Raw genomic sequence first — 144179 nt, 5'->3', positions numbered from 1 at the left:
CAGATGGCGAGGCCATACCCTTTGTCTCCCAGTAGCCAGCTCAGCCTTTCAGGCTGCTGCTGAAACATGGTAAATGTAACGCTCTCGCGCAGGATGAACGCATCATGGTTGCTCCCATGGTATCTTGCATCAACTGATGTGATGTATTGCATGTCATCACACACGAGTTGCACATTAATGGAGTGGAAGCCTTTTCTGTTCCTGTACATCTCGGAATCTTCCAAAGGTGCTCGCAAGGTGATGTGGGTACAATCAATGCAGCCCTGTACCTTTGGAAGCCAGCAATCCTGGAGAAGCCCACAGCCCTGTCATGCATTGCCTGGGCGGTCATAGGGAATTTTATGTCGTCATTCCTCCAGGCATATAATGCAGCAGTTACCTGCCGAATGCAGATATGTGTTGCATGTTGAGAAATGGAGCACACATCCCCAGTTATGGCCTGGAACAATCCAGATGCATAGAATGGAAAGTGCAGCTGTAACCTTCACTTCAACTGACAAAGCAGTCGTCCTGGTGCTTCTAGGCTGCAGGTCTGTTTTTATTAACTCAAAGATCTCGGTTACAACTTCTTTGTGGAAATGTAGCCCTCTGACATGGTCTGCATCACTCGGGTGCAGATATGAACACCTGTCTCGATATAACCGACGTGGGTAAGGCCTCCTGCCCAATATCCTATGTGATCTGAGGTTCCTCATGCGATAACGTCGAATCAGTTGTCTCCTCCGCAGCACCATCATGCAGAAGGCTTGCACGAGGTGTGGCACTGTTAGTACTGCCCCCATGATTAAATTGTACCTTTGCAAGAAGCTCAAAATGGCAGGCAGACAAGCTTCTTTGTTGTCTCTCTCCCCAAGGTCGACGCCTTTGTATGGACCACACCCAAGTCTGAGCATGCGCAATAGGCTTGCTTAGATCGTGAAACTTCCCCACCCCCAGGCTTCATTTGATGCATAGTGGCATAGGGTAAGGGTGCTCATCCCTTCAGTCCGGCAACGCATCAACTTTAAAATTCTCACCCGTTTCAAATCCCTGTGTCCTCGCCTCTCCCTATCTCTGTAACCTCCTCCAGCTCTACAATCCTCCGAGATCTCAGCGCTGCTCCGTTTCTGGCCTCTTGAGCACCCCCATTTCCATCACCACCACCATTGGTGGCCGTGCCTTCAGCTGCCTGTGATCTAAGCTCTGGAATTCCCTCCCTAAATCTCTCCGCCTCTCTCTCCTTTAAGTTGCTCCTTAAAACCTACCTCTTTGACCAAGCTTTTGGTCATCTGTCCTCTGCCTCATTATGTGGCTCGGCATCAATTTTTTCCAACAGCTCTCCTGTGAAGTGCCTTAGGATGTTTTTACTGCATTAAAGATGCTATATAAATACAAGTTGGTGTTATTGTTTATTGATGAATATCAGGCAAACTGGCAAGACAGCTGCTACCTGTCTGCATTAAGGAGATGAGGACCATTGGTAACTTATTGACGCTTGATTAAGTGCGAAATTAATATTATCTGTGATGGTTAGGCTGAGCTTTAGCAATATACTACCTGAATAGGAGGTGGGTGGGGTGGCTTGACCCATCCACCTCCACGGAGGTGTGTGGGGGGCCTGACCCATCCACCTCCATGGCACGAACCTGGTATTGCAGTACTTCCAGGAACGGTGCAGTGGCTCTCGGCCTTTTGGCTAAGAGCATTGGCGCAGAGTGATCCTTGATGTGTGCAAGGTGACCTCTGGCGTTTGTGATTTGACAAAGAATTGGAAAGATTGGCAACGAAAAAAAAAAAAAAAAAAATATACTACCTGATCGGATATATTTACCCCTTACTGGTAAGAGCATACAGAGGAAAGAATCGCTCTGATCACTATGTCTGGTGACTGTATACACTTCCTTTTCAATACATTAACAGTGTCTCTGTACATTGCGACCAGAGTGGGTTTTTTCCTGCATAATTAACAAACACTTGTTATCCACAGTTTAGTGTCTCATTTTCTCTCACTCTCTCTCTCTCTCTCACACACTCACACACACACACACACACCCCGATAGGTGAGATTTCAAAGTGGAAAACTACAGGAGGGCAATCTGCCGATTCTGACATAAAAACATGTAATTTTCAGTATATCTGGGAAAGGGCGGGAAGAGCGATAAATCACCTTTTACACATTTGATACTTTTAAATGCAACCCTTAAATTGGGGCTTTGCTGGACAGTAAAGCTACGTAAACAATTGAAATGGCTGTTTTATTGTCTCATTAACCTTAAACTTTAAGCCTCACTGAACGCTCCTGGGAAACGCACCATTGACAGATGATAAAACAGTGACATTTATCTGGTCTATAAATATAGAGCAATGATACTGTTTTTGTAAAGTATGTACATAGTGTTAATGTATAAATGACAGGGAAGGCAAGCAGATCAAAAAGCATGGGCGGTTATTTATACACAGGCCACGCTGTAACTCTGTGAGGCAGTTACTTTCCAAAGTGCTTGCAGGGCACGGAAATTTCCATTTCTACCCAATAATGTGTTTTGGAGTCGATCATGGTGATTTATTGCTGGTGTTGTGTTTCTGAGCAGTGGAGCTGCTGATTTTCAGTTTTAGCCGTGGACTGTTTGAAAATTGGCATCTGGTTACCTTCAACTTGCCATGAGTTGTGGAAATTTCCATCCTTCATAATAATGGGTTGAATGCTGGCCAGGGGGCACTGTGCTGAGGATTACAACCGGCACCAAGAGTGAGAGTTTTTGTTGTTCTTGTGCTAATGTTTTTACCAAGGAAATACTTTCCCTTGTCTTAATCATAGTAACCTCCATTTCAAACACTTATTAATATCATTGCCAAGGATCAACACTGACTCAGTTGGCACCACTCTTGGCTCTGAGGCAGCAGGGTTGTGGATTCAAACCCCACTCTAGGCTGACAGTTCAGTGAAGTATTGTCTGTCTGAGGTACCCAGCTTTCAGATAAGCCCTGTCTATCTGTGCTGGTGGATGTGAGAGATCCCGTGGCACTTGAAAGAGCAGCAAAGTTCTCCGGGTGCCCGACCTACATTCATTCCTCAACCAAAAATGGTCATGTAAATACACATTCTTTCCTTCCGATTTTAGTCAACACCTCTTCAAATGGAATTTGAGCTGAACGTCAACTGCTCTTGATTACGAGGAATCTTAATTTTTTGGCAGCCCATGAGAATCGAATTAAAAATCAGCAATGGACACCACATGTATTTTAACATTTACATACAGAAATGGTCAGGAAAAGTCCAGGTGGCCTGTCCAAGCCTGTCCCATGCTGTCACTGTTGTGTATGGAGAAAGAGTCAGACTGAACACTGTGAGCTCAAAGTAAAGTGTGACCTTAGTCTTTTATTGCAGGTCTCCAACCTGTGAAGCCTCCTTAAATACCTGTGCTACCAAGGGATTATGGGATCCCTTGGGACTCCAGGGGATGAGCCCTCTGGTGGCTGTAAAGAGTAAATACAAGTCCACATATATAACAATATTTCCCCCCCCCCGCCCCCCCCCCCCCCCGCCCAAAGTCAATAGTGTAACTATTTACAATGTGAGTCGATCTGGGGCCCTTCTTGCTCTGGTTGATCGTCTCCGTGTGAAAGCTGGTGTCGTTGAATCATTTGTTGGGCCCTCGCTGGGCTGCTATGCAGCTGGCCTTGCTGGACTGCCTGGTGTGTTGGGCCCTGCAGGGCTGCTGTGGATGATGGGTTCTGCTTCGTGGTCAACTATGGTGCCGGTTGCCACTGGTGTGTATGTTGGGGGATCAAAAACGGTAGGGTTGCTCAGGATAGTCCGTGAATCTGAGTTTGATTTGGTCCAAGTGTTTCCGGTGACTGAGTCCATTTGAAAGTTTTACCCGAAACACCCTGCTCCCCTCTTTGACCACGACAGTGCTGGGAAGTCACTTGGGACCTTGTCCATAATTTAATACAAATACAGGATCATTGATTTCAATCTCGCATGACACATTTGCGCTATCATGGTATATGCACTTTGTTGAAGCCGCCTGCTCTCTACCTGTTCATGTAGATCAGGGTGAACTCATGAGAGCCTTGTCTTAAGTGTTCTTTTCATGAGCAGTTCAGCAGGTGGAATCCCAGTGAGTGAGTGAGGTCTCATGCGGTAGCTAAGCAGGGCTCAGGATAGGCGAGTCTGCAGTGAGCCTTCAGTTACCCTCTTCAAGCCTTGCTTGATGGTTTGCACTGCTCTCTCTGCCTGACCATTGGACGCTGGCTTAAACAGGGCAGATGTGACATATTGTTTGATCCCGTTACGGGTCATGAATTCTTTGAACTCAGCATTGGTAAAACATGGCCCGTTGTCGCTCACCAGGACATCGGGTAAGCCGTGAGTGGCAAACATGGCCTGCAGGCTTTCAGTGGTGGCAGCGGACGTGCTAGCCGACATTATCTCACATTCAATCCACTTAGAGTACACGTCTACAACCACAAGGAACATTTTACCCAAGAACGGGCTTGTATAGTCGACGTGTACCCTAGACTACGGTTTGGAGGGCCAGGACCATACACTTAGCGGTGCCTCCCTGGGTACATTGCTTAACTGCGAGCATGTATTACATCTGTGAACGCAAGACTCAAAGTCCACACCGATACCGGGCCACCACACATGGGATCTGGCTATCGCTTTCATCATTACAATGCCTGGGCGGGTACTGTGGAGATCATTGATGAAGGTGTCTCTGCCCTTCTTGGGGACCTCTACTCGATTGCCCCACAGAAGGCAGTCTGCCTGTATAGACATTTCATCTGTGCGCCGCTGGAACGGCTTTATCTCTTCCTGCATTTCCACTGGGACACTGGACCAGCTCCCGTGAAGCGCACAGCTTTTGACTAGAGATAATAAGAGGTTGTCCAGGTTTTGATCTGCCGGGCAGTGACAGGTGATTGCTCACTCTCAAATGCTTCCATAAACATGGCTAGATCTGCGGGCTAAGCCATTTCCAGCCCCGTGGTGGGCAATGGCAGCCTACTGAGAGCATCGGCGCAGTTTTCTGTGCCTGGCTTGTGGCGGATGGCATAGTTGTATGTGGACAACGTGAGCGCCCATCTCTGGATGCGGACCAATGCATGATATTTATCCCTTTACTCTCGGAAAGTGGCTTATGGTCAGTTTCCAATTCGAATTTTAGCCCAAACAGGTATTGATGCAATTTCTTTATCCCATAGACACACGCTAACGCTTCTTTTTCAATCATGCTATAGGCTCTCTCAGCCTTAGACGGACTCCTGGATGCATAAGCAACCGGTTGCAGTTTCCCAAAATCATTAGCTATTTGCAATACTCACCCGACGCCATATGATGACGCATCACATGCTAGTACCAGACGCTTACATGGATCATACAAGCAATTTGTTTGAGCATAACAATTTTCTCGCTTTTACAAAGGCATTTTCTTGGCTTTTGCCCCAAACCCATTCGCCCCCTTTTCGTAGTAAGACATGCAGTGGTTCCAGCAGGGTGCTGAGACCCGGTAAGAAGTTACCAAAGTAGTGCAAGAGTCGCAGAAACGACCGCAGCTCCGTCACATTCTGTGCACTCGGTGCGTTCTTGATTGTCTCTGACTTCGCGTTGGTGGGCCTGATGCCATCCGCCGCAATCCTCCTCCCCAGGAACTCCACTTCAGGCGCCAGGAAAACGCACTTCGAGTGTTTTAACCTGAGCCCCACGCGGTTGAGTCGACTAAGAACCTCCTCCAGGTTCTGCAGGTGCTTGACTGTGTTCCGACCTGTGACCGAGATGTCATCCTGGAAGACCACAGTTTGCGGGACTGACTTCAGTAAACTTTCCATGTTTCTCTGGAATATCGCCGCCATTGATCGGATTCCAAACGGGCATCTTTTATAAACAGAAAGACCTTTGTGCGTGTTGATGCAGGTGAGGGCCTTCGATGATTCCTCCAGTTCCTGCATCATGTAGGCTGAAGTCAGATCCAGCTTCGTGAACGTCTTTCCTCCCGCCAGCGTTGCAAAAAGGTTTTTGGTAGTGGGTATTGGTCCTGCAGGGAGAAACGATTGATAGTTACTTTGTAATCACCACAGATTCTGATGGTGCCGTCTTCCTTGAGGACTGGGACAATAGGACTGGCCCACTCGCTGAACTCAATTGGTGAAATGATGCCCTCTCGTTGCAGCCAGTCTAGCTCGATCTCTACCCTTTCTCTCATCATGTACAGTACTGCTCTCACCTTGTGATGGATTGGTTGCGCCCCCCAGAATTAGGTGGATCTGCACTTTTGCTCCTTGGAATTTCCCGATGCATGGTTCGAACAGCGAAGGAAATTTGTTTAAGACCTGGGCACACGAAGTGTCGCCAGCGGGCGATAGCGCTCGGATGTCGTCCCAGTTCCAGCGTATCTTTCCCAGCTAGCTCCTGCCGAGCAGCGTGGCACCATCGCCTGGTACCACCCAGAGTGGTAGCTTGTGCACCGCTCCTTCATAGGAGACCTTTACGGTAGCACTGCCGATTACAGGAATCAGTTTTTTAGTGTAAGTTCTTAGTCTCGTGCGAACTGGAGTTAAGACTGGCCTTGAGACCTTGTTGCACCACAACCTTTCGAAAGTCTTTTTGCCCATGATGGACTGGCTTGTGCCCGTGTCCTGCTCCATTGACACCGGGAGTCCATTTAGTTCAACATTCAGCATTATCGGGGGACACTTCATGGTGAATGTGTGCACCCCATGTACCTCTGCCTCCTCTATCTGAGGCTCTGGTTCGTAGTGATCCGCCGTGGATCTGTCCTCCTCTGCAACATGGTGGTTTGCAGGTTTAACAGGCTTTGCAGCTCGCCTGCACACTTGGAGGTGTCCCATTGTTCCACAGCCCTTGCAAATGTACTCTTTGAATCGGCATGAATGAAAATGATGATCACCCCCCTCAGCGCCAACAAGGTGTTAATGGCCTTGCATTCATCACCCTTGATGGTGGACTCTGAGTCATCTGCGGGTGTGCAGCTGCAGGTATGTGTGACCTGTCCTGTACGTTACGATTCGAAAACATCACTTTGTTCACAGTACTTGTAGCAGCACTTGTGTATTGTCACTGGTGGCAAAGAATGCCTGCCTGGGCTATCGCTATGGCCTTACTCAAGGTTGGGGTCTTTACAGTCAAAAGTTTGCGAAGTATGGTTTCGTGGCCAATGCCAAGCATGTGCTCCAAATGTCTTTCAAATTCGCAATATCCTGCAAGACATCTTAGCTCGGCGACATAACACGCCACTTCCTGGCCTTCAGACCCTTTGTAGGTGTAGAACCGATACCTCGCCATCAGAACGCTTTCCTTCGGGTTCAAATGCTCTCGGACCAGTGTGCACAAATTGCTGTACGATTTCTCTGTGGATTTCGCTGGAGTGAGCAGGTTCTTCATGAGGCCATACATTGGTGCCCCACAGATGGTGAAGAGGATTGCCCTTCGTTTGGCAGTGCTCTCTTCCCCATCTAGCTCGTTAGCCACGAAGTATTAGTTGAATCGCTCCACAAAAGTTTCCCAATCATCTCCCTCTGAAAATTTTGTCCCGGATGCCCACTGTTCTCTGCAGCTTTGGGTTCGCTATCTGTATCTCATCGCCAGTTGTTGTGTATGGAGAAAGAGTCAGACTGAACACTGTGAGATTAAAGTAAAGTGTGACCTTAGTCTTTTATTGCAGGTCTCTTGAGTGCCTCTCCAACCTGCGAAGTCTCCTTAAATACCTGTGCTCCCAAGGGATTATGGGATCTCTTGGGACTCCAGGGGATGAGCCCTCTGGTGGTTGTATAGAGTAAATATACATCCACATATATAAGAGTCACGGTGCACTGAGCATCACGATCCCTGTTCCCCGCCTCCCCCCACCCCCCCCCCCCACCTGCCCCGCATCCCCCAAGAGCAGCCATGTAATCTCCTGGGACCAACTAAAAAGAGGGGAAGAAAACCCAGACCAATGCAAGGCAAAACAAACATCTGAAACTTCTCTCCCACTCTCAAAACGAGTTTCAGGAGATCGCAGTGACCATGAGACTCATCATCCAATCCCTCACCTACCTTTTGTATATTGTGATATCTGCCGCATCTAGGAACTCAACCGATTCCCTTTCAAATGCTTGCAGAGAATCCGTGCTTATTGCCCAAGTTGACAGCTTGTTTCAAAGTTCGATGAAAAGAAAAGCATCTTGATTTCTGATTTCTAATCTTATAACGCTTCTACATCTTGTACTCGCGCCCCGCGGTCCTCCCGAACCTATCTAGTTCAAAAAGCCTATCCATGTGGACTGCATCTAATCTTTTCATTATTTTAAAGACTTCAATCAAATCTCCTCAAAATCTGTGCTTTTCTGGAGCAAAAATCGTCTCCACCCTAAACCTATTGTGGTAGCTGTGGTATCAATCTCGTGACCTTGTTCTGGGCCTTTTTTATCATGCAAGAGGACCAAAAGTGGATACAGTATTCTAGATGAGGCCTTCCCAAGTCTTGTACAAAGGAATAAACGGGTCCTTTTCAGAATGGCAGGCAGTGACTAATGGGTACCACGAGGTTCAGTGTTGGGCCCCCAGTTATTTACAATATACATTAATGATTTGGACGAAGGAATTGAATGTAATATCTCCAAGTTTGCAGATGACACTAAGCTGGGTGGCAGTGTGAGCTGTGAGGAGGATGCTAAGAAGCTGCAGGGTGACTTGGACAGGTTAGGTGAGTGGGCAGATGCAGTATAATGTGGATAAATGTGAGGTTATCCACTTTGATGGCAAAAACACGAGGGCAGACTATTATCTGAATGGTGACAGATTAGGAAAAGGGGAGGTGCAACGAGACCTGGGTGTCATGGTACATCAGTCATTGAAAGTTGGCATGCAGGTACAGCAGGTGGTGAAGAAGGTAAATGGCATGTTGGCCTTCATAGCGAGAGGATTTGAGTATAGGAGCAGGGAGGTCTTACTGCAGTTGCACAGGGCCTTGGTGAGGCCACACCTTGAATATTGTGTAGTGTTTTGGTCTTCTAATCTGAGGAAGGACATTCTTGCTGTTGAGCGAGTGCAGCGAAGGTTCACCATCCTGATTCCCGGGATGGCAGGACTGACATATGAAGAAAGACTGGATCGACTAGGCTTATATTCACTGGAATTTAGAAGAATGAGAGGGGATCTCATAGAAACATATAAAATTCTGACGGGATTGGACAGGTTAAATGCAGCAAGAATGTTCCCGATGTTGGGGAAGTCGAGAACCAGGGGGTCACAGTCTAAGGATAAGGGGTAAGCCATTTAGGACCGAGATGAGGAGAAACTTCTTCACTCAGAAAACTGTGAACCTGTGGAATTCTCTACCGCAGAAAGTTGTTGAGGCCAGTTCATTAGATATATTCAAAAGGGAGTTAGATGTGGCCCTTACGGCTAAAGGGATCAAGGGGTATGGAGAGAAAGCAGGAATGGGGTACTGAAGTTGCATGATCAGCCATGATCATTTTGAATGGTGGTGCAGGCTTGAAAGGCCGAATGGCCTACTCCTGCACCTATTTTCTATGTTTCTATGACAGTATAATTCTTTTTGCTTTGTATTGGATTAGCAATGCATCCTAATACTCTATAGCCTTGCAGCATTGGTTCGGAACCTTTAGGGATTCATGTACTATAACCCCTCGATCTTTTTCACACTCAACAGTCTTTAGCTTGCAAGTTTGTATGGTGCCGCATGCTTGCAGATAGATCTACATTTATCCAGATGAGGAGAAATTTCTTCTCTAAGGGTTGTAAATCTATGGAATTCGCTGCCTTAGAAAGCTGTGGAAGCTAGGACATTGAACAAATTTAAGACAGAAATAGACAGTTTCTTAAACGATAAGGGAATAAGGGGTTATGGAGAACGGGCAGGGAAGTGGACCTGAGTCCACGATTGGATCAGCCATGATTGTATTTGTTATGTATTAATGCTTGAGTCATTACAACTCAAGACTTGTGAAGCAACAATGTCAGGCAAACCATGAGTAGCAAACCTAATACGAAGGCTCTCAATGGTAGCTGTAGATGTGCTGGATGATATAATAACACTCTATCCACTTAGAATATGCATCTACTATGACAAAAAACATCTTTCCTAGGCACAGACCCGCAAAATCAATAAGGATCCTCGACCATGGTTTGGATGGCCACGACCAAAGACTCAGCAGGGATTCCGCTGGTACTTTACTTAGCTGCATGCAAGTATTGCACTGATGCACACATGATTCCAGATCAGAGTCAATTCCAGGCCACCATACATGAGACCTAGCAATAGACTTCATCATGACAATACCAGAATGAGTGCTATGAAGTTCACGTACAAATTTTTCTCGACCTTTCTTTGGCATGATTACATGATTACCCCACAGTAAGCAGTCTGACTGAATGGACAGCTTATCCTTGCGACTGTTGTAAGGTTTGGTCTCCTCATGCATCTCCATACGTATTGCAGACCAATCACCACTGAGTACAAACTGTTTCACAATCGATAAAATAGGGTCATGGCTGGTCCAGATCCTAACTTGTTGAGCAGTGACCGGGGTTCTTTCATTCTCAAAAGCATTCATTACTAACAGTAGATCCGCAGGTTGAGGCGTCTCCATCTCAGTTGTGGGTAAGGGCAGACGACTCAGTGCATCGGCACAGTTCTCAGTACCAGGTCTATGACTGATGGCATAATCATAGGCAGAAAATGTCAGCACCCACCTTTGAATGCGGGATGATGCATTGGTGTTAATACCTTTGTTTTCCGCAAACAATGAAATGAGTGGCTTGTGATCCGTTTCTAGTTCAAAACGAAGACCAAACAGGTACTGGTGCATTTTTTTTACCTGATACACACAGGCCAAAGCTTCTTTCTCTACCATACTGGAAGCTCTTTCCGCTTTAGACAGACTTCTCGAAGCATACGCAACAGGTTGTAGCTTGCCATATTCATTTGCTTGTTGGAGTATGCAGCCAACCCCATATGATGAAGCATCACAGGCCAATACAAGACACGGATCATAATGAACAAGCAACTTGGTTGAACATAGCAGATTCTTGGCTTTCTCAAAGGCTCTATCTTGAGACGCACCCCAGACCAGTTGTCGCCTTTTCTTAGTAACACATGCAGTGGCTGTAGTAAAGTGCTCAATCATGGTAAGAAATTACCAAAGTAGTTGAGTAGCCCAAGAAACGAATGCAGCTCCTTCACATTCTGAGGCCTGAGTGCATTTTTGATGGCCTCGGTTTTCGAATCAGTGGGCCTGATGCCATCAGCAGCAATCTTCCGCCCGACGAATTCGACTTCAGGTACCATGAATACATACTTCGAGCATTTCAGCCTGAGTCCCACTTTTTGTCCAGATGCTATAGGACTTCTTCAATATTGTTCAGATGTTCAGCAGTGTCGCGACCTGTGACCAGAATGTAATCTTGAAACATGACCGTTCTAGGAACGGACTTCAGTAAACTCTCCATATTCCTCTGAAATATGGCTGCAGCCGAACGAATCCCAAAAGGACACCTGTTGTAGACAAACAGTCATTTATGGTTGTTGATGCAGGTGAGTTTCTTCGAAGTGTCGACAAGCACCTGGTGATAAGAGCACCTGAGCTCTTGCTCAGGAACGAACACAGTCCATTCACTTCTTCCTCAGGTTGCATATCCGGGCCATCACTGAACTGGCCCTCATCAACCATGTGGTGAACCGCACCACGCTTGCTCTGTTGTGGACACATCCTGTGAAGGTGCCCCACTTTCAAACATCCATTGCATAAGTATTGTCTAAACCGACACTGATGAGGCCGATGATTGCCCCCACAACGCCAACATGGTGAAATCTGGTTCGAACCAGTTGCCGGGCTCTAAGCAGAAGCAGATTTCGCGTAAGCAGCTCTGCCTGAAAACAACGCCATCTTGTTTACAGTACTTGCCGTGGAACTCCGACTCGTCTATGATATCTGCCTCAAATTATCATCCGTCATCATGCATGCCTGGGCAGTCACGATGGCCTTTTTCAAATCCAGCGTCTCTGCAGCCAACAGCTTCCTGAGGATCGCATCATGGCTGATGCCTATCATGAAGACATCATGCAGCATGTCTTCCAGCATGTTCCCGAACTTACACGGCTCAGCAAGATGTTGCAGATCAGCGACAAATCCCGACACGACCTGGCCCTCAGCACGAACATGCGTGTAGAAATGGTAGCGTGATATGATGATCCCCTCTTGTGGCTTCAGATGGTTACCCACCAACGTACACAATTCCTCATACTCTTTTTCCGCCGGACATACAGGCGAGAGAAGATTCTACATGAGGCCATAAATTTTCGGACCACAAATGGTGAGGAGAACTGCCCTGCGCTTAACTGCGTAGGCCTCTGCCTCCATGCCATTGGCCACAAAATACTGATCCAGGCAGTCGACAAAATCTGTCCAATCCTCACCCTCCATTAATCTCTCCAGGATTCCAACCATGTCCATTGTGCATGCGAAGGTTCTTAAATTACCTCGTCGCCAATTACAATGACTCAAGAGTCTGGTTACTGTAAACTCACTCAGGTGCAACCTGATCCATCTTTATTCCAGCCCAAAAGTGCCTGCGTGACAAAGACACCCAGCTTATATACAGGTGACCAAGCACACATGCCACATGTGTACAGCCCGATGACCGCGGCACCTTCTAGTGTCTGGTGACCCCCCCAGCATTAATACCTAACAGTATTAAATGGTGGAGCAGGCTCGAGGGGCCGTATGGACTACTCCTGCTCCTATTTCTTATGTAGATGGCACCTGGAAGATGCAGGGCCAATCCACCATCACACTTAATCGTTTTTTTCTCATCTTCGATCCTAACACTCACAAAATTGTTGTATCCTCAGTGAACTTGCAGACAGTTTCCCCTAACGCTTTCATCCAAATCATTAATAAAGATTGTGAAGAGCTACGGTCCAAACAGCAATTCCAGTTCCTTATCCAGACCAAGATCTGCCCGTGAATCCCACGATACTCTAGGTGGTCCTCACATCCGCTCCTGAGTCTGTTGGTTACCAAAGTGCTCAATATTTCATGATGTGTGAGTGGGTGTGTCTGTCTGTCTGGAAGTGGGGGAGGCATTACCTGGTGGTATCAGCAATATAATTTTGAAGCGGGTGTTTGGGGTCCTGTAGATGAAAATGCACAACATTTTTCGATAGCGGTGTTATAAAGGGATGTATATATTTTACAGGACTGCACGGAAATTGGTGTACCAATTGCCAGGATAGGCACTTTAGACTGGTGTACCCAGTGCCAGGATAGGCACTTTAGACTAGTGTACCCAGTGCCAGGTTAGACACTTTAGACTAGTGTACCCAGTGCCAGGTTAGACACTTTAGACTGGTGTACCCAGTGCCAGGTTAGACACTTTAGACTAGTGTACCAATTGCCAGGTTAGACACTTTAGACTGGTGTACCCAGTGCCAGGATAGACACTTTAGACTGGTGTACCCAGTGCCAGGTTAGACACTTTAGACTAGTGTACCCAGTGCCAGGATAGACACTTTAGATTAGGTTTAGGAATGCTCGTATTTATCATTTTTAACCAGTTTATTCATGAACTATCTCGGCTCGGATACCCACCTGTGTGAAAGGCGCATGCTCACATGCTCGTGCCCACAGCAGTGAGATGATCGAGAAGAGATCTCACACAGGTATCTGGAGATGAAGGGAGCAGCAGATTCTTCTTTTAATTCTAGGAAATATGCTTTGAAATTTTAATTTTCTTTTCTCCTCCTTTCAATGGCGTTCACATTAAAGCGCTCTATCCCTCGTGCACAGTCTGAATTAAATACTTGCTTTTTACTTTTTGTAGCATATTACTCTTACATTCTGGGCTTTTATCGGCTGTGGTATCCTCCATCAGATCATCAAGGGCCTCCACAAGGTTGAAAATGGAGGAGTCTTACAATGTTTCTCAAAAGACATGTAGATAGGGGGAGGCTGTCAAAACTGACGCTTTCAAAAGTACACAACATTAAAAAACATCAAGTTTCCTTTTATCGGTGTTTGACACATGGCTATTGACCTACAAAGCTTTTCATTTCTGCCAATTCTGAATTTAACAAGCCGGCTAAATTGAAGCTTCTGGCTGGTGGCAGGTCTTAAATTGCTTTCAATCTCCGTGGAGATATATTTTGATTATTTTCTACCAATTTTCTTATCTTCACTCCTGAAGGTATTGATTCTTTGTTTGCATTCCGCTCCCTTTCTCCCTTTCCTTCTCTCTCTTTGGACTGAATTTTAATGGGAAAGCTGGGTTGGGGGCTGGGGGCCGGGCAGTGGGGGCAGTGGTTCTGAGGCAGTCAGGAAATCTGGGAGAATGGGTTTCCTGTAAGCCCTGCAGAATTTAATGGCAGGGCCTGATGTGAATGGGAAGCCTTTGTTTATAATATTTAAATAGACGACTGACTCCTGGCAGCTGGTTGGCTGCCTGCCCTGTCCCGCCTCCTATAAAACCGGACATGGGCGGGTTGGAGGTGGATTCAGGTCGGGATTCACATTTTTAATTCTTCACCAATGCCCCCAACCCATATGTCTTTTTTTTTTTAGCCCTTTCTTAATCTCTTTCTCGTTCTCTCTGTCTCTATGTTCCTCATTTGTCTTTCTTTTCTCTCTTTTCACTTTTGCTATCTTTTTTCTATTCTTTTCACCTCTCTTTCTCTCGTTCTTCTATTTTTCTCTTTCCGTTTCTCTTTTTCTCTGTCTCTCTTTTTGCCTCTCTCTCTTTCTCCTTTTTTTTTCACTTTTTTTGATCTTTCTCTCCTGAATACACTTTCTGCCTCAGTGACAGTGCTACCTGTTGTGTTCCTAACACAGATGAAACTGCTCACAGAGAGGTTAAAGTAACAGTGACCTCAGTCTTTATTAAGACACTCTAGAGTGAGGAACAGGCCTTAGGGGCCGGCTTATATACAGTGCTCCCAAGGGATGCTGGGATCCCTTGGGACTTAAGGGGATGCACTCCCTGGTGGCGGAACATGGGAGTGATGCTTTACAGATACACAACATCACTCTCCCCCAAAGTCAAAGTGAAAACTATTTACAAGGTGAGGCGGTCGGGAGACTTTCTTTCCCTGGTGGACCACCTCGGTACAAATGTTTGTTCTGGTGTGTTGGCTGTGCCCTCGCTGGGCTGGCATGTTGTTGGCCCTGCAGGGCTGCTTGGTTGAGCCTGGCCTTGCTGGGCTGTTGGGCGTAATGGGTTCGATTTCCTGGTCCAGGGTAGTGTCGTTGATCCTTTGGGTGTATGTTATGCGCTCGAAAAAGGTGGTGTCTGGTGTGGATTGTTCAGGGCAGTCTGTGAACCGCAGCCTTGTTTGGTCCAGGTGCTTTCTGCAAATTTGTCCATTGTCCAGTTTGACTACAAACACCCTATTCCCTTCTTTACTTATCACCGTGCCCGCGATCCACTTGGGACCATGTCCATAATTTAGCACATACACAGGTTCATTCAGATCAATTTCCCGTGACACAGTGAGGCAACCATTGTTTACATTTTGTTGCTGCCGCCTGCTCTCTACCTGATCATGCAGGATGGGATGAATCAGCGAGAGTCTGGTTTTAAGTGTCCTTTTCATCAGTAGCTCAGCCGGGGGCACCCCTGCGAGCGAGTGGGGTCTCGTGCGGTAGCTGAGCAGTACTCAGGACAGGCGGATTTGGAGTGAGCCTTCTGTGACTTGTTTAAGTCTCTGTTGATAATTTGTACTGCCCGCTCTGCCTGCCCATTGGAGGCTGGTTTAAACGGGGCCAAGGTGACATGTTTGATCCAATTGCGGGTCATGAATTCTTTAAATTCGGCACTGGTGAAACATGGCCCGTTGTCACTCACCAGTATGTCAGGCAGGCTGTGGGTGGCAAACATGGCACTCAGGCTTTCAATGGTGGTGGTGGCGGTGCTTCCCGACATTATTTCACATTCAATCCATTTTGAAAAAGCATCCATCACCACCAGGAACATTTTATCGAGAAACGGGCCTGCATAGTCGACATGGATCATTGACCATGGTCTGGAGGGCCAGGACCACAAACTTAGTGGCACCTCTCTGGGCGCGTTGCTCAACTGAGCACACGCTGCATTGTCATACACAGGACTCTAAGTCAGAGTCAATACCGGGCCACCACACGTGGGATCTTGCTATCGCTTTTGTTATTACTATACCCGTGTGTGTGCCGTGGAGATCCGAGATGAACGTCTCCCTGCCCTTTTTTGGGTAGCACTATGCGGTTATCCCACAACAGGCAGTCTGCCTGAATGGACAACTCGTCCTTTCGCCGCTGGAATGGCTTGATTAGCTCTTGCATTTCAACGGGGATGCTGACCCAGCTCCCATGCAGTACACAGTTTTTTACTAGGGACAGCAGAGGATCTTGGTTGGTCCAAGTCCTAATCTGGCGTGCCGTGACAGGTGATTTATCAGTTTCAAACGCTTCCATGACCATCAACAAGTTTGCGGGCTGCGCCATTTCCACACCTGTGGTGGGCAATGGTAGCCAACTGAGAGCATCTGCACAGTTCTCGGTGCCTGGCCTGTGGTGGGTGGTATAGTTATACGCTGATAGCGCGAGTGCCCACCTTTGTATGCGGGCTGAGGCATTAGTATTTATCCTCTTGTTTTCAGCAAACGGATATGAGTGGCTTGTGATTGGTTTCCAGCTCAAATTTGAGGTAAAACAGGTACTGATGCATTTTCTTTACCCCGAACACACACGCTAATGCCTCTTTCTCAGTTTCGTGTGGATGGGGCTCATGGCTGGTCTGAATGCCTTGTTGCACCACAGTCTCTCAAACATCTTTTTACTCATGATGGATTGGCTCGCGCCAGTGTCCAGTTCCATGGCTACGGGTAAGCCATTCAATTTTACATTTAGCATTATAGGTGGACATTTCGTCGAAAATGTGTTCACCCCGTGTACTTCAGCATCTGCCTCCTCTCTCTGAGGTTATAAATTGCTTTGATCCACCATGGAGCGATCTTCCTCTGCCACGTGGTGGTTAGCATGTTTTGCAGAGCTAGCAGCTCGTCTGCAAGCTCGTTGGAGGTGCCCCATTGTTCCACAGCTCTTGCAAACATACCCCTTCAAGTGGCATGAATCGGCTGAATGGAAGACTCCACAACGCCAACAAGGTATGAATTGCCTTGCATTCATCCTTTGTTGCAGACTCTAAGTCATCTGGGTCACCTGAGGCCTGCTGGCAGTTGCAGACTCATGATTTCTGCCCTGTACATTTCTGCTCGCAAACACAGTTCCAGTTAATTTATGAACATTGCTAGCACTTGTGTGCAAAGAGATTTGTTTGGTGTTATCAATGGTGGACATAAACGCCTGTGCTATTGCAATGGCCTTACTGAGGGTCGGTGTCTCTACAGTCAAAAGTTTTCGTAGGATGGTCTCGTGGCCAATGCCTAGTACAAAAAAGTCTCTGAGCATTTGCTCCAGGTAGCCATCAAACTCACATTGTCCTGCATGTCGCCTTAGCTCGGCGACGTAGCTCACCACTTCCTGACCTTCAGATCGCTGGCACGTGTAGAACCGGTACCTCGCCATCAGCATGCTCTCCCTCGGGTTAAGTTGCTCCCGAACCAGTATACACAGCTCCTCATATGACTTATCTGTGGGTTTCACCGGAGCCAGAGGCTGTAGGTCGGTGCCCCGCAGACCGCGAGGAGGACCGCTCTCCTTTTTGCAGCACTTCCTTCTCCATCCAGCTCATTGGCTACAAAGTACTGGTCTAGCCATTCGACATCGGCTTCCCAGTCCTCACCCTCCGAGAACTTCTCCAGGATGCCCACAGTTTGCTGCATCTTTGCGTTGGATTCGAATACTCGTCGCCAGTTATTGTGTTCCTAACACAGATGAGACTGCACACAGGGAGGTTAGTAACAGTGACCTCAGTCTTTATTAAGACACTCCAGAGTGAGGAACAGGCCTTCGGAGCCGGCTTATATACAGTGCTCCCAAGGGATGCTGGGATCCCTTGGGACTTCAGGGGATGCACTCCCTGGTGGCGGAACATGGGAGTGCATACTTTACAGATGCACAACACTACCGATTTGGTGCAGCAGCCCAGGAATCGATCCGTCCTCCTGTTTCTAGGGATGCATGAAGGCACTGGAGGGGCAATACTGTTCTCTCCTGTCTGGTTCAGGACAGGGCAGTCTGTTTTTTGACATGAGGTGCCTGGAATTTCCTAAGGTGTACATTGCCAGAAAAAGACTTAATTTTTTTTTCCATTACTTACTTCTATGTCTCACTGTGTAGAAGCATTCATTGTTGAAGGTCTTGATTCATTTCTGTGATCAGCAAAACAAATCTTACAACTTGAAGCAACCCCTTTCTATGCCTCTTTCCTACTTGACAAAAAGGTGGTAATCCCAGAGAGAGCGGAGGGAAGCAAATAGTTTAGAAAATATCGTCTTCCGTTTAATCATGCAAGCTATTCTGCAACTTGTCCTCTTATGTCGGTGTTCTCCTCTATGTATCAGTCGCTGTTGAAAAGATCGCTAACTGCCTCATGAATGTAGTTAATGGTCATTATCAGCTAATTGGAAGTTTCAATTACATGAATAAATGTTGGATCAGTGTTCTATCTATTGAATATACATTGGGTTGGAGATCTGCGATTTGTGTTTGTTTCCAGAGGGACTTTTCCTCTCCGCCAATATTCTGTTGTCCATTTAGTTCCCATCAGTGTGTTTGTCATAGGTATTCCCTGGCTTTATGCAGTTAAAAGAAATCTCTTCGGGTACTTGAATTCTGAAGTAGAATTTTACCCTCGCACTAACATAAATACTGAACATCTCGAGTAAGGAGAAAGGAAATGAATGATAAAGCCGCAACAAAAAGTTACATTTTTCTAGTGCCTTTAACAACATGAAATGACCCACGAGACACATCACAAATTTGAAGTAAAAAGAAAAAAAAAATTATATAGCGCCTTTCATGACCACCGGATTTCCGTGTGGTGGCTGGTGTGCAACGGCCACCCCACGTTAAAAGAATCCACGCACAGGCATCTTCCACCATTCAATGTGTAGTTCAGTACCTAGAATGTCAGATCCCTCATTGAAATACCTGTGAACTCATCCCTTTTTGGTGTGGAAGCAGGTCACCCTCGATACGAGGGACTGCCTAATACTAATATATACATCCCAAAGCGTTTTATAGCCAATGAAGTACTTTTGTTTTTGAAGTGTAGTCACTGTTGTAATATGGCAGCTAATTTGCACACAGCAAGCTCCCACAAAAACAATATGATAATGACCAGATAACCTGTTTTTGTTATGTTGATTGAAAGAAAGACTTGCATTTATATAGCGCCTTTCACAACCACCAGATGTCTCAAAATGCTTGAGGGATAAATATCGGTCAGGGCACTGGGGATAACACCGCTGCTCTTCTTCAAAATAGTGCCATGGGATCTTTTACATCCACCTGAGAGAGCAGAAGGGTCTCTGTTTAATGTCTCATCCGAAAGACGGCATCTTCGACAGTACAGTGCTCCCTCGGTACTGCACTGGAGTGTCAGCCTAGATTTTTGTGCTCAAGTCTCCTGGAGTGGGACTTGAACCCACAACCTTCTGAAGCAGAGGCGAGGGTGCTACCCATTGAGTCACTGGCTGACACTAAGGAAACAGATGGTGAGCCGAGAAGGGAGAGATGAGGAGGGGTGAGCTAAGAGATGGAGTGGGAGGAGGAGGTGGATGGCAGGAGGCGTTTGGGAAGAAAGTTCTCGAATAGGACTTGGGTGCCTGAAGGGCATCATTGATGGTGATGTGGAGGGAGCGAGTGTGTACAAGAAGCTTGGAGTTAAAGGAATGGAGCATTAAGGAGGGGAATACATGGCTGGAGGAGATTGTAGAGATAAGGTGGAATCACACTGGAAGTGTTTGTCGATAAAATATGAACATACTAAATTGATGGGCTGGAAAAAAACAGCTGGTCCATCATGCCTATCCCAAACTCATGATGGCTGGAGCATGATGACTCGACACTTCCTACCTTCCTGCTTGGGCCCCAGCTGTTCACAATATATATAAATGATTTGGATGAGGGAACCAAATGTAATATTTCCAAATTTGTTGATGACACAAAACTAGGTGGGGTTGTGAGGAGGATGCAAAGATGCTACAAGGTGATTTAAATAGGTGAGTGAGCAAACACATAGCAGATGCAGTATAACGTGGATAAATGTGAAATTATCCACCTTGGTAGGAAAAACATAAGGACAAAGTATTATTTAAATGGTGATGGCTTGGGAAGTGTCGATATACAGTGGGACCTGGGTGTCCTTGTACAGCAGTCATTGAAAGCAAACATGCAGGTGCAGCAAGCAGTTAGGAAGGCAAATGGTATGTTGGCCTTCATTGCAAGAGGATTTGAGTACAGCAGCAAGGATGTCTTACTATAGTTATACAGGGCCTTGGTGAGACCGCACCTGGAGTATTGTGTGCAGTTTGGTCTCCTTACCTAAGAAAGGATATACTTGCCATAGAGGGAGTGCAGCGAAGGTTAACTAGACTTGATTCCTGGGATGGGAGGACTGTGGTAAAGGAGTGATTAGGTCGACTAGGCCTGTATTCACTAGAGTTTAGAAGAATGAGAGGGGATCTCATTGAAATGTATAAAATTCTGACTGGGTTGGATAGACTGGATGCGGGGAGGATGTTTCCCCTGGCTGGGAAGTGTAGAACAAGGGGTCACAGTCTCAGGATACGGAGTAGAAAATTGAGGACTAAGATGAGGAGAAATTTTTTCACTCAGAGGGTGGTGAACCTGTGGAATTCTCTACCACAGAAGGCTGTGGAGGCCAAGTCACTGAATATATTTAAGAGGGAGATCGATAGATTTTTAGAAACAAAAAGCATCAAGGGGTATGGGGAAAAAGCGGGAATATGGTGTTGAGATAGAAGATCAGCCATGATCATATTGAATGGCAGTGCAGACTCGAAGGGCCGAATGGCCTACTACTGCTCCTATTTTCTGTGTTTCTGTGTGTTTACCCACAGCTATACAATCTCCTGGGAGAGGCAAAAACACAGAGGCAAAAAACTCAGGACCAATGAGGGAAAAAATAAGGATGAGGACTTTAAATTTAATGCACTGGGAATAGATGGAGAGCCAGATCGGTGAGGATAGGATGACCGATGAGTGGGACTTTACGCAGACAGGGAATGGATGGTCGAATACTTGAAAGAGGAGAGGGTGCTGGAGGAATGGGGAGAGACTCCGAAGGTGGGACTTGGCAACAATTAACAAGCTAGGTGTTACACCACACCTATTCCGTTTTTGCATATTTAAATACAATTCATTTTTTTTCACAATTATTGTGAAATGTTAAATAGCATTGGAGAAAGTTGAAAAAGGGGCAAGTTGTAACTTTGTGGTCTTTGTCTACAGAAAAGGTTGAGAATTGTCTGTGTGCAAGGTTCGTTAGAACCTATCATTTCATTTAAATAAGTGTTCCTTCAACAATGTGATTGTTAGGTGGGAACAGTGCCTGATAAATTAATTGTGTGCTGTAGGGAGGCCTGACTTTACAGTTAGGTCCTCATTGTCAAAGAGCCATTAGGCTGGATAGCTGTCAGTAACTTGGGCTCTGAGCCCTGGAATTCTTTGTCTAAACCTTTCCTCTCTACCTCTCTCCTCCTTTAAGGCATTCCTGAAAACTAACGCTTGGACCAAACTTTTCATTGCCTGTCCTAATATCTCCTTGGGTGGTTGTGTCAAATTTTGTTTGATTACGATCCTGTGAAGTGCTTTGGTTAAAGGTGCTACATACAGCAAAAACAATTGCGACAAGAAAAGTTATTGAAACTTTTTAATAGCTACCCTCTTCTTCTTAGCTGGTCCCTCGTATTGAGGATGACTAGCTTCCACACCAAAAAGGGATGAGTTCACAGGTGTTTCACCTGACATTCCAGGTCCCGAACTACGTTGAAGGGTGCAAGATGTGCGTGGATTTTTTTGACGTATGGTGGCCGTTGCACCCCAGCCACCACACGGGCTTGACAGAGCTAGATCTTGGTCCAGTGGCAAGGATTAACCACGATGACTGGAGACCAGCTCTGATGCATGGACCTAGTGCGCACACATATCAGCCATGATCTTATTAAATGGCGGAGCAGAGTCAAGGGGCCAGGTGGCCTACTGCTGCTCCTATTTCTTATGTTATATCACAGGGTGGGCTGGCCCCTGCTGCCCTTGGGCCCTCGCCTCTCCTGGGCCCCGAACTCACGCCTCTCCTAGGCCCCGATCACGTCACTCTACAATCTCTCGCTGCTCCTTCACCCCTATAGCTACCTCAAGCTCTAGTGTCTCCTTTTCATTGGCTGTTGGTAGAGCCTTAGTTGTTATGGAGCTCCACACCTTCCAGATACTGGTATTCCAATGGGCTTAACTTTGGTGGAGAAGTGGATCGGAGAAAGAATGAAAAATAAGTGAGACTGCACCCTTCGATGCTGCCTGTGGTCACATCCTTATGTTGACTCTTGTGTATCTGGAGCCAGAGGCTATTACCTCAACTTGTTTGAGGAAAGCTGTCAGCGCTAACTGAAGCAGTCACCAAATGTTGCACATTTCTGCATCTAGACTTGTAAACCAAGTCCAATATAGATATTGGGCTGGATTTTCCGCTGCTGTTTGCTTCTGTTTTTGCCCTGAAGGGGCGGCAATGACGGCGGTGAGCACTTCTGGGTGGGCAGTCAGCTTCCAGCTGGGGTTTTCGGGGCCGGTTTTGGCACGGCGCGGAGCATTACCGCCCAAAAGAGGCGAGCCAGTGTGCAACGTTCCTGGTTGTGACACCGGCTCGATTTTTGACCCCCACCCGACTCTTGGCACCCCGCAGCGTGCCCTGGCAGGAACACTTGTGAAAGCAGGCATTCTGAGCTGTAGCGGCTGCAGTGAGGTGAGTAATGCCGACCTCAGGTAAGTGTGATTGTTTTTTCTTTTCTATTTTTGATGAATTATGTTGTGGTGGCATGGGCTATGTATTGGTAGTGTTTTTGGTGGGTTTTTCTTCAGGTTTTTTTTTCTCCCTAGACCTTTCTTTGGACACTCCAAGGCCTGTTCTTTAGCTCAGGATTTTTGCATGCTCAGCCTGCCTAGCGCCCTCGCCTCCCTTAGCGCTCCGCCCCATACTCTGACCAGCTGCCCAATTTTGCTGACTGAGGTGCAAACTATTCCCGGGCACAAACTTTACCGCCCCGAAATGAGCAAAGCAGAAAATCCAGCCTCATGGTTCCTTATATGATTGGCTTCTTCCAGGCAAGTATGGGTATGGGTGACCTTTGCCATGTTTCCCAGCCATGCATCAGTGTATTAACCAGTACATTGTTGGTCAGGGCCAGGGCCTGGGATTTAACCATGATCCTGCAGCAAGAAAGACTCCATCAGTTCTGCAATCTGATAGGACTCCCACAAGTGCAGAGACATCATTGGCACAGCATTTATGCAACATTCACTCATGAATAGAAAGGGCTAGCATTCCATCGATGTACAGCTGGTTTGCACTTGGATGCGTGTTTTCCTGGCAGCTTCCATGATTCCCTCACTCTGCTGTGGTCAAAGGTGCCAGCCTTAGTAGAAGGGCCAAGAAGATTCCAGGGATAGCTTTTGGAGGACCAAGGATATGCCATGCAACCGTGGCTCACAAAGATGATATCAGAACTGAGAAGTTATACCTATCAGGCGGGAGTTCATTTTTCTAGCAAACAGAAGGCTGAGGGGTGACCTGATAGAGTTCTTTAAAATTATGAAAGGGTTTGATAGGGTAGACGTAGAGAAGACATTTCCATTTGTGGGGGACCAAAACTAGAGGCCATAGATATAAGTCACTAATAAATCCAATAAGGAGTTCAGAAGAAGCTTTTTTATCCAGCGAGTGTTTATAATATGGAACTCGCTACCACAAGGAATAGTTGAAGTGAATAGCATAGATACATTTAAGGGGAAGCTAAATAAACACATGAGGAAGAAAGGAATAGAAATCTTCAGCTGCCTGGGCCCTAAGCTCTGGAATTCCCTCTCTCAGCCTCTCCGCCTCTCTACCGCTCCTTTTAAGATGTTTACATTTTGCTGCTGCCGCCTGCTCTACACCTGATCATGCAGGTTGGGGTGAACCAGCGAGAGTTAGGTTTTAAGTGTCCTTTTCATGAGTAGCTCAGCCGGGAGCACCCCTGTGAGTGAGTGGGGTCTCATGCGGTAGCTTAGCAGTACTCGGGACAGGCGGGTTTGGAGTGAGCCCTCTGTGACTCGTTTAAGGCTCTGTTGATTGTTTGTACTGCCCGCTGTGCCTGCCCATTGGAGGCTGGTTTAAACGGGGCCGAGGTGACATGTTTGAGCCCATTGCGGGTCATGAATTCTTTCAATTCGGCACTGGTGAAACATGGCTCGTTGTCAATGACCAATATGTCAGGCAGGCCGTGGGTGGCAAACATGGCCCTCAGGCTTTCAATGGTGGCGGTGGCGGTGCTTCCCGACATTATTTCACATTCAATACATTTTGAAAAAACATCCACTACCACCAGGAACATTTTACCAAGAAACGGGCCCGCATAGTCGACATGGATCCTTGACTATGCTCTGGAGGGCCAGGACCACAAACTTAGTGGTGCCTCTCTGGGCGCGTTGCTCAACTGAGCACACACGCCTAATTGCCGTACACAGGACTCTAAGTCAGAATCGATACCGGGCCACCACACATGGGATCTGGCTATCGCTTTCATCATTACTATACCCATGTGTGTGCTGTGGAGATCCGAGATGAACGTCTCCCTGCCCTTTTTGGGTAGCACTGCGCGGTTACCCCACAACAGGCAGTCTGCCTGAATGGACAGATCGTCCTTTCGCCACTGGAATAGCTTGATTAGCTCTTGCATTTCAACGGGAACGCTGGCCCAGCTCCCATGCAGTACACAGTTTTTTTTCTCGGGACAACAGAGGATCTTGGTTGGTCCAAGTCCTAATCTGGCGGGCCGTGACAGGTGATTTATCATTTTCAAACGCTTCCATGACCATCAACAAGTCTGCGGGCTGCGCCACCATCAACAAGTTTGCAGGCTGTGCCATTTCCACCCCCGTGGTGGGCAATGGTAGCCAACTGAGAACATCCGCACAGTTCTCGGTGCCTGGCCTGTGGTGGATGGTATAGTTATAGGCTGATGGCGTGAGTGCCCACCTTTGTATGCGGGCTGAGGCATTGGTATTTATCCCCTTGTTTTCAGCGAACAGGGATATAAGGGGCTTGTGATCGGTTTCCAGCTCAAATTTGAGGCCAAACAGGTACTGATGCATTTTCTTTACCCCGAACACACATGCTAATGCCTCTTTCTCAATCATGCTGTAGGCCCTCTCAGCCTTAGACAAGCTCCTGGAAGCATAGGCGACAGATTGCAACTTCCCCGAAATGTTAGCTTGTTGTAATACACACCCGACTTCGTACAACGATGCATCACATGCTAGCACAAGTCTTTTACACGAGTTATACAATACAAGCAGCTTGTTGGAGCATAAAATGTTTCTGGCTTTCTCAAAAGCAATTACTTGTTTTTTTTCCCCATACCCAGTTCTCACCTTTACGAAATAACACATGTAGGGGCTCTAAGAGGGTGCTTAACCCCAGTAGGGAGTTACCAAAATAGCTGAGGAGTACCAGGAACGACCGCAGCTCCGTGACGTTCTGTGGCCTGGGCGCGTTCCTGATAGCCTCTGCCTTGGCATCTGTGGGCCGAATGCCATCTGCCGTGATCTTTCTCCCCAAAAACTTCACTTCTGTTGCCATGAAGACGCATTTCGACCTCTTCAGCCGCAGTTCTACGCGATCCAGTCGCTGGAGGACCTCCTCCAGGTTTTGTAGGTGCTCGACAGTGACCCGACCCGTGATCAATATGTCGTCCTGAAAAACCACCGTGCGTGGTACCGGCTTGAGTAGGCTTTCCATGTTTCTCTGGAAGATCGCTGCAGCCGACCGAATTCCAAACGGGCATCTGTTGTAGATGAAGAGTCCCTTGTGCGTGTTGATGCAGGTGAGGCCCTTCAAAAACTCCTCCAGCTCCTGTGTCATGTAGGCCGAAGTCAGGTCGAACTTGGTGAATGTCTTGCCTCCTGCCAGTGTCACAAATAGGTCGTCTGTTTTAGGTAGCAGGTATTGGTCCTGTAGCGAGAAACGATTAATAGTTACTTTATAATCGCCGCAAATCCTGACCGTGCCATCACTTTTGAGTTCTGGAACAATCGGGCTGGCCCACTCGCTGAATTCCACTGGGGAGATGATGACCTCACGTTGCAGCCTGGCCAGCTTGATTTCCACTCTCTCCCTCATCATGTCAGGTACCACTCGCGCCTTGTGGTGAATGGGTCATTTCTCTGAGACCAAGTGGATCCGCACCTTTGCCCCGGAAAAGTTTCCAATGCCTGACTCAAAAAGGGAAGGAAATTTGTTAAGAACCTGGGTATATGAGGCCTCATCGACATGTGATAGCAGTCGGATGTCATCCCAGTTCCAGCGGATTTTGCCCAGCCAGCTCCTTCCAAGCAGTGTGGGGCCATCGCCCGGGACAATCCAGAGTGGCAGTTCGTGCACTGTGCCCACGCAGGTGACCTTGACCATGGCGCTGCTCAGGACAGTGATAAGCTCTTTGGTGTACGTTCTCAGTTTCGTGTGGATGGGGCTAAGGGCTGGTCTGAGTGCCTCGTTGCACCACAGTCTCTCAAGCATCTTTTTACTCATGATGGATTGGCTAGCGCCAGTGTGCAGTTCCATGGCTATGGGTAAGCCATTCAGTTTTACACTTAGCATTATAGGTGGACATTTTGTCGAAAATGTGTGCACCCTGTGTACTTCAGCATCTGCCTCCTCGATCTGAGGCTTGAAATTGCTTTGATCCATCATGAACTGATCTTCCTCTGCCACGTTTTGCAGAGCTTGCAGCTCATCTGCAAGCTCGTGGAGGTGCCCCATTGTTCCACAGCTCTTGCAAACATACCCTTTGAAGCGGCATGAATAGGCTGAATGGAAGCCTCCACAACGCCAACAACATGTGAATTGCCTTGCATTCATCCTTTGTTGCAGACTCTGAGTCATCTGGGTCACCTGAGGCCTGCTGGCAGTTGCAGACTCGTGGTTTCTGCCCTGTACATTTCTGCTCGCAACACAGTTCCAGTTAATTTATGAACATTGCTGGCACTTGTGTGCTGAGAGATTTGTTTGGTGTTATCACTGGTGGACATAAACGCCTGTGCTATTGCAATGGCCTTACTGAGGGTCGGTGTATCTGCAGTCAAAAGTTTTCTTGGATGGTCTCGTACAAAAAATGCCCAGTACAAAAAAGTCTCTGAGCATTTGCTCCAGGTAGCCATCAAACTCACATTGTCCTGCAAGTTGCCTTAGCTTGGCGACATAGCTCGTCACTTCCTGACCTTCAGATCGCTGGCATGTGTAGAACCAATACCTCGCCATCAGCACGCTCTCCCTCAGGTTAAGATGCTCCAGAACCAGTGTACAGAGCTCCTCATACGACTTATCTGTGGGTTTCACCAGAGCCAGAAGATTTTTCATGAGGCTGTAGGTCGGTGCCCCGCAGACCGTGAGGAGGACCACTCTCCTTTTTGCAGCGCTTCCTTCTCCGTCCAGCTCATTGGCTACAAAGTAGGTCTAGCCGTTCAGCATAGGCTTCCCAGTCCTCACCCTCCGAGAACTTCTCCAGGATGCCCACAGTTTGCTGCATCTTTGCGTTGGATTCGTATACTCGTCACCAGTTATTGTGTTCCTAACACAGATGAGACTGCAGACAGGGAGTTTAAAGTAACAGTGACCTCAGTCTTTATTAAGACACTCCAGGGTGAGGAACAGGCCTTAGGGGCCGGCTTATATACAGTGCTCCCAAGGGATGCTGGGATCCTTTGGGACTTCAGGGGATGCATTCCCAGGTGGCAAAACATGGGAGTGCATGCTTTAAAGATGCACAGCACAGACCCCCTATGCAAATGAGGGTATATTTCCAGCAGAGTACTGCTGTTGACAGAACGTGATGTCCTGTGAATACAAGGGAAGGGGGATGAAGGCTGCTGTAAATCATTAAAAACAAAAATGAATCCTGTGGTGTGGACAGAAGATGAAAGATTTTTCTGTGTAAATGTGATCAAATGCTAACCATGTTTCCGTGACTTTTCTTTGTCCACTCCGTTAAAATAGACAACTTGGTGGGAAGGGGTCACAACTCGGGGTGGTACTAAACGATAGAGGACAGTAAGGTGCCAAGTTCAACCCTTGGGCCATGCTTGGGTAGTTGATCTTAGCCAGGACAGCAAAATGGGGTGCTGCAAATAGTCTTGGCACCTCTGGGCTAAAGAAGGGGAAAAATCAGCAGGAGTTCCCAATCTAGATCCCTCCCAGTGACTGCTCCTGGAATGTATATGCTGGTGGGTATTAGGTAAGGAAAGATCAGGCTGGGCCTTGGGACCTCTGGCAATTGAATAGATGTCGCTTTGGTTTAAAGATGTGAAGAATAGCCACTTGGGTGAGGTACATGGTCTGGTCAAGCCCCTCGGGGACCATCACCCTGTATAAGTCGAAAGATTCTGAAGAGGAGGGGGAGAGAAGAAGCAAATGGTAAGAAAAATAGACATCTTTTTCAGTGGAATTTAATACAACCGCATCGAGTAACAGCTTCAATTTGCTATATTGCTATACTGTTAAGATGGCTGACTACAGATTTAGAGCACAAGGTAGCCATTCAGATAATGAGTGTACTATATCCCATATATATGGACGTCAAATGTATTACAATGCAGTTCAATACGCTGTTCGAGTTCAATCTGCTGCAATTAGAATTAACTGCATCAATTTTTCCTCTTCACAGTTTTATACTGAAATAATAAAAGTCACACAGGTCCCAGAAACAAAGTTATCCCATTAAAGACAATGATTCTTCTTCACAAACACATTTTATTCAATGCTTCATTTAATAAATACACTCAGACTGAAGGGAACGGGGATGATAAATATACAAATGGAAATGCACTCAATACAAATGCGTGTCTTTTTCACTTGCACAGTGTTCAACCAACAAATGTACATTGTGTCACAAACACTAAGGTCTTGATTTTAAAACAATTGTTTTCACTTCGAACACTTAAATACACGTGCACTGAAATGTTGTATATTTGATCTTCTAGCGCCTTTGCAGTTGAGAGAGTTAAGGGTAGGAAAAGCTGTTTTGACATGCCTTGGATTGTTTAAAAAAAACAGAACTATTATCCTAAATATCTTTAAATAACTTGACGGCAAAGGTAAGTTGGGCACAGGAGACAGGCACAGGGACAAGTCCATATGGGTAAAGATTTGCTGTCAAAAGAAACTGCATTCCATGTAATGGTTGGAGACCAAGAGCAAGGGAGCACCATAAGGAAAGTTTTTCATTTAGCCCATCTTCACTGCAACAATAACTTACACAGCAGAGTAAAATTCATGCTGTGTAGACAATGGAATATGACAGGACTCTGCGTGTACACTTTGCTTTGTGCGACTTTTCTTAGCTGAACCTCCTTTGTGTTTGGCTGTTGCTCTGTGTCTGGTTTAGCACATCCAAGTAAACCTTTGACCTCAGGAACCTGGGGTAAGAGTCCCTTTCCATCAGGCTGTAGATTCTTTTCTGCGCATCATTGAAGCAGGCGTGGCTTGGCTCCAGCAGGTTCTTCCTGGTGAGCTCCCGGGTTTGAAAATCGATGTTTACCTGAGAAAGACAACCAATTCGAGGTTAGGCTGGTTGCAGTGGACCTGTGCTGACATTGGAAAAAAGCACAAGTTGAGGGAGTTATGTTTCTGCCCCTAGATGGGCTTTGTCCTCACTGTCCATTTTTAGAGGGGTTGGGGGCGAGAACAGAGCCATGCAATTCATTAGCTGTAAAGCGCTTTGGGTCATCTTGAGGTGATGAAAGGTACTGTATAAATGCAAGTCTTTCTGTGTGGGTTTGGCACAGTGAGGTTGCATCTAAGTGCTGTGATGTATTTTTATTAAATTTATGTCACCATCATGATGCACTGGCAAACAACAACAACTTTATTTATATAGCGCCCTAAACATATTGAAACGTCCCAAGGTGCTTCACAGGAGTATTATGAAATAAAGAATTTGACACCGAGCCGCATAATGAGAAATTAGGGCAGGTGACCAAAAGCTTGGTCAAAGAGGTAGGTTTTAAGGAGGGTCTTGAAGGAGGAAAGAGAGGCAGAGAACCAGAGAGGTTTAGGCAGGGAATTCCAGAGCTTCAGGCCGAGGCAACAGAAGGCATGGCCACCAATGGTTGAGCAATTATAGTCAGGGATGCTCAAGAAGGCAGAATTAGAGGAGCGCAGACATCTCGGGGGGGATTCCAGGTAATGAGCATATGGCTTTATAATAACTGGTTCAGAGTGATGCATTTTTGCATTCTGCCTGTTTTATGTGATTGTAATTGGCAACTTGTTTGGTGCACTGAAATTTGGCACAGTTCTTTCGGTCAGGTGCAACCTCGCCTGCAGTTCACGTCACTGCAGTCGAGTGTGTTTTATTTTGAAAGAATCAAATACTTGCCTCTCTTGGAGCTTGAACATCGATAAATTCTGAGTAGATCTTCTTCGCTTTCGAAGTCAGTTTTGCAGATGACTTGGTTTTCTTGTAGTCCTCACAGGCCAGCCAGAACTCAATGTTCTCCTCGCTGTACTCTGAGCAGAGGAACGCTCGGAAGGCAGCCAGACCATCTGGTGAGGGGAAAGGGTGCCAAGTGGTTACCACAGTTTAAACCTTTTTTTCTCTATTTGTTGTTTCTGTTGCTAGGGTCAATATTACCTAAAGGTTCCACATTTTTAAAAAAATCCTCCTATAACAAACTGTAAATATAATTTCTGTGTTCAGGAACATTTTAAAGGGCAATTTTGTGGGGAATTTCCAGCTTGCATCCCTAACACCTGCAGGAGCACTTGAAAATAGTGGTGGCTGCACGAGACCATCGTTATTTTGGCAACGGGCTTTGTGTCCTGTTTTCCGCAGTTGTGACTGGAGGTGCCAAAAGCATTTTCCAAATCTTAATTGAGTCAAATTTTGAGTGACAGGAATTTTGGTCGATTTCGGATTTGCGATCAGCATGCCCCTTCTAAAATTGGTCGTGCTGGCTCATGTGCAAAAAATAAATGGTGCCAATCCTGCATATAAAGTCAGCACATTTGTGACACCATTTTGTTAGTTTTGCCAAAAATTTCTGCTAACATCTCTCATGATTTAGTAAGTGTCCAATCACCCCCTCCTATCCATTGGAAGCTCTCCCTACATTGTAGGCTTTAACTTTGGGCTAATCTATCTTGCAAACACACCAAATCCAAAGCTTCAATGAAACGGAACTTTTACACCTACATTTATATTGTTTAGATTTGAAATACTCTATTAACTCCTCTTTGAAAATGTTTCAATGAAACATGTTGTGTAAAAGAGAATGGCCAAGAAATTCTGGAAATATTTGAATGGTGCAGCCTGAGGCGCACCCGATATTGGGCTTTGGGCCTCATTACCATTGAGCCAGCGACCGAGGGGCAGGGGGAGCAGGAGGATCGGGAATGGTGGGGGGGGGTGGGAGTAGTGGCGGCGATTGGGGGAAACACTGGTTGGCAGCGGCTCACGTTCTTTGAATGTGGGGCCGGGAGGAGTCGCTGCCTCAGGGCCTACCAATCTTGCAGAGGAGGCCTCAAACAGGCATTAGACACCTCCACCCCAGTGTAGGTGTGGACATGCACGCCAATTTTTTGTCCTTTACCAATATGGTGCAGCACACTTCCGTCTCGTAATGAGTGTGCATTTCTTGCCCACCATATTGGAGGCATAGAAGGCCAGTTAGTGCCCAAAAAATGGGTGCTGTGCAAATAATTTCTAGGCCAATAGCTTTGCACGACTATCTTCTACGTGCATTACTCCCTAAACTCAAAAGGCCCCTATCTACGTGCAGAAATTTCCAGCTTTGAGGCTCGATATTACTTGCATCCAAATAATGACCACATAGTAACCATTTCAGATGCATGAGAAGACGATTTCGTGAGAAATGTAACAGAACACATGACAAAGAGGTCTTTTCCCATAGCCTACTCCTGGTAACACAACCTTAGTTTGACCCTGTTTCTGAGCCATACTTTGGGTTCTAGGTCAATGGGACAGGACCCAAAGACTTAACCTCTCCATCTTTCACAATCATGCTACAACTATGGCCCCAAGTTTCCACACGCGGCGAAAAAGGCGCCCCTCGGAGCTGGGCGCCTGTTTTTCGCACTGAAAACGGCGCCTGAAAAAAAACGCGGTATTCTCGAGCTCCTTGCAGCTCGATGTCTGCTTGGCGCGGTGCACAGGGGACGGAGCCTACCACTCGCACCGATTTTGTAAGTAGGAGGGGGCGGGTACAATTTAAATGAGTTTTTTTGGTTCCGGCAACCCTGCGCGTGCGCGTTGGAGCGTTCGCGCACGCGCAGTCTGAAGTAAACATTGGCACTCGGCCATTTTTAAAAATGCTGTAGAAAATTGTGAAAATTTGTTTATTGAACCCTTGCAAAGCCTTGCATTTTAATTTTCTTGATATTTCTGTGTGTGAGGGAGTGCTTTTAGCAGTCAGTCCCCCTCACAGCTCGAAGGCTGCTGCTGCTCCCGACCAGCCACTGACGCCGCTGCAATCCCATGGCCGAATGGCCTCAATCCGTCCGGGTGCTGCATCTTCGCGGGGAATGAAGGCCTGCCTCAAGCACCAAGTCTGCTTGCTGCCTGCCCCTGCCGTCGAGACTGACGCCACACCGCTGCCTGAAGCGCTGCTTGCTGCCTGCCCCGAGACCGACCCACACCGCTGCCTGAAGCGCTGCTTGCTGCCTGCCCCGAGACCGACGCCACACCGCTGCCTGAAGCGCTGCTTGCTGCCTGCCCTGAGACCGACGCCACACCGCTGCCTGAAAGGCCTGCCTGAAGCACTTTCACACAGGTAGGAACATGGTTTATTTAATCTTTTCTTTGCTTATAAATTTTTATTCAGGTTGGATTTATTTGTATAATATTTGTATAAGTATAACTAAGGATTGATTGTAGAATTTAATGACTTCCCTTCCCCCCCTCTCCCTCCCACCTCGTTCCCGATGCCTAATTTGTAACCTGCGCCTGATTTTTTAAAGTGTAGACAAGGTTTTTTCGGGCGTACAAAAATCTTCACTTGCTCCATTCTAAGATAGTTTGGAGTACGTTTTCACCGTGGAAACTTTCAAATCAGGCGTCAGTGGCCGGACACGCCCCCTTTTGAAAAAATATTCTGTTCCAAAGTGAAACTGTTCTACCTGACTAGAACTGCAGAAAACTAAATGTGGAGAATTCCGATTTCTAAGATACTCCGTTCTCCACCAGTTGCTCCTAAAAATCAGGAGCAAATCATGTGGAAACTTGGGGCCTATGTTTCTGTTTACATTATCCAGCTGGCTTTAAGATGTTTGGGAGAGATTTTTTTTGAACTTGTCCACATGTACTACAGTAGCAATTCTTGACCTAAAGATCGCACAGTAAGCTATTCTTCTGCCAGATTTGAGCTTTTATTATTGTCCAGCTTTTTTCTCTGGGATCACTGCACTCTTAAGTAAACATAATAAATTTCCACATATTTGTGGCAGCTCTTGCAATTTTTGACTTTGTTTTGATGGAAATCTATGCAGTCTTCGAAATTGTATTGAACTAGTAACGATTGATGGCTTCATTCAATAAGCACAGGTTTCCCTGTCATGAGAAAAGTACAGGAACACAGAAATGTTTGATATGTTTCTCCATCACCTTATTATGCTGTACTGTTTCAAGATGCACACCATGACTCAATGTAACATCCAGTATACTGAGCCACTGGAGCCAACACCAGAGAGAATTGCTGTCAGTTGTGTGGGAGGGGGGAAAGGTGAGAGAAGGGAATATCTACCCCAGTATTCAGTTTGCTTTCACTCCAGTCCGCACGAGAGCAATTTTCTCCCCCTTTCTTCCATGCCTGAAAGCAGTGATTTGGGCTGAGGTATGTTTTCAGGTTTTGATAGAGTAGTTAGAGAGAAACAGTTTCCATTGGCAGGAGGGTCAGTAACCAAAGGACACACAGATTAAAGATAATTGTCAAAAAAGCCAGGGGAAGAGATGAGGAGACAATTTTTTTTGTAACGAGTTATGATCTGGAATGCACTGCCTGACAGGACGGTGGAAGCAGATTTAATTGTAACTTTCAAAAGGTAATTAGACGAAATACCTGAAAAGGATATGGGGAAGGGCTATAGGAAAAGAGCAGGGGGCGGTCTAATTGGTAGCGCTTTCAGAGAGTTGGCATTAGTACGATGGGCTGAATGGCCTCCTTCTGTGCTATATGATTCAATGGGGCTGAAATTCAGGCCCGCCAGAAAGCTGGCACACCTACCTTTTTTTTAGATGTTTATACCGTCGGGTCTGACGAGGCGGACTCTTGATCCATTTTCACCTCTTTGTCAATTTTTTTCCAGCAGACCGGAAGACGGTCATAATGGGGGTGGAAGTGTGGCAGTAAGTGCTGGTGAGGGGTGGAAGTGGCGGTGGGACGGAATCTCCGGTGCTGTGACTCAGCGGTGGAGCGGTGGTGATGTGAGAGCGCATGTGCGTCACCACGTCTCTCCCTTCATTTAAAGGGGAGAGAAGCTGTGATTTTCTAGGTTTGGCCACTGGGCCACCAGGGAGGGTTTCGGCCGGGCCACCTAAGAGGGAGTGCCGGGCCGAACCCAGGGTCGTAATTGTCCGATGGATCCGGATGGTTGGCCAGAAAAAAAAACATGGCGGCCATGGCAGTGTGCCCTCCCCTTGAAGGGCTGCCGCGCTGCCATGGCTCACACACAAAACAAGGTGCACCGACAGAAAAAGTTGACAGGGGAACCACGCGGCTCGTGGATTTTTTTAGGTAAATTTCGCACGGAGTGGGATGGAGGTGCAGGAGAGTGGCGGTGCGCGCTTTGATGACGTGCTTGGGGTGGTCGGCAGTAGCGGGACAGAAGTGGGGACCGTCCGAAAAATCACCGAAGTGAATTTGGATCGTGGCGGCCAATGGACTGCAACGAGGCGGTCACTCGATTCCGATGCATGGCCGCCGCAAAACGGCAGTAATGGGCCTTATCCGGACCCTTAATTTCGGCCCCTATGTGTATTGGTAGGTTTCTCCTATCTTGCCCAAGGACATTCTTTGTGTGAAATAAAAGCAGAAAATGCTGGAAATACTCAGCCGGTCAGGCAGCATCTGTCGAGATCTCTGTAGATGCTGCCTAACCTGTTGAGTATTTCCAGCATTTTCTGTTTTGAGTTCAGATTTCCAGCACCATAGTATTTTGCTTTCGTCTCTTTGTGTGTGAGTCTTGTTAGTCAACCATGGCAGCATCACAGCCAATCGAGTCTTCATTGACATCCCAATACTTTCCAGTTTGGGTTAATGAATTCGGGTTCAGGACCGGCAATGCTGGCTGGTTTGTTGTTCCCTCATGCTGCCTGGAAACACTAAGACTAATTGCAGTCTCATTGTGCTTCAGCTGAGATTCACCAACTCAACCTTGTTCAGCCTTGGTTCATGTGGTGGGTCTCTCGACCCGAGTCAGAAGGTTGTGGATTTAAGTTCCACTCCAGCGACTTGAGCACAAAACGCAGAATTTGAGATCGCGGGGGAGGGGAATCGGTCTGGACAATGCTGGTGGGGTGGGTGTTGGCTTGGAGACCATGGCGGGGTTGGCCTGGAGAACTCGTGGAGGGAGGGGAGGCGGGGGGTCAGCCTGAAGATCGCAGGTGTTGGGGGGAGGTCGCGGTGTGGTCAGTCGGGAGAATGCGGGGTCGGTGGGGGACACACAGCAGGTTAGCTCGGCTGGGCCGGCAGTAAACACTCCTCCTCCAGGCCCATGAGCAGTGCTGGAGAAGCACTTACCTGAGGGATCCAGCCTTTTTTGCCTCTCTTTAGCTGCTTGGTTTCCCGCGCCCTGGGAAACCTGGCCCGCTACCGTTAAATCCACATGGCTGCTAAAATCTGATTCACCCAGCCTCATTAACATTTTAAAATTCCTGACCCGCCTATGGAGAGCAGGGTCATCACTTGCCCCCAACCCTCCCCGGTTAAAGCGGAAGTAGACATGTTCGGGGTATGTTGGTGTCAGGTTTCAGATTTTAAAGAATTTAAATGCTCTGCCCCTCTCCCGCCCATCCTGGGGGAAGGTTAGCATTCCTCCCAATCACTCAGAACAATCAAGCAGGGCATACTGCATAACACAATTAACAAAGAATTCAAAGTAAAAACGTTGTTTTTTTCGATATTATGTCGACAAGAAACATACAGTTAAATTAGTAAGCATGCTTGGTGTCATGTATTCAACTATCATTGTAGCCCATGTATAAGCTGACCAAAGTTGTACACCTTGAGAACATTGAACACAAGGGGGTGAACTTGTGGGAGACACTCTGAACCTGGACTTTCAGGTATAAAAGGGGAAGCTCCACCCACCTTCATCACTTGAGGTCTTGGTAATAAAGGTAATTGGTCACAGAGTGACCTTCTCTCAAGTATGGGCCTCGTGTGCATTTATACTGTATAGTAAGGACGTATCATTGGCGACGAGAAACTGGGATTTAAACCACGCGAGCATGGCCACTAGCAGCACAGAAGAGAGGTACTGTGTTTTGGTAATGATTGGGACGACTTTATTGAGAGACTACAGCAAAGTTTTGTCACTAAGGAATGGTTGGGACAGGATTCGGCCGACAAACGCAGGGCTCATCTCCTGACGGTTTGTGGATCCAGAACGTACTCTCTGATGAAGGACCTTCTAGCGCCAGAGAAGCCGCGGACAAGACGTTCAAAGAGCTCAGTAAGTTGATCGGGGAACACCTTAAACTGGCAAGCAGCATGCACATGGTGAGACACCGGTTTTACATGCACCGGCAGCGAGACGGGCAAAGCGTTCCAGACTTCGTGGCAGAACACCGGCGACTGGCGAGCCTTTGTAAATTCCCAGATGCATGCAGAGCAGAGATGCTGTGGGAATTTTTTATTGAGGGCATCGGGCACTCTGGGGTTTTCAGGAAACTGATTGAGACCAAAGACTTGACCTTGGAAGCGACGGCTCTGATAGCCCAGACATTTATCTCAAGGGAGGAAGAGACCAGAATGATGTATGACAAAAACCTCGGCTCAAATGCGGCAAACGACCAGGAAGTCAACATTGTTAACGCGGCACACAGTTCTCTCGGCAGACAAGGGCAATCGGACATGCCCCAGCATGTAGTCGAACCCAAAGGGGGAATTCAACAGAGACAATGGCTAGCTGAACGACGATTCATGCCATCGCAATGGACAATGCAGCCAGTAATAGGGCCATCAACACCTGTTAATGGTGCGCTTAAGGACAGTTACAGAGACAGTCAGAGACGATCGACTGGTAATGGACCTTTTGTTTCCAACAACAGGGCCTCCAGCTCATGCTGGAGGTGTGGAGACAAACACACAACCAGAGCTTGCAGGTATCAGCAATATACCTGCAGAAACTGCAATGTCAGCGGTCACTTGGCGTGTATGTGCAGAAAGCCTGCAGCCAGGTTGATGTACGAGGAGGACGGGCCCGATGGAAGGCCCTACGAGGCCAAATGAATACTGGGGGAAATTGCTGGAAGCTGAAGTTCAGCGAGTATCATGTGGAGCACATATACAGTTCATATACCAGGACGCCACCGATAGTGATGAAAGTGCTCCTCAATGGCATCCAGTATTAATGGAACTAGGCATGGGGCCAGCCAGTCCCTGATGAGTATCAAACAGTTTGAAAAGTTGTGGGTGTCCAAGGCCAGGAGGCCAAAATTATTGCTGATTGACGCACAGCTACGGACATATACAAAGGAGATCCTATACTAGGCAGCGCCATGGTAGTCGTAACCCACAAAGATTCGGAGAACAGGTTGCCACTCTGGATTGTCCCGGGGGATAGTCCCGCACTACTGGGGAGGAGTTGGCTTGCTGTCATGAACTGGAAATGGGGCGATGTCAATGTAATTTCTTCTGTGGAGCGAATATCATGCTCACAGGTCCTGGACAAATTTGACTCGTTAGTTCAACCCGGCATTGGCACTTTCATGGGGGCCAAGGTAGTGATTCACATAAGCCCGGACGCCAGGCCAGTACACCACAAGGCCAGAGCGGTGCCGTACATGATGCGGGAAAAGATAGAATGCGAATTGGACCGCCTGCTGAGGGAAGGCATCATCTCGCCAGTCGAATTCAGTAACTGGGCGAGCCCGATTGTGCCGGTGCTCAAGACGGATGGTCGGCCAGGATATGTGGTGATTACAAGGCCACCATCAATCGGGTGTCACTCCAAGACCAGTACCCGCTACCGAGAGCGGAGGACCTCTTTGCGACGCTATCCGGTGGCAAACTTTTTTCAAAATTGGACCTAACCTCAGCTTACATGACCCAGGAGCTGGCGAGTGAGTCGAAGAAGCTGACCACAATCACGACACACAAGGGGTTGTTTGAGTATAACAGATGTCCGTTTGGGATTCGTTCGGCCGCCGTGATCTTTCAGCGAAATATGGAAACCTTCCTCAAGTCGATTCCAAGGACGGTGGTTTTTCAAGACGACATCCTCATCACGGGTCGCGATACTGAAGAATACCTCCACAACCTGGAGGAGGTGCTACGCAGACTGGACCGGGTAGGGCTGCGACTGAAAAAGGCGAAGTTTATCTTCTTAGCTCCAGGGGTAGAATTCCTGGGGAGGAGGGTAGCAGCAGACGGGATCAGACCTACTGCGTCCAAAACAGAAGTGATCCAAAGAGCACCCAGACCCCGTAACACGACGGAGCTGCGTTCGTTCCTGGGGCTCCTGAACTGTTTTGGTGACTTTCTTCCCAAATTGAGCACGCTGTTATAGCCGCTACACGTGCTCCTACGCAAAGGTCGCGATTGGGTCTGGGGGGACAGCCAGGAAAGAGCTTTTGATAGAGCACGCAATTTGTTGTGCTCCAACAAATTTTTAACGTTATATGACCCGTGTAAGAAACTTGTTTTAATGTGCAATGCGTCGTCCTATGGGGTCGGGTATGTGTTGCAGCATGTGAATGCCAATGGTCAGTTACAGCCGGTAAGCTTATGCCTCCAGAAGTCTGTCCCAGGTAGAAAGGGGCTACGGGATGGTAGAAAAGGAGGTGCTAGCATGTGTATATGCGGTTAAAAAAAATGCACCAGTACGTGTTTGGCAGGAAATTTGAGGTTGAGACAGATCACAAACCCCTAACGTCCCTTTTGGCTGACAACAAGGCCATAAATGCGAATGCATCGGCCCGCATACAGAGGTGGGCACTCACATTAGCCACTGAAAACTGTGCCGATGCACTCAGCAGGCTCCCACTAGCTACCACCTGAGGGGGCAACTGAGCATGATGCTGAAATGGTCATGGCTGCTGAAGCTTTCGAAAGCGAAGGCTCACCTGTGACAGCCTGTCAGATTAAAGTCTGGACAAATAAAGACCCGCTACTGTCTTTAGTCAAGAAATGTGTCCTGAATGGGGACTGGGCAGCCACATACGGGGCATGCCCTGAGGAATTTAAACCGTTTCATAGGTGCAAGGATGAACTCTCGATTCAGGCCGATTGCCTACTGTGGTGAAACTGAGTAGTCATGCCCCGGATGGGCAGAGAGGTGTTTATCAGAGAACTTCACAATGAGCACCCTGGCATTGTCATGATGAAGGCAATTGCCAAGTCACACGTTTGGTGGCCAGGGATAGATGCAGACTTGGAACTTTGTGTTCGCAGGTGCAACACGTATGCTCAGCTGGGCAACGCACCCAGGGAAGCCCCCCTTAGACTCTGGTCTTGGCCAGCCAAGCCATGGTCACGCATCCATGTGGACTAACATCCTTTCATGGGAAAAATGTTTTTGGTTGTTGTAGACGCCTACTCCAAATGGATTGAGAGTGCCATTTTAAATTCAAGCACATCCTCTGCCACGGTAGAAAGTCTACGGCCAATGTTCGCCGCCCATGGTCTACCGGATGTTTTAGTCAACGACAATGGCCCGTGCTTCACAAGCACTGAATTCCAGGACTTCATGGCAGGCAATACAATCAACCATGTCAGAACGGCACCGTTCAAGCCGGCCTCAAACGGCCAGGCGGAACGAGCAGTGCAGATAATCAAACAGGAGATGCTCAGAATCCAAGGGGGTTCCCTACAAAGCCGCTTATCACGCCTCCTGTTGGCCAATAGATCCCGATCACACTCGCTCACAGGGGTTCCACCCGCAGAGCTGCTAATGAAAAGGACACTCAAAACCAGGTTATTCCTTATATACTCTCATATGAAAGAAATTGTTGAGAGCAGGCGTCAGTCACAATGTGACTACCATGACAGAAATACGAGGGCGCGATGTATTGATGTCAATGACCCTGTTTTTGTCCTTAATTACGCTGCAGGGCCCAAATGTCTTGCAGGCACTGTGATTGCCAAATAGGGGAATAGGGTTTTGGTAGTTAAACTTACCAATGGACAAATCTGCCGCAAACACGTGGATCAAACTAAAAGGAGGTTCAGCAACCCCATAGAAAAAGCAGAGGAAGAACAGGACATAAGAGTTTACTCCACCACAGGTGACCGAACACCGGAACCAAGTGGAGGAGAGTGCAGTCACTGTGGGCAGTCCAGACAGGCCTGAGGCACTGCAAACAGCAGACACTCAGGCCAGCGCCCAACAACTGGAGCCCCAACTCAGGCGTTCTACAAGGGAGTGTAAACCAGAGAGACTTAACCTGTGATCCCAATAAGACTTTGGGGGGGAGGTGATGTCATGTATTCAACTATCATTGTAACCCATGTATAAGCTGACCTAAGCTGACCTTGAGAACATTGTCCACAAGGGGGTGAACATGTGGGAGACATTCCTAACCTGGACTTTCAGGTATAAAAGGGGAAGCTCCACCCACCTTCATCACTTGAGGTCTTGGTAATAAAGGTAACTGGTCACAGAGTGAGTTTCTCTCATGTATGGGCCTCATGTGCATTTATACTGTATAGTAAGGACGTATCACTTGGAGTGATAATATCTCATGTGAGTTCTTGTCTTTCTTTCATCACGATGTTGTAATCAGTTCCAGCATGATGGTTTGTTAATCATTGCCGCTGTTGTATTTAGTGTTCCAGTTGGTACATGAAAGTATCACTGTACTTACACTTATGAGCCAGAAGGACACTGAATGATTCGGTCCATTGCACAGCTTCCTCTGTAGACAGCCTTTGAAAATCCAGAGAAAAATAACAATTACTAACATGCCAAATCATCCCAGCTTAATTTTTATAATCCCCAGGTTTGAGCGGGAATCTGTTTCTACCCTGACATGTCCTGTCCTGTCCTGCTTGTAGCATCAAACTGTATTCTCTCCTTAACTCCATACATTACATAGCGGGGGATTTTAACAAGGGGGAGTGAATGGGAATGGGTGCGGGTGGGGGGTTAAATGGGCAAAAGATCGAAGCGTTTGGGAAGCCGCCGACCACCGGGACAAGGGGCGGGCAGTCAATCCACGCCCAGGAGGCGGGTGGGCATTTTAAGTATGTTAATGCAGCTGGAGGCCTCGCGTTTCCCAGGCCTTGGGAAACCTGGCAGCTGCAGCAAGGCGGTGACAGCCTCTGGGCCAGGAGGAGCTGGAGTGCTTCCTGCCCTGCCACCTCCACGGAATTGGGGATCAGACCTACCTTGGGATTGGAACTCCCCGTGTCGCGGATTGGATCTACCTGCTCCTGTGGCCTCCTCCGGAGTGTTCCCCACCCATCTGGAAGCCAAGCCTGACAATCAGGCTTACTTCAGGGCTAGGAAGCTGTCAATAGCGAAAAACACACGCTGTCAAGTTAAATCTCCACAGCTTGCGGGGAAACCCAGACATCCCATATGCTAACGGACCACCGTTCCCCTCCCCCGCTTTCAACATGTCGGGAAGTAAAAATTCCCCCTATGGAGTCTACAGCACAGAAACGGGAAACGCCTGTCACTTTAATTCCCTGCTCCACTCCCACTCCAACATCTCCGTCCTCTGCCTCCTACACTGTTCCAATGAAGCTCAACATAAGCTCGAGGAACAGCACCTCATCTTTCGTTTAGACACTGTACAGCTTTCTGGACGCAACATCGAGTTCAACAATTTCACACCATAACCTCTGCCCATATTTTGTTCCCTTTCCTCCTTTTTTTTATAAACCCCTCCCCCTGACCCCCTCCCCCCCCCCCCCCCACCCCCAACGATCTAATATAATCTTTTTCTATCTGTTTCCCATGGCAGCCGGTAATTATCCTGCCATTCACGCTCTATCTAAACTAATCTTTTTCTGACTTTCGCCATTACCATCTCAAGTCAGCCCATCATGCCTTTTGTCTCTCTAATCTCTCCTGTCTTCCACCCTATCACATACCTTCCCTTTTGTTCTTTCCTCCCCTCCCCCTTTCAGTGCTCCTTAAGAATCTGTTCATTTTGAACATTCGCCAGTTCTGACGAAGGGTCATCGACCTGAAACGTGAACTCTGTTTCTCTCCACAGATGCTGCCTGACCCGCTGAGATTTCCAGCATTTTCTGTTTTTATTTTAACCAGGTCTAGGCCGGCATTTATACTCTACAAGAGCCTTGTCCCACCCTACTTCATCTCATCTTATCAACATATCCTGCTATTCCTTTCTCCCTCAAGCACTTATCTAGCTTCACCTTCAACACATTAAATGTTGTGCCCTCTATTAACATACATTGCCTGTTTGGATGAATGTGAGGAAACACACATCAATTACTTAAATCGCTTGTTTCCTTTTCTGCCGTTAATAGTAATCACTAACAATGGTCTCCAATTACTAATAATCATCCATAGCATTATAGGGACCATGGGGCGTATCGTGCAGCTCTGCAAATGTGTTTTGTGATTTATAATTTTTTTGGATTTATTTAAAGAACGTTTCATTCCATCAGAGCATCATCCGCTTTGCCCTCCTCCCCCATTCCTTTCCCACCCACATGCTTCATGCTGGGCCATCTGTACATTTTTACACCCAGCACATCACAAATAACCACCCGTGCTGCACTTAGCCGGTTGACAGTTGGCAGTGCCCTGGTGGTGGCAACTCATTCAATTTTACTTCCTTTTGAAGAGGTGACTAAATAGTGGACTGGGGAGTATCTATGGATGTTATTTATATGGACTTCAGAAGGCATTCGATAAAGTCCCTCATAAGAGACTGTCAGTTAAAGTTGAAGCTCATGGAATTGAAGCCTATTGACCTGATTAGGAAATTGGCTGAGCGGATACAGAGAGTAGGGATAATGGTCAGGTACTCTAATTGGCAGGATGTGACTAATGGAGTCCTGCAGGGATCCGTGTTGGGGCCTCAACTATTCACTGTATTTATTAATGACAATGATGATGGGATAGAGAACCACATATCCAGGTTTGCTGATGACACAAAGATAGGTGGCATTGTACGCAGTGTAGCTGGAAGCATAAAATTACAAAGAGATATTAATAGATTAAGTGAATGGGCAAAACTGTGGCAAATGGATTTCAATATAGGCAAGTGTGAGGTCATCCACTTTGGACCAAAAAAGGATAGATCAGAGCACTTTCTAAATGGTGAAAAGCTAAAAACAGTGGAGGTCCAAAGAGACTTGGGGATTCGTGTTCATAAGTAGTTAAAATGTCATGGACAGGTACAGAAAATAATCAAAAGATCTAATGGAATGCTAGTCTTTATATCTAGAGGACTAGAATACAAGGGGGTAGAAGTTCTGCTGCAGTTATACAAAGCCCTGGTTCGACAACATCTGGAGTACTATGAGCAGTTCTGGGCACCACATCGTAGGAAGGATATATTGGCCTTGGAGGGAGTAGGTTTACTAGAATGATACCTGAACTCCAAGGGTTAAATTACAAGGAGAAATTACAAAACTACGGTTGTATTCCCTGGAATTTAGAAGGTTAAAGGGTGATTAGATCAAAGTTTTCAGGATTTTAAGGGAAACTGATAGGGTAGATGGAGAGAAACTATTTTTGCTGGTTGGGGAATCTAAGGCTAGGTGACATAACCTAAAAATTAAATCCAGGCCCTAGGCCTGATGGCCTACATCCTAGGATTTTGAAAGAGGTGGCTATTGAGATAGTGCATGCATTGGTTGTCATCTTCCAAAATTGCATAGATGCTAGAAAGGTTTCCACGGATTGGAAGGTAGCAAATCTAACCCCGCTATTTAAGAAAGGAGGGAGAGAGAAAATGGGGGGGGTACAGACCACTTAGCCTGACATCAGTTGTAGGGAAAATGCTAGAATCTATTATTAAGGATGTGGCAACAGGGCACTTAGAAAATAATAATAGGATTGGGCAGAGGCAACATGGATTTATGGAAGGGAAATTATGTTTGACAAATCTGTTAGAGTTTTTTGAGTTTGTAACTAGCAGATTAGATAAGGGCGAACCAGTGCATGTAGTGTATTTGGATTTTCAGAAGGCATTCAATAAGGTGCCACACAAGAAGTTATTGAACACAATTAGGGCTCATGGGATTGGGGGTAATATACTTGCATGGATTGAGGATTGGTTAACGGACAGAAAACAGAGAGTTGGAATAAACGGGTCATTTTCGGGTTGGTAGGCTGTAAGTAGTGGGGTACCGCAAGGATCGGTGTTTGGGCCTCAGCTATTTACAAACTATATCAATGATTTGGATGAGGGGACCAAACATAACACATCCATGTTTGCTGATGATACAAAGCTAGGTGGGAATGTAAGTTGTGAGTAGAATACAAAGTGACTTCAAGGGATTATAGACAGGCTAAGTGAGTGGGCAAGAACATGGAAAATGGAATATAATGTGGAGAAATGTGAAGTTATCCACTTTGGTAGGAAAAATAGAAAAACAGAGTATTTTTTAAACAGTGAGAGATTGGGAAATGTTGGGGTTCAGAGGGACCTGGATGTCCTTGTACACGAATCACTGAAAGTTAACATGCAGATACAGCAAGTAATTAAGAAAGCAAATGGTATGTTGGCCTTTATTACATGAGGATTTGAGTGCAGCAGATACAAATAGGTACCACGAGTAATCAGGAAGGCAAATGGAATGTTGGCCTTTATTGCACGGGGGATAAAATATAAAAGCAGAGAAGTCCTGCTACAACTGTACAGGGTATTGCTGAGGCCACACCTAGAGTACTGCGTACAGTTTTGGTCTCCGTATTTAAGGAAGGATATACTTGCATTGGAGGCTGTTCAGAGAAGGTTCACTAGGTTGATTCCGGAGATGAGGGGGTTGACTTATGAAGATAGGTTGAGTAGGTTGGGCCTATACACATTGGAGTTCAGAAGAATGAGAGGTGATCTTATCGAAACATATAAGATAATGAGGGGGCTCAACAAGGTGGCTGCTGAGAGGATATTTCCACTCGGGAAACTAAAAATAAGGGACAAAGTCTCAGAATAAGGGGCCGCCCATTTAAAACTGAGATGAGGAGGAATTTCTTCTCCGAGGATTTTAAATCTGTGGAATTCTCTGCCTCAGAGAGCTGTGGAAGCTGGGTCATTGAATATAATTGAGGTGGAGATAGACTGATTTTTGAGCAATAAGCGAGTAAAAGGTTATGGGGAGCGGGCAGGGAAGTGGAGCTGAGTCCTTTGGCCCTTAGGCCAACCCCTTATTTTGAGACTGTGATTCCTGGGGTGGGGGGGATTGTCCTATAAGGAGAGATTAAGTAGACTTGGTCTATATTCTCTCGAGTTTAGAAGAATGATAGGTTACAGGGCTTGACAGGTAGATACAGGAAGGACGTTTCCCATGGCTAGGGAGTCTAGAACCAGGGGTCACAGTCTCAAAATAAGGGGTCGGCCTAAGGGTCGGCCATTTAGGACTGAGATAAGAAGAAATGTTTTCACTCAAGGGTGGTGATTCTTTAGAATTCTCTACCCAAGAGGGCTGTGGAGGCTCAGTCTTTGAGTATGTTCAAGACAGAGATCGATAGATTTTTAAATATTAAGGGAATCAAGGGATTATGAGGATAGTGCAGGAAAGTGAAGTTGAAGTAGAAGATCAGCCATGAACTTATTGAATGGCGGAACAGGCTCGGGGGGCTGAATGGCCTACTCCTGTTCCTATGTTCTTCCCTTTCCCACAAACCTCCCTGTGTTGGTACAACCAAGGTTATGAATTAAGTGGAGTGAGGAACTGAGCCTGCATCACTCCACTCTGCTGCTAGTGCTCCAATATACTCGACCCACTGAAATTAACAGTTAACATGTTATCCCACCATCTTTCAAATATAATGTTATAACCCGTGTGTGGTCTGCCAGATAGAGATTTGCATTTTCTGTTGCTGAAAGGGCTAATGATTGGGAATTGTTATATATTATCTCTGTCTTTACATCTGCTTCTGCTCACTGAAGGAAAAAATGAGACCCATTTTCCTAATTTTGTACAGTTCTGCCTTTCATCGTAGAAAATAATGATTGAAGGAGCAGATAAAAAACATCTAATCTGGAAAATCAGATTCAGTAATATTTTCCCGAATTTGTTACCTGTATTTTGACTGATTTTATTAACCATTATCCCTTCCCCTCTGAAAATTGTGCCTTTTAAAAGAAATGTATTCTGTACTCAAAAGACTAATAATAGCATAGGAACAGGAGTAGGCCTTTCAGCCCCTTGAGCCTCTGCGGCCATTTAATCTGATCTGTACATTTATCCTCCTTTGATGCATATCCCTTGATACCCTTATCTAACAAAAATCTGTCGATCTCAGTCTTGAAAATTTCAATTGACCCAGAATTTGCAGCCTTGTGAGGAAGAGCATTCTCGATTTCTACCACCTAACTGTTTTAATACCAAAGAAAAATGATCAGCTTTTGATTGAAGTGAAGAAACCAGCTTTACTGTTATAAATTATAAGTGGTTAATGAATGACTATAAATTACTGAGATTGAGTCACTTCTAAAGAGGCACTGTCTAACTGTCTGGCAAACCTTTTCTCGTTCTGTTTACAAACAAGTGATGCAATGATGTAAGCTGTGTTGAAAGATATCCTGGCCTCACTAGCACATGATATTGCATTGAAAATTACACCTGGTTCTCTCTGCTGTTTAGCAAATCGATGTTCCATGAATGCCACACCCCTTTAAACACTTAGAACTGATGATTTTATTCCCCCCACCACTCTCAGAAAACAAAGAAATCACTCACTTCATGCACCTAATTGGCTTCTCCTGTTTACTGGGGAGAAAAGTGCTGAAGTCACTGTAGGAGTCGGATTTCTGCGATAAGCAGCCCAGTCGGGTCTTCATTGCTCCGGCCCTGTGGAAATACACAGCAACAATTCGAGTCTTTGAAAGGTATTCCTGCTTCCTGGTCCTGTACAATGTGATATATTTAGCAAGCAAATGTGCACAGTAAGGATTGCTTCATAACATCAATGATCCCGAATATTATAATGTCATGAATATGCTAGGGATAGATTTTGACTTTGTGCAAAAGCATAAAATGAGTGATCGCCAGTTAACAGCCCACTTACATCTCTCCCCATTTTGTTTATTTCCACTGACTGCAATGGAAATAAAAAAATGGAGAGATGTAAAACAGGCTGTCGATTCGGCCAGCGCCCGTTTTACACTATTGCGCAAAGTCAAGAGCTACCCGCTGAGTTTACGAAGTAACAAGTTAGCCAAAAACAGCATTTAAGTCAGCAAAGTAATGAAGTGATACAAAATGTTCGGCAGAATCGTTCGGCCAGAACTTGCAGTCAGCGCTGATGCAGACGTTCGCCGCTGACCCTGTAGTAAGCTTCCCACAAAGATCTTGCAATCTCTGTGGCGGAGAGTTCGGCTTTTCGATGTTCAGTTGAGATCAGTGCAAGTTCATGGGGAATCCCTAACCCAAGCTGCTGTGACATCAACGAGCCGTCTAAGCAGCCAATCACAATGCAGAATTCTCATAGTCAGCGAATCAAGTGAGTAGCTCCTTTTGTTCTAACTTTTAAAAAATGTTAGAGAGCAAAACAAAGATTGAGGTTCTCACATGGGGAAAAGGAAAACCTGAAATAAAAATGAGGAAACTAAAAAAAAAGTTAACATTTTTTTTTACAAATTATAATTTTTATGAAAATGGGTAAAATTGACATGCCACAAAATTAAAATTAGTTTTTCAGAGCCATACGTTTGTTTAGCAGTCAATACGCTGTTAAAACCTCAGTTATACCTAATCCAAAAGGGTTATAACTTTTAATGGGGTGTTTAACAGCGATATTATCGCAGAAAAGGGGGGAGGCACAGGACAGCCCGTGTCGGAGCAGTGAATGACTGACCGCAACTTCAGGATTTCCACGTTAGGATGAACAAGCGCTATACCCTGAAGTTGCGGTCAGTTTCAAAGGGGTAGTAATAGCAAACGCTGTTCGCTTGCTGTTACTTCCCACTGCAAATTCCGGGCCATTATCTAAAATCAAACTACAAGCTGCTGTAACTTAACCAATGTTTATAAACATCATTCGAATGCAGAGATACAATCGTGATGTGCTGTGCCTGAAAACACCTTTAAGCGGTTTGTACCGTATTTGCTCAGGCTGTCTGATACTCCATGAACGATGAATATTCATGAGCTCATTTAAACCTATTTCATGGCAGGATATGTGAATTTTGTAAAGGTCGCAAGAACTACCTTCACACAGTACACTAAAAATGTGTGGGGGAAGAAACAAGCGCAGGTCAATTTCTGACCACATCTGATTCAACATCTGGCCTTTGGAGGTTGGATATAAGTAAGTTCACTTAGAATTTAAACAGTGCACTGAAGAGATGTGGAAGTGTATATTCCACATTAAGATTTATGTGGGCAGCTGAATACATAGAAAAATGGTCCAAATTGTGGGTGTTCATTGTATCATTTTAATACACCTATTAAATCAAAGTTGCTGTTATGAAATCACATAACTTTAGTTCTATCTTTATATTCATTGTAGAAAAGAACTTGATGATCAGATTAGATGGTGAATGGGAAAATAATGAAAATAATTAAAAAGCTATAAGAAGTATTTTTCTACTTGTCTTCCTGAGTCAAAGTAATGTTGAGAACAGACTTCCGTTTAATTACGTGCTGAGCACTTTCAGAAATTAGATTTAGTGCAATCTGGGAGAGCCCGGGGAAGAACCTTCAACAGCCTACCTAGATGACAGAGGTGGATGAGAAATGTGGGCACTGGAGGATTAATGAACTGTGAGTGTTTAATTATATATTGAAGTGCCAATGGAGCAGCAATGTGGGTGGGAGTTGCATGTTATTAGTGGCTGTGATCTGTTCAGTAAGAGGGAAATGTGAAGGTGGTAAATTCACAAAGGATTCATATCTCCATTTTGGTTACTTTTCAATTGATATTAACTGACCTCACCGTGAACTCTGTGCACTTTCTTAGCCCTGTCCGCCCCTGCCCCCGCCCGCCCCAGGGAATCTCCGTGACGAGAATTTGCATTGAAAATAATAAAAATCTCTGAAGCATGCACCAAGCATGATTATATAATGTAAAAACAAATCTTTGGAGAGGTACTGAAGACAGCTGAACAATGAAACACTATGTTTACACCACAGATTGAATTCAGTTCACATTCCCTTTTCTCTTTTACTTGGCATCCGTTGGCCCAAGTCCCCTTTCATTAATGTACTTCATGTTGTGTGCATCCTGCCACCCTTATGTAACATATCATTTCCTCTCGACAATTAAAACAATTAGCATTATATTTCATGCTAGCTCCACAGTGTTGGAAAATGGATGCTGGCAGTATTTTCTTTATTTTCTTAACCATGTGCCATTTTCCCCCTTTCTGCCTTTCCTGCTTTTCTCCCATTTCCCACATACACTTCCCAATCAGGAAGCTCCTGTGCTTCTGCTGCCCGTGTCCTAACTTGCACCAAGTCCTGCTCACCCATCACCCCTGTGCATGCTGACCTACATTGGCTTCCAATTAAACAATGTCTCGATTTCAAAATTCTCATCCTTATTTTCAAATCTCTCCATGGCCTCACCCCTTCCTATCTCTGCAATCTGCTTCAGCCACATAACCCCCCTGAGATAGCTGCGCTCCTCTAATTCTGCCCTCTTGAGCATCCCTGATTATAATCGCTCAACCATTGATGGCTGTGCCTTCTGTTGCCTAGACCCCAAGCTCTGGAACACCCTGCCTAAACCTCTCTACCTCTTTCCTTCTTCAAGATGCTTCTTAAAACATACTTCTTTGACCAAGCTTTTGGTCACCTGTGCTAATTTTGATTGATGCAGCTCGGTGTCCATTTTCTGACTCATAATCCTGTGAAGAGCCTTGGAACGTTTCACTATGTTAAAGGTGCTATATGAATGCAAGTTGTAGTTGTTGCTAATGCAGCTCTTTGCGGCAGTCTTTTGACTGGTGAATGAAAGTTGTCCTGGTCTCAGCACCTCATGCCATGGTCAATACTGAGACTTTGCTTGTGGGAACCCCAAGGTGAGAGCATATCTCTGACTGCCCTTTGACGCAGTGCAGTGAGACAAAATATTCTCCCCATTTCTCCAGCATGAAGTTTGAAACAATGGCTCTGCGCAGCTGTGTGAAGAGGAAGAGTGGGGGATGAAATGGCCTGTGAAGCAGGAACAAGAAAGGAAGTAAAACCAAAGTACAGAAAGAGAGAGAGACAGAGCGAGAAAGGCAACAGCATCAGAGAATAAGGATAAGAATAAGTGAGAGCGAAAAGACCGAGTGAGAAACTGAGAGTGTATCATATCCAGATATGAAGTGAGACGGCATCACAACCAAACAGCCTGCCTTGAGGGAAGCTGGAGAGCATGATCTGGCAGAGTCTAATGGAGTCAATTTTAACCAAATTATCCAGTCGGAAAGCTGATGGGATCGGGTACAATACTGGTTATACTCCCCGCCTGATTTTACTCTCTGTTGAAATCAATAAAAAGAAAAAGTAAGACTTGGATTTATATAGCACCTTTCATGACCACTGGACGTCTCAAAGCACTTTACAGCCAATGAAGTACTTTTGGAGTGTAGTCATTATTATAATGTAGGAAACACGGCAGCCAATTTGCGCACAGCAAATTCCCACAAACAGCAATGTGAAAATGACCAGATAATAGAAACATAGAAAATAGGTGCAGGAGTAGGCCATTCGGCCCTTCTAGCCTGCACCGCCATTCAATGAGTTCATGGCTGAACATACAACTTCAGTACCCCATTCCTGCTTTCTCACCATACCCCTTGATTCCCCTAGTAGTAAGGACTCCATCTAACTCCTTTTTGAATATATTTAGTGAATTGGCCTCAACAACTTTCTGTGGTAGAGAATTCCACAGGTTCACCACTCTCTGGGTGAAGAAATTCCTCCTCATCTCGGTCCTAAATGGCTTACCCCTTATCCTTAGACTGTGTCCCCTGGTTCTGGACTTCCTCAACATTGGGAACATTCTTCCTGCATCTAACCTGTCTAACCCCGTCAGAATTTTAAACGTTTCTATGAGGTCCCCTCTCATTCTTCTGAACTCCAGTGAATACAAGCCCAGTTGATCCAGTCTTTCTTGATAGGTCAGTCCCGCCATCCCGGGAATCAGTCTGGTGAACCTTCGCTGCACTCCCTCAATAGCAAGAATGTCCTTCCTCAGGTTAGGAGACCAAAATTGTACACAATACTCCAGGTGTGGCCTCACCAAGGCCCTGTACAACTGTAGCAACACCTCCCTGCCCTTGTACTCAAATCCCCTTGCTATGAAGGCCAACATGCCATTTGCTTTCTTAACCGCCTGCTGTACCTGCATGCCGACCTTCAATGACTGATGTACCATGACACCCAGGTCTCGTTGCACCTCCCCTTTTCCTAATCTGTCACCATTCAGATAATAGTCTGTCTCTCTGTTTTTACCACCAAAGTGGATAACCTCACATTTATCCACATTATACTTCATCTGCCATGCATTTGCCCACTCACCTAACCTATCCAAGTCGCTCTGCAGCCTCATAGCATCCTCCTCGCAGCTCACACTGTCACCCAACTTAGTGTCATCCGCAAATTTGGAGATACTACATTTAATCCCCTCGTCTAAATCATTAATATACAGTGTAAACAGCTGGGGCCCCAGCACAGAACCTTGCGGTACCCCACTAGTCACTGCCTGCCATTCTGAAAAGTCCCCATTTACTCCTACTCTTTGCTTCCTGTCTGACAACCAGTTCTCAATCCATGTCAGCACACTACCCCCAATCCCATGTGCTTTAACTTTGCACATTAATCTCTTGTGTGGGACCTTGTCGAAAGCCTTCTGAAAGTCCAAATATACCACATCAACTGGTTCTCCCTTGTCCACTCTACTGGAAACATCCTCAAAAAATTCCAGAAGATTTGTCAAGCATGATTTCCCTTTCACAAATCCATGCTGACTTGGACCTATCATATCACCTCTTTCCAAATGCACTGCTATGACATCCTTAATAATTGATTCCATCATTTTACCCACTACCGATGTCAGGCTGACCGGTCTATAATTCCCTGTTATCTCTCTCCCTCCTTTTTTAAAAAATGGGGTTACATTGACTACCCTCCACTCCATAGGAACTGATCCAGAGTCAATGGAATGTTGGAAAATGACTGTCAATGCATCCACTATTTCCAAGGCCACCTCCTTAAGTACTCTGGGATGCAGTCCATCAGGCCGTGGGGATTTATTGGCCTTCAATCCCATCAATTTCCCCATCACAATTTCCCGACTAATAAGGATTTCCCACAGTTCCTCCTCCTTACTAGACCCCCCGACCCCTTTTATATCCGGAAGGTTGTTTGTATCCTCCTCAGTGAATACCGAACCAAAGTACTTGTTCAATTGGTCCGCCATTTCTTTGTTCCCCGTTATGACTTCCCCTGATTCTGACTGCAGGGGACCTACGTTTGTCTTTACTAACCTTTTTCTCTTTACATATCTATAGAAACTTTTGCAATCCGTCTTAATGTTCCCTGCAAGCTTCTTCTCGTACTCCATTTTCCCTGCCCTAATCAAACCCTTTGTCCTCCTCTGCTGAGTTCTAAATTTCTCCCAGTCCCCGGGTTCGCTGCTATTTCTGGCCAATTTGTATGCCACTTCCTTGGCTTTAATACTATCCCTGATTTCCCTTGATAGCCACGGTTGAGCCACCTTCCCTTTTTTATTTTTACGCCAGACAGGAATGTACAATTGTTAAAAAAACAAGCCTGAAGGCTTTGTGTCTTAATGCAAGGAGTATCCGCAATAAGGTGGATGAATTAACTGTGCAAATAGATGTTAACAAATATGATGTGATTGGGATTACGGAGACGTGGCTCCAGGATGATCAGGGCTGGGAACTCAACATCCAGGGGTATTCAACATTCAGGAAAGATAGAATAAAAGGAAAAGGAGGTGGGGTAGCATTGCTGGTTAAGGAGGAAATTAAGGCAATAGTTCGGAAGGACATTAGCTTGGATGATGTGGAATCTATATGGGTAGAGCTGCAGAATACCAAAGGGCAAAAAATGTTAGTGGGAGTTGTGTACAGACCTCCAAACAGTAGTAGTGATGTTGGGGAGGGCATCAAACATGAATTAGGGGTGCGTGCAATAAAGGTGCAGCAGTTATAATGGGTGACTTTAATATGCACATAGATTGGGTTAACCAAACTGGAAGCAATACGGTGGGGGAGGATTTCCTGGAGTGCATAAGGGATGGTTTTTTTAGACCAATATGTCGAGGAACCAACTAGGGGGGAGGCCATCTTAGACTGGGTGTTGTGTAATGAGAGAGGATTAATTAGCAATCTCATTGTGCGAGACCCCTTGGGGAAGAGTGACCATAATATGGTGGAATTCTGCATTAGGATGGAGAATGAAACAGTTAATTCAGAGACCATGGTCCAGAACTTAAAGAAGGGTAACTTTGAAGGTATGAGGCGTGAATTGGCTAGGATAGATTGGCGAATGATACTGAAGTCGTTGACTGTGGATGGGCAATGGCAGACATTTAATCTTTTTTTGTTATGTCGATTGAGGGTTAAATATTGGCCAGGACACCGGAGATAACTCCTGTACTCTTCTTCGCAATATTGCCATGGGATCTTTTACGTCCACCTGAGAGTGCAGACGGGGCCTCTGTTTAACGTCTCATTCGAAAGGCGGCACCTCTGACAGTGCAGTACTCCCTCAGCACTGCACTGGGAATATCAGCCTAGATTTTTTTGTGCTGAAGTCCCTGGAGTGGGAATTTGAACCCACAACTTTGTAACTCGGAGGTGAGCGTGCTACCCACTGAGCTACAGCGGACACGCTTGAGAGTAATATCGGGCGAGGTGTAAAACTGACATTCTACCCAATCTTGTGGGTTTCCCGCTGGGCGAGTTCTGTTAAAATTACCCCACTGAGAAGCCCGGGACACCGCATGAGTCAGGCAGAGAAAGGGAACCTCAGGAATGAACTCGCTTTCACGTCTCTACCATTTTTCATCAGGGTGATCATGTCTTTCAATAAAAATGATTCTCATCTAAGGGCCATTTTCCAACTGCTACAGCAAACACTTGAATTTATATAGTGCATTTAAAGTAGTAAAATGTCCCACGTCACGTCACAGGAGCGTTATCAGACAAAAAACACCGAGGCACGTAAGGAGACATTAGAACAGGATAAAAGCTTGATCAAAGAGGTAGGATTTAAGGAGTGACTTAAAGGAGGAGAGAGGAATAGAGATGCGGAGAGGCGTAGGGGGGCAATTCCAGAGCTTAGGGCCTAGGCATCCTTTGTGACTGTGACAAAGGTAAACTATCCATCCTCATCCTTCTCAACCTGTCTGCAGCCTTTGACATGGTTAACCACTCCATCCTTCTCCAACGCCTCTCCACCGTCACCAGCTAGGTGGGACTGCACTCGCCGGGTTCCATTCTTATCTATCTAAAACCACCTGCAACGGCTTCTCTTCCCACTCCCGCATCATTACCTCTGGTGTCCCCCAGGGATCTATCCTTGGCCCCCTCCTATTTCTCATCTATGTGCTGTCTCGTGGCGATATCATCCGAAAACATAGAGTCAGTTTCCACAAGTAAGCTGACGACTCCCACCTCTACCTCTCCACCACTTCTCTCGACCCCTCCATGGTCTCTAAATTGTCAAACTGCTTGTCCGACATCCAGTACTGGATGAGCAGAAATTTTCTACAATTAAATATTGGGAAGACCAAAGCCATTATCTTTCGTCCCCGCCTCAAACTGCATTCCCTAGCCACCGATTCCATCCCTATCCCGAGCACCTGTCTAAGGCTGAACCAGACTGTTCGCAATCTAGATGTCATATTTGACCCTGAAATGAGTTTCCGGCCACATATCCGCGGCATAACCAAAACCGCCTATTTCCACCTCTAACATTGAACCGTCTCCGTCCCTGCCTCAGCTCATCCGCTGCTGAAGCCCTCATCCATGCCTTTGTTACCTCTAGACTTGAATATTCCAACACACCCCTGGCTGGCCTCCCACATTCTACCCTATGTAAACTTGAGGTCATCCAAAACTCGGCTGCCCGTGTCCTAACTTGCACCAAGTCCCGCTCACCCGTCACCCCTGTGCTCGCTGACCTACATTAGCTCCCAGTTAAGCAACGCCTCGATTACAAAATTCTCATCCTTGTTTTCAAATCCCTCCGTGCCCTCGCCCCTCCCTATCTCTGTAATCTGTTTCAGCCTCACAACCCTGCCAAGATGTCTGCGCTCCTCAAATTCTGCTCTCGTGAGCATCCCTGATTATAACTGCTCAACCATTGGTGGGCGTGCCTTCAGCTGCCTGGGCTCTAAGCTCTGGAACTCCTTCCCTAAATCTCTCTGGCTCTCTACCTCTCTTTCCTCTTTTAGAAAGCTCCTTACATCTGCCATATGTGGCTCGGTGTCAAATTTATTTATTTTATCTTGTAACACCCTTGTGAAGCGACTTGGGATGTTTTACTATGTTAAAGGTGCTATATAAATACAAGTTGTTGTTGTTGTAAGCAGCTTCATGTTCTTGACGAGGAGCCTTGTCTCCAAGGGCAGCACATGTTGGAAGATCAGGAGCATGCGGCGCACAACATCCTGGCCATTTAAAATAAGCATGCAGCAGGATTCCTAATAGGAGATACTGATTGCCAAGAATCCCAGCCAGTTAACACAAGGTTGGAAAATTACCCTTCTAAGGCCTACTTCTGGACAATCGAATTGTAAGGAGTTGGAAGAGACGCTGGAGCTGGTATAGCTGCATTCTAAGCGAAGTAGGCAAAAGTACCTCAAAATTAAACTGTCTCCTTTGTTACAAACTCTGCTTTCCTTGACGATGGTAAGCGTGAACTGATACGGAGCTTCTGGCCTCAGTGGTCCGAATGATGCCGCGAATGCTGCAGTGAGTTCCAATTCTTACATTTGCTGAATAATCAGGAACTCTGTATGGTAGACTCAACAAATGCTATTGTTGGGGCTTTGAGGGCTAAAAAGAACACCCTCTGAAGTAATCCGACTTTCAACTATTATTTTCTGAAATACTGAAGGTTCAACAAAGCTTCACTAATGAAGCAAGGCACTGCAGAAGGAAAAAAACAGCTTTTATATTGAAAGTTTTCCTTACTCTCGTTGAAAAAAACATTGTTATTTTGCTGACTTGCGACCAGGTTTTGTGAAGAAAAACTTACAATCAAAATCAGCACCCTCCTTTTAACATTGTTTTCCCCAGCAACCTGCAAGAGCTGAACCAGAACGTTCATATAAGAATCTTATAATATAAAGCACAAAATATATCGACTTGTCTACTGCATGTTGGGCAGATTTCAGGCTGGCCAAGACTAAAGACATGATGGAGATACACTGGGCCATTAATATAATCACTCTCATTTCTGTAAAATGTAACCGATTTGTGATCATTATTTTGGGGGAACTTTCAGGTGGTTCCCAGACACCTGAGCCTCATTCAAACAGCCTGGGCTTTCATTAGCATAACAATCGCACCATTAATCGTATGCTCCTGCTCCATTGGAGTATTACAAAGGCTCACTATTTTTGCATAACCCATATGACAGAATCAGAGCACAGAAGGAGACCATTTGATCCATCACGCTGCCTGCTTCAATTGGAGCTGTCTCCTCTAATCCCATTTTCCTGCCTAGTCCCTCTATCCTTTTATATTCTTCTTTTACAAACACTTATCCAATTCCCCTTTAAATGACCTTATAGCCTCTGCCTCAATAGCTACACGTTCTGTGTAAAGACATTCCTATCTAAATTCCCCTTTTGTTCTTTAATGCCTTCCTATTAAAGCATCCCTTACTCTCTGTTTTAATGAAAATAACCACAATTTTTCAAGACTTTCTTCATATTTGTACTTCCTTGTACCAGACGGCATCCTGGTCAATCTGTGCTGTGCCTTCTCTCTATTGCCTCACTACAACCTTCCCATGGTGTGGATCCCACATTTAAACATGATACACTGACTGTAGTCATATCAACATTGTATATAGATTCACCATTACGTCGGATATTTATGCTTCTTAGGGGGGGGGGGACAAAACAATATTCCATTATCTATTTTTATGGCCTCATCCACTGAGATGTTGCTTTTAATGTCTTGTGAACCTGAATCCCCGCGTCCCTCTAATCTTCTACATTACCCAGCCTTCCCACGTTGTAGGTATAATAATTATTTTTTAGGGGCTGGATTTTCGGCATGCTGCCGCTTCTGTTCTCGCCCTGGAGGGACGGCATTGGCGGCGGTGAGCTCTTCCTGGTGGGTGGCCAGCTGCCAGCACCCCCGCCGGGGCCGGTTTCGATGGGGCATGGGATATTACCGCCCGGAAGAGGTGAACCGGTGTGCAACACCCCTGGTTGCGACACTAGCTTGAGTTTTGGCTCCCGCCTGATCTGTAGTGCTCAGTAGAGCGAGGTGCTGGGACTGCCTGTGAAAGCGGGCAGTCTGAGCTGTAGCGGCTGCAGTGAGGTAAGTAATGTCGACCACAGCTAAGTGTAATTGTTTATATTTTATTTTTTTTGCGATTTATGTTGTGGTGGCATGAGTTATTTATTGGGAATGTTTTTGGTGTTTTTTTTTCAGGTTTTTTTTCTCCCCAGGCGCTCCGAGGCCAGCTGTTTAGCTCGGAATTTTCGCATGCTCAGCCAGCCTAGTGCCCTAAAAGAGGTGTACAACGCCTCCCTTTACGCTCCGCCCCACACTCCGGGCCCAGCTGATGAATTTTGCTGACTGAAGCGCAAACTGTTCCTGGGGGCAAACTACCGCCCTGCCACCATTACCGCCCCGAAATGAGCAGAACCAAAAATCCAGCCGACTGTTTTCACCAAAATGTACTACCTTAAATTGACATGGAATTCTGTCTGCCGCTTTCTTTTGCCTAGTCCACCACCTTATCACTAATGTGGCCCCTGAGGTGCACGGCCACGCAGATATTTCCAAGGTCCCGCGCAGGCCGCTCACCGGCTTTTACACTGTACACACTGCGCATACATAGAAATTTAAAGGGACTGCGCATTAAAAGGAACAGGCTGCGCAGAGCAAAGCTCAACTTACAGGAAATATTGCTTTCATTAGCCCTTGTAATTTCCTTGGGTCCTCAGAGTTATTTACTACGCCTTCTCTTTTAGTACCACAAATTTGGACACCCCACCGGATGATATCCGGATCACTGATTTATAGGTTGAACAGAAGCAATCCCAGGACAGACCCCTGTGGGATACTGCTCCCACTTCAAACCACACGTAGAAACTGCCCTCTCTAATTCCTCCCTTCTAACCAGTTTTTAATCCAATTTGCTATCTTCCTTTAATTCCATATTCCTTAATCATCTTCAATAATCTCCGAAGAGGTTGCGTTTGATTTTTTTAGCCAGATTTTTTTCCCCTGGTTTTATCCTGACAGCACAGACTCTTTGTGGGGTACAGTTCCAGCAGTAGTGTCAGCCACCATCTACTACCTTTCCTAAGTGGCCATTCTTCATGTATGAGTCTCAGTATTGAGTGCCAGCATGTGGGCTTCCCAACTCGATTTATCACACATGTGGGCTTCCCAACTCGATTACAATTGGGAGCAGTAACCCGGTGGACATCCACTGCTGCCCCCAGTCCCAGAGTGCTGAGGCAGTTGAAGTATCCTGACTGCCACCCTAGCTGAGATCAGCTCAAACTGGGCATCAGACCTGGGACCCTCCTTTTCTGTATGATTCAGTCACACAATGACTTTGCCAACTACTTGTAAGATAAAAGATTTAGGTTTGTGCACTTTTTCATATTCCTGGATAAAGCACTGAGTGATCACACATTAGTTATTTGTGCTCCCCTGGACTTTAGTCACTAGAACTGCCACTTAATAATAGCTTTGGAAAAGGCAGATTTATGAACAGTCTCCTACTGAATCCCTAACAGCAGGCTAATGCTAGCACAATGGCAAAGAGGAAGTCTAGTCAAATTTAGGATTCTATTTCACCAGTTAAATCTAGGCTCGTTCCTAGCAAGACTCTCTTTCCGGGCTCGGGGGCGGGATTCTATTGAAATGGGGGCAGCAGATCCGGCCGAACAGCACCTGCGACTGGGACTATTATATTGTGAAAGCCCTGTCGGAAGCAAAGCAAAATAGACTTACTGTGTTGCGCTGGTCCTTTTCGCAGAGGCTTTCTCTTTGTGAATTCTGCAGTCGGACAAGCTGTCTGCGTGAAACTGTGACAAGCTGAGCTGTGGAGATAGGAGAAGCAGGCTGTGTGATTTCTCTCGCACCAATTTGTTCACCGATGTACGATTTCTTGTGGAATGTTTTTTTTAAGTGCTTTCTGTGCGACAAGAATGCCTATCGGCAAAAAGGTGGCACTCTGTTGCCTTCAACACAATAATATTTGTCATCCACCATTAACTGTTGCAATGACTGTGTGTATTTTTGCTTTTGATTGGTGGAATCTGTGGGCAGCTTACCTTGCAAGTGCGCATCATCCTCTTATTTTATTATGTGGCTCTATTATTACGGAAAATGTCTAGATGTTGTCAGCCATGTTGACAGCAGCTTAGCTGGGAATAATTTGTTTTGATCAGTGTTCTGGGGATGAATTGAATTGGATTTGAATGATGACTGATTTTTTTTTCCTCCCCAGACTGCGAGAAGTTAGTCGAAGCTCACACATTGGCCAAAACAGGTAGTTTAATTGCCTACGGTATTTGAAGCGAGGGCGCTCTGTGTCCTGTTTCAGAAATAAAATATCGCGTTCTCATTTTTGAGGCCATTGTGCCCTTTGCTGGTATTTATTTCAGATGCTGATAATTACTGTGGAATTTCATCAGCAAAAGAAACAGCAGCAGTGGGAAAATATTCTTAGTGAACAAAAAGCCAACCATCACAGCATTGTTCCCTGAAGGCTAAAGCAGTCAGATAAAAACACCAGCTAAATGTAGCCCATAGTCTAAGCTCACTTTTAGAGAGAGAGCGAGAGAGAGATTCACAAATAACACATACAAGATTTGGTGGGAAATGGTTTGCAGCGAACACTTAGGGGCACCAGTCATAAGCAGTTTGCAATTTGCTACAAATGGCCCCTTAGGGACTTTGCAGGATGGAAGACAATGGGCTGTGTCAGGTTTATTGCTGTCAGGCTGTACAAGAGGCGTGCTGCTCTGCTGAAGAAAGCATCAATGTAAATAAAACTGCTATTTCACATTAGTGTCACACACCAAGTAGTCACATGTTCTCCAATTGAGGCAATTTATTTGAAAAGTATAAGATCCACATGATCAACGTGTAGAAAGAAATGCTGTCCCTATGTGTATTCAGGGACGGCCAGATTGACTGCATGGGACCGGATATCGAGCTTTGGTCATTGATAGCATATCTGCAAACTCTCTTTGTTGAATGCTTGTATTTCTCATGTAAGCAGTGGCAGAACCTTGCCTGGACAGTGCTATTAAGAATTTGAATCAGGGTGTGGACCTCAAAGCAGCTGAATTATAATTCAAGTGGTGGTGTATTCTGGACTCTTGTGCAGCCCCAATATTCATCACTCCATCATTGGCAGCCATGTCTTCACATGGGAATCAAGGGATATGGGATTAGTGCAGGAAAGTGGAGTTGAGATAGAAGATCAGCCATGATCTTATTGAATGGTGGAGCAGGCTCAAGGGACCGAATAGCCTACTCCTACTCCTATTTCTTATATTCTTATGCCTAGGCCCTAAGCTCTGGAATTCCTTCCCTACACCTCTCCACCTCTCCTCCTTTAAGACATTCCTTAAACCCTACCTCTTTAACCAAGTTTTTGGTCACCTCCTAATACTTCCTTATGTCAATGTCAAATTTGCTTGATAACGCTCCTGTGAAGCGCCTTGGAAAGTTTTACAACTTTAAAGGCACTATATAAACACAAGTTGTTGTTGTAGCTGAGTAGAGATTGTTTGGGAACATTCAAAATGAGGTACACTGCAGCCCTTGCTGTTCTCTAAATCTTCATGTTCACAAGTATCTACTCAGTGGACAGTGGCATCCAACTCCCATCATTGGCCTAAAAATGTTAACATGTTGTACACAGAACTACTTTCCAGTTGATGGGGGTCCCATTTCTTTTATCCCAAATAACAGAAAGGTGGGAGAGATGCTCAGCTTCCTTCCTAGCTGTCTCTCTGATATAGGGGCTCCGAGGAGGAGGGTTGTCCATTTAGATATTATACCAAAGCTGGCGTGCCTTGTGCTGATCCAGCATTACAAATTTAACTCTGGCTGGATGGGTTTCCCGGACCTTGGGGAACCTGTCAGCTAAGGGAAGGCGAGGACTGCTGGATCCAGGAGGTAAGTGCCTTTCCAGGAGGCCTCCGATCTCCCCAAACCTAGGCCTTCGATCCTCCCCCACGAAGCCTCCGATCTCCCACCGGAGACCTTTTGATCTTCCCCCAACCCTCCCCTCTCCCCCCCGCCCCCCCAGAAACCTTCGACTTCCCAACTCCGGCCCCTGATCGCCTTCCCGGCCTTCCCCACCCACCGCCTCCAGACCCAATCTATCTCAGTCTTGAAAGCTCCAATTGTTCTCACATCCACAGATTTTTGGGGAATTTCTATCACACATTGTGTGAAAAAGTGCTTCCTGATTTCGCTCCTGAATGGCCTCGTGCTTGTTCTTGATTCCCCTACTGGAGGAAATTGTTTCTCCGTATCTACCCTATCAAACCCTTTTACCATTTTAAACACCTCAGTTGCAAGTGTGCTATATTCCTTATATGTCCATTACATGTCTTTGTCAGAAGAACAGTATCTTTATGGAGCAATAGTACTCCAGATCCATAAAATACCCGCCACGATGGCATTATGTCCCTTGTAAATCTCACGAAATCTTGTTCTGTTTTGTAATTTATTCCTGTTCCTCCTCCAAAGCTTTATTAGGACATGTTGAAGATGGGTTTGAGGCTAGCAACTGCTTGGAAGGTTGCGCTCCACACTTTATCAAAATTATATTTCTTCATAAGTTTTCCTCGATTCTAAAGACACTGCTTAATATCAAAAACTTACAAAGTTACTTCATCTCTGAAGTATTTATTATTCCAAAATGTTCATAAATGTCCAGTGAAAATCCACCTGTTAATCTATTTCAGATTTCAGAACATGTTCTTATTAGTGCAGGAAAATGGAGTTGAGGTAGAAGATCAGCCATGATCTCATTGAACAGCGGAGCAGGCCCGAGGGGCTGAATGGCCAATTCCTGCTACTAATTCTCATGTTCTTATCATAGTTGTCCGATCATAGAACTTCAGAGCACCAAACAATTTCTGTAATTTGCTTTTATGTAAGTGAGACTATTTTACGCCACACATTCATTCATTCTCTCTTTTTTTTAGCTCCCAGAATTGACAGTGCTGTTCAGTTTCTTTTGAGTAATTGATTGATTCCCAATATTGTCTTTCTGACAAGTGTTTCATTAACCTTTTATCTGACCTCCCCAAACATGGTGATGCAGTGATGAAACTTGCATAAAAATGCATTGTTTCTTTGCAAAAGTGCCATTGAATTGCATGCGCATTGTGTATGAATCTTTCACTGGTTATCCTACCAAATATCAAGAGGGCGCACCTTTCAATTTCTTTTATTCTGTTCTTATAAGGCCAGTTAAATGGGAAGTGTATTTACTGAATCGCTCCATAAAACTTCTATATTATAAAAGGAGATATGTGTTCAGTCACTGGGTCCTCCTAAACATCCGTTGTCACTGCTGAAATGCTGGTTTAAGGTACTGTAATAGCAGACACTTCGATGTGACATGATGACATTTTGTTCCAGTAACATTGTGAATGCCGACGACATCATTCATAATGTCAATGGAGTGGTACATCATATCTGCCCACAGACTACCTCTAACTGGGAATTTTCAAGAACAAATCAGAGTAACTCCTCCTTCTTTCTTCCCCCGGTGGCTTAGTGAGTAAATTCATTGCCCGTGGTGGTATTGAGTCATAGGTTACAAAAGCAGGCATTGAAGATGAGATCCAACAGCACCTCCAGTGCGCCAGTGCAGCCTTTGGCCGTCTGAGGAAAAGAGTGTTTGAAGACCAGGCCCTCAAAACTCTCACCAAGCTCATGGTCTACAGGGCTGTAATAATACCCGCCCTCCTGTATGGCTCAGAAACATGGACCATGTACAGTAGACACCTCAAGTCGCTGGAGAAATACCACCAACGATATCTCCGCAAAATCCTACAAATCCCCTGGGAGGACAGACGCACCAACGTTACCGTCCTTGACCAGGCCAACATCCCCAGTATTGAAGCACTGACCACACTTGATCAGCTCCGCTGAGCAGGCCACATAGTTCGAATGCCAGACACGAGACTCCCAAAGCAAGCGCTCTACTCGGAAGTCCTTCACGGCAAACGAGCCAAAAGTGGGCAGCGGAAAAGTTACAAGGACACCCTCAAAGCCTCCCTGATAAAGTGCAACATCCCCACTGACACCTGGAGTCCCTGGCCAAAGACTGCCCTAAGTGGAGGAAGTGCATCCGGGAGGGCGCTGAGCACCTCGAGTCTCATCGCCGAAAGCATGCAGAAATCAAGCAGTGGGAAGAGCGTACGGCAAACCTGTTCCACTCACCCCTTCCCTCAATGACTATCTGCCCCACCTGTGACAGAGACTGTGGTTCTCGTATTGGGCTGTACAGCCACCTAAGAACTCATGTTAAGAATGGAAGCAAGTCGTCCTTGACTCCGAGGGACTGCCTATGATGATGATGACAAAGGTCCCAACTTTAAACCCTGGTCAGTGCTGAGTTGGCAGGTCTCAGTAGGGCACAGCAATTGGCCAAAGTTAGAGTATATAAATATCAACCAGGGTTTCTACTGCTGCTTGTTATTCAGTAACCTCTTCTGGAACATACTATGGGCTAGACTTTCCACTATGGTCGCTATCGCCCAAAAATGGGCGATTTTTCCAGCCTTCGTGCTTTCTTTATTTTTCAAGATTGCTGGAATATAGCCCATTTTTAAAACCGCTAGTTTCATCTTTTTAATTTGGGCGATAGCCTTAGCAATGTGAAATGGGCCTTAGCGACGTATTCAGTCATGCAAGACTGGCGTCCATAGCAATGGCTGTTCTGCGCATGTGCGTTTTTTTTTCAGGCAAAGAGCTTTTCCCACGGGGGTTGACAGAGAGAACAGTAGACCTGGTCCCCATCAATAACATAATAGAACTTTTCTTTTATTCTAGCCCCTGTTGCTTTATAAAATAAAATCTATCAGCCAACTGAGATGGACTCCATTTCCTTCCTCATGGGATGACATACTCTAATTTTGCTTCTACTGTACTTTGGACCAGAGGTGAGAAATATCAATGATTAATATTAACCTTGACATTACAGCAATGTACTTGTATGTAATTTTTCTCATTTTATTTTCCCATCTCTATTCTGCAACATGTGATTAGTGATCAATATTGGTTGGGAAATTACAGGCCCCCCCATCACTATAAATCACTATAAATACCCTTAATTTGTCCTAACAAATACAAAGTGATTAGATGATTGGCAAGAATCAAAAAGGTCCTTAAAATCATTCACAAATTGATTCCCCTGACAGCCTTTTACTACAGACCCTCCCTGTAGTGCCGAGTTATTGCAGCTTTTCTTCAACCTATTTTTGGGCCAGTGATCTGTCTATCTCCACCTTAAATATTTTCAATGGCCCAGCCTCCACAGCTCTCTGGGGCAGAGAATTCCATAGATTTACAAATGTCTGAGAGAAGAAATTCCTCTTCTTCTCAGTTTTAAATGGGCAGCCCCTTATTCTGAGACTATGTCCCCTAGTTTTAGTTTCCCCTATGAGTGGAAATATCCTCTCTGCATCCACCTTGTTGAGCCCCCTCATTATCTTATCTGTTTCGATAAGATCACCTCTCATTCTTCTGAACTCCAATGAGTATAGGCCCAACCTACTCAACCTATCTTCATAAGTCAACCTCCTCATCTCCGGAATCAACCTTAAATACGGAGACCAAAACTGTATGCAGTACTCTAGCTGTGGCCTCACCAATACCCTGTACAGTTATAGCAGGACTTCTCTGCTTTTATACTCCATCCCCTTTGCAATAAAGGCCAACATTCCATTTGCCTTCCTGATTGCTTGCTGTACCTGCATACTAACTTTTTGTGTTTCATGCACAAAGACTCCCAGGTCCCTCTGCACTGCAGCACTTTACAATTTTTCTCCATTTAAATTATAATTTGCTTTTCTATTTTTTCTGCCAAAGTGGATAACCTCACATTTTCCCACATTATACGCCATCTGCCAAATTTTTGCCCACTCACTTAGCCTGTCTATATCCCTTTGCAGATTTCTTGTGTCCTCCTCACAATTTGCTCTCCCCACCCATCTTTGTATCATCAGATTGTTGTTTACATTACACTCGGTCTCTTCATCCAAATCATTAATATAGATTGTAAATATTTGAGGCCCCAGCACCGATCCCTGCGGCACCCCTCTAGTCACTATTTGCCAACTGGTAAATGACCCGTTTATCCCAACGCTCTGTTTTCTGTTAGTTAGCCAATCCTCTATCCATGCTAATATATCACCCCCAACCCCGTGAACTTTTTATCTTGTACAGTAACCTTTTATGTGGCACCTTATTGGATGCCTTCTGGAAATCCAAATACACCACATCCACTGGTTCCCCCTTTTCCACCCTTCTCGTTACATCCTCAAAAAACACCAGCAAATTTGTCAAACATGATTTCCCTTTCATAAAACCATGCTGACTCTGCTTGATTGAATTATGCTTTTCCACATGTCCCGCTACTGCTTCCTTAATAATGGACTCCAGCATTTTCCCAAAGACAGAAGTTAGGCTAACTGGTCTATAGTTTCTTGCTTTCTGGCAGCCTCCTTTTTTAAATAGGGGTGATACATTTGTGGTTTCCAATCCGCTGGGACCTCCCCAGAATCCAGGAAAGTTTGGTAGATTACAACCAATGCATCCACTATCTCTGCACCCACTTCTTTTAGGACCATAGGATCAAGCCATCAGGTCCAGGGGACTTGTCTGCCTTTAGTCCCATTATTTTACCAAATACTACTACTTCAGTGATAGTGATTGTATTAAGTTCCTCACTCCCTATTGCCCCTTGATTATCCACTATTGGAATGTTTTTAGTGTCTTCAACCATGAAGTCCAATACAAAATATTTGTTCAAAGTCTCTACCATTTCCCTATTGCCCATTATTAATTTCCCAGTCTCATCCTCTAAGGGACCAACATTTACTTTAGCTACTCTTTTCCTTTTTATGTACCTGTAGAAACTCTTACTATCTGTTTTTATATTACATGCTAGTTTACTTTCATAATCTATTTTCCCCTCTCGTTATTTTTTTTAAAGTCATTCTTAGCTGGCTTTTAAAAGTTTCCCAATCCTCTGGCCTCCCACTAGTCTTGGCCACTTTTCAATTTCAATTTGATACCATCTCTTAGTTAGCCACAAATGGTTAGACCTTCTCTTACAGTCTTTCCTTCTCATTGGAATATATTTTTGTTGAGAGTTATGAAATATCTCCTTAAATGTTTGCCACTGCTCATCAACCATCCCACACTTTAATCTATTTTCCCAGTCCACTTTCGCCAACTGTGCCTTTGTAGTCTCCTTTGTTTAAGCTTAGGACCCTGGTTTGAGATCCAACTTTCTCACCCTCCAACTGAATTTGAAATTTAACCATGCTATGATCACTCATTCCTAGAGGATCCTTTACTACGAGATCTTTTATTAATCCTTCTCATTACACAGTACCAGATCTAAGATCGCCTACTCCCTGTTTGGTGCAACGTACTGTTCAAGGAAACTATCCCGGATACACTCTATGAACTCTTCCTCAAGGCTACTCTGGCCAATTTGCTTTGTCCAATCAATATGAAGTTTAAAATCTCCCATGATTATTGCCGTTCCTTTTTTAAAAGCATCCATTGGCTGTAAAACGCCTTAAGACATCCTGAGGACGTGAAAGGCGCTATATAAATGCAAGTCTTTTTTTATTTTGGGCGGATACCTGATGGAGGATAGGAGCAGATATGGTGATGTTGCCCACTCACCATCTTAGCTCACACTGGAAGCATGGCCACTTGGGTGAGGTAGCTGAGGACCATGGTAGCAGGTGCCCATGGAACTGCACAGCAGCATAAGGCGAGCTACCTGAACGGAGTGGAGTAAAATTGTAGAGAGGAGGAAAAGCTAACAATAGGATGTCCATGGACACCAGGAAATGTACAGATGTTCTCCTTTTTTACTTTTTTAGTATTACAGGGCAACTCACTATGCCACAGGAAGGTGACTGTATATCTGTGAAACTGTACTGTACTCTTACAATAGTTTCTATTTATTTTGCTGATTTTTTTTTGAAATAGTGTTGTGCATCTTCACTCATTGCAGTAACTGCAGGGACTTGTATAGAATCATAGAAATTTACAGCATGGAAGGAGGCCATTTCGGCCCATCGTGTCTGTGCCGGTCGACCAAGAGCTATCCAGCCTAATCCCACTGTCCAGCTCTTGGTCCATAGCCCTGTAGGGTACAGCACTTCAAGTGCACATCCAAATACTTTTTAAATGTGGTGAGGGTTTCTGCCTCTACCACATTTTCAGGCCGTGAGTTCCAGACCCCCATCACCCTCTGCCTGAAGAGGTTTCCCCTCAAATCCCCTCTAAACCTTCTGCCAATGACTTTAAATCTATGCCCCTGGTTGTTGACCCCTTTGCTAAGGGAAATAGGTCCATCCTATCCACTCTATCTAGGCCCCTCATAATTTTATACACCTCAATAAAGTCTCCCCTCAGCCTCCTTTGTTCCAAAGAAAATAACCCCAGCCCATTTAAGTAGGACTCAACAAAACTGATTTTTTTTTTCTTAAAAACTAACATGTTCTTTCTGGAGCTGTTGCTAAGAAGATATGGAAGGCTGTGCAGTAAAGGATCATTTCAGGACCGTGCATGGCCTGTGTACTTCCACCACTAACACGCACTATTGGCCCGAGCTCCACACCCCAGGGTTCATAGAGCAGAGGTCAATGCAGGAGTGCACTTACTGAAAATGGCTTCCATTGTATGACTTCATGATGGACAATGCTGGGAAGGCACATTTCATCTGGGTGGGCTGCTTTCTTAACTCCGTAGGGGGAAAGAATGCATGATATTTTAAATAAGGTACTCAATCGGAAATGAAACAGCAATTGTACTTGTGCAGACCACTCACTCTTTAATCTGCATGCAATTGGTTGTTTGTTGTTTGAAGCAATTAGATTTTTTTGGAGACCCTGATGATGAATTCCTTGGAATGGTCTTCTGAACATGGCTGTGAAAAATACTAATAATTTCAGTGTGTGCGTGCGTGTGTGTGTTTTTTTATGTTTCCAATCCGCATCCACAAACCGTTGAGCACAGTTATTCATTGTTGGAGAGAAGGAGGCGTGTTGCCAAACTGGTGTCCTAACACAACAGTGTTCCTCTGACAAAGAGTTCAAAGGAAATGCATTCCAAGTAGGGCCTTTAACAGAGTGGCTGTTGTGAACAAGTAAAATGACTAATCCCAGCAAAACAAATGATCTTCTTGTGTGTTGCATAACCCAGCAGCAAGATGTAAAGCCTGATAAAGAAGGTTGATCAAAGACCTTTAAGACCACTGACTTTTTTTAGTTGCACTCTTTGCTTTGACTTATTCTTCTGGACAATTAATGGCCAAATAATGAGAACCTTGTTTCTTATTGTTTGTATATCAATAGAAGGAAATAAAATCACTCCCCACCCTTTGTTCTGTGTTTAGCAGGAGAAAAAGCTGGCTCTCCTCCTGAGGAAATGCCAGGGGCTACAAATTCGGTTCTCGGCGATAATTGTATTTTTTCGACAAAATTATCGTGATTGCAACGCTATCGTTATAAGGCCGTAAATTCAAGGTTTAATTTGTGCAGCGGTAAAAATCAACGTTGTACAAGGATTCGCGGTGAAAACCACGATCTTCGCCAACTTTACTCCGAGGCCGATATGGCTGCGAGTTGGGCCTAGGGATGGCAGAAAAACACCTGAAAATAAATTGGAAAAAAGGAAAAAAAAAAATTCACAAAACATTTACAATACACTTAGCAAATCACTGCAAAAGAATTTAAAAATAAAAACTTTAACTTACATTTTTTGCGGGTCTTCATACTTACCGCTGATCCAAGGGCTGCAACGCAACTTTGTCCTTGGTGGGTTTTTTTCGTTCTAAATATGGGTGCACTCAGACCCAAATTTTTGGCGAAAGCGATATTTTGAGTCTTGCACGACGGCGCTCCTCTCTCCAGCAGTATTTGAAAATTACCGCCGTAAAAACTTCTCAGAATTTTCCGCCAACCGGATTTTCGCCAAAAAAGTGAAATAGCACCAAAAACCCGGTTGCAAAATCGCCGAATTTCTAACCCTAGGACTTCATTTCTACCCAATGTATCGTTCCGCACCGTAATTGATGAACCTGTAATTGGTAGAGTTGTCGAGTTGGGAATGGCTTAATGAACTGGTAATGTGTAATGTGATTGTTCAACCTTCTGCTAATAAACCAACTAATTCTAAATACGCACATTGGGCTTACGTGGGATGCTGCACTGCTACAGGCGCATTAATGCTTTCCAGTCCCGGTTGTTAAAGACTGGTCATTTGTAAGCCTCACCCCACGAGTGAAACAGAGCCAGGAAGTCTCCTCCTGATTTGATGTCGTGTCAGCTGTGGCTCAGTGGGTAGCACACTCGCTTCGGAGTCAGAAGGTTGTGAGTTCAAGTCCCACTTGAGCATATAAATCTAGGCTGACACTCTAGTGGAGTGCTGCACTATCTTTTGGATGAGACGTTAAACCCTGGCCCCGTCTGCTCTCTCAGGTGGTCGTAAAAGATCCCATGGCACTATTTTGAAGAAGAGCAGGAGAGCTCTCCCTGGTGTCCTGGCCAATATTTATCCCTCAATCAACATAAGAAAAACAGATTATCTGGTCATTATCACATTGCTGTTTGTGGGAGCTTACTGTGTGCAAATTGGCTACTGCATTTCCCACATTACAACAGTGACTACACTCCAAAAGTACTTCATTGGCTGTAAAGCGCTTTGTGACATCCGGTGGTCGTGAAAGGTGCTCTCTAAATGCAAGTCTTTCTTTCTTGATATTCTTTTGGAAATATGACTGAGCCACGTAGTATTTGTGAAATTGCACTGGTCTAATTGGTTCCCAAGGTGATGAGTTTTTGGGGATCTGGTCTAATGTTACTCTTCTTCCTCTGTTCTTGGCAGGGAGGGGAGCGCGAGTCAGATTTACTTCTGTGTAATAGCGCTGATATTTTCACTGTAATGAAGGAGCTCTTGCAAGGAGCATGAAGACCGAAGGAAACGTAATTTGTCATTTAATTCTAATCGCTTCAAACCGCAATGAGCTATCCGTGTCGATTTAAAACATTAGCTGACTTTATACCTTTGCAATTGACAATAGATTTGGCAAATTAAAAGTGCCAAGTTAGACCTAATAATGCTGCCAGCACGGTTATAATGTGAGTTTGGTGTGCGGTAATTTTACTGCTGCTCTAACCAGCTTGTTGATTTTTCATAGGTGATAATGTGCAGCTGAATATGAGGACATCTCCAAACATGATTAATTCAATCTTCCCATGAGCGTTGAAGTGCATTGTGCAGATGTGCCACACTAACAAGCCCATTGGGGATTTTAAAATTTGCATAATCTCTCATAGTGGTGCCCAAATGATGCATGGGTGTTATTAATGAGAGAGAGCGCTCCTTGGCTACACATGAATGCACAATGCAGCACAGTTCTTAGCAAGACTGTTCTGAGAGCTTTTATGCGGCATGGTGCTTTTAAGCATCAAACTTATCCCAGTAACGTGCAGTCAGCTCTATAGACCAGTGCCGTGTTTATATTTAAGTTTGTAAATAGCTGCACTGTTTTTGCACTTTCCGTACTAAAATAAGTAGTTAACTGTACTGATCTCAGCAATTAAGCTTGACCTTCTAATGCTGGAAGCCTGAAATGCACAGACAGTCTGTATGTCATTTTTAAGCCCTGATGTTTTTATGATGCTCCTGGCGCGGGTTAGACAGACTTCTTTTGAAAATGTCTTATTGCTGCCTACCCTGGCTCTTCTGCTTCTACAGCGATAATTCGATGGACTAAGTAGGTCAGGTGCCTTGAAGCAGTGCAGCGTGGGATGCCGCAACACCGTGTGGCGTGATACAACTTTCCACAAATAAGTTCCCTAAAAATAAATCATCCATATTCTCCGAGACTGAATTAAGTAGCGAATTGCAGATTAGATCACTCAATCACTGATGAGTGTGCCTTCAATGATATGATTCCAGCCTTTGAAATCGTTAGTCATCCAATAATTTCCTAAGTTCTCTTACAGTCCGCAGAAACTCAGCAGCTTAAACATTCTGTATTGTGAAAGAGATGACAGCCCTGCTTCAGCAAGCTGCAACGTTGCATACCTTTTATTCAATTTACTGGCACCGTTGCGTGAATCTAGACATTTCTTTCCTTCAATACTTAGCAATTTTTCTTTCTTCGTCACTCTGCCTTCCTTTTTTTGTCACTCTTTTTATTGGTGTATGGCAGCAGGCTATTCAACTGTAAGACCATCACAACCAAGCTGTTCCATTCTTCCTCTGACGTGTGCAAGTGGGACTAATTGGACAGCTCTTTCAGAGAGCTGGCACAGGCATGATGGGCTGAATGGCCTTGTAAAAAATTAATTGATGGGATGTGGTTGTCGCTGGCAAGGCCAGCATTTATTGTCCTGGCCTCCTTCTGTGCTGTATGATTCTATATTTACCTGCATGCCTTCCATTTGGGGGAAGGTGGGGTGGGGGAGGAAGAGAAATTTGGCTGGTTTTTTCCCCCCTTTCCCCCCTTTCCCCTTTTCCCCTTTGTTCCCCTCTCCTTTCCCCCCCTTCTCAGTCCAAGACCAATTATGGTATCCTATTGCCACACTGCACGGTAGGTTTACCCGCCATGCTATTGAAGGGTCCAAATCGCAGTCCTTTAATTAAAACTGAAGGTGTGCAATGTTTTACAACACGCAAGCGATAAAAATGACAAGTGATGCGTAGTTCCATTAGCACTGCAGCAAAAATGTACTTATGTTTTTGGTTTGTGTAGCACAAATATAATCTCGATATGACGCAAATTTATGTATTCTGCCCTCCCCCTCCCCATTGTTTAGGGGGCACCATTAACTAGTCAGAGGTAGCAGTATGCACCACCAATTGAATCGTTTTAAGATGGTGCCTCTGCCATTTTGGGTACTGGTGTGCCCCATATTTGTAGAATTTTTCTAAACATTGCATTTGCTTTTAATACTGTGGAGGGAAAAAACCTGAGTATTTAGGCTACAACACACAAGGCTGATTCCTCACAGATGCACACCAGAGATTCAATCAAAGTGTGCCTGCAATTAAAGGTCATGAGGCATTTGGTGCTGTGAGACAATGTTGCAATTCAGACAGCCCTTTCTATGGGCCCAAGTTTCCAGACGATGAAAAACGGGCGCCCCTCTGAGCTGGGCGCCCGTTTTTCGCGCCTAAAACGGCGCCGGAAAAAAAACTCCCGATTCTGGAGCGCCCTGCAGCTCCTTGTCTGTTTGGTGCGGTGCCCAGGGGGGCGGAGCCTACATTCACGCCGATTTTGTAAGTGGGAGGGGGCGGGTACTATTTAAATTAGTTATTTCCTGCCGGCAACGCTGCGCATGCGCGTTGGAGCATTCGCGCACGCGCAGTGTGAAGGAAACATTGGCATTCGGCCATTTTTGCAGTTCTTTGTAGCTGTTTAGTTTTTGAACACTTTTTAATAAAAGCACATTGCCATCAGCACATCAGCACTGAGAAGGCTGCAGGAAGCCTCAGAAAGTTGAGGCAGCCGTTTCCCGACGACCTCCCCCTTTTGCCGTCAGGAAATGGCTCCTCAATTTCTGAGGCTTCCTGCAGCCTTCTGTCTCCTTCCCTCTCTCCCGCCGTCTGGAACGGCTCCCTTCCCCCCCCCCCCGCCGCTGCGTTCGGTCGGTCGGTTGGGTCCCTCTCGCTCGCTCGCCGTCTGGAACGGCTCCCCCCCCCCTGCGTTCGGTCGGTTGGGTCCCTCCCCGCTGTCTGGAACGGCTTCCCCCCCCCACTCCGCTGCGTTCGGTCGGTTGGGTCCCTCCCCGCTGTCTGGAACGGCTTCCCCCCCCCACCCCCCTGCGTTCGGTCGGTTGGGTCCCTCCCCGCTGTCTGGAATGGCTTCCCTGCGTTCGGTCGGTCCCCTCACTCCCTCCCGCCCGCCCGCCGTCTGGAACGGCTTCCTTCCCCCCCCCCCCCTCCCCGCGTTCGGTCGGTCAGTCGGTTCCCTCCCTTCCCCCCCCCCCCCCCCCCCCCCGGCGTTCGGTCGGTCCCCTCCCTCCCGCCCGCCGTCTGGAACGGCTTCCTCATTTTGTGAGGCTTGCTGCAGCATTCTTCCTGGCTTGAAGCACTTTCACACAGGTAGGAAGATGGTTTATTTAATCTTTTCTTTGCTTATAAATTTTTATTCAGGTTGGATTTATTTGTATAATATTTGTGTAAGTATAAATAAGGATTTATTATAGAATTTAATGACTTCCCTTCCCCCCCCCCCTTCCCCCCCCACACCTCGTTCTGGACGCCTAATTTGTAACCTGCGCCTGATTTTTTAATGTGTAGAACAGGTTTTTTCAGTTCTACAAAAATTTTCACTTGCTCCATTCTAAGTTAGTTTGGAGTACGTTTTCACTGTGGAAACTTTCAAATCAGGCGTCAGTGGCCGGACACGCCCCCTTTTGAAGAAAAAATTCTGTTCCAAAGTGGAACTGTTCGACCTGACTCGAACTGCAGAAAAAAAAATGTGGAGAATTGCGATTTCTAAGATAGTCCGTTCTCCACCAGTTGCTCCTAAAAATCAGGCGCAAATCATGTGGAAACTTGGGCCCTATACATCCCAACTTTAAACCAACAAAATTATAACTGTTACTATGAATTTTGAACTTTAAATCAGTCATTGTTTCTGCCTCGGATTGCTGTTCAATGACTCTCATTGGAGAGTGTGCATGTGTGCACATTCACGCTGATACCCTTCGCTGCTAAATGACATGCTGACATTCATTGTCCATGGCCACAGATGAAGAATAGAGACTTGGATGAAATTGTGGAGGGTGGCTAGAACTTGATCTCTAGTCTGTGCTGAGTTAGCTGATCCCAACCATCATCATAGGCAGTCCCTCGAAATCGAGGAAGACTTGCTTCCACTCTAAAAGTGAGTTCTCAGGTTACTGTACAGTCTAATATGGGAATTCCAGTCTCTGTCACAGGTGGGACAGATAATGGTTGAAGGAAAGGGTGGGTGGGGAGTCTGGTTTGCTGCATACTCCTTCCGCTGCCTGCTCTCGGCAACGAGACTCGAGGCGCTCAGCGCCCTCCCGGATGTCCTTCCTCCACTCAGGGCGGTCTTTGGTCAGGGATTCCCAGGTGTTGGTGGGGATGTTGCACTTTATCAAGGAGGCTTTGAGGGTGTCCTTGAAACGTTTCCTCTGCCCACCTGGGCTCGCTTGCCGTGTAGGAGTTCCGAGTAGAGCACTTCCTTTGGGAGTCTTGTGTTGGGCATGTGGACAATGTGGCCTGCCCAGCGGAGCTGGTCGAGTGTGGTCAGTGCTTTGATGCTGGGGATGTTGATATTATGTCTGTCATGTACCTATGAATGACTCCACAAGGCAATGTGTTGTACTCAAACTGTAGTGACCTTGGTCCTTTATTCCTAACTCCAAAGCGAGGCAGCTGCATGGTGGCTCTCCTTTTATACAGCCCCTGCCACCAGGGCAGGAAACCCCGGTCTCCACCAGTAGCACCCTCTAGTGGTGCCAGCATGTACATACACAGAATAAACCTTATTGATAGTACATCAGGTAAACAAGTCTCTATCTTATGCAACTATACAGTGACTACACAGAGAGTATATCTATAGTCTGCATATATAACAGTTGGCCTGGTCGTTGGTGCATCTATCCTCCCAAGGCATTTGCAGGATCTTGTGGAGACATCGCTGGTGGTATTTTTCCTGCGATTTGAGGTGTCGACTGCATATGGTCCACGTCTCTGAGCCATACAGGAGGGTGGGTATCATTACAGCCCTGTAGACCATAAGCATGGTGCCAGATTTGAGGGCCTGATCTTTGAACACTCTCTTCCTCAGGCGACTGCAGGCTGCGCTGGCGCACTGGAGGCGGTGTTGGACCTCATCATCGATGTCTGCCCTTGATAAGATGCTCCCGAGGTATGGAAAGAGGTCCACGTTGTCCAAGGCTGTGCTTTGGATCTTGATGACTGGGGGGCAGTGCTGTGTGGCAGGGTCAGTTTGGTAGAGGACCTTTGTCTTGTGGATGTTTAGTGTAAGGCCCTCATGCTCCCTGCTGCCAAATTCCTCCAACTGGACTCTCACTTCTCACTCCCTACTGGCCGACTCAGCTACTCCAACCGATCCCCGGCGATCTCAACGGCGGTGAGCCTCTGACCAGCTCCAACCACAGGTTTGGGACTTATCTTCACTCCTCGCCCTCACGCATGAGCCTTCCCCCCTTTGGACCTTCACTCACCGGCGATGTTCGGGCCTTCCTCCCTCAGGCGACGTTCAGGCCTTCCTCCCTCTGTAAATGTTCAGGCCTTCACTCCACCGGCGACATTCAGGCCTTCATCCCTCCGGCGACATTTGGGCCTTCCTCTCTCTGTAAATGTTCAGGCCTTCACTCCACCGGCGACATTCAGGCCTTCATCCCTCCGGCGACATTTGGGCCTTCCTCTCTCTGTAAATGTTCAGGCCTTCACTCCACTGGCAACGTTCAGGCCTTCCTCCCTCCAGCGACATTCGGGCCTTCCTCCCTCTGTAAACGTTCAGGCCTTCACTCCACCGGCAACATTCAGGCCTTTCTCCCTCCGGCGACATTCGGGCCTTCCTCCCTCAGGCGACGTTCGGGCCTTCCTCCCTCAGGCGACGTTCGGGCCTTCATTCCTCCGGCGACGTTCTGGCCTCCCCTGGCTGCTGGCCCCACTCAATGGCGGAGTCTCTGCTGAGCACGTGGTGAGCACAATGGCTGTGGCCACTCTGGCCTCTCTTCCTTCCATGAAGTGGACCTCTGACCATTCCAATGCCTGCCCTCAGCCAGGCTCGGTTGCCTCACCACCTCACCGAACGACCTTGCTCAGTGCTGAGCTTACAGCTCGCATCCTGTCGTAGGCAACTAGGCTCATCCAGCAGTGCCTGGTCTCCTGTCGTCTTGGATCCCCTTGCCACTCCCAACCATATTGGTAATGTAATGGCATTTCAGCAAGCCCAAGAGAAGGAGAGGAAAAATCGTCAGCATTCATGCTCCTGATTACTATTCAGTATTCCTGCAAGTTGAGGACAGGAGTGGGCTTGACATTGATGCTCCCTACTGTCAAATAGTTTGCTAACATTAATTCATGAGCTGGCACGTAGAGAATAAATAGACTGACTGTCCGACTGACTGTTTGACTTACTGACTTAGTTACTTACTTAGTTACTTACTTGTATTTATAAAATGCCTTTCATGACCTCAGGATGTCCCAAAGCGCTTTCTAGCCAATGAAATACTTTTGAAGTGTTGTACTGCTGGAAATGTGGTAGCTAATTTTCACACAGCAAGGTCCCAGAAATAGCTTAGTTACATACAAATGCACCTCAGTAGAAGCCAGTGCCTCCAGGAGGAGGGAAGAACGCTCGGGCGTGCTGGGCACAGTACTTGTCTCCATATTATAAAAAGGATATAGAGGCACTGGAGAAGGTGCAGAAAAGATTCATAGAACTGAGGGGATATACTTATCAGGACAGGCTGAACAGGCCGGGGCTCGTTTCTCTAGAAAATAGAAGGCTGAGGGGTGACTAGATGGAGGTTTTTAAGATAATGAAAGGGTTTGATAGGGTAAACATAGAGAAAATGTTTCCCACTTGAGGGGACGTCCAAAACTAGAGGTCATAGATATAAGATGGTCACTACTGAATCCAGTGAAGAGTTCAGGAGAAACTTCTTTACCCAGAGAGTGGTGAGAATGTGGAACGCGCTACCACAAGGAATAGTTGAGGTGAATAGCATAGATGCATGTAAGGGGAAGCTAGATAAGCACATGAGGGAGAAAGGAATAGAAGGATATGCTGATAGGGTTAGATGAAGTAGGGTGGGAGGAGCATACTCACCAGCACAGACCGGTTGGGCCGAATGGCCTGTTCTGTGCTTTACACTCGATGTAATTCGATGGAAGTAAATGTTGAGGAAATTGGAGGAGAAACACAGATAGGACATATACTAGAACACTACTCCATGATGCAGTATGAGCCACTAATACATTGATTTCAAGTAACTATTTTTGTTTTGCTCCTTTCTGTTAAACACTAAGAATATGGAGTTTGATTTCAGAAAGTTACTTTTTTCTCTTTCTGTGGGTTCCTTTAGAATTTATGATGCAAATAAATAAAAATAATGTTGGTCAGTCATTTACATTGTTAGATTCTACTGAGAAAAGTAAAAAAAAAATTGTTATGTATTAGATGGCATAGCAACATCAACACATAATAACAGATAACGTTGACCTGTGGTTGCGGGAGGCTTTGGGGGACTTGTAGAAATAGTATTGGTGCACCAATGTCAACAGGTTACCATAGCCTAAAATACATTCCACAAATCCTGACTCGACAAGCAGTGGTTAATGCTATATATGATAGAAATAATTCCAGGTGATGACACTGTCTGAGAGAGCATTTTACAGGTGCGAGAAGTGGTTTGTGTAACATTGCCAATTATATTCTTCTGGAAATGGTAGAGTTTTTAGCCTGAATGCCAAAGTGCAGCGGCTTCTTAGTTCTTGTGTTCCGATCACATTTATAGTGACTTGGTTTGAGCAGTACGACATCTGTTATTACTCCAGTTGTATTATTCTACAAGACCAACAACCTGACCGCATATCTGTGTGTCGTTTGAGTGTAGCATGGATCCTACTAGACATCTGCAAGATTACTGGTCTGAATGGATTTGGACAGTGAGGAAGCAAAAAGAGAGGTTCTCTCTGCAAAACACGGCCATAATATCAATCACTGTGATTCTTTAGGTTTCATACAATGCAAAGTTGCTAACCGTGTCAAGTGAGATCAAGTTTGAGATCTCATTCATCTGGAAGCATTTCCACACATCGTTGCACTTGTATGCTCCACTGTAGATCAATGAGTCCAAGTACTCAATGTTTGTAACTGAGGAGAGTTAAGAGTATGGATAGAGTCCGACTAACCTTTAGAACCATAGAATCATAGAAAATTACGACACAGAAGGAGGCTATTTGGCCCATTTTGTCTCTGTCAGTTGAAAAAGAGTTACCCAGCCTAATCCCACCTTCCAACACTAGGTCCGTAGCCCTGTAGGTTACGGCTCTTTAAGTGCATATCCAAGTACCTTTTAAATGTGATGATAGTTTCTGCTTCTACCTCCTTTCAGGCGGTGAGTTCCAGACTCCCACCACCCGCTGGGTGAAGAAATGTTTCCTCATCTCCCCTCTAATCCTTCCACCAACTCATTTAAATCTATGCCCCCTGGATATTGACACCTCTGCTAAAAGAAATAGGCCCCACTCTATCTAGGCCTCTCATAATTTTATGCACCTCAATTAAATCTCCGCATCTCTGTTCCAAGGGAAACAATCCCAGTCTATCCAAACTTTCCTCATAGCTAAAATTTTCCAGTCTTGGTAACATCCTCGTAAATCTCCTCTGCACCCTTTCTAGTGCAATCACATTTTTCCTGTAATGTGGTGACCAGAACTGCACGTAGTACTCTAGCTGTGGCCTAACTAGTGTTTTATACAGTTCAAGCATAGCCCACCTGCTCTTGTATTCTATGCCTCGGCTAATAAAGGAAAGCATTCCATATGCCTTTTTAACTACCTTATCGACCTGTCCTGCTATCTTTAAGGACCCGTGGACAAGGTTCCTCTGTTCCTCCTCACCTCTCAGTATCCTCCCATTTATTGAGAGAGATGACCACTGGTCCCTCAGTGTTGATACGGTTTTGACCTTATCCGATTCTGTCCAACCATCGCCATTTTGATTCAATTGCTGCTTATCTTTCAGCTAGGGGACTTCTGACTCTGTAGAGCGAATGTTATCAGCAAAGCAAATGTTACCATTTGATGACATCCACCAGCTTGTTGAAGAAAATTGGAGCCAGGTCCATTTACCTCAGGGACACCTGCATAATATTTCACTACAAAAATGAGTGTCTATTTACTGTGAATCAATGATAACATCTTCTGAGAAAGGAGCACATCAAGATCAGCAGGTCACAGATGTTACAAGAAGCTCAATAAGAATGGAATATATTATCATGCTGATACTGAGGGGTACTGCGCATTGTAATGTACATTGATAGTATCACTCCTTATAGTTTCCACAAGTTTTGACGTGATTGGCAGTAGAGATAATGGCTAGCTATTGGGATCTGACTTTGATCCCTTCTAATTGATGGACAGAATTGGGTTGAAATTGCATTGTGCAATATTAATAATAAATGTGCCAATCTGTTCATATGAAATTCCTCTGCTTGCTACTTGCATTAAGGCATTAACCCGGTTTATTTTGGCCTTTAAGATATCACACAAAGGAATTCCATTCAAATGCATTCATGCATTTGTTCCCAGTATACAATGCTTGGTGACTTTGCACTCAGATGGGGCGATACTTGTTGACAGTTGAAATAGCCAGTGAAGCACTTCAGTCCAAGGTATGTTTATTCTTCTTTATAACTTGGTATAGTCGCAAACTGTTTCACATTTGCTGTGGGTCAGGTTTGGATCAGGCTGGGCTTCCTTACTGGCCAGAGAGGAATCAGTTTGCAGATAAGTGGATAGCAGAAGGAGTTCTGCATCAGCAAAATAAATAACAGCAGAGCTGTGTTGGCTTTATGCAGCCCGGTGAATTGGAGAATTTACTTGCGTAGGCGTCTTGCTGTCATAAGGTCCATCTGTCAGGATAGTGCAATGCTGTTAGCTCATGCATTACATGCTCTAGAAGACCATGTGGCCTTTAGCCTCATGCAAGTACAACTTTTTGTGTGGTGTATCTCCTTAAAGTGGTAGATATGGGGTTCACTCTTGTGTTTCCCCATATACTAAGTTACATACGAACATATGAAAAATGACAGACAGGTAAAGACCATCTGGTCCATTGAGCCTGTCCCACACAATTGCGATACCTTGTGTATCTCAACATATACACTGCACCGCACCCAAAACCACAGGCTAGACTTTCCATTATTATCGATATCGCCCAAAAAATGGCGATATTTCCGGCCTTAGTGGTTGTTTTATTTTTCAGGATCGGCGGGATATCGCCAATTTTAAAAAACGCTAGTTTTGCCTTTTTAATTTGGGCGATAGCCGTAGTGATGTGAAATGGGCGATAGCGATGTATTCAGTCGTGCAAGGCCGGCATCCATAGCAACGGCCGTTCTGCGCAGACGTGTTTTTTTTCCAGTCAATTAACTTTTCCCACGATTCGGGAGGTCAGAGGTCATCAGGGAGAGAGAGAGAAGGAAGGTTGTGTCGAGGCAATGGAGATGGAACCTGAGGAGTCAGGCAAGAGAGTGATGTTGCGAATGTTGCAGGGAGAAGGAGGGCGAAAGCCTTTTCTGATGAAGCCAACAAAGCTCTGGTGCATGAGATGGAGACTCAGTGGGGCCAATTAACCTGGGGTGGGTTTGGGAAACCCCGCCGGATATACCGGCGAATATGGGCGGACATCGCCGAAGTGGTATCTTCGGAAGCCCACGATGTGAGAGAGCCAAACTAGTGCCGCAAGCACTGGAACAGTCTGGTGGCATCTGCTAAAATATTAAATTATTAAATTTATAATTGCAATGATGCACTGACTCATTTAATTAGAATGTAAATCTGCCGGATTGTAATTAAACTGGATAATTTTGGGTAGCATCCCTGTTAAGATTTGGACTGGAGTCGGAACCTGTGCCCCCAGGACTCTAACCCTGGGAGGTTGTATGGGCGAATATGTGCCGAAAGTCTAGCCCATGTGATCTCCTGGGAGAGGCAAAAAACAGATTTAAAAAAAAACCCAGGCCAATTTAGGAAAGAAAATTGGGAAATTCCTCTCCGACCCATCTAGGCGATCGAAACTAGTCCAGGAGATCATTCTGGCCATTAAATTCCCTGCAGTACCTACCTACTGTATGAGGTGATCTCTGCCGTAGCCAGAAACAAATCCAGCTTTTGCTTGAAGGAAGTTCCTGATACCTGCCACACCTTTGTGCGAGGCACCCAGCAGAGCCTGGGGCACATCCCTCAGAAGAGGGAGCGAAAGCCCAGGCAGCCTGTCGCCCGAGACCAATGTTGTGTAAGCTTCGATGATCAAGTTACAGGTCAGCACTGGTGAAGGAATGCAACAGAGACCATATTGACCATCCTGGCCAAAGAATCGCACACGGCCTTTAATGGAAGAGGGGCGAGTTAAAGAGGGGATTAAGTAAAGAAAAACTGACGGTTCCAGAATAAATTCAGTTAAATATGTGTCTCAATTTAAGCTTCAGCATAAAGCATTCGCAGATTAAAGACGTTTGAAAAATTTGACAGAAAAGACTGTAACTGCTGGAGCTTGAAAGAACCACAGACATGCTCTCCGTGAAAGCCTCCTAATATAATCAAAGCTTCCCTTTTTGCCTCGAATGTGCACATTGAGCAGGCACTGGACCAAATGCAATGAATGCAATCAGAGTTGGGTTGAAAAGGTTCTATAAATGCTGCAGGATGAATGCTGTGCAGATGTCTCAGCAATGATACGCTCCATCACTCACAAACTCAGCCATTTGTTTTCCTTTTGAGCAAGCTGGAGCGAAGAATGTGAAAAAGCTTTGGGCTGCGACAGCAGGATTTATTCCAGTCCAGTCGGTCTGCCAAAGCACTGCCTTCAAATGCAATCTATCTTTGCACGGTGGCAACACTTCAGCCGAGAAGCAATTTCATGTTGTTAACTCTCGCTTTTTCGAGGGGGTGGGGGCGGGGGCGGGGGCGGGAGTGTTAATAATAATAGTTTTGTAACCATGATGGAATTTCCTTTTTGTTTTCCCCATGCAGTCCAATTAATAAATGGTGTTGGGTTGGTCTTTATCAAGCTCTCCTCTTGAATGAGTCCATTATTTCTCCAAAGGTCATTCATTTACTTAAAGAAGAAGTGACAAGGAGATCTGCTCGCACATCGCACCTTTGCGGATCTCAATGGAACTTATTTAGAGATTAACACGCATTGTCTGAACTGGCGTAGAATGTGGGGTGGCAGCTGCAGGGTTAAATGCCATAATAGGTGGAAATGAAGCAGTTTGATGGGAAACCATGGTGTGATCGGCTGTGATGCGGACTTGTATTTTACCCATTGCCACACATTTTCACCCTCTGGATGCCAGCCCCATCGGTAGCACTCTCGCCTACGAGACAGAAAGTCATGGATTCAAGCTCCAGTGTGGAGACTTGAGCACGTAATGCAAGCTAACACTCCAGCGCAGTGCTGCGGGAGCGCTGCACTGTCAGAGGTTCCGTCTTTTTAAAGAGATGTTACCGAGGTCCCATCTGCCCTCTCAGCTGGAAATAATAGATCCCATGGCACTATTTTGAAGAAGAGCAGGGGAGTTGTCCCAGTGACATGGCCAATATTTATCACTCAACCAACATCACTTTAATTTAAAAAAAATTATTATCTGGTCATTTACTTCATTGCTGTCTCTGGGTTCTTGCTGTGCACAAATTGGCGACCACGTTTCCTACATTAACACAGTGACTACACCTGAAAAGGGTTTACTGTGATGTGCTTTCGGATGTCCTGAGGTTGTGAAAGGTGCTATACAAATGCAACTCCTTTCCTTTCTAGAAACCAATAGGAATGTGTCCCTTGTAGGCACTGCAAATGTGATTTGGAATAGAAGCTGATTGCATGTAACTTACACATGCCTGATAAAAGTGGGTATAGTTGCTGCCCGGGGTGTGTCCACACTTCAACATTTTAAGCACATCTGATGCAGCCGTGGACAACCCTGCCCCTGAGTGTGACTCTCATTCTGCCATGACATACAGTACGATGTATACCAAGTTAGTTTCTTGCTGACCCGGAGAGCAGCATCAGTAAGGAAAGGTGAGATGATTCGGTCCAGCTATTCAGTGCTCGTTTACAGACAAGTGATGCCTGCCTGCATATTTTGACTTTGTAGCCTCACTGTAAATGTGTGTTGCCCATCATAGAATGGTTTCTTGTTTTTTTCGGAAGGCTAGTAAGAAGGTGACCTACTTCAGCGTGCTTTTGCCATGTGATGCTGGCATAATCCTGATCCCAGTGAGTCTGCATGGTGCTTTGCGATTTTAAAAGATGGAAAACTAGAAGTTAACCAAGCGTCTGAAATTTGGTAGCCCAGCTTGCATTTTAGTAGCCTTTAGTTAGGATTCCCTTATTACGGGACAAGAAACCATATGTGGTTCGAAGGCTCCAAGAAATGAAGGGTACTCAAAAAATTATTATTTTTTAAATATTCAGGTATCAAATCTTTTATTTTCAGTTTTTAAAAACGATCCATTAATATGCCAAAAGTACCCCCTAAAAAGATGAAATAATTTGCTTTTAAAGTTAGTATTTACCCATCCCATTCTGCACACAAAACCAAAAATAAGGAGAATGAACTCAGCATTCCAACATTCATCCATGTTAGATTTAAAAACAAATCGGAATAGCTCTTACCAAGCAAGGTGAAGCAGGAGAACTGACGAGTTGCAAAGGTTTGTTGTTGTAAATTATTTGACATTAATAAAGAACTATCTCCTGCATTAACATAGCATTTGAACTCACACTCTTAGACTGCAAAGCAATTAACAATGCATAAAGCTTACCTTTCTGGCACTTGCAAACAATGTAAATGAAGCTTTAAAATGGCTTTTCTTGCAGTCGGTGGTCGGCAGTGGAGCAGGAATGCTCTGAATAAATCTGTCGGGTATCTCTTGGTACATCAGATTGTGGGAAGCCAGATTGCTCGCTCTGTCTATGCTCAAGTCTCACTGGGGAAACTGTCCGTATGCCAGTCTTGCATCCTAGTAAGCTTCAGCTATTGTTGGCTTCTACAGTCTCTGAGGGCACAGCCTGTACCAAGCTCCTTCTGTGTCCTTGCTCGAGACAGTAATGCATTCAGAGCCCTAGAATACATACAAAATTCATCTGGCATGGGAGGGGGGAGGGAGGAGAAGGAGGAAGGGAGGCTTTTTGCTTGTGCTAAGGTGGTTTGGCTTGCAGCTGAGAGATAAGAGAGGGGTAGAATTGAAAAGATTTACATTAAAAGCCATTTTTTTAAAGCATTTTGATTCTACAGATAAAAGCCCGGTCTCCTGCTGAGAAACGCATTGTGAGGTTCCTTTGTGGGAGTATCCACATTCTTAAAATTTTGGCAAGCAGTTTCAGCTTTCTGAGGAATTGTCTTGGATAGGATAAAAGGATTTTGAACAATTAATCTGACCGTGACAGAAAGCTGCAAATATGTATAGTCAATATAAACAGTAAAACCTATACTAAATTTCAAGTCAAAGATTGAAGGGAACCTTGATTCTTGTTACTGCTATTTATTATTATACAACTAAAATCATTATTTTTTTTTTATAACTGCAAGGTACCTCAGAGACTCATAAATGTTATTAATTTAATACAAAGGTTACACCTAAGCCGCCTTGTGTTCCTAAAATTATACCTCTATAAATATAGTCAAACCTCGTTATTACATTCTCATAAAGATACGCTCTTCTCAGGGGTTCATTCTATCCAGATTTGAATTCCTCTGTTTCCTATACTGGAACTTCAAGTGGGACGAGAGTAGATATTGGGGTTAATTTTGACCACAGTGTAAAACATTGTAGTCAATAAAAATAAAAATAGGGAGAGATGTAAAACGTTCTGCCGATTCGCTTTTGTCTGTCGCAGAGTCAGAATGGCCCCATTCTATTTAAAATGAAGTACAGTAAGTACAAAATTACCCCAATGTGTTTAAATTTAAGTCTCCACCCTTGCCTCAGCTCATCCGCTGCTGAAGCTCTCATCCATACCTTTGTTACCTCTAGACTTGGCTATTCCAACCCACTCCTGGCTGGCCTCCCACATTCTACCTTATGTAAACTAGAGGTGATGCAAAACTCGGCAGCCCATGTCCTAACTCGCACCAAGTCCCGCTCACCCATCACCCCTGTGCTCGCTGACCTACATTGGCTCCCGGTTAAGCAACACCTCGATTTCAATATTCTCATCCTTGTTTTCAAATCCCTCCTTGGCCTCACCCCTCCCTATCTCTGTAATCTCCTCCAGCCCCACAACTCCCCGAAATGTCTGCACTCCTTTAATTCTGCCCTCTTGAGCATCCCTGATTATAATCACTCAACCATTGGTGGCCGTGCCTTCTGTTGCTTAGGCCCTGAGCTCTGGAACACCCTGCCTAAACCTCTCCACCTATCTACCTCTCTTTCCTCCTTCAAGACGTTCCTTAAAACCTACCTCTTTGACCAAGCTTTCAGTTACCTGCCATTTTAATTCTCCACCCCACTCCCACTCTGACCTCTCTATCTTGGCCTCTTACACTGTTCTAATTAAGCTCAACCGAAGTTTGAGCAAAAGCACCTCATCTTTCTAGGCACAATATAATCTTCCAGACTCAACATCAAGTTCAACAATTTCAGATCACAATCACTGCTCTCATGTTTTCGGTCAGCGGGTGCTGGTAATGATTCTGTTGTTGCCATTTACAGCTCTGAAAGCCCAACTTTTTGTTTCTTTTACTGGTCCCATTACAACTCCCTTTTTTTTCGCTGCTCATCTAGACTTATCTTTTGTTTGTTCTCTTGTCCCGTTACCATCTCCTTTTGCTTTGCACCATCATCCCTTTTGTATTTAACCTCTCCTGCCTTCCATCTTATCACAGACCTTCCCTTTTGTTCTTTCCTCCTCTGCCCCCTTTCGCTGCCTCTGCGCTTGCTTAAACCCTGTTACATCTGTAACATTTTCCAGTTCTGACAAAAGGTCATTGACCTGAAACGTTAACTCGGTTTCTCTCTCTCCGCAGATGCTGCCTGATCTGCTGAGTGTTTCCAGTGTTTTCTGTTTATATTTCAGATTTTTAGCATCTGCAGTATTTTTCCTTTAGATACAAAATTATCCCATTATGTTTATGATGCTACAAAATGGAGAATATCTTCACTAACTACAAATGGAACATTTCCTGTCAAACACTTCTAACTGGGAGTAACTCGCCCACCTGCTCATGACATCAAGACCTCCCCACCCTCCCACAAAGACGAGATTTACTGGGATACAACAACCTCATTCTCAGGCACCCAGAAGATACAGATTCAGCAAAAGTGTCTGAGGGGCAAAGGGAGACTTGAACATAATGATAGCCAATGGCCCAGTAGAAAGCTATCTGGGACCAGTAACAAATGGAACGGAGGAGTAGGTTAGGATAAACCACTGTGCTCATAATGGAATCCTGGAGCCCGAGGAGATAGCTGGAGGCTCCAAGGCCAGGAAATAGTCATCTTCCACACTCTGGCCCCAAGTTTCCACATGATTTGCTCCTGATTTTTAGGAGCAACTGGTGTAGAACGGAGTATCTTAGAAATCGGAATTCTCGACATTTAGTTTGCTCCAGTTCTAGTCAGTTAGAACAGTTTCACTTTGGAACAGAATTTTTTTTTCAAAAGGGGGGCGTGTCCGGCCACTTACGCCTGATTTCAAAGTTTCGTGAGTGAAAACTTGCTCCAAACTAACTTAGAATGGAGTAAGTGAAGATTTTTGTACGCTCGAAAAAACCTTGTCTACACTTTAGAAAATCAGGCGCAGGTTACAAATTAGGCGTAGGGAACGAGATGGGGGGGAAGGGAAGTCATTAAATTCTACAATCAATCCTTAGTTATACTTATACAAATATTATACAAATAAATCCAACCTGAATAAAAATTTATAAGCAAAGAAAAGATTAAATAAACCATGTTCCTACCTGTGTGAAAGTGCTTCAGGCAGGCCTTTCATGTTGGAGACAGGCAGGGGTGTGGCGTCAGTGTCTCGACGGCAGCGGCAGCAAGCTTCGAGCTGAGCTGCGGTGCTTGAGGCAGGCCTTCATTCTCTTCGTGGCTGGCCGCGAAGAAGCAGCACCGGACAGACCCAAGGCCATTCGGCCATGAGATATCAGCGGCGTCAGTGGCTGGCCGGCAGCTGAAGAATCAGCGGACCAATGTGAGGCCATTCGACCATGAGATAGCAGCGGCGTCAGTGACTGGCCGGCAGCCGAAGAATCAACGCAGGACACACGCAGCTCATTAAGGTTCTTGAGGCCATTCGGCCATGCTTTAGGGGCGGCGTCAGTGGCTGGCCGGCAGCCAAAGAATCAGCAGCGGATGGACGTGAGGCCATTCGGCCATAGGATATCAGTGGCTGGCCGGCAGCCGAAGATACAGCAGCAGCCTTCGAGCTGTGAGGGGAACTGAGGCCATTTGGACAGGGAGAGGCAGCCACATCGACAGTTTTATATTTAAATTTGCAGAATGGGTGCTGCATTGTCAACACCACGTATTATTGCAAAGTTGAATTGGCACTCTTATTTCTCCAAACACACAGTCCTTAATTTGCATGCACCAATGCAGCACCGGTTCTGCAAGTTTAGCAGTGAAAAGCTGAACTCGCTGATTTCAGCAGGTGATTTATTCAGCAGTGCTGCTAAAAGCACTCCCTCACACACAGAAATATCAAAAAAAATTAAATTACAAGCCTTTGCAGGGGTCCAAGAAACAAATCTTCACTTTTTCTGCAGTATTTTTAAAAATGGCCGAGTGCCAATGTTTGTGTGAGATTGCGCATGCGCGCACGCTCCAACGCACACACGCAGGGTTGCCGGCACCACGAAGGCTAATTTAAATTGTACCCGCCCCCTGCTACTTAGAAAATCGGCGCGAGTGTTAGGCTCCGCCCCCTGCTGCGAAGAGCGCGCCGCGCCAAGCAGACATCGAGCTCCAAGGAGCTTGAGAATATCGGACTTTTTTTTAGGCGCAGTTTTCGGTGCGAAAAACAGGCGCCCAGCTCGGAGGTGCGCCGTTTTTGCCGCGGGACGAAACTTGGGGCCATAGTGTGGTAGGGTGAGGCCTAGCCCTCATTCCTGTCCTACTACCAATAACAACAATACCACAAATACCAGCTACCTCCTCTCACAGAAATAATACTTGTGGGGTAATTTTGACTTTGGGAGATGTGTGTGAAATGGGTGATATCTCATTTATTGCCCATCCTTGTGAAGGTGGTGGTGGGCAATGTTTCCTGTAATTTTTTAAGGGGTGTGCACGGCCCCTTTAAGGGCTGCGCGGCCTATTGATAGTTTTGTGCATGCGTGAACTTTAACATTGAAAAAGTTGGTACCGGGCTGCATGGGATGGTCAGAGAGCTGCGCGGCCACACACGGAATGTTGGTGGTGGACCACCTTCATGAACCACTGCAACCTCAACAGGTTGATACAACGAAGTGGCCGGCTAAGAATCAGCCATGTTGGTGTGGGACTGGAGTCATATGTAGGCCAGACCAGGTAGGGACGGCAGGTTTCCTTCGGTTTTTACGACAATCTGACAGCTTCATGGTCACTTTTACCAATACCAGTACTTCATTCCAGATTTATTTTTTGAACTGAATTCAAATTCAGACTGCTATGGTGAGACTTGAGCTCATGTTCTTTGGATTATTAATCAAGGTTTCAGTAACAGTCCAGTAACATAACCGCCACACTGTCGTATCCCTTTACATTTTATTCTTTGTGTGAAAGAAAGAACAAACTTAGCTTTATATAACACATTTCACATCCTCAGGATGTCACAAAGTGCTTTACAGCCAATAAATTACTTTTTGAAGTGCAGTCATTGCAATGTAAACAAACAAAGCAGCCAATTTGTCCACAGCAAGGTCGCGCAAACAGCAAATGAGGTAAATCACTAGTTAATCTGTTTTTTATTTATTCGTTCCTGGGATGTGGATGTCGCTGGCAAGGCCAGCATTTATTACCCCTCCCTAATTGCCCTTGAAAGGTGGAGGTGAGCCACCTCCATGAACTGCTGCAGTACGTGTGGTGACAGTATTCCCACAGTGCTGTTAGGGAGGGAGATCCAGGATTTTGGCCCAGCGACGATGAAGGAACGGCGATATATTTCCAAGTCAGGATGGTGTGTAACTTGAATGGAAACTTGCAGGTGATGGTGTTCCCATGCTCCTGCTGCCCTTGTCCTTCTCGGTGGTAGAGGTCGTGGGTTAGGGAGACAAAGTCGTGGCGAGTTGCTGCAGTGCATCTTATAGATGGTACACACTGCAGCCACGGTACGCTGGATGAACGTGGTAGATGCCAGTGTTGTAGCTGTACTGGAACAGCTTGGCTAGAGGTTCTGAAGCATAAGTCTTCAGCATGACAACCGGGATATTGTCAAGGCCGGTAATCTTTACTGTATCCAGTGCCTCAGCCCTTTTTTGATATCATGTGGAGTGAATTGAGTTGGCTGAAAACTGGCTTCTTTGATGATGGGAACCTCAGGAGAAGGCCAAGATGGATTTTCCTCCTTCTATTAGTTGTTTAATCATCCACCAACATTCATGACTGTATGTGGCAGGGCTGCAGAACTTGGATCTGATCCATTGGTTGTAGAATTGCTTAGCTCTGTCTATGGCAAGCTGCTTCTGCTGTTTAGCATGCATGTAGTCTTGTGTTGCAGCTTCCCCAAGTTGACACCTCATTTTTATGTACATCTGGTGCTGCTCTTGGCATATTCTTCTGCACTCCTCATTGAACCAGGATTGGTCCCTGGCTTAATGGTAATGATAGAGTGAGGTATATGCCAGGCCATGAGGTTACAGAATGTGGTGGAATACAGTTCTGCTGCTGCAGATGACCCACAGCACCTCATAGATGCCCAGTCTTGAACTGTCAGATCTGTTCTGAATCTATCCCATTTAGCACGGTGCTGATTGCAACGCTCCAGCGTGTACTCAGTGTGAAGACAGGACTTCGTCTCCACAAGGACTATGCGGTGGTCACTGCTACCAGTACTGTCATCAGCGACAGGTAGATTGGTGAGGACGAGGTCAAGTAGGTTTTTCCCTCGTGTTGATTCATCACCTGCCACAAGCCCAGTCTGGCAGCTATGCGCTTCAGGACTCGAGCAATAGTGGTGCTACCGAGCCACTCTTTGTGATGGACATTGAAGTCCCCCACCCAGAATACATTCTGTGTCCTTGCTACCCTCAGTGCTTCTTTCAAGTGGTGTTCAACATGGAGTTTTGATGTTGGGGGGCTGTGTCCATGACACCAGGAGAACTCGTTCTTTTTTAATACTGACATGAGAATTTTCCCTCCACCTGAACAGACAATGCCTCTGTTTAACATGTCGTCATCGAATGACTTTATCTCCCTCAGTACTGTACTATGCTGAAGTCTAAGCCTGGATTATGTGCTTAAATCCTGAAGTGGGACTTCACTCCACAAACTTTTGAACTCAAGGGCAAGAGTGCTACAACACAGTGATAACTGTGTGAAGAATCATTTCTTGACCTCAGGCCGATATTTGCCTTTCTCCAACTTGAACATGTACCCCTATTCTGTTGCCATTGTTTAACTTGAAGTAGTGTTTTGTTAATATATTTTCTATGCTGTTTTCACTTTTCAGATTACATGATTCCCTCTTTGTAGCCTCCTTTGTCCTGTGTTTCTCCAGTCTTTCTTTATTTTCTCTGATGAATGCACTGTCTGTATTGTATACTTTTATGTCCCAAGACTATAGAACATTCAGCAAAATAATAACAAAAGTAATAGAAGATAGTAGTAGCTACAGTGTGCTTGCTCCCATCAGAGGACATCAAATGCTTAGTTAACAATATGCAAGTACCATACGTATCAGTCTCTAGAACTCAGATGGTTCCTCTGTATCCCTATGGCCAAAATTGGACACAGTGCTGTTTGATCAGAACACTGTAAATTTTAGTAAACTATTATCTGACCAGTCAGAAATGGCACATGAACTGCCATTGACACTAGCTTCTCCTTCCCCACCAAGAAATAACAACAACTTGTATTTGTGTAGCCCCTTTAACACAGTAAAATGTCTACGCTCCTGTGAAGCATCGTGATCAAACAAAGTTTGACACCAAGCCACATAAGGAGATATTAGGACAGGGGACACAAAGCTTGGACAAAGAGGTAGCTTTTAAGGAGCATCTTAAAGGAGGAGAAAGAATTTGAGAGGCGGAGAGGTTTATGGAAGGAATTCCAGAGCTTGGGGCCTAGGCAGCTGAAGGCATGGCTGCCAATGGTGGAGCGATGTAAATAGGGGTTGCACAAGAGGTCAGAATTGGACGCTCGCAGAGATCTCGGAGGATTGTAGGGCTTGGAGAGGTTATTGAAGAATAATTTTCATTTATATCGCCCCTTTCACGACCTCAGGATATCCCAAAGTGCTTTACAGCCAATGAAGTACTTTTGAAATGTAGTCACTGTTGTAATGTAGGAACCGTGGCAGCCAATTCGCACACAGCAAACTCCCACAAACAGCAAGGAGATAAATGTTGTATGTGCAAGCACTCTAATAACGACTCCATGAGGTAAGGGTATAGTACTTGAACTGTAGTGACCTTAGTCCTTTATTGCAGCTCCTAGAGTGAGGACACCAAGAGGTGAGCTCCCTTTTATACTTGGTTACCTGCAGTGTACAGGTGATCCTTAGGTCTCCAGCAGCAGCACCCTCTGGTGGTACAGGTATGGTGTATACAGGGTGAAGGTACATTCAGTGGTCTAATGTTACAGTACATACATTAACATGCATACATAACAATAATGACCAGATAATCTGTTTTTGTGATGTTGGTTGAGGGATAAATATTGTCCATTACACTGGGGAGAACTCCCATGCTCTTCTTTGAATGGTGCCGTGGGATCTTTTACAGCCACCTGAGAGGGCAGGTAGGGCCTCGATTTAACGTCTCCTCTGAAAGACGGCAACTCTGATAGTGCAGCATCAGCCTAGATTATGTTATTAATAATTCATAACTTAAATTATTATTCTGTTCCTTCCGACCTTCCATTTTTTTCAGTCATCTTCTGTGCCACCCCTCACATCACATGAAATTGAATACCAACCTCCCACTTTGTTTCCTGCCGTAGATCATCCACCTTAGATAAAAATGTGTTTAAACCCCAGAAAACAATTGTTTCTTTCAGCAGGGATCAGCTTGACTTCATAGGTCATGCCAAAGATTCTGAGATGACCATAATCAGAAACATTTGATTTGACCCCCAAGTTCACAGTTTTGTAAACCGTTGCAGAAAGAAAACATACCCAGATGTGCAAAGTGAAAATGCTTTCCCACAGTCATTGCTTAAAAAAAGGTAGGCCTAAACTTCTTAAAGGATGCATAGGTCATATGGCCAATAAAATAATAAATGTACATGTGTCTAACTGACCCCTCAGGAGGTAAAGAGTTGAGTTATAATGCAACATCATAGAAGAATATTATTGCAAAAAGATTGGCCCGGATTTTGCACTCTTGATGACGGCATACAGTACGCCATCGTAAGCCATCAGAAAGGGCCTCATAAGTTCCGGGATTCTGCGTGTGCTGTGCATGCGCGAAAACCCTAAACTTGCGATCTGTCAAGGTTCGATTGGACAGATCTGCATTGATCCAAAAATCACTTTCGCTGACGCAGAGTTGGGCTTTTTGTCCAATAAATGCCCATGACACCTTTACACCTGGTAAAAGCAGGCATAGAGCCTGCTTTCACCAGCGTAAGAAAGAAAGACTTGGATTTAAATAGCGTCGTTCACGACCATCATCATTATCATCATCATAGGCAGTCCCTCGGAATCGAGGAAGACTTGCTTCCACTCTTAGAATGAGTCCTTAGGTGGCTGAACAGTCCAATACGAGAGCCACAGTCCCTGCCACAGGTGGGACAGATAGTCGTTGAGGGTAAGGGTGGGTGGGACAGATTTGCCGCACTATCTTTCCGCTGCCTGCGCTTGTTTTCTGCATGCTCTCGGCGATGAGACTTGAGGTGCTCAGCGCCCTCCCGGATGCACTTCCTCCACTTAGGGCGGTCTTTCGCCCGGAACTCCCAGGTGTCAGTGCGGGGGTTGCACTTTATCAGGGAGGTTTTGAGAGTGTCCTTGTAACGTTTCCTCTGTCCACCTTTGGCTCGTTTGCCATGAAGGAGTTCCGAGTAAAGCGCTTGCTTTGGGAGTCTCGTGTCTGGCATGTGGACAATGTGGCCTGCCCAGCGGAGCTAATCAAGTGTGGTCAGTGCTTCAATGCTGGGGATGTTGGCCTGGTTGAGGACGCTAATGTTGGTGAGTCTGACGATGACCACTGGACTTCTCAAAGCGCTTTACAGTTTTGGTGTGTAGTCACTGTTGCAATGTAAGGGTGAATATATGTCTTAAATTAAAAATGTTAAAATTAAAAATCATGCACAAACATTTGAAATTAGTTTATGTAAATTTAGGCTCATATTAAAACGTTGAAATTATTTTTCAAAACATTGCATTTTTATTGAATGGACTTTTAATTCAATTTGAAAATGGGAACATTTATTTTTATTCCGAGTGTATAAATTATTTAATTATTTGGGGATTTCTCAAATGCTTATGGGGATTCCGTTCATAAATGGAATCCCCATAAGCATATTAGGAATCCTCCTTTTTGATTGGAGGACCTGGCCCCTGTGATTCCAGGGACGCTTCCAAACATGGCTGTGCCCTGGGATCTGTGGGTCTTTGCGCAGGCGTACGCCTGGAGGCCCAGGACTTGTAGACTCCGAAGCCTGGGAGCCTGAAGATAAGTGCAGATTTTTTAAAAAATCAGGTCGGAGGCATACTCCAGAGCTACGCCTGTGACTGCAAATTAAGGGCCATTATTACAGCTATGCTAGATTCATCAGAGAACATTTAGCTCTGAGTAAACTATTAAATCCTCAGAAAAACCAAACAAATGACATTATGTACTTGGATGCTGCAGACAGCACCAGCTCCTACAGTCAACAGCTCAGTTGGCTAATTAAAACAAAGCTTCTGATATATGAAATTCTCAACATGCTGCCCAAAAATAACTACCAAAGTTTACTGGCATATCAACATTCTATTCCTCTTAATTCAAATGAACAACTTACTGTTAGCCATAAATTTTAACTTTTCTGTGTTATTGCTTAATTCAAATTACTGGCCGATTAAAATTTTTTAATGCAAATAGCAACCTTGAGTTATCAGGAACCGACTGTATATCCCGACACAGTCATTCTTCATCCTCACACTCTTCAGATCCTCCCAAATATCATCGCTGTCAAATCACCTTTCATGGACCAGGATGCTTGCTCAGTTGAACTCTTGAACACATTAGCAGCAGATAGCTGCCGCCGCTACCCCCAATCAGGGGCGGATTACCCATGGGGCAGATGGGGCTGCAGCCCCAGGCCCAGCAAATAAATGTAGGAAAAAAATTATAAGGCCTCCCAAATAGGCTGAATAGAATAGTCAATAAGAGAGAAAAAACAAGACCGAGGAAAATATTATTTATTGGCCTAATATTTATTAACGTGTACATACCTATTTTTGCAGAGGCAAGGGGGCCAAAATTCAGTGCAGCCAGAAAGCTGGTGGTGTTAAGGCCTTTTTCCCCGATTATTGGATCCAAATTCAGCTTTTTGACCACAAAAAAGTGTTCCAGTCTTATTAGCCCTTCAAACCTGAAAGTTTGCAGACTCAATTGGGGCGCTATTCCCACGGGAAATTCACCCTCAGGGTGATATGGCAGCTGCCATTGCAGCACAAGCGCCAGGAACGAGCGTATCGGTGCTGCTTTGGAGAGGATGGCCGTGGCTCTGCAAGAGTCAATGGAGCATCTAAGTCCTGTCATATCTGGTGGTTTTCAGACTGTGGCTGCTCGCATGCAGTCTCAGCTGGATGCCCCCCGAGACCTCAGTGTTGCTTTCGCAGCAAGGTCCACCACAGGCCACAGGGGGACCTTCCGGTGTGGTGCCACAGCACCGACCTGAGCTCCCTGATTGGTGGTGGTGGTATTGTGCCACCCCTGGTGAGTTACTCCGTTTCCTCAGGCCAGGATACGGATGGTGCAATCCCTCCAGCTCGCAGCATTCCTAGCCCCAGACCTGTCACTCCGCAATGCCTCCACGCATGGCCTCGCCCGAGCCAAGACAGTCTGAACCCTCCCAGGAGGGTGTTGACTAGTCTCCAGCTGGCCCTTCCAGGCCCAAAACTGCTCAAGGGCATCCTAGAAGGACATCTGCAGCTTCCACACAGGAAACACAGCAGCCTTCCCAGAACCATGACGCAGCCACAGGGGAGACAGTGAGGCGAAGTTGCAGGTTAGGCACGTGTAAGATCATCATAGGCAATCCCTCGAAGTCAAGGATGACTTTCTCTTTCCCTCTCCCTCTCTCGCTCCCTCTCTCTCTCTCTCTCTCTCTCTCTCTCTCTCTCTCACCTTCTCTCTTTCCCTCTCCCTCTCTTTCCCTCTCCCTCTCTCCTTCTCCCCCCCCACCTTGCTCTCTCTCCCTCTCTCAACCTCTCTCTCTCTCACTCTCCCTCTCCCTCTCTTCCTCCCCCTCTCTCTCTCTCCCCTTGAGTGCGGATTCTGTGCTGAACAGCCTCAGGTTTGGATCTTGCCTTCTTAGCTCTCTCCGTTCCCACGGCTCCGAGATCTCTGCCACTCTGCACCGGCCCTAAAAGCTGGCCGGGGCACCGTCAGCTGAAGGGCCGGCTTCTTCACGCTGATAATGGGTCTGGGGGTGGAGCAGCAGCGATGCGCACTTTTAGCCCCACAACGCCTTGAGAGTCGGCGGTGGCCCACACCGCTGCAAAACCTCCCGGGCCGAATCTATGTCGGGGCGGCCAGTTGAGCCCAGATGCGGCGGACATTCGATTTTGACAAATGGTCGCTGCAAACGGGCAGTACTGATCCTTCCCGGGACCGTGAATTTCAGGGCCAAGATCTTTACTATTTGTAAATATGTATAGCAATCTAGTATTGTAATGTTACCGGAACCAGAATATATACTGAATTGATACAGAATATATGCTTTCATTGTTGAATATACTGGCCTTTGTTTTCATACTCAGAATTAGAATCATATACGTAATGTAATGACCATGAACAAACGTAACTATAGGCCCATTTGGATCAATTTGCCCCAGGCCCATCAGGCCCTTAATCCGGCCCTGCCCCCGATTGCCACCATTAATCCAGCCATAGCTACCTCCCCCCACCGCCCATTGCTACCCCCACCCCAATCTCCCCCTTTCCCAGTCACCCCCTTTCATCACTTACCTGAGGGCTGCTCCTGGATGTTCAATCCCGCTTCACTGATGAGTTGCCTGTTACTGTGCGCAGCTCGCTGCTTGATGGAAATATGGTTCTAGGCCCAATATCTAGGGGTGCCTTGGACCTCACCATCAGGGGCAGGGTTCAATCCCTGCTGTAGCCCGACTCCCCACCCCCCACCACTGCATGCTCAAAAAACAACCTACAAAATTCGCAACTGTCGTCTCCTGTGAAACCTAAGTGAGTAAAATGAGTCCAGATGAGCTGCACTCTTACAGTATTCATCACCACAGCCTCACAATAATAGATGCACTTTTAATAGAAAATCTAATACTGAGCTAGAAACATATAATTTGCTGTTATTTTATCACCCGCTGTAAATGTTGCTATTGACTTGAATGTATTCTGATATGCACATAAAAGCCATAAAGCCTTCAACCCTCACTGTGTCTGGGAATACTGGCGTCCAAGACAACATGCAAGGCATGTTTATCTTCCCAAGCTAAAATAGTCAACTTTACCGCGCTCTGTAATAAACACGCCCATCTTTAGTGTGCAGCAATGTCCCACGGAGAAAAGGATGATTCAACTTTAGGAACGGCAGCAACATTTTTGCACCATGTCCAAAAATATCCGATTTTGACTATCCTTGCTTCATTTACTTCAGGGCCCAGTTCGGTTTAATTGATCAGTTTATTGAGGCATTAGTTGGTGTAGAATCCATTATTGAGATACAGTAATGTCCATTATTTACACATATGGTGTGCATAGAAAGTAAAACAATGAATCGACAAGCCCAATTCAGTCAGTAATTACAGAGAGCCCCATTGTGAGGGAGAGTTAAACCTCTTTAGAATGCATTCCACAATCCTAAAAAAAAGCCTATTTCTAAAAATAATTTCATGTCTGCCAGTTTCAATGCAGTTTGTAATTATTAAAGAAAAGCTTTAGGATAAGGATCTAAAAGGGCTTTTTCTGAAAGTATTGATAGCAATCCTGTAGAGAATTAAACAAAAAAATGATTAATAAATAAATTTTGAAAACTCTCATGTTATCTTAGACTTTCAAGGTTAGCACAGAACTGTGTTATGCTCAGCTCCATGTTTCAAGTGAGGAGGAAGGGAGAGATCAGTCAGGGCTGAGGCCATGTGACTAAACATCTTCCAGAGGCTAACTTCAGAACTGTGGTGAGCGTGATAGTTGCCTCGTTGTGTATTCTTTTTCAAAAGAAGAGTTACAGAAGTACTATTTTCAGATTAAAAAGCTTCAGATAATGCCATCTTGGTGTAAGGAAATCTCTGAAAATCAATTAAATGATTCCTCGTGATTCAGACTCGAGTGTATTGTCCAAATGCAAGTTTATTACTCGGACACAAAGGGGCTGAAATTGCCCACTGCTGGAAACGGGACACTTTCACCTCGCTTCTTGTGTTTTCACCTCTGCGGTGGATGAGGCAGATTCTTGAGCGAAATTCCGCTCTTTGGTTTTTTTTTCAGGCGGACTGGAAGTTGCTCATAATGGGGGCGGAAGTTGGGGCAGTGAGTACACCAGAGGGGCGGAAGCTGGGGGGCTGCAGAGCGGCCGCCGCGATGACGTCATCACGGTGTTGCGTCACCACGGCTCTCCCCTTAAAGGGGAGAGCCTGCATGATTTATAAAGTTCAGGCTACTGGGCCACCAGGGACGGTTTCTGCCGGGCGAGCGGCCTGGAACCCAAGAGAGGGTGCCAGGCTGCCTGTTGGCGGCCAGGCCGCTCGCCAGGGGGCTTAATTGTTGGCCCGACATGGCGGTCGGCCGACAAAAAAAAAAACATGTCGGCAGCGGCAGCAGGTCTTCCCCTTTAATGGGAGCTGCACCGCCGTTGCAGAAGGCCTCAGCCTCGCAGCACTGCTGGGAAAGAGTAGGTTTTGGCACCGCCGGGCGGGAGGAAGATGTTCACACCGGAATTTTGCCATCGGGGATGGGGGGGGGGAATCATCGGCAGTGCGCACTCTGATGACTCACTTAGCACGGATCAGCAAAAGCGGAGTGGTGGGGGGGGAAGTGGGTCACCACCAGGATACTCCAGGAGCGTAGTTTTGATAATGGCGGCCATTACACAAAAAGTCGGCGGACGATTCCCGGTGTTAAGAGGCCTTAAGGAAAGGGGCAATTTTGGCCCCCAATAGTATAATAACTGTTACAATAGATTCATACAACCTGGTTTCCTGCAGACCCAAGATGATCAAGCCTGGCTTCCGCAGTGTTGGACTTCCGACCGTCCCATGAGTTCGCTCCCCACCTGTTCTCTTGTATCTCTTTTGTCCTCTGTCACTAGTCCAAAAACCTTAAAGTCCCCCCCCCTTGGATGTGAGTCATATCACATGAATGTATAGTGAAGTGAGGTCCCTTCACCAAACCTCCAGACTTTGATATAATAGCCATCTTTAACTGTTAATCAGTTTAACCTGACATCTTGCCATAACATTACAAAAGGAACAGGATGACCTAGACAGTCCCAGATAGTTTAATATGATACTTCTGGGGAAACTTCCATTGCTCTGGCCAATACCTGCAACTAGCACCTCACATGGAATGTAGCCAACCTGTCTGCTTTCTGCTACTCCCCATTGACCCGACTCATCTCCAATACCAGCATGTCCTAATGGCCTAGCGATACACAAAGCATGTTCTAACACTTGGGTTGGAGAAAGAAGTTGCCAATATAACAATAGCCTGCTCATAATTTCATACATTTGCTGTAGGAGTGAATCTAACTATGCAAATTTAAAGCATTGGGCGGAAATTTTATCTTCGCGGCCCGCTGGCAGCGGGGGAGCCCTGCATCGCGTTGGGAACCCGAAAGTTGAAGATGCGCGTTTCGCAATGGCTTTTTAATGAAGCCACTGCAATTGAATCTGACTTCCAAGTTTCCCAACCAATTAACAGGAGCGGGCATGATGAGGTTACGCATGGGTCCAATTCAGCTCAGGTATTTAAAGTAGTATTGCACAGATGACAGTTGAAGGTTGGTGGAGGTGCAAGAGAGGTTGGTGAGGAACAGGGTGGATTGTGTTGATAATGAATTGCTTGTTCCTGAAGATATTTATATTGCTCGAGAATGAAAAATGCAGGTTCAGCACCAAAAAGCTGCCCCGAGATTCCGTGATGCCTCCCTGGAACTCCTGCTCCAAGGAGTCAGGGCCTGCAGGGAGGTCCTATTCCCTGCTGACGGGAGCAAGAGGCCAGCTGCCGAGACCAAGATGGTACGGCTGGAGATCTCAGCAGATGTGAGCAGCAGGAGTTTGGTAGGCAGGTCATGGATCCAGTGCAGGAAACGTTTTAATGACCTCATGAGGGCAGGAGAGGTGAGTACAAAGCTACATTCAACCACATTCTGATGTGCGTGTCACCCCAACCCCATCACTCTGCTTGCTCTCACCAACAGCTTGCACACTCTGAATACCATCTTAACTGGGGTGGATAGAAACCTAGGGCTGGATTTTCCCGTCCTTTGCGCTCCGGGTTTCAGCCCGGAGCAACGTGAAAGGTCCCCTGTGATCCTCCGGTTGGGTTTTGCGGTGACGCTGAGCAGCACCGCCGGGAATAGCTGCATTGGGTGTGCATCGCCTCTGGTTGCGACACCTGCAAGAGTTTTGAGTCTTGCCCGATCAGTCCGCCCAGAAGTGTTCCCGCAATGACCGCCTGGGAAATCAGAGCAGTCCAGCCATGCCCCAGCCATGCCGACGGTGGAGAGGAAGGTAATGCACGCGAAAAGTTAGTGCGAGTGTTTTTTGTTTTAGATTTTTGTGTGATTTGTGTTGCGGTGGCGTGGGCAATGTTTTAGGAATGTTTTAATGGTTTTTTTAGGTTCCCCCCCTCCAGGCCTCTCTCGGAGTGCTCACGGCCTGGCTCTTTAGCTCGGGGGTTTCCCAACCTTGCGCCAAGAGAGGTGTATAACGCCTCCCTTAGTGCTGCGCCCCCTGACACAGGGCCCAGATGCCCAAACTTACATAGTAAAGCGCAAACGATTCATGGCCGCTAACTTGCCAGCTCCACTGCCATTATCGCCCCCAAATCAGAAAAGCCGAAAATCCAGCTCTTAGATTTGGCCGTTCATGGCCCCACTGATGTGCAGCAAAGTGCTCTCCAACTCCTTGCAAGCAGGGAAGTGCGGGTGAGCCGTGAGAGGGATGGTGATGAAAGGGGACATGAAAGTGGGGGCTCTGCTCAAAGCGCTCCCACTTCTCCGCTGTTGCAACCCCCCCCCCCCCACTCAGAACCCCACATGCTGTCTCTGATCCCGATAGCCAAGTCTGCCCCTCCACAGGTGCAGGAGGAGCAGACTTTTGCAGGCCCCTCATGGGCTCCAAAACCCAGAGGACGTCGGCCAAAAGCATCTAAATCAGAGTAGGTAAGTGAGCAGCCTGCTGAAGATACAAGGATTGCATGATGTAGAAGTGGTAGGAAGAGGAAGAGGAAAAATTGTAGATGCACAAGGATATTCTAGATGCACAGTCATGTGTTATGCAATGTTTCGCTGTGAAGTTTATGTTATTTGAACGTACGTAAAATTATTTCTTTGCACTACTTTCCCATCTTGCCCATTTTTGCCTGCTGCCTGGCACATGGCCTTGCCACTTGGTAAGACATGACTTAACTGAGAGCAATGGATGTGTGTGATAGGAATTGTTGGTTATTTTAGGACTGCTTTGTGTGTGGGGAGGGTGCGGGAGGAGTTGGTTCAGCATCAGGGTACCATCTGCATGCAATGATGCAACCTAACTAAATCTGGTCATTATGAGGCTACCCCGGGCATCCCGTGCAGCAATGTGTTAGTGCCAAGTCCATATCAAGTTCCTCCTCCTCCTCCTGCTGTTTCTCTCATCCTCCGAAGAGGCTGTTTGCTCTGCGTCTTGCTCCTCCTGCAGCTCGAATCCTCGCTGCTGCACCAAGTGGACAGAGTGCAGCAGACCACGATCATTCTGGAGACCCTGGCTGGTGCATATTGAAGGGCTCCTCCAGTTCGTGCAGGCATCTGAAGTGCATCTTCAGCATCCTGATTGCTTTCTCCATTGCACATCTCGTCATCATTTGGCTTTTTAAGGAGCGCTGCGGCCTCATTGCTTGGCCTCCTCAAAGGTATCATCAGCCACGTCTTCAATGGATAGTCCTTGTCACCAAGCAGCTAGCTGGTAAGTCTGGTCGGAGGTGCGAAGAGGGAGGATGGACTGGCGCAAGATAAATGAATGATGAAACTCCCAGAGAATCTGGTACACATGTGCATGATGATCTTTTTATGGTTGCCGACCTGTTGCACATTAAGGGAGTGGAAACCCTTGTGGTTCACAAACACTCCTGGGTGATGGCAGGGTGGGGAGGGGGGGGGGGCGTGGCTGATGGCCACATGTGTGCAGTTGATGACGCTCTGCTCCTGTGGGAAGCCAGCCAGAGCCGCAAAGCCAAGCGTCCGCTCATTAACACTGGCTTCATTGGTGGCAAAGTGCCCTGGAAAACATGGCATCGGTCGCCTGGGTGATGCATTTGTCACTGCAAGAATCCTCCTCAATCGCCGTCTCCCAGTGGCTGAAGAGCTCCTCCCAGAGTAGCAATGCAGATTCTGCCCGCTAAGGGGCACAAGGAACATGATCTTCACCGCGCATCAAATTCACGATAAATGCAGGGAGCAGCACCAGCCTCTTTACATGGCTTGCTTTGACCTCACAAAGGCCTTTGACACTGTCAACCGGGAAGGATTATGGAGTGTCCTCCTCAAATTCGGCTGCCCTCAAAAATTCGTCACGATCCTCCGCCTGCTTCATGATGACATGCAAGCCATGATCCCGACCAACGGATCCACCACAGACCCAGTACACGTGTGGACCGTTTGCATTTGCGCACACTCGGAGGTCGAACTCTAAACTGTTACGTCTCAAATAAAGCAATGTGACTGAGCACTGTAGACTTGAGTAAGTGACCTTAGTCTCTTTATTCTGACTCCAGAGTACCAGCACAGCATGGAATGCTGGGATCCCTTGGGACTCCCAACAGATGCACCCTCTGGTGGCAGTAGAATGCTGGTTACAAGGTGTTGCATACATAACATCACTCCCCCCCGCCCCCACAAAGTCAATAGTACAGGGTGAGACGATCTGGGGCTTTTCCGTTCCCTAGTCGATCGTCTCGGTACAAACACAGGTGCAGGTGAGTTGGTTGGGCCTTTGCTGGGCTGCTGGGGATGATGGGTTCAGCTTCGTGATGTCAGTCGCCACTTGTGTGTGTATATCGGAGGGTCAAAGTTGGTGGTGTCCTCTTCAGGTTGCTCATGACTGTCTGTGAATCGCAGTTTGGTTTGGTCCAAATGCTTTCTGCAAGTTAGTCCATTTGCGAGTTCGACCTCAAACACGCTACTTCCTTCTTTGGCTATGACAGTGCCAGCAAGCCATTTGGGACCATGTCCATAGTTGATTACATATACAGGGTCATTGACTTCAATATCGCGTGACAAATTTGCGCGATCATGGTACATGCTTTGTTGATGCCGCCTGCCCTCGACATGATCATGGAGATCAGGGTGGACTAGAGAGAGCCTTATTTTGAGTACCCTTTTAATGAGCAGTTCGGCAGGGGGAACCCCGGTGAGAGAGTGGGGTCTTGTGTGATAGCTGAGCAGGACTCGGGACAGGTGGGTCTGCAGGGAGCCTTCCGACACGCATTTCAAGCTTTGCTTGATGGTTTGGACTGCCCATACTGCCTGGCTGTTAGACCCGGGCTTGAACAAGGCAGATGTGACGTGCTTGATCCCATTGTTGGTCATGAATTCCTTGAATTCAGCGCTGGTGAAGCACAGCCCATTGTCACTGACAAGGACATCAAGCAGGCCATGCATGGAAAACATGGCTTGTAGGTTTTCAATGATGGCTGTGGACGTGCTTACAGACATTATTACACACTCAATCCATTTTGAATAAGCATCCACAACAACCAAGAACATTTTGCCTAGAAACGGGCCAACGAAGTCAACGTGGATCCTAGACCACGGTTTGGAGGGCCATGACCACAAACTTAGCGGTGCCTCCCTGGGTGCATTGCTCAGTTGAGAGCAAGTGTTGCATTGGCGCACGCAAGACTCCAAATTTGAGTCGATGCCGGGTCACCACACATGGGATCTGGCTATAGCTTTCATCATTACTATGCCTGGTTGCGTACTGTGTATGTTGCGTATAAACGTTTCCCTGCCTTTCTTAGGCAAAACCACGCAATTACTCCACAAAAGACAGTTCGCATGTATGGACATTTTGTCTTTGCGCCGCTGGAACGGCTTGATCTCATCATGCATCTCTGCTGGGATGCTGGACCAGCTCCCATGGAAGACAGTTTTTTACAAGGGACAGTAAAGGATCCTGGTTGGTCCAGGTCCTGATCTGGTGGGCTGCAACGGGTGACTTTTCATTTTCAAATACATCCATCACCAAGAGCAAGTCTGCAGGCTGTGCCATTTCCACTCCGATGGTGGGCAATGGTAGCCGACTGAGAGCATCAGCACAGTTCTCTGTGCCTGGCCTGTGGCGAATTACATAGTTATATGCAGACAGCATGTGTGCCCATCTTTGGATGCGAGCAGAGGCATTGGTATTAATACCTTTGCTCTCTGAGAATAGCGATATGAGCGGCTTATGGTCAGTTTCTAACTCGAAATTAAGCCCAAACGGATACTGGTGCATTTTTTTCACCCCATAAACGTATGCCAGAGCTTCTTTTTCAATCATGCTGTAGGCCCTTTCGGCCTTGGACAAACTCCTGGACGCATAAGCGACTGGCTGCAATGTTCCCGATTCGTTTACTTGTTGTAACACACACCCGACCCCGTACGAAGACGCATCGCAAGCTAGCACTAAACATGTACATGGGTCATACAGAACAAGCAGTTTGTTGAACATAACAGATTTATGGCTTTCTCAAAAGCAGTCTCTTGTGATTTCCCCCATACCCAGTCATCTCCCTTGCGTAGCAACATGTGTAGAGGTTCTAGCAAGGTGCTTAACCTGGGTAGGAAATTGCCAAAATAATTGAGGAGTCCCAGGAATGACTGCAGCTCCGTCACATTCTGTGGTCTCGGCGCATTCATGATGGCCTCCGTTCTTGGCGTCTTTGGGTCTGATGCCGTCTGCCGCGATTCTTCTCCCCAAGAACTCGACCTCTGGCGCCAGGAAAACACACTTTAAGCGTTTCAACCTGAGTCCCACACGATCGAGCCGAATTAGAACCTCTTCCGGGTTCTGCAAGAGTTCGATGGTGTCCCGACCTGTGATCAATATGTCATCCTGGAAAACCATGGTGCGCGGAACTGACTTTAGCAGATTCTCCATGTTCCTTTGAAAGATAGCCGCGGCCGATCGAATTCCAAACGGGCATCTATTGCAGATGAACAGACCTTTGTGCGTGTTGATGCAGATGAGGCCTTTCAAAGATTCCACCAGCTCCTGCGTCATGTAGGCCAAGGTCAGATCCAACTTGGTGAACGTCTTCCCTCCTGCCAGCATCGCAAATAGGTCGTCTGCCTTGGGTCACGGGTACTGGCCTGCAATGAAAAATGGTTAATCGTTACTTTATAGTCCCCACAAATTCTGACCGTGCCATCGCCCTCGCGAACTGAAACAATCGGACTGGCCCACTCGTTGAACTCAATTGGCGTGATGATGTCCTCTCATTGCAGCCTGTCCAGCTTGATCTCCACTTTCTCTTGCATCATGTATGGCACCACACGTGCTTTGTGGTGGATGGGTCGTGTACCGGGAACCAAGTGGATCTGCATCTTCGCCCCAGAGACATTTCCGATGACTGGCTCAAACAACGACGGGAACTTGCTCAAAACCTGGGCACATGAGGTGTCGTCGATGGACGAAAGCGCTCGGATGTCGTCCCAGTTCCAGCAGATTCTTCCCAGCCAGCTTCTGCCCGAACAGTGTGGGGCCATCTCCTGTACAATCCATAGTGGTAGTTCGTGTACCGCTCCATCATAGGAGACTTTTACTGCTGCACTGCCCATTACAGGGATCAGCTCTTTAGCATAAATTCTCAGCTTGGTATGAATAGGGCTCAGCTTGGGCCTTTGTGCCTTGTTGCACCGCAGCCGCTCAAAGGCATTTTTGCTCATGATAGACTGACTCGCACCCGTGTCCAATTCCATGGGTACTGGAATTCCATTCAGCTCAACTTTTAACATGATCGGTGGACATTTCGTGGTGAAGGTGTGTACCCTATACACTTCTGCCTCCTCGGTTCCAGTCCCTAGTTCAGTTTGATCCACCACGGATCGGTCTTCCTCTGCAACGTGGTGGTTTGCAGCTCGTCTGCACATTCGCTGGAGGTGTCCCATTGTTCCACAGCCTTTGCACGCATAGTGTTTGAAGCAGCATTGATGGGCTCGATGATCACTTCCGCAGCCCCAACAAGGTGTTAATTGCCTCGCATTCACGCTTGATGGCGGACTCTGAGTCATCTGAGGTCGTGCAGCTGCAGGCGTATATGTTCTGCCATATGCATACCAGCCTGAAAACGATGTTACTTTGTGTACAGTACTTACTAATGCATCTTTATGCTGCAAAATTTGTTTGGTGTTATCGCTGGTGGACATAAATGACTGGGCTTATCGTTATGGCTTTGCTCAGGTTCGGTGTTTCAACAGTCAATAGTTTGCAAAGGGTAACCTCATGGCCAATGCCAAGCACAAAAAAGTCTCTCAGCACTTGCTCCAGGAATCCATTGAATTCGCAATGTCCTGCAAGGCACTTAGTTCGGCGACGTAGCTCGCCATTTCCTGGCCTTCAGACCGTTGACATGTATAAAATCGATATCTTGCCATCAGAACGCTCTCCTTCAGATTTAGGTGCTCCCGGACCAGCGTACATGGTTCTTCATGCGACTTGGTTGTTGGTTTCACCGGAGCAAGAAGATTCTTCATGAGGCCATAGGTTGTTGCCCCGCAGTCGGTGAGGAGGATCGCCCTTAATTTGGCAGCGTTTTCATTCCCTTCATGTTAGCCATGAAGTATTGGTCGAGTTGCTCCATGAAGGCTTCCTAATCGTCACCTTCTGAGAATTTCTCCAGTTCTTTGCATTTTCGCGTGATGGTTCATTATCTATTACTTGTCGCCAGTTATTATGTCTCAAATAAAGCAATGTGACTGAGTACTGTAGACTTGAGTAAGTGTGACCTTAGTCTCTTTATTCTGACTCCAGAGTGCTGGCATAGCATGGGAGGCCTGATTATATACAGTGCTCCCAAGGGACGCTGGGAATGCTTGGGACTCCAACAGATGCATCCTCGGGTGTCGGTAGAATGCTGGTTACAAGGTGTTGCATACATAACACAAACCATCGTCAACACCTTCACTGAAGCGTACGAGAGTATGGGCCTTCCACTAAATATCTGTAAGACAAAGGTACTCTACCAACCTTCCCCCACCACACAGTACTCCCCCCCGATTATCTAGATCCATGATGTGGCCTTCGACAACGTGGACCATTTTCCATACCTTGGGAGCCTACTGTCAACAAGGTCAGACGTCAATGACGAAGTCCAACATTGACTTCAGTGTGTCAGTGCAGCCTTCAGTCAGCTGAGGAAGAATGTGTTTGAAGACTAGGACCTCAAACCCAGCACCAAGCTCATGGTCTACAGAGCAGTAGTGGTACCCGCCCTCCTATATGCTTCAGAGACATGGACTATGTACAGCAGGCACCTCAATGCACTGAAGAAGTACCACCAACGCTGCCTCCGCAAGATCCTGCAAATCCATTGTCAGAAAAGGTGCACAAACACCAGTGTTCTCGATTAGGCCAACATCCCCAGCATCGAAGCATTGACCATGCTCGATCAGCTTTGATGGACGGGCCACATCATCCGCATGCCCGATACGAGGCTCCCAAAACAGGCGTTCTACTCAAAGCTCCGGCATAGCAAGCGAGCCCCAGGTGGGCAGAGGAAATGCTTCAAGAACACCCTCAAAGCCTCCTTGAAAAAGTGCAGCATCCCCACTGACACCTGGGAATCCCTGGCCTACGACTGCTCAAAGTGAAAACGCCGAACTCCTTGAGTCTCTTCGTCGGGAGCAAGTGGAAGCCTAGTGCAAACACCGGAAGGAGTGCACGACAACCCAAGCACTCCACCTACCCGTCCCTCCAACCACCGTCTGTCCCACCCGTGACAGCGACTGTAGGTCCCGCTTGGACTAATTAGTCACCTGAGAACTCATATTAGCGTGGAAGCAAGTCATCCTCTATTCCGAGGGACTGCCTAAGAAAAAGAAGGTGCATTTGTAGGCGGCCAACTGCGTGATCCCACAAATGTCTCCTGCAGATCCCTGGAAGGAGCCAGAGGTAAAGAAGTTGAGGGCAGTGGTGACTTTGACAGCCACTGGTAAGGTGTATCTACCAGGTCCTCTGGGCAGCAGGTCTTCTTCCAGCAAGCTACAAATATCTGCCACGACCTGCCACGATAACCTTAGCCTCCTGGGGCACTGGTGTTCCGACATGTCCAGGAAGCTGATCTTCTGCCTGTATACCCTGTGTTGGGGTTATTGCGTCCTGCGAGCTGGACCTCTCTGCTCATCCCCTTTCTCCTGTGTAGTGGTAGGTCGGTGAGGAGCACCTGTTCCTGCTGATGAGGGCAGAGTTGGCTAAAGTAGACTGGAAACACAGACTAAACGGTGGCACAATTGAGGAACAGTGGAGGACTTTTAAGGAGCTCTTTCATAGTGCGCAACAAAAATATATTCCAGTGAAAAAGAAGGGCGGTAAGAGAAGGGATAACCAGCCGTGGATAACCAAGGAAATAAAGGAGAGTATCAAATTAAAGACCAATGTGTATAAGGTGGCCAAGGTTAGTGGGAAACTAGAAGATTGGGAAAATTTTAAACAACTGCAAAGAATGACTAAAAAAGCTATAAAGAAAGGAAAGATAGATTACAAAGATAAACTTGCGCAAAACATAAAAACAGATAGTAAAAGCTTTTATAAAACGGAAAAGAGTGACTAAAGTAAATGTTGGTCCCTTAGAAGATGAGAAGGGGGATTTAATAATGGGAAATGTGGAAATGGCAGAGACCTTAAACAATTATTTTGCTTCGGTCTTCACAGTGGAAGACACAAAAACCATGCCAAAAATTGCTGGTAACGGGAATGTGGGAAGGGAGGACCTTGAGACAATCACTATCACTAGGGGGGTAGTGCTGGACAGGCTAATGGGACTCAAGGTAGACAAGTCCCCTGGTCCTGATGAAATGCATCCAAGGGTATTAAAAGAGATGGCGGAAGTTATAGCAGATGCATTCGTTATAATCTACCAAAATTCTCTGGACTCTGGGGAGGTACCATTGGATTGGAAAGCAGCTAATGTAACGCCTCTGTTTAAAAAAGGGGGCAGACAAAAGGCAGGTAACTATAGGCCGGTTAGTTTAACATCTGTAGTGGGGAAAATGCTTGAAACTATCATTAAGGAAGAAATAGCGGGACATCTAGATAGGAATAGTGCAATCAAGCAGACGCAGCATGGATTCATGAAGGGGAAATCATGTTTAACTAATTTACTGGAATTCTTTGAGGATATAACGAGCATGGTGGATAGAGGTGTACCGATGGATGTGGTGTATTTAGATTTCCAAAAGGCATTCGATAAGGTGCCACACAAAAGGTTACTGCAGAAGATAGAGGTATGCGGAGTCAGAGGAAATGTATTAGCATGGATAGAGAATTGGCTAGTGAACAGAAAGCAGAGAGTCGGGATAAATGGGTCCTTTTCGGGTTGGAAATCGGTGGTTAGTGGTGTGCCACAGGGATCGGTGCTGGGACCACAACTGTTTACAATATACATATGACCTGGAAGAGGGGACAGAGTGTAGTGTAACAAAATTTGCAAATGACACAAAGATTAGTGGGAAAGCGGGTTGTGTAGAGGACACAGAGAGGCTGCAAAGAGATTTGGATAGGTTAAGCTAATGGGCTAAGGTTTGGCAGATGGAATACAATGTCGGAAAGTGTAAGGTCATCCACCTTGGGGGAAAAAAAACAGTAAAAGGGAATATTATTTGAATGGGGAGAAATTACAACATGCTGAGGTGCAGAGGGACCTGGGGGTCCTTGTGCATGAATCTCAAAAAGTTAGTTTGCAGGTGCAGCAGGTAATCAGGAAGGCGAATGGAATGTTGGCCTTCATTGCGAGAGGGATGGAGTACAAAAGCAGGGAGGTCCTGCTGCAACTGTACAGGGTATTGGTGAGGCCGCACCTGGAGTACTGCGTGCAGTTTTGGTCACCTTACTTAAGGAAGGATATACTGGCTTTGGAGGGGGTACAGAGACGATTCACGAGGTTGATTCCGGAAATGAGGCGGTTACGTTATGATGATAGATTGAGTAGACTGGGTCTTTACTCGTTGGAGTTCAGAAGGATGAGGGGTGATCTTATAGAAACATTTAAAATAATGAAAGGGATAGACAAGATAGAGGCAGAGAGGTTGTTTCCACTGGTAGGGGAGACTAGAACTAGGGGGCACAGCCTCAAAATACAGGGGAGCCAATTTAAAACCGAGTTGAGAAGTAATTTCTTCTCCCAGAGAGTTGTGAATCTGTGGAATTCTCTGCCCAAGGAAGCAGTTGAGGCTAGCTCATTGAATGTATTCAAGTCACAGATCGATAGATTTTTAACCAATAAGGGAATTAAGGGTTACGGAGAGCGGGCGGGTAAGTGGAGCTGAGCCCACGGCCAGATCAGCCATGATCTTGTTGAATGGCGGAGCAGGCTCGAGGGGCTAGATGGCCTACTCCTGTTCCTAATTCTTATGTTCTTATTATGTTCTTATGATGTTGCTGGTGTTGCTGCTGGTGCTCATCTTGTTTCTCATCTGAGATCCAAGGTGAAACAGCATAGGCAGCACTCATGCTGATCTGGTATATGACAGATGTAAAGTGAGAGTGACCTTCTATGTAGTGAGAGTGACCTCCAAAGCTGTAGAAATCACCTGCAAGCTCCTGAAAGCAAACTCTCAGATCAAGTGGTGTGAGCAAAAGCCTTTTCCTTAGGCAAGGAGCAGGTGTGAGGTCTGAGTATTTTTTGATTGTCATTTGTTCAACTCTCTCAATGGCCGCTCTGCTCTCTCCTTACTTTCACTGGCGAGGTTTAGCAAGCCCAGGAATCCTGATGGACACCCAGTAAAAGCTCAAACCACAGGTAAAAAAAGGCTCATAATAACCTCTTAACCAGCTCTTAATTGGTTCAAATAGGTAACCCACCTCTCCCGAGGGGGTCACTCGCGCTGATTAACGTGCTTGAGTTAAAGGTTGAAGTGGGCTTCCTGAAGCACTGTCAAGTTCAGCACTTTTAACCCAACTGCTTGCAAACCCACTCACTCTTTAATGTTAAAATTCAGCCCATCATTTCACCATGCCAATCATACGGTCTGTGGCCTGGATATTTTGTAATCATACGGTCTGAGGCCTGGATATTCTGTAATCATACGGTCTGAGGCCTGGATATTCTGTAATCATACGGTCTGAGGCCAGAGTATTCTGTAATCATACGGTCTGTGGCCTGGATATTCTGTAATCATACGGTCTGAGGCCAGAGTATTCTGTAATCATACGGTCTGAGGCCAGAGTATTCTGTAATCATACGGTCTGAGGCCTGGATATTCTGTAATCATACGGTCTGAGGCCAGAGTATTCTGTAATCATACGGTCTGAGGCCTGGATATTCTGTAATCATACGGTCTGAGGCCAGAGTATTCTGTAATCATACGGTCTGAGGCCTGGATATTCTGTAATCATACGGTCTGAGGCCTGGATATTCTGTAATCATACGGTCTGAGGCCAGAGTATTCTGTAATCATACGGTCTGAGGCCTGGATATTCTGTAATCATACGGTCTGAGGCCAGAGTATTCTGTAATCATACGGTCTGAGGCCAGGGTATTCTGTAATCATACGGTCTGAGGCCAGGGTATTCTGTAATCATACGGTCTGAGGCCTGGATATTCTGTAATCATACGGTCTGTGGCCTGGATATTCTGTAATCATACGGTCTGAGGCCAGAGTATTCTGTAATCATACGGTCTGTGGCCTGGATATTCTGTAATCATACGGTCTGAGGCCAGAGTATTCTGTAATCATACGGTCTGAGGCCAGAGTATTCTGTAATCATACGGTCTGAGGCCTGGATATTCTGTAATCATACGGTCTGAGGCCAGAGTATTCTGTAATCATACGGTCTGAGGCCTGGATATTCTGTAATCATACGGTCTGAGGCCAGAGTATTCTGTAATCATACGGTCTGAGGCCTGGATATTCTGTAATCATACGGTCTGAGGCCAGAGTATTCTGTAATCATACGGTCTGAGGCCTGGATATTCTGTAATCATACGGTCTGAGGCCAGAGTATTCTGTAATCATACGGTCTGAGGCCAGGGTATTCTGTAATCATACGGTCTGAGGCCAGGGTATTCTGTAATCATACGGTCTGAGGCCTGGATATTCTGTAATCATACGGTCTGAGGCCAGAGTATTCTGTAATCATACGGTCTGTGGCCTGGATATTCTGTAATCATACGGTCTGAGGCCAGAGTATTCTGTAATCATACGGTCTGAGGCCAGAGTATTCTGTAATCATACGGTCTGAGGCCAGAGTATTCTGTAATCATACGGTCTGAGGCCAGAGTATTCTGTAATCATACGGTCTGAGGCCTGGATATTCTGTAATCATACGGTCTGTGGCCTGGATATTCTGTAATCATACGGTCTGAGGCCAGAGTATTCTGTAATCATACGGTCTGAGGCCAGGGTATTCTGTAATCATACGGTCTGAGGCCAGAGTATTCTGTAATCATACGGTCTGAGGCCAGAGTATTCTGTAATCATACGGTCTGAGGCCAGAGTATTCTGTAATCATTCGGTCTGAGGCCAGAGTATTCTGTAATCATACGGTCTGAGGCCTGGATATTCTGTAATCATACGGTCTGAGGCCTGGATATTCTGTAATCATACGGTCTGAGGCCAGAGTATTCTGTAATCATACGGTCTGAGGCCTGGATATTCTGTAATCCTACGGTCTGAGGCCAGAGTATTCTGTAATCATACGGTCTGAGGCCAGGGTATTCTGTAATCATACGGTCTGAGGCCAGGGTATTCTGTAATCATACGGTCTGAGGCCTGGATATTCTGTAATCATACGGTCTGAGGCCAGAGTATTCTGTAATCATACGGTCTGAGGCCAGAGTATTCTGTAATCATACGGTCTGAGGCCAGGGTATTCTGTAATCATACGGTCTGAGGCCAGAGTATTCTGTAATCATACGGTCTGAGGCCAGAGTATTCTGTAATCATACGGTCTGAGGCCAGAGTATTCTGTAATCATACGGTCTGAGGCCAGAGTATTCTGTAATCATACGGTCTGAGGCCAGGGTATTCTGTAATCATACGGTCTGAGGCCAGGGTATTCTGTAATCATACGGTCTGAGGCCAGAGTATTCTGTATTCGGGCACAGTGCCATTCATCTCTCCTGAACCTTAACAAGTTGCTCAAGTCACAAGGTCCAAGAACCTCTTCTGATCTTAAAAGTAGCTGCACTTGTGAAGTCCTTAACAGAGAGGCAGCACCAGCATCTGTTACGATGTGAGCCATTATACCCCCATCTCTATACTAACATGTTGGTAGGAAACTAGACAAAGTCAGCCCAGTTTCTGGTGGGCTTTCAGCCACAAGACACAACACAATCAGTCAATCTCGCTCAGAGAGGTGGGAAGGATAGCTAGTGTGGGAAATGGTACATCTACACTGGTGTACTAAGGGATATTATTCTAAAGTTGTGGTTGTGACACACAGGGCAGTAATTTGCTGTGGCAGGGCATATAACAGCATCTGCATCAGTTAGACTTGCCTCTGCACATTTAGGTATTTAAATTATTTGTGTGGCAATTTGCTGAAAATATGAGCTTATAAGGTCGCAGTGAGGGAAACTTGGCATCACGGACCTGAGTGAACAGGGCAAGCAACTGGGTATCTCCTTAATTTCACAATCCTTCAATCTGATTGGTTAACAGCACAAGGACTGGGAAAGAAATGTGCATTAGAGTGGGTGAATTCAATGTCAAATCAGGTACAGAAAGAGGAATAAAGAGAGGGAAAGAAAAATTGGATTAAGAGAGAAAGAGAGAATAAAGAGACAGAAAGGAGAAGTTAATTGAAAAAAAAATTGGACATTTTGAAAATCTCCAACATCAATTAAAATCTGAAGGAATGAGACCGCACACATTCTACCATAAATAAACTAGAGGTGATCCAAAACTTGACTGTCCGTGTCTTAACTTGCACCAAGTCCCGCTCACCCATCACCCCTGTGCTCGCTGACCTACATTGGCTTCCAGTTAAGCAACGCCTCGATTTCAAAATTCTCATCCTTATTTTCAAATTCCTCCATGGCCCGTCCCTCCCTATCTCTGTAATCTCCTCCAGCCCCACAACACCACCCCCCCCCCTCCGCCCCAGATATCTGCGTCCTCTAATTCTGCCCTCTTGAGGACTCCTGATTATTAATCGCTAATTCTGCCCTCTTGAGCATCCCTGATTATCGCTCAGTCATTGGTGGCCGTGCCTTCTGTTGCCTAGCCCTTAGCTCTATAACTCCCTGCCTAAACCTCTCCGCCTCTCTACCTCTCTTTCCTCCTTCAAGACACTCCTTAAAACCTACCTCTTTGACCAAGCTTTTGGTCACCTGCGCTAATTTCTACTTATGCAGCTCAGTGTCAAATTTTTATCTCATAATACTTCTGTGAAGCGCCTTGGGACGTTTCACTACGTTAAAGGCGCTATAGAAGTACAAGTTGTTGTTGTTGTTGTTGTTGTAATAGTTAATTTTAAGTTCCAGCAATGTTGATTGGCAGCAATTGACACGTACCATGTCTTTAAAAGGGTGCTTATGCTTGAAGTGACAATACATAATGGTCTGTGGCAGGTTTAATTTGTATCGATTGTGCAAATACAGCAGTTTCAGACCACTCAATGCATTTCAATGGTGATGCAGACTGTGAGATATTGTTTGACAGAAGCTAACGGTGGAGTGGCACAGCTCGCACAGCAACTTTTGGATATACGTGTTTAATCTCACATCGGCCCCTCGCCTGTAGTCGCTGCGCATAAATAATAATGAGAGCCATTAGCCTCACCGTTATTTTGACAGCAAAGAGTAGAGGGAATTTTTGAACCCAGTGTCAGCATCCAGCATTCCCAGGGTAGACCAGATGTTATCTGTGCTACACCTGTTCTGTCTTGGAACTGCTTCATAAGAACACTGGGTTCAAAAGGTGAAAAAGTTTTCCATTTTTAGCACTGACACCCATCCTCTTGAAAAGCACAGAAACATTACCCTATGACAGAAGCTTCAATTTAAAATTGTCACAGAGTGTGCGGCGAGAGGTTAGGGAATATTTCTTTACGCAGGCAGCAGTTAGGAATGGTTCGCTATGGGGAGTAGTCGAGGCAGAAACCGTTGCATTTTTAAGGGAACGATAGATAAATATTTGAAGCAGAGCAAGATGCAGGGAGCGCGCAGGACAGCAAATTAGTTTTGGATCACTCTGGCAAAGAGCTAGCACAGACGCAGTGGGCCGAATAGTCTCTTCTGTGCGTGTCTAGTTAATAGTGCCCCCGGTGGGAGTACAGTATTGTATTGTATAGGGTTAATTATGATATTCCGACATTTACAGTGTGTTTTCTGCTTCATGCCTCGTGGAATGTTGTTGATGCAGAGAGAGAGAGAGAGAGCGAGACCTTGATGCGCACACCATCTTGTTTATGGGACGGTCGGCGCCTCGAGATCTCATGCTTTGTGGAAGAACAGCTGGGGCCTTACAGATTAGGAGTTGGCCATAAGCCACATGCACCCATGTTTGTTCAATAGTATAAAGGAACGGAACTGTCCAGTAGCTCTTTGAACTTCACCTTGGACCGTGATTCGTGAGCGGTGCCGGGACCCCCCAAGGCTCCTGACCAGCTGTTGTTGCGGAGTTCCCGACAGGCCAAAAGGTGTGAGCTTTGTTGCATCTTATAATATTTCACTTTTCTTCGTGAACTGTATTATGTTTCTTTTCTCTCAGTAAATGGTGTTTTATCTTTACTTCATTTGTCTTGTCTCTTATTTAACATTCATCCAGATCCTGAACCTGAGTCTATTATTATTGATCCAAAACATTTTGGCGTAGTCGGCAGGATCTGGTAAAATGTTTAAGAGAAAAGACAAGAAGCAGTCTTCTCCTGCAGGAGAGAAGTATAGAATAGAAGTATAGAATACCAGGGTAGAGCACGAGGGATGAGGGTTTTGGCTCTCTTGCCAATGTGCAAGTAGGGGTGCACTACTCGCATTATTGGGACCAGCCCAAGGGCAGCGGGTGGGGCACGCTTGCCTATTGTTAGGACAGTTAGAGGATGTAGAAGATAGTGTGCGAGAGTCGAGAACGGCTAATGTAGAGGGGGATCGGGATCAACGACAAGGTTTGACCTCTGGGAAAGGTACAGGGTCAGGAAAGACCAAAAAAAAGAATTACACGGAGGGACATGTTTGCGGCTTTACTGAAGGCAGGGGTCCCCAAGGAAAAAATTGATGGAATCCCAACAGGAGCGATGCATTCTATGTGGAAGCAATACTGCGTCCCGGGAACAGGTAAGAGTGAAAGGAGGTAAGGGAGACTAAGTCGGATAGCGATAAGTCTGCGGATGCGGAGAAACCACCCCCCGCTAGCCTATACCCCAACGTAGAAGAGCTATGGAAGGCTAGTAATCCCCTCGACTAGGGGTGTGGCCGGGATCCGGGAGTACTCCTGGTTAGAACCACATCAACCCAAGCTCCCGGGGATTTGAGGCCACACATTCCGATTACGATACATTGGCAGGGGGGGGCGGGGGCGGAACATACAAAGAGATGTTGCTTTACTAGACACAGGGGCAGAAGTTACTATTATCCATGGAAATCCTAGGACACAGGGACCCATAAGATGATTAATGGGTTCGGAGGGGCAGAAACGCCCGCTGTCCGAACAACTATCAGAATGGCGTTGGGAAATGGGTCTCCGCGTTGGGTAACGGTCTTAATATCGGCAGTAAAGGAACATATTATTGGGATGGACCTTTTAAAGGGAACCACACACAACACCTCGTTCGGGCGATTCTCATTCGGGATACGGGCAATCACTGTGATTGCAGGGGAAGCAAAGTGGGAACCAGTGGTAATACCACGGCCATCGCGTATAGTGACTATGAAACAGTACCGAATACCTGGGGACACAAAGAAATAGGGGAAAACATACAAGGGCTCTTGGAGGCTGGTATCATTAGACATGCAGCGTCCCCCTATAGCCTTGTTTGGCCTGTGCAGAAACCCGAAAAAAGTCGGAGGATGACTGTGGACTACCGACAACTGAACAAATTTGCCCTCCCCTGGCAACCGCTGTCCCAGATGTAGTAACTATAACAGAGCGGCTGTCTGAAGAAGATGTGGAGTGGTATGCGGTAATCGACCTGGCCAATGCCTTTTTCTCCATTCCAATAGCGGCAGAATCCCAGGACCAGTTTGCATTCACTTGGGAAGGGAGGCAATACACGTTTAAATGCCTACCTCATGGATTGGTGGCCCAGGACCTGGGCATGTGCACGTTGGCTCCTAATGCCTCACTGGCACACTACATCGATGATGTACTAATAAGGGATCCCACCGAGGCAGTGGTGTCAGAAGCCCTAGCTACTTTAGTCCAACACATTCGAGACAGGGGCTGGGAGATAAATCCGAAGAAAGTGCAGCCCTAGCCAGACTCTCCAGATTCTGGGGATCCAATGGCCTCGGGGTGAGCATATCATACCCGAGCCTGTGAAGAATAAAATTTAAAAAATGGCCACCCCCACGAATAAAACTGAGACACAACGGTTTGTGGGTTACTGGAGGAGACACATACCTCACCTCACGATGTTATTAAAACCGCTGTATGCCGTAACACGTAAAAAGGCCCACTTCAAGTGGGAAAAGGAACAGCAGATGCAGCCAAAGAAGCCGTAGCTCAAGCTTTACCCCTAGCCCCGCGAGTGCCTGGGCAGCCTTTTGAGCTACAGGTATCCGTTACCAATGATACTACAGTATGGAGTTTGTATACCGTTAGGGTTCTGGTCGAGAAAATTGACAGATGCTGCTACTCGTTACACTCCATTTGAGAAACAATTATTAGCATGTTATTGGGCCCTAACAGAAACAAAAGGACAGACAGAGGACGACAAAGTCAGTTTAAGACCAGACCTACCCATATTGTCCTGGGTTCTCTCAGAAACTGAGACACACAAGGTCGGGCGAGCGCAGCAAAGCTCCATAGTGCGCTGGAAATGGTATATCGCAGACAGAGCAAGTAAAGGAAAAGAAGGAATCACCCGACTACATGAGCATGTGGCTGAATACCTACAAACAGCTGAGAGTGAACTTACGCAGTCGTCTGTCAGTTTAACCAAAGAGTCACTGATCTCCTGGGGCGTGTCTTTTGAACAGTTAACACCTGAAGAACGTAGCCATGTCTGGTTCACAGATGGCTCAGCGGTCTGGCGAAACGGCCTACGGCGATGGCAAGCCGCTGCCTTCAATCCAAAAACCCAGACAATTGTGCATGATGAGGGCGTGGGAGGCTCCAGCCAGCTAGCAGAACTAGCAGCTGTAGTCCTTGCGTTAGAAGAGGAACAGCAACAAGTACACATATATACTGACTCATGGGCGGTAGCCAATGGCATGGCGAGCTGGATGCGAAACTGGAATGAACATAACTGGCAAGTAACTGGGAAAGACTTGTGGAGACAGCACCTATGGGAACAAATATGGTCCAAAGCCCAGAAGATGAAAATAACTGTATATCATGTGGACGCTCACATGAAAAACGCTTCAAAGACCTCTGAATATAATAACACCATTGATTATATAGCCCGGGTACGGGCTGTCAAAGAGGCGGAAGAGGAAGAATATGGCATAGGCAAGTGGGCCCACCACAAATTTGGGCATTCAGGGTACGATACAATAGGCACGAAATAGGGGGTTACATTTGACTATGGACGGTGTTAAACAGATCATAAACACCTGTGAAATTTGTCAAAAGGTGAAGCATTTTCCCCTACAATGACAACCCGGTGCCCATATTAAGAGAGGGACTCAACCAGCACAAATATGGCAAGTTGATTATGTAGGACCTTTACCATTGCAAGAACGGTTCCAATATTTGCTCACTGCTGTTGATACCTATTCTGGACTTTTGATAGCTTATCCAGTGACTAAAACGAATCAACAAAGTACGATTAAAGGACTGGAAAATGTAATCACATACTACGGTGAGCCAGCAGAAGTACAGTCCGATAATAGCGAAAGGAGAAGGAAACACTTATTGGGTGCTCCTGACTGGTCAAGATATTCCTCTCTGTGTTGATAAGGGTAAATTGACTAAACGGGGCTGAATTAATATACTTATGCTTCCTCCCACAGGAATTCTGCCCAAAATGGCAACTTACCAACTCGTGCTGGCAAGTCTCTGTGTCTCGTTATCTGTGACTGTGCTACTTCCATCCTCAAACATAGCATGGGATGGCTGTATAGGGTGGGGGTTAGCTAACACTAATTTTACCTGTCCTTCCGGGCAAGCCTGCACTATAGGACACTGGAGCATCACTTATGACGCATGCGGATACTGGGGAGGCCCAGGACAGGTGCTATTGACAGTAAGCACGGGGGCCAACATCAAGTTATCAATCAAGTGGCAAAAAGATATTGGTGGGATATCTTTTACGGATGGTCCCCAAAAACATCTGCCGCTTTGAAGCTGTTAATACATCCTATCGTTGTTTTACTCGTCGCGTTATTACTGATATTACTGCTTCATGTATTCTTTGGTGTAGATTGCGGGCGTTGCTTGCGCTTGCTCAATGTGTAACTGATGCATTACGCCTTCAACTCGATTATATTACTTAGAATGTCTAAATATCAAGAGTGGATTGTATTGTACAGGGTTAATCACATAGGGTTAATTATGATATTCCGACATTTACAGTGTGTTTTCTGCCTCATGCCTCGTGGAATGTTGTTGATGCAGAGAGAGAGAGCGAGACCTTGATGCGCACACCGTCTTGTTTATGGGACAGTCGGCGCCTCGAGATCTCATGCTTTGTGGAAGAACAGCTGGGGCCTTACAGATTAGGAGTTGGCCATAAGCCACATGCACCCATGTTTGTTCAATAGTATAAAGGAACGGAACTGTCCAGTAGCTCTTTGAACTTCACCTTGGACCATGATTCGCGAGCGGTGCCCGGACCCCCAAGGCTCCTGACCAGCCGTCATTGCGGAGTTCCCGACGGGCCGAAGGCTGTGAGCTTTGTTGCACCTTATCATACTTCTCTTTTCTTCGTAAACTGTATTATGTTTCTTTTCTCTCAGTAAACGGTGTTTTATCTTTACTTCATTTGTCTCTTATTTAACATTCATCCGGATCCCGAACCTGGGTCTATTATTATCGATCCAAAACAAGTATGCTGTGGTGGGACAAGGGAAGACAGGTATCAGCAATTATTATTGCTTATTTCAGCATTGCACTGGCCCAAACCCTGGGGTAAATAAATCGCCAACCCAAACGTGGTGTAGAGATGATGATACATGGTCACTTCCATCCCAGTCTCACAACTATCAACAATAACAGCAACTTGTATTTATATAGCACCTTTAATGTAGAGAAACCTCCCAGAAGCTTCACAGGAGTATTAGAAGATAAAAATTTGACACCGAGCCGCATAAGTAGAAATTAGCACAGGTGACCAAAAGCTTGGTCAAAGAGGTAGGTTTTAAGGAGCGTCTTGAAGGAGGAAAGAGAGGTAGAGAGGCTGAGAGGTTTAGGCAGGGAGTTCCAGAGCTTGGGGCCTAGGCAACAGAAAGCACGGCCACCAATGGTTGAGCAATTATCACCTTGGATGTTCAAGAGGGAAGAATTAGAGGAGCGCAGACATCTCGGGGGATTTGTGGGGCTGGAGGAGTTTAGAGAAAGGGAGGGGTGAGGCCATGGAGAGATTTGTAAACAAAGAATTGAACATCAGCTAAATTTGAATCTGGTGTTTGATTCTGACAGTGCAGGGTTTTCAAATGATACTTGCACCATTAGCAACACTTTCAGTCCTTTTTTTTTCTAACAATGATTGTAATGGGACATGGACTTATACTGGTTGGTTGTATGGTTGTTCTACTGCACTGTTCCAGCATTGTGCTGCAAAAATATAATATATTTAAATGTAAGCTCTAAATATTCACTCAGCTTTTAATAGCACTTTGTTTTGAATCTGTTAATTGCTAGCATCAATGCCACTGGTTCTAAGCACTGTAACGAGAGCCCTATGGGGCAATATATTCGTTGTACCTGCGTTACACTGTGGAATACATACATATGTTTTGAAAGAAAGAATTCTTTAATTACTCACGAATTGAATAAGGATGTTCCATGTGGCTGAAACTGGCCCCTTGATGCAACACAGAGCATTGGCAGCCTCACTTAAATTGATTTGTGTGAAGGGGCATGAATGGCAGGATACGGATCATTCCCCAAAACAGCCTTGTTGTTGAAGTGTGATGCTGTGTGGAGGCCAAATACTTTATCTACTGTTGAGGAAATCAGCACCTAGGTATCCTGGGTCACTCTTTAATACCCCTCGAATGGCCGTCTCGATTGTGGGAGCTGTCCCTGGGTGAGTGTTTCTCCATCTTTACAATTACTTAAGGACGGACTGAAAGAGGGTTATGGTAGTGTAGTGGTTATGTTATTGGACCAGTAGTCCAGTGGCCTGGACTAGTAATCCAAAGAATGTGAGTTCAAATCCCACATGGCAGTTTGAGAATTTGAACAATGTGGGAACGGTTTAGGATCACTAAAAGTGGCCATGAAGCTGTTGGATTGTTGTTAAAACTAGTTCACTAATGTCCTTTTGGAGAAGGAAACCTGCTGCCCTTACCCGGTCCAGCCTATACGTGACTCCAGCCTGCACCAACATAGTTGATTCTTGACTCCCCTCTGAAGTGGCTGAGCAGTTAGGGATGGGCAATAAATGCTGGCCTTGCCAGTGACGCCCACATAGACAATTCGACACAACATTGAAAATCCATTGCTACCAATGTGCAGTGGAGCAACTAATAGAGGATCATCGACTCAAAATGTTAACTCTCCTTCCTCTCCACAGATGTTACCTGACCCGCTGAGAGTTCCAGCATTTTCTGTTTTTATTCTGGATTCCAGCATCTGTAGTATTTTGCTTTTGTAATAGAGGATTTGCTCTGCATAGAACCCTGCAAATGAAGACTTTACAAAATGTTAATGGAGGCTGAATCATCAATCAGCAAGGTTTGATGTAGGAGTGGATACACGCAATTATTCCTGCTAACCTCTGCGCTAATGTTCATATTTTCCTCCCTCTGATTTGAGTGGAAAACTATACTGAAACCCTGCTGTTAGACATGCCAAGATCGGTAAATAACTTCTCCTTACATGCTATTTTGCCTGTGACATTGTAATTTCACTGATATATTACACGCATAATAGTGCAACAGCTGTGCGGTTAGTCACACTACAATTTGGGAATTTACAGACTGGACAAGCAGGGATAACCCTCCAAATACATCACTTAGTGGAGAAGATGGGTGATGCTACAGGAAGTGAATTTCTGCAATGAGGGCCTATCCTCAAGGGTACAAGAGAGTGGAGATCAGACCATGTTGTGTGAACATACTTAAAACAGCACAGACGACTCCACCTACGTCATAAAAACAGGAGTGGAATTTCCAAGACATGCAACATTTTATTTGCAGCGGCAGCAAGGCCTAGTCACGCGTCTATGTGCCAAGACCCGATCAATTGACTGAATACAATGATTTTTCTTCCTCCCTAGTATTTGCTAGTATTTTTTTTCTGGTATTTACTGCAGAGCGTTTAGGAGCTTGGATTGACTGCTGCTAAACACAACAGGAAGACTGGAATCATATGACTGCGGAGAGAACGGCGCAGTGGGCGGAAACTCAGCGTTCCCATAGGAAGATGGAAACATAGAAAATAGGCGCAGGAGTAGGCTATTCGGCCCTTCGAGCCTGCGCCACCATTCAATATGATCATGGCTGATCATGCAACTTTAGTACTCCATTCCTGCTTTCTCTCCATACCAATTGATCCCTTTAGCCGGAAGGGCCACATCTAACTCCCTTTTGAATATATCGAACAAACTGGCCTCAACAACTTTCTGTGGTAGAGAATTCCACAGATTCACAACTCTCTGAGTGAAGAAGTTTCTCCTCATCTCGGTCCTAAATGACTTACCCCTTATCCTTAGACTGTGACCCCTGGTTCTGGACTTCCCCAACATCAGGAACATTCTTCCTGCATCTGACCTGTCCAATCCCGTCAGAATTTTATATGTTTCTATGAGATCCCTTCTCATTCTTCTAAATTCCAGTGAATATAAACCTAGTCAATCCAGTCTTTCTTCATATGTTAGTCCTGCCATCCCGGGAATCGGTCTGGTGAACCTTCGCTGCACTGCCTCAATAGCAAGAATGTCCTTCCTCAGATTAGTAGACCAAAAGTCTACACAATATTCAAGGTGTGGTCTCACCAAGGCCCTATACAACTGCAGTAAGACCTTTCTGCTCCTGTACTCAAATCCTCTCGCTATGAAGGCCAATATGCCATTTGCCTTCTTCACTGCCTGCTGTACCTGCATGCCAACTTTCAATGACTGATGTACCATGACACCCAGGTCTCGTTGCAGCACCCCTTTTCCTATCTGTCACCATTCAGATAATATTCTGTCTCCCTGATTTTGCCACCAAAGTGGATAACCTCACATTTATCTATATTATACTGCATCTGCCATGCATTTTCCCACTCACCTAACCTGTCCAAGTCACCCTGCAGCCTCTTAGCATCTTCCTCACAGCTGACACTGCCACCCAGCTTAGTGTCATCTGAAAACTTGGAGATATTACATTCAATTCCTTCGTCTAAATCATTAATGTATATTGTAAATAACTGAGGTCCCAGCACTGAACCTTGCGGTACCCTAGTCACTGCCTGCCATTTTGAAAAGGACCCGTTTATTCCTATTCTTTGCTTCCTGTCTGCCAACTAGTTCTCTCTCCACGTCAATACATTACCCCCAATACCATGTGCTTTAATTTTACACACTAATGTCTTGTGTGGGACCTTGTCAAAAGCATTTTGAAAGTCCAAATACACCACATCTACTGGTTCTCCCTTGTCCACTCTATTAGTTACATCCTCAAAAAATTCTAGAAAATTTGTCAAGCATGATTTCCCTTTCATAAATCCATGCTGACTTGGACCGATCCTGTCACTGCTTTCCAAATGCACTGCTATTACATCTTTAATAATTGATTCCAACATTTTCCCCACTACCGATGTCAGGCTAACTGGTCTATAATTACCTGTTTTCTCTCTCCCTACTTTTTTAAAAAGTGGGATTACATTAGCTACCCTCCAACTGATCCAGAGTCTATAGAATGTTGGAAAATGACCACCAATGCATCCACTATTTCTAGGGCCACTTCCTTATGTACTCTGGGATGCAGCCTATCAGGCTCTGTGGATTTATTGGCTTTAAATCCCATCAATTTCCCAAACACAATATCCTCACTAATAAGGATTTCCTTCAGTTCCTCCTTCTCGCTAGACCCTCGGTCCCCTAGTACTTCCGGAAGGTTATTTTTGTCTTCCTTAGTGAAGACGGAACCAAAGTATTTGTTCAATTGGTCTACCATTTCTTTGTTCCCCATTATAAATTCACCTGATTCTGACTGCAAGGGACCTATATTTGTCTTCACTAATCTTTTTCTCTTCACATATCTATAGAAGCTTTTGCAGTCAGTTTTTATTTCCCCTGCAAGCTTACTCTCATACTCTATTTTTCCCCTCCTAATTAAACCCTTTGTCCTCCTCTGCTGTATTCTAAATTTCTCCAAGTTCTCAGGTTTGCTGCTTTTTCTGGCCAATTTATATGCCTCTTCCTTGGATTTAACACTGTCCCTAATTTCCCTGGTTAGCCACAGTTGAGCCACCTTCCCCGTTTTATTTTTATGCCAGACAGGGATGTGCAATTATTGAAGTTCATCCATGTGATCTTTAAATGTCTGCCATTGCCTATCCACCGTCAACCCTTGAAATATAATTTGCCAGTCTATTCTAGCCAATTCACGTCTCATAGCATCGAAGTTACCTTTCTTTAAATTCAATACCCTAGTCTCTGAATTAACTGTGTCACTCTTCCCCAAGGGACCTCGCACAACAAGATTGCTAATTAATCCTCTCATTACACAACACCCAGTTTAGGATGGCCTGCTCTCTAGTTCATTCTGACCTGGGGGCGTGGCCAGTTCGGACCCGAGGACGTGGGGACTTCTTCGGGCAAATTGACTTTTGAACCAGTGTAAAAGATCATGGAAACTCAAACATAACTGGTTATGTGCGTAACTCGCCTTTTAACTTCCATGATCTTCTGTGTTATTTCAGTCGATTCTGGCTAGATTGCGCTGATATCTGGGATGCAAAGCAAGCGGAAATTCCAGGCCTAGATGTTGCAATCCCAACTGTTTGAATTCTTTGTATGTTTTAATGTTAGTTGTTTCATAAGCCCATGAGGTCTATACTACACGATTGGGATGAGTCCACAGAATTAGGATGTGCCTTTGTTTATATCTTCTAATTTCTAAGATTTTATTTGTGAAATATATGCCCAATACTGGTGAACACCTTTGAATGACTGATCTACGCGTACAGAGACAGCTACTCCGTTTGTGATATCTTCTTGACGACATCATAAATACACAGACTTTACAAGATGGCTCTACAGGGACTTGTCAGATGATCTTGACACCTGATGCTTTTATTGTATTTACAGCAGCAGTTGCATTACCACAGCAGTCCACTAGGTGGAGCAGTAGTCCATGAGGTGGAGCTATATTACACTGTTGAGCATACCAAACATGCTGGGAAATGAATCCTTCATTCACAGTTCCCTTTACTTACAGTTCTGGTTTGCTGTGATCTCTGGTCTGCAAACAATCTCTTCTTGTTTCACTATGGTACTGCTAGAAAGCTCCTCCACTCTGCACCATTTCCGATTCCCAGACTCTCCACTTTGGCAACTTCTTGAAGAAGTCCTGCTGAATTACTGGCAGTTGCTGTTGAAGTTACGGGTACTTTTGTGCTGTGGGCATTAGTTCCTACTGGAGCTAAATGGAGGCTATCCCAAACTAATTTTCCTCCGGGCCCATACCAGCCATAACAGAGCAAAGGAAGATCGCCCACCATTCCCAACCCATCTGTCGGAACTGCATTCAAACTCAAAATCCCAAGAGTGAGGAAGCTACATGTCAATAAGCTACGTTACCAAACACTCTTAAGTTAGTGACAGAAAACCTTTTTATTGGACGGAAAGGACAGTGAAGTATCAATGGGTTCATTAACAGAAAGATAATTAGGGTTTTAAAGGCAGGATCCAGAAACAGTTGGCTCTATCAGGAAAAATACCAACTCGAAATAATTTAGATAGGACTTGAAAATTGAACTGCTCTTTTCACATTTGCTTTGTGTTGTGTCTCAGAGGGAGTGGAGGTCACACTGGCTGTGTGATTTAAACAAAAATATTAATCTCTGGGGGAAGTGAGTGAAGGGCAGTTCGGCAACAGATGGGTATGAGTTGATTGCGCACATGTGTGGAAGTGAGATATGGGAAGTGTAAACGGGATGACGGAGAGAAAATGCACGCACAAGGTGAGGATGTGAATACGAACACAAAATGTACAAAATCTCCTCACGGCCATCAGTGCTCGCTCTATCCACTCGAGGCTGCAACTTTGACCATCACCCTCCCTATCGGTTTCAACACTAACTCTTTGGGGGAGGCAAGGTACAAATGGCTAATTCCAAGGACAGCTCTGGGAAATTCCTTCCCGACTCCATAAGGCAATCAAACAATTTCCACGACACATCACTAGGCAACTTAACAAACCCACACAACCTGATACATACACATTTTCCTCTCAGGAATTTGTCAAAGAGCTGAAGAAAACTTAGCACATCCACCAGTAACTTGTTCCAGGGGAGGATCACCCGCCTGAGAAAAGAATTTTTTTCTGGCATCTAACTTGATCCATTGCTTACCTATTTCATAGGCATCTCTTCCAATCACGATCTATCTGTTTGATCCAAATCTTTGAGAGCGAAATTGCACGGCTGAAGGTGCTGTCTTTCGGATGAGACATTAAACCGAGGCCCCGTCTGCCTTCTCAGGTGGATGTAAAAGATCCCATGGCACTATTTCGAAGAAGAGCAGGGGAATTAGCCCGGTGTTCTGGCCAATATTTATCACTCAATCTACATCACTACAAAAAAAAAGATTATCTGGTCATTATTACATTGATGTTTGCTGTGCGCAAATCGGCTGCTGCGTTTCCCACATTACAACAGTGACTACACTCCAAAAGTACTTAATTGGCTGTAAAGCGCTTTGGGACATCCTGAGGTTGTTAAAGGCGCTATATAAATGCTCCCTTTTGCGTCAGGGAGGAGAAAATACAGCAATGTTTTATTGCTGGAAGTACATCAGAGTAAAAATCCGCATCCTTGTGATTAAATCACTTCATGGCCCTGTCCCAGACTATCTGTGCTGGCAGTATGTATGGGATGAATGCCAGGAGCTGCTGGGATCAAGCTCAATGGTGATTTCCATGCCCCTAAAAGGCAGAATAGCCTGCCAAGAATTGCTGTCACAGCTATTTTAGGTGAGGTGCCAGAGGGCGACTAATGCTTTTGGAACTGTGCTCAGTAAAGGAGTCGAGCGCCTTTAGTGCAGAAGGGCGTGGAGAAAGAACAGTGGGAAAAAACACTTTAAAGAACATGAGAATTGAACACAATCTGATCACAGTAACCCAGGGATGGTGTGCAATGCAAAGAACACACCTGAGCCTCAGCTGAATTGTGTTATCTGATTTATTTTACGTACCAATTTGCAAATGTGCATCACTCCAGGCATCGCAAGCTGTGACACTCCCCAACTTTAATATATTAATATATGCAGAACAACACTATTTGGAAGCATAACAGGCTCAGCTTGAATACTGCATAAGGGGAGGGTGGGTGGTGTGCCCAGCAAGCTGTTTTTTTAACAAGTGCCAGTGCGAAAGATGAATCCCTTCTTTCACCAAGCAAGCCTTTTGCACATATTGGCCGACATATATATATTTTTAAATCAGACAGGTTGCAATGAATGTGGGATCAACTACTTCAAAATGAACATGCTATGTCCTCCATAGAACCAGATGTTCTCACTACGCACAATGTCATTGCATTATTTACAATCTTTGGAAAGGGAGTAGTGGAAAACCAAAAAAAATAGCGTGAGCCTGGGTTTTCATGCCTTATCATTTGGTTTATAAAATGTAGATAAATGGGCCCGTTCGTGCTGTGTACCTAATGGGACTGGGCTACCGAGCTCTGGGGAGGACGGTAATCCAGGCCAAGCTACAGATTTCTGAGGAGCGACTGCCAGCCTGAGATCACACAGCATGTTTAAATTTTCCAATGTGTTGGTGAGAATAAGGAAAAATGAATGTGTAAATAATCTGCGAGGAGAAAAAGTGAGGGATTGAGATAAGACCAGGGAAGACAACAGCAAGGAGGGGTGGATAGGAATTAAAGAAAGAACTTGCATTGATATAACGCCTTTCACAACCTCAGGGTGTCCCAAATCGCTTTACAGCCAATGAAGTACTTTTGAAGTGTAGTCACTGTTATATTGTGGGAAACGCAGCAGCCAATTTGTGCACAGCAAGCTGCCACAAATAGCAATGTGATAATGACCAGATAATCTGTTTTAGTGATGTTGGTTGAGGGATAAATATCGGCCAGGACACCCCTGTTCTTCTTCGAAATAGTGCCATGGGATCTTTTACATCCACTTGAGATGGGACCTCGGTTTAACATCTTAGCACATCTGACAGTGCAGCACCCCCTCAGTACTGAATTGGAGTGTCAGCCTGGTTTATGAACTCCGGGCTTTGGAGTGCGACTTGAACCTTCTGACTCAGAGGCAAGGGTGCTACCCACGGCCAACACTGGTGTTGGGAAGAGAACACTGAAACAGGACCAGAGCCGAGAGAGAAAGGAGACTTGCAAAGGTAGAAGTGGACAAAGGAAGGACATGGAAGCAGGATAGGAGCCAGAAGTGGCAAGCGATTGAAGCTGGGCCGGAGCTGACTGACGATGTAAATGGAAAATAGTGGAAGAACCAAATGCAGGGTGAGGAACGGGGATGGAGACAGAAGAAGGTAGGAGATAGTAAACGGGTGGAAGAACCAAGATAGGAGCTAAGGAGGGGGGTGGGGAGATTGGAGCAGTGCTGTAGTTGGCAAAAGGGGTGAGCAGGAAGGAGGACAGAGATTGAATAAAGAAAAAAAAAGTGAGAGTTGTCCAAGGGGAGCCAAAACTGGATGGAAACAATTCAGAGACGGTGAAGAAAAACAGTCCAAATTCCCAGCAAGTGGAGTTACTGTAGGAGCACTCCGAGAACAGTAGGTTTCCGGGGGTCGTCATATATTTATATTTAAGGCATTTCCTTCACACTGGAATATATTGGCAGCAGATAAGTGTGATGAGTTTCAGCAGTTCTTAGTCGGGCCACTAGATGGGGTAACCCTGAGGAAACACATAAGGGGAGAAATTCGGGAGCGCCCTGTTTGGGACGCTAACTTTTAAAAGTTGAAAAAATTAACGGCAAGCGTGAATGTTTCTTAACTTTTTTTAAATTCTGTGTTTGAGGTCCAGGAAACTCCACTTCCTTCCTGGAGGGCAAGAGGCAGCAGGCGGGGCGATCGGTGTGCAGCGCTGCACAATGGGCCGTGAAAGGCTGCCGCGTTCGGAGGCTCCTTCCCTCCCTGAAAGGGAAAGGCCATCACTGCAGGCTCTGCAAAGGAAAAGCTTAACTGCTCCCCGATGGCAGCTGCGATCCGGTCTGACGCACTGCAGCAGAATGCCCGGCTGATCGATCGGGAATGAAGACCATCGAAAAATAAACAGAGCATTTCAGCATTTTTTTTACTTACCTTGGCCACCTCGCCATTAAGCATCGCCCGGCCTCCCGATAACCGCCTCCTGCAGTTGCTGGTGTTTTTGCCGGGCGATGCTGCAGAGGCGTAACCGAAGTTCAGGTCCGAAGCACATAAGAACATAAGAGCATAAGAAATAGGAGCAGGAGTAGGCCACCTGGCCCCTCGAGTCTGCTCTGCAATTCAATAAGATCATGGCTGATCTGATCATGGGCTCAGCTCCACTTCCCTGCCCGCTCCCCATAACCCTTTACTCCCTTATCGCTCAAAAATCTGTCTGTCTCCGCCTTAAACATATTCAATAACCCAGCCTCCACAGCTCTCTCCTCATCTCAATTTTAAATGGGCGACCGCTTATTCTGGAACTATGCCCCCTAGTTCTAGATTCCCCCATGAGTGGAAATATCCTCTCTGCATCTACCTTGTCAAGCCCCCTCATTATCTTACATGTTTCAATAAGATCATCTCTCATTCTTCTGAACTCCGATGAGTAGAGGCCCAACCTACTCGACCTATCTTCATAAGTCAACCCCTTCATCTCAGGAATCAACCTAGTGAACCTTCTCAGAACTGTTCCAATGCAAGTATATCCTTCCTTAAATACGGAGACCAAAACTGTACACAGTGCTCTAGGTGTGGCCTCACCAATACCTGCACAGTTGTAGCAGGACTTCCCTGCTTTTATACTCCATCACCCTTGCAATAAAGGCCAACATTCCATTTGCCTTCCTGATTACTTGCTGTATCTGCATACTAACATATTGTGTTTCATGCATAAGGACCTCCAGGTCCCTCTGTACTGCAGCATTTTGTAATTTTTCTCCATTTAAATAATAATTTGCTTTTTAATTTTTTCTGCCAAAGTACATAACCTCACACTTACCCACTTTATACTCCATCTGCCAAATGTTTGCCCACTCACTTAGCCTGTCTATATCCCTTTGCAGATTTTTGTGTCCTCATCACTACTTGCTTTCCCACCCATCTTTGTATTATCAGCAAACTTGGATACATTACACTCGGTCCCTTCTTCCAAATCATTAATATAGTTTGTAAATAGTTGAGGCCCCAGCACCGATCCCTGTGGCACCCTACTAGTTACTGTTTGCCAACTGGAAAATGACCCATTTATCCCGACTCTCTGTTTTCTGTTAATTAGCCAATCCTCTATCCATGCTAATATATTACCCCCAACCCCATGAACTTTTTATCTTGTGCAGTAACCTTTTATGTGGCATCTTATTGAATGCCTTCTGGAAATCCAAATATACCACATCCACTGGTTCCCCCTTATCCACCCTACTCGTTGCTTCCTCAAAGAACTCCAGCAAGTATGTCAAACATGATTTCCCTTTCATAAAATCATGCTGAATCTGCTTGACTGAATTATGCTTTTCCAAATGTCCTACTACTGCTTCCTTAATAATAGACTCCATTATTTTCCCAACGACAGATGTTAGGCTAACTGGATTATAGTTTCCTGCTTGCTGTCTGTCTCTTTTTTTAAATAGGGGCGTTATATTTGCGGTTTTCCCATCCGCTGGGACTTCCCCAGAATCCTGGGAATTTTGGTAGATTACAACCAATGCATCTACTATCTCTGCAGCCACTTATTTTAAGACCCTAGGATGCAGGCCATCAGATCCGGGGGACTTTTCCACTGTTAGTCCCATTATTTTACCGCGTACTTCTTCTTTAGTGATAGTGATTGTTTTAAGTTCCTCCCTCCCTATAGCCCCTTGATTATCCATTATTGGGATGTTTTTAGTGTCTTCTACCGTGAAGACCGATACAAAATACTTGTTGAAAGTCTCCCTGACATTTCCCTGTTACCCATTATTAATTCCCCAGTCTCATCCTCTAAGGGACCAACATTTACTTTAGCCACTCTCTTCCTTTTTATATACCTATAGAAACTCTTACTATCTGTTTTTATATTTTGTGCTAGTTTACTTTCATAATCTATCTTCCCTCTCTTTATTTTTTTTTAGTCGTTCTTTGCTGGTTTTTAAAAGTTTCCCAATCCTCTGGCCTCCCAATAATCTTGGCCACTTTGTATGCCATTGTTTTCAATTTGATACCATCCTTTATTTCCTTAGTTAGCCATGGATGGTTATCCCTTCTCTTAAAGTCTTTCCTTCTCATTGGGATATATTTTTGTTGAGAGTAATGAAATAACTCCTTAAATATCTGCCACTGCTCATCAACTGTCTTACACTTTAATCTATTTTCCTAGTCCACTTTAGCCAACTCTGCCTTCATATCTTTGTTGTCTCCTTTATTTAAGCTTAGGACACTGGTTTGAGAGTCAACCTTCTTACCCTCGAACTGAATTTGAAATTCAACCATGCTATGATCACTCTTTCCTAGATGATCCTTTACTAGGAGATCATTTATTAATCCTGTCTCATTACACAGTACCAGATCTAAGATAACCTGCTCCCTGGTTGGTTCCACAAAGTACTGTTCAAGGAAACTATCCCGGATACACTCTGGATACACGCGGCTACCTTGGCCAATTTGATTTGTCCAATCAATAAGAAGATAAAAATATTGCCATTCCTTTTTTACAAGCTTACATTACTTCTTGATTTATACTCCATCCAACAGTTTAGCTACTATTAGGGGGCCTATAGACTACATCCACCAGTGACTTCTTCCCCTTATTATTCCTTATCTCCACCCAAACTGATACATCTTGATCTTCTGAGCCAATAGCATTTCTCACTACTGTACTGATCTCATTCTTTATTAACAGAGCTACCCCACCTCCTTTTCCTTTCTGTCTATCCTTGCGAATTGTCAAATACCCCTGAATATTCAGTTCCCAGCCTTGCTCACCTTGCAACCACGTCTCTGTAATGGCTATCAGATCATACTCATTTGTATCCATTTGTGCCGTCAACTCATCTATTTTGCTATGAATGCTACGTGCATTCAGATAAAGAGCTTTTCATTTTTTTTTACCATTTTCCCCTGCTTTGACCCCACTTTCTGATACACTCTTATCTTTATACATTCTGTCCGTTCCTCTAAGGCTCTGGTTATCATTTCCCCCAGTGCTACACTGCTCTGTTGCCGTCCCCTTATTCTTTGATTTTTAAAATTTCCACTCAGCTGAACCCTCCCCCCGCCCCCACTAATTAATTTAAAGCCCTCCCTCCTCTCCACCAATGGCAGGATGGTTGAGTTTGTGAAGCCAATTCTTGGCATGTAACTATTTCCGCACTACCGGGGCGATGTGCACGCGATGAGCTCAAAATCTCCAAGCGAAGGTGATCAGGGCACACGCCATACCGCCACCACATATCGCCCGCCGAATATAGCGGGAGTCAATCTTCTCACCGCGCCCGGTCGATAAGTACTTCGCACCTGTTATCGCCCCCTGGAGGCAATGCTGGGAGGCGCTAAGGAAGCCAATTTCTAGGCCATGCAGAAGTGATGGTTCTTAGTCAGAATGGAGGTGTTACCCATTGACTTAGCAGATGAAAGAGTTTTCACTCTAGTTCGGACATGTGTAACTCTTTCATCAGCTGAAGGCAGCGGTGCCAATTGATGCAGATTATCAATCAGCACCATATTCTAGCTTTAAACCCCAACTTCATTAATAGGGAACCGTTTTTCATCAGTCTCAATAACATTATAGTCAGTCATTTAAAACTTTGCATCTGCAGAAATAGATTTTTTTGTTCAGTGATTTCCTGTTTTTGAATTGCTGCTAGACTGCTGAGGAGGTGAGCACTGAATCTATGGTAGGGCCAGAGCCACCAACACAATAGAATATTGTTATTCCAAGAGTACAGTGCATGGTTGGTGCCTCTGATTTTCCTTCCTCCCAATGGGATATAATTCCACCCCCTCCCTTCCTCTCCCCCCACCAATGGCAGGATGGTTGAGTTTGTGAGGCCAATTCTTGGCCTGTAACCATTTCCGAGCACTCCATGCAAAGCAAATCGGGAGATCACTGGTACTACCCATCACCGTGGCAACCAACACCAGTCTATTTAACATGGTTGGTGCAGGATTTACAGTCTGATGCCAACAGATGTCTATAGACTCTGGATCAATTCCTATGGATTGGAGGGTAGCTAATGTAACCCCACTTTTTAAAAAAGGAGGGAGAGAGAAAACAGGGAATTATAAACCAGTAAACCTGACATCAGTAGTGGGGAAAATGTTGGAATCAATTATTAAGGACGTAATAGCAGTGCATTTGGAAAGCAGTAACAGGATCGGTCCAAGTCAGCTTGGATTTATGAAAGGGAAATCATGCTTGACAAATCTAGAATTTTTTGAGAATGTAACTAGTAGAGTGGACAAGGGAGAACCAGTGGATGTGGTGTATTTGGACTTTCAAAATGCTTTTGACAAGGTCCCACACAAGAGATTATTGTGCAAAATTAAAGCACATGGTATTGGGGATAATGTATTGACGTGGATAGAGAACTGGTTGGCAGACAGGAAGCAAAGAGTAGGAGTAAACGGGTCCTTTTCAGAATGACAGGCAGTGACTAGTGGGGTACCGCAAGGTTCAGTGCTGGGCCCCCAGCTAATTACAATATACATTAATGATTTGGAAGAAGGAATTGAATGTAATATCTCCAAGTTTGCAGATGATACAAAGTTGTGTGGCAGTGTGAACTGTGAGGAGGATGCTAAGAGGCTGCAGGGTGACTTGGACAGGTTAGGTGAGTGGGCAAATGCATGGCAGATGCAGTATAATGTGAACAAATGTGAGGTTATCCATTTTGGTGGCAAAAGCAGGGAGGCAGAATATTATCTGAATGGTGACAGATTAGGAAAAGGGGAGGTGCAACGAGACCTGGGTGTCATAGTACATCAGTCATTGAAAGTTGGCATGCAGGTACAGCAGGCGGTGAAGAAGGCAAATGGCATGTTGGCCTTCATAGCGAGAGGATTTGAGTAGAGGAGCAGAGAGGTCTTGCTGCAGTTGTACAGGGCCTTGGTGAGGCCTCACCTTGAATATTGTGTAGAGTTTTGGTCTCCTAATCTGAGGAAGGACATACTTGCTATTGAGGGAGTGCAGTGAAGGTTCACCAGACTGATTCCCAGGATGGCAGGACTGACATATGAAGAAAGACTGGATCGACTAGGCCTATATTCACTGGAATTTAGAAGAATGAGAGGGGATCTCATAGAAACATATAAAATTCTGACGGGATTGGACAGGTTAGATGCAGGAAGAATGTTCCCAATGTTGGGGAAGTCCAGAACCAGGGTTCACAGTCTGAGGATAAGGGGTAAGCCATTTAGGACCGAGATGAAGAGAAACTTCTTCACTCAGAGAGTTGTGAACCTGTGGAATTCTCTATCACAGAAAGTTGTTGAGGCCAGTTTGTTAGATATATTCAAAAGGGAGTTAGATGTGGCCCTTACGGCTCAAGGGATCAAGGGATATGGAGAGAAAGCAGGAATGGGGTACTGAAGTTGCCATAATCATATTGAATGGTGGTGCAGGCTCGAAGGGCTGAAAGGCCTACTCCTGCACCTATTTTCTATGTTTCTACGTTTCTAACAGCTTTATCTTGCATTTATAGAGCATCATTTTGTAGAAAAAATCCCAAAGTGCCTCACACATCACAGAAGTGGAAGCCAAGCCATAGCAGAAGAATTTGAAGAGATGTCAGAAAGATTGACTTGGGGGAAAGAGGGGTAGCAAGTGATATCAGGGGGTTTTAGGGATAGAGCGCCAGAGAGTACTGAAGGTTCGGGGCTGGGATGCAGTGCTGGAGGAGGTTGCAGAGATAGTGTGAGGGATTTGTAAAGCCCTCTGTGGCTTGCCTGTCTAGCCAACCAAGTGGCAAGTGGACCTGGAGCCAGACGGGCCTGAGAAGTTAGTTCTTTAACTACGTTTTTTTGTTCCTTTGTGGGCCGGGAGGAGCGAGAATGCTCCATAAGGAAACCTTGGACCTCGCCTGCTCCAAGCTTCCCGAATGCTCCCACTCCACCCCACCCCCGACCACAGTGACCTCCCGACCCTCTCCTGTGCAATTCCCGGATTGTCGGGGACTGTCCCTTCGAGTCCTTGGCAGCGATCTACTGCCTCCTGAATTCCTGGTCCTTCTCACTGGCCAGCTCGGGCTTCCCAATGGATACGCGTGGGAGTCTGACGGCCAGCATGCAGATGAGGAAATGCAGTGGAAGTATTCTTTCACTGCTTATCCTCTCAAACCTCTTCAAACTTTGGAACTCTCTGCCTTTACTTTCTCTGCTCAAGTGAATAGTGAAGTATTTAAAATAAACACTCAACACCAGGTCTGGGTTCGAAGATTCAAGTAGTTTTTATTTGCACCGGTGGGGAGACCGCCTGCTCTGTGTCTGTAGCCAGGCTTCTCCGATGATACAAAGTTCCAAGCAAACTTTTATACACTTAATGCTGCATGTCAGCCCTTGTGCACGATCCTCCTATGCCGTTTAATTGGCCCAAAGCCCACGTGCACAATTGCTGATTGACTAATTCTTTTTCACGTCACACAATCATTCGCCTATGTCTCATACCAGATGGAGTTTCTCCAACATGTTACTTTTGACCCCTTGCTCTGCTTAACTGCCTCTCTGGGCCTCCTGTGGTTCAACAGTTTGGCTATTTGTAATTGTCCTCAAGTTACACAGCTTGCAACAGTTAATCATTCTGACATGTTATTCTTAGCATTATCTCTTCTGCCTGTTAAACAACTGAGAAAGCTGACCACTACAAAAGCTTATTTAGCTCTTTTTAGTCCCGATACCCATTCTTAACCCTTTAATTATAGCAGAGCTCGAAAGCCCCACTTCAGTCCCCCCCTTTTGGTGCTTTGCTACCCAACCCAAGATTACCAACCTAATTCTACTTTGTCCTGTATCCCCTGCTCTGTTCTGTGGTGCCATGCATAACCCAATTCCCCATCCGACAGGTAGCCCCAACTGTAGAACCACAAATACGTGAGAGGCTATACGAATCCACGGATGGAAATTAACATTCATTCAACAATTCCATACATGTTCCCACCACTAGGTGTTCTTCAGGGTTTCCTCAATGTCCTTCAAATGCTGTTTGTAATCTCATGATAACGAATTATGCTTTTCTCAGTGTACTTTTTCAATTGCGTCAAATGTTCTTCAAGACGGGGAATGTCTTTCCAACTTGGTATCTCATATTGTTCCATTTCATCATCCCATCTCAAGTTGTTTAAAGTGATGCTCTCGACATGATCCTTTCTTCGTGGGAATAGGTATTGACGGCCTAATTTGACCACGGCTTTAGGTATAAAACAGAAATTAGGTTGCAGGATCGCACATTCAGCACTACCATATTCGTACTTAGTTTCTTTGGTGAATATGCAGTACGTCCTGTCATCCTGGGCTGCCACCTCAGTCCCACCATGACTAAGAGGACTGATCTCCAATGTGCAATTAACCATCTGAGTGAACCTGCACATTGTGCATTGCCCTCCTTCTATGGGTTGTGCGCACAATACCACATCCAAATATTGAGTGCAACCATCGGTATGTGCCCCTTGAAATATGCCACTGAGTTTTACCGCATAAGGGGCCATATTGTGGAACTGAATCCGGGATTGGCCTTGTATTTCGATCAATTTCAATTCTCTGGTAATACAATTACTTGGGGACATGAACACTTGTGTTGTTTTACGAACATCACAGAGGGTAACACCCATCCTTAGTCCATTTGGACAACTGCTCATTACTTATCCAATCAGGTATTTTTCCCTGTTTCATCTGTTTTACATTGTATTGGATGTTCCCTAGTAACCACGTGCCATACAGTGCACATACAAGTTCTTTATGTGTTTCTTGGGTTAGATCATTTAGTCACACACTTATTATATTGATAGTTTGGGCATGAGGCTCTCGAATTCCCTCGACTTGCAGCATTTGTCTGGCGACCTCATCCCCTGTTTCTGACAACTGCAAAATCAGATCATTTCCCTTTAGTAAAAGGGTTCTCAAACGTTGGGCTAAGTCTTGAACTTCTTGGTCTATACTGGCTATGTCAAATGTGTTAACAGCTGCCACCCTCGCCGCATACCGATAGTGTGTGTCGGTTGTTGTTAGACAATAGATAACGTGAAAACCATACATCATCTCGTGGTTCATTGTCGGACTATCTCGATCATATGTACCAGAAATATCACCACAGCGTCTAGCCGTTGTGACCCTCTGCTCCCTATTTCGCTTAATACCCATTGTACTTGGTCCTCAATTGGCCCAATTAACGATCCAAATTCATTATATTTTCTTTTTGGCAGTTACACTTTTAACTCCTTTCTTATAGTGATATTTACTTGCCTACGCAAATAAATACAACAAAATCCGCGCCCCAAGTCTCACAGTTTACCGGGGTAAAACAAACATCCCTGTCGCGATGGGACAAGTCAGGTTGGTACCGTACTGCTATTCCTCGTGTAAGGTGCTGACACAACATTTATCCTTCCCTCTTTATACAGATCGTACAGGAAAATGCTGTCCTGCAATTACCTTCATGATGCAGTTCCTGTTATCCCATCCCAATTAAACCCACATGCAGAGGCTGCATGCTCCATCACATTGCAGAGGCAAATGAACATGTCCTGAGATTGAGCACACCCAATTCGGCCTGGGGCTACACATGTATTTACGGTTACATTTCTGGTGTTCATTGTATCCTTCTAAATTTTCTCAGGCATGATTAGGTAATACCCTACTATCACTAACAGGATGATGTAATTCTGTTCCTGTAAATGATGCTCGTGCCTCTGGGTACACCTGTACCAACCTTCTGACTTGGCACAGAGCCTTAGTAAGTTGATAAGTGGACATTGCCCTAGGTCTCGATCACTTACGCAGAAAGAGAGTTTTGCCTCTGCAATATGCTACAGGTTTCCTTGGGCTTGTTCCACTAACCAAGATCCATATGTATGTTAACTGGGTTTTACCTGCCACGGAGAGTGCGACTCTCGGAATCCTAATGGTCACTGGCAGACATGTGCAAGCCGTGTATATAATGTTGGCAACCATGTTGAATCCTCACTTTGAGAATAAATAAACTGGAGTAAGGTCATGCCTGAACTAGCTCACTATACTTAGCCTCGTGGAGTTATTTGATACTTAACAATTGGCGACGAGTTAAAAATATGAACTTTCACGCAACCATGTCTGTTGGAATTTTGGAGAGATTCATGGAAGGGAAAGACTGGGAGGATTTCACTGATTGCCTCGACCAGTACTTCGTAGCCAATGGATTGGAAGGAACTGATAACACAATTAAGCGCAGGGCCGTTCTCCTCACCGTTTGTGGGTCAAAAATTTATGGCCTTATCAAGAATCTACTCTTACCGACTCGACCAATGGATAAGACTTACGATGAATTGTGTACGCTGGTTCAGAACCACTTTAAACCGAAGGAAAGCATCACCATGGGGAGGTATTGTTTCTATACACACAATTGCTCCGAGGGCATGGTGGAATTTGTCACCGACCAGAGACGTCTCGCTGGGCCGTGCGACTTCGGAGCTGCATTGCAGGAAATGCTATGGGACTTTTTCGTGCTTGGCATTGGCCACGAAGTCATCCTTCGAAAGCTGACAGCTGCTGAATCTCTAGACCTTAGCATGGTCATCACGATGACCAGGCTTGCATGTCCATGGATGAAAACTTGAAACAGATATCTTCCTAGCATCAAAACTCACCAGCAAGTACTGTGCATAAAATAATATTGTCGGCAGGCAGAGCTGCACATGGCAGGGCCTACTCGTCCGCGTTTGTACGACTTGTAACTGCTCAAAGTCTGCCATCGGGGGTGAATCAAGGTTCGGGCGGTTCATAGAAACATAAAAACATAGAAAATAGGTGCAGGAGTAGACCATTCAACCCTTCGAGCCTGCACCACCATTCAATAAGATCATGGCTGATCATTCACCTCAGTACCCTTTTCCAGCTTTCTCTCCATACCCCTTGATCCCTTTAGCCATAAGGGCCTCTTGAATATATCCAATGAACTGGCATCAACAGCTCTCTGTGTAAGAGAATTCCACAGGTTAATAACTCTCTGAGTGAAGATGTTTCTACTCATCTCAGTCCTAAATGGCTTACCCCTTATCCTTAGACTATCTCCCCTGGTTCTGGACTTCCCCAACAATGGGAACATTCTTTCTGTATCTAACCTGTCCAGATCTGTCAGAATTTTATATGTTTCTATGAGATTCCCTCTCATCCTTCTAAATTCCAGTGAATACAGGCCCAGTCGATCCAGTCTCTCCTCATTTGTCAGTCCTGCCATCCCGGGAATCAGTCTGGTGAACCTTCGCTGCATTCCCTCAATAGCAAGAATGTCCTTCCTCAGATTAGGAGACCAAAACTGAACACAATATTCCAGGTGAGACCTCACCAAGGCCCTGTACAACTGCAGTAAGACCTCACTGCTCCTATACTCAAATCCTCTAGCTATGAAGGTCAACATGCCATTTGCCTTCTTCACCGCCTGCTGTACCTGCATGCCAACTTTCAATGACTGAAGTACCATGACACCCAGGTGTCATTGCATCTCCCCTTTTCCTAATCTGCCACCATTCAGATAATATTCTGCCTTTGTGTTTTTGCCACCAAAGTGGATAACCTCACATTTATCTACATTATACTGCTTCTGCCATGCATTTGCCCACTCACCTAACCTGTCCAAGTCACCCTGCAGCCTCTTAGCATCCTCCTCACAGCTCACACCGCCACCCAGCTGAGTGTCATTGGAGATATTACACTCAATTCCTTCATCTAAATCATTAATGTATATTGTAAATAGCTGAGGTCCCAGCACCGAGCCCTGCGGCACCCCACTAGTCACTGCCTGCCATTCTGAAAAGGACCCATTTATCCTGACTCTCAGCTTCCTGTCTGCCAACCAATTCTCTATTCATGTCAGTACATTACCCCCAATAACATGTGCTTTAATTTTGCACACTAATCTCTTGTGTGGGACCTTGTCAAAAGCTTTTTGAAAGTCCAAATACACCACATCCACTGGTTCTCCCTTGTCCACTCTACTAGTTACACCCTCAAAAAATTCTAGAAGATTTGTCAAGCATGATTTCCCTTTCATAATTCCATGCTGGCTTGGATCGATTCTGTCACTGCTTTCCAAATGCGCTGCTATTTCATCTTTAATAATTGATTCAAACATTTTCCCCACTACTGCTGTCAGGCTAACCAGTCTATAATTCCCTGTTTTCTCTCTCCCTCTTTTTTTAAAAAGTGGTGCTACATTAGCTACCCTCCAGTCCATAGGATCTGATCCAGGTTCGATAGACTGTTGGAAAATGATCACCAATGCATCCACTATTTCTTGGGCCACTTCCTTAAGTACTCTGGGATGCAGACTATCACGCCCTGGGGATTTATTGACCTTCAATCCTATCAATTTCTCTAACACAATTTCCCAACCAATAAGGATTTCCGTCAGTTCCTTCTTCTCACTAGACCCTCGGTCCCCTAGTACTTCCGGAAGGTTATTTGTGTCTTCCTTAGTGAAGACAGAACCAAAGTATTTGTTCAACTGGTCTGCCATTTCTTTGTTCCCCATTATAAATTCACCTGATTCTGACTGCAAGGGACCTACGTTTGTCTTCACTAATCTTTTTCTCTTCACATATCTAGAGAAGCTTTTGCAGTCAGTTTTTATGTTCCCAGCAAGCTTCCTCTCACACTTTATTTTCCCCCTCCTAATTAAAACCTTTGTCCTCATCTGCTGAATTCTAAATTTCTCCCAATCCTCAGGTTTGCTGCTTTTTCTAGCCAATTTATATGCCTCGTCCTTGGACTTAACACTATCCTTAATTTCGCTTGTTAGCCACAGTTGAGCCATCTTCCCCATTTTATTTTTACTCCAGACAGGGATGTACAATTGTTGAAGTTCATCCATGTGATCTTTAAATGATTGCCATTGCCTATCCACCGTCAATCCTTTAAGTATCATTCGCCAGTCTATTCTAGCCAATTCATGTCTCATACCATCGAAGTTACCTTTCCTTAAGTTCAGGACCCTCGTCTCTGAATTAACAGTGTCACTCTCAATCTTAATAAAGAATTCTGCCATATTATGGTCATTCTTTCCCAAGGGGCCTCGCACAACAAGATTGCTAATTAATCCTTTCTCATTACATATCACCCAGTCTAGGATGGCCAGCCCTCTAGTTGGTTCCTCGACATATTGGTCGAGAAAACCATCCCTAATACACTCCAGGAAATCCTCCTCCACTGTATTGCTACCAGTTTAGTTAGCCCAATCTATATGTAGATTAAAGTTGCCCTTGCTAACTGCTGTACCTTTATTGCATGCATTCTTCATTTCTTGTTTGATGCTGTCCCCAACCTCATTACTACTGTTTGGTGGTCTGTACACAACTCCCACTAACATTTTCTGCCCTTTGGTATTCCGCAGCTCTACCCATACAGATTCCACATCATCCAAGCTAATGTCCTTCCTTATTATTGTGCTAATTTCCTCTTTAACCAGCAATGCTACCCCACCTCCTTTTCCTTTCTCTCTATCCTTCCTGAATGTTGAATACCCCTGGATGTTGAGTTCCCAGCCTTGGTCACCCTGGAGCCATGTCTCTGTAATGCCAATTATATCATATTCATTAATTGCTGCCTGTGCGGTTAATTCATCCACTTTATTACGAATACTCTTCGCATTGAGGCACAGAGCCTTCAGGCTTGACTTTTTAACAGACTTTGCCCCTTTAGAATGTGGCCCTTTTTGATGAGGGAGAAGGTTGAGATAGAACTGGACAGACTTCAACGGGAAGGAATCATATCATCAGTCGAGTTCAGCGAATGGGCCAGTCCAATTGTCTAGGTGTTGAAAAGTGATGGCACGGTCAGGATCTCTGGCGACTACAAGGTAGCGATCAACCGACTCTCGATACAGGATCAGTACCTGTTACCCAAGGCTGACGACCTGTTTGCAATGCTATCGGGGGGGAAGTCGTTCACCAAATTGGACCTGGCCTCCGCTTACATGACACAGGAGCTGGTCAAATCTTCAAAAAAACTGACTTACATCAACACGTACAAAGGGCTGTTTATATACCACAGATGCCCTTTCAGAATTCGCTCGGCAGCAGCCATATTTCAGAGAAACATGGAGAGTTTGCTGTCGTCCGTCCCGAGAACTGTTGTGTTCCATGATGACATCCTGATCACCGGTCGCGATGCCACCGAACACCTGCACAACCTGGAAGAGTTTCTACCTCGTCTGGACAGACTGGGACTCGGGCTAAAATGCTCCAAGTGCATTTTCATAGCACCAGAAGTCAAATTCCTGGGGAGAAAGATTGCAGAAGACAGCATCAGGCCTACGCACTCGAAGACAGAGGCCATCAAGAATGCACCCAGACCTCATAGTGTGACGGAGCTGCGTTCATTCCTGGGTCTTTTCAACTATTTCGGTAACTTTCTACCTAGTTTGAGCACATTGCTAGAACCTTTGCACATGTTGCTGAGAAAGGGTAACGACTGGGTTTCGGGCAAATCTCAAGACAGAGCCTTTGAAAGGCCAGGAACCTGCTATGTTCCAATAAATTACTAGTACACTATGACCCATGTAAGCGGTTAGTGCTGGGCTGCGACGCCGCATCATACGGGGTTAGTTGTGTGTTCCAGCAAGCCAATGTATCAGGCAAGCTATAGTATTGTAGAGAAAGAGGCTTTAGCATGCATATATGGGATTAGGAAAATGCACCCATACCTGTTTGGGCTTCGGTTTGAGCTTGAAACAGACCACAAGCCGCTCATTACATTGTTTTCTGAGAGCAAAGCTATAAACACCAATGCCTCTTCCCACATCCAAAGATGGGCACTGAAATTATCCGCTTATGATTATGTCATTCGCCACAGACCAGGCATTGAAAACTGTGCTGATGCGCTTAGCCGGCTACCATTGCCCACAACC

The 144179-nt window shown here is 45.7% G+C and overlaps 1 protein-coding gene across 1 annotated transcript; it reads right to left on the bottom strand.

Moving 5' to 3' along the window:
• Positions 1-28953: 28953 nt before the first annotated feature.
• LOC139268153 (regulator of G-protein signaling 8-like) lies at positions 28954-84745 on the bottom strand. Its single transcript, XM_070886192.1, has 6 exons — positions 84567-84745; positions 59718-59806; positions 47284-47394; positions 41256-41317; positions 30591-30757; positions 28954-29750 (listed from the first exon to the last, which is right to left on the bottom strand). Exons 1-6 carry the CDS (start codon positions 84681-84683, stop codon positions 29550-29552), a joined length of 747 nt encoding a protein of 248 aa, XP_070742293.1. The 5' UTR covers positions 84684-84745; the 3' UTR covers positions 28954-29549.
• Positions 84746-144179: the final 59434 nt, after the last annotated feature.

This window comes from Pristiophorus japonicus, chromosome 8, assembly GCF_044704955.1.
Source record: "Pristiophorus japonicus isolate sPriJap1 chromosome 8, sPriJap1.hap1, whole genome shotgun sequence".
NCBI classification, from domain to species: Eukaryota; Metazoa; Chordata; class Chondrichthyes; family Pristiophoridae; genus Pristiophorus; species Pristiophorus japonicus.
This window is presented reverse-complemented; position numbering and strand designations above follow the sequence as displayed.

What these genes read in the sequence shown, in the direction of transcription:
- LOC139268153 (XM_070886192.1), bottom strand. Translation starts at nt 84,683, where the DNA reads ATGTACCAAGAGATACCCGACAGATTTATTCAGAGCATTCCTGCTCCA. An exon ending in TGTTTGCAAGTGCCAGAAAG is followed by an intron (nt 59,807 to 84,566) that starts GTAAGCTTTATG and finishes CTATCTCCACAG; the next exon opens with CTCAGCTTGTCACAGTTTCA. An exon ending in AAAAGGACCAGCGCAACACA is followed by an intron (nt 47,395 to 59,717) that starts GTAAGTCTATTT and finishes GTATTTCCACAG; the next exon opens with GGCCGGAGCAATGAAGACCC.